This window comes from Astyanax mexicanus, chromosome 3, assembly GCF_023375975.1.
Source record: "Astyanax mexicanus isolate ESR-SI-001 chromosome 3, AstMex3_surface, whole genome shotgun sequence".
NCBI lineage: Eukaryota > Metazoa > Chordata > Actinopteri > Characiformes > Acestrorhamphidae > Astyanax > Astyanax mexicanus.
The window spans coordinates 3,623,558-3,767,736 of record NC_064410.1 but is presented as its reverse complement, the minus strand read 5'-3'; the positions used below and the strand labels follow the sequence as shown (position 1 = coordinate 3,767,736).

The 144,179-nt window shown below is 38.0% G+C and overlaps 5 protein-coding genes and 1 long non-coding RNA gene across 10 annotated transcripts; 4 read left to right on the top strand and 2 right to left on the bottom strand.

The window, feature by feature from the left end:
* The first annotated feature begins 22,835 nt into the window (after nt 1-22,835).
* Nucleotides 22,836-37,989, top strand: icam3 (intercellular adhesion molecule 3). The gene is made up of 8 exons (XM_022668016.2): nt 22,836-23,080; nt 26,007-26,273; nt 27,451-27,780; nt 29,037-29,261; nt 29,385-29,648; nt 32,981-33,319; nt 34,430-34,678; nt 35,650-37,989. Exons 1-8 carry the CDS (start codon nt 23,020-23,022, stop codon nt 35,868-35,870), a joined length of 1,956 nt encoding a protein of 651 aa, XP_022523737.2. The 5' UTR covers nt 22,836-23,019; the 3' UTR covers nt 35,871-37,989.
* An 11,666-nt stretch (nt 37,990-49,655) lies between these two features.
* Nucleotides 49,656-52,621, top strand: oxsm (3-oxoacyl-ACP synthase, mitochondrial). Its single transcript, XM_007242440.4, has 3 exons — nt 49,656-49,762; nt 50,487-51,510; nt 52,092-52,621. Exons 2-3 carry the CDS (start codon nt 50,513-50,515, stop codon nt 52,492-52,494), a joined length of 1,401 nt encoding a protein of 466 aa, XP_007242502.3. The 5' UTR covers nt 49,656-49,762; nt 50,487-50,512; the 3' UTR covers nt 52,495-52,621.
* Nucleotides 52,622-53,325: 704 nt separating this feature from the next.
* cfap20 (cilia and flagella associated protein 20) lies at nt 53,326-56,847 on the top strand. The gene is made up of 7 exons (XM_049476054.1): nt 53,326-53,554; nt 53,729-53,928; nt 54,428-54,507; nt 55,117-55,228; nt 55,330-55,518; nt 56,241-56,351; nt 56,684-56,847. Exons 2-7 carry the CDS (start codon nt 53,845-53,847, stop codon nt 56,687-56,689), a joined length of 582 nt encoding a protein of 193 aa, XP_049332011.1. The 5' UTR covers nt 53,326-53,554; nt 53,729-53,844; the 3' UTR covers nt 56,690-56,847.
* A 529-nt stretch (nt 56,848-57,376) lies between these two features.
* dgat1a (diacylglycerol O-acyltransferase 1a) lies at nt 57,377-77,143 on the bottom strand. Its single transcript, XM_022668015.2, has 17 exons — nt 76,853-77,143; nt 75,100-75,187; nt 68,038-68,078; nt 66,577-66,662; nt 65,506-65,558; nt 65,208-65,313; nt 63,998-64,126; nt 62,244-62,318; nt 61,852-61,955; nt 61,127-61,165; nt 60,996-61,037; nt 60,859-60,903; nt 60,634-60,746; nt 60,088-60,153; nt 59,862-59,949; nt 58,605-58,667; nt 57,377-58,509 (listed from the first exon to the last, which is right to left on the bottom strand). The coding sequence occupies exons 1-17, from the start codon at nt 77,041-77,043 to the stop codon at nt 58,348-58,350; spliced, it is 1,491 nt and encodes a 496-aa protein (XP_022523736.1). The 5' UTR covers nt 77,044-77,143; the 3' UTR covers nt 57,377-58,347.
* LOC125799414 (uncharacterized) lies at nt 68,117-70,738 on the bottom strand. Of its 5 annotated transcripts, none has more exons than XR_007438311.1 (3): nt 70,304-70,738; nt 69,349-69,600; nt 68,117-69,306 (listed from the first exon to the last, which is right to left on the bottom strand). It is a non-coding gene; the product is annotated as an uncharacterized LOC125799414 (long non-coding RNA). The 5 variants fall into 5 exon arrangements; XR_007438312.1 differs by having other exon boundaries at nt 69,391-69,600; XR_007438315.1 differs by lacking the exon at nt 68,117-69,306 and having other exon boundaries at nt 69,321-69,486; nt 69,529-69,600.
* A 1,646-nt stretch (nt 77,144-78,789) lies between the features above and the next one.
* Nucleotides 78,790-112,023, top strand: zgc:63863 (TBC domain-containing protein). The gene is made up of 8 exons (XM_022668028.2): nt 78,790-79,046; nt 80,846-81,031; nt 81,548-81,628; nt 82,803-82,989; nt 83,539-83,640; nt 88,631-88,772; nt 92,543-92,727; nt 107,653-112,023. The coding sequence occupies exons 1-8, from the start codon at nt 78,968-78,970 to the stop codon at nt 107,906-107,908; spliced, it is 1,218 nt and encodes a 405-aa protein (XP_022523749.2). The 5' UTR covers nt 78,790-78,967; the 3' UTR covers nt 107,909-112,023.
* Nucleotides 112,024-144,179: the final 32,156 nt, after the last annotated feature.

Genomic DNA, 144,179 nt, shown 5'->3' with positions numbered 1-144,179 from the left:
CAGGTATACAGTGAATAGTGAATATTTGAGTAATGTTCTAATCCGGATTATGAGAAGCAAGAACTACTTAACAAAGTATAGTAAAGTTGTAATGATGGAACTGGCACTCATCAGGACCGCTTCAGGAAAGGTTAGAGCTAGAGTTTCCTTTGTTGCACAAGATAAGTTCATCAGAGTTACCAGCCTCAGAAACTGCAAGTTAACCCCTTAAAACACCTTGTCTCAAATACAATACAGGTGTACATGATACAAAACCCTTATTTTCTGCAGTAAAATAATATATTTACATTCTGAAAAATTACAGGACACTTAGAGAAGCTGCCTGTTTTCTCTCTACTCCACTTAATACTTCCAGATTTAATAATTCCATAATGAAACTAAAGGTTTGGAGTACATGAACTGTTTGATTTGTATTTAGGAAAATATTGATTTTAAAATGAAGTTCAACAGACAAAGACAATTTTATGAGTTTATTCATTATATTTTGACATTAGCAGATTAAATTAAATAGTTTTTATTTTTTTTTCTATTACAGTTACAATTATGCTTTTCAGTAGTAATGTTCCTTATCAAACATGAAAGCTTTTTATGTAATGCTTGAATAGAAATCCTCAAAATTTTGTGATGTAATGTCAGGCAGACAATTGACAGAGTATATTTTGGTTTGTTTAACACTTTTAAGTTACTACATAATTCCTTATGTGTTCCTTCCTAGTCTGGATCACTTCAGTATTAATGTATAGTGCAGTAAAAAAATATATATATAATATAATAAATAAAATAAAGTAAATAAATAAAAACAATGAATGTTGAAGAAGGTGTGTCTCGACTTTTGACTGGCACTGTATAATCATAATACATTTTTAGAAAAAGCATCAGAAAACAGGAGTCACACACACTAATTTTATATAATATAATAATATTTTTATGCCCTTATACACAAAATGAATGATAAAACACTAAGTAAAAATTCATAGACTGTATAAGTCTAATACACCTAAATGTAGTTCTAGTAGTTAGTAGTAGTTTGTGTAGTGTGTAGCATCTGGGCAAAAAAACTAAATGTATGACCACTTTAAAAATAATTGTAGATGATGTAAATGTGAATGTTTTTTTTTTCTTGTGTCTCCAACTGTGCAATATATGTTTTTATATTTACCAATATATATAGACATATATGGTCCATGGGATGCATATATTGCCCTATATTAAACAATATGTACTTGTTTCCATATATGTATATTTTATATATTGCACTATATTTTTCAATATATTGCCATATATTATTGTTTCGTAAGGGACGCACACACACTCCAGTAGGCAAAGGGGAAAAGTCCCAAAAGTCCCTATTCTGGTAGCAGTGATATGAAGTCACTCTCTGAGCTACAAAATCACAAAAAGAACCAAACAAACCACACCCAGTACTATTCAGCAGCAAATGTGTTACCCCCTACACACACACACACACACACACACACACATATATATATATATATATATATATATTCTGAAACTGCACGTGATAGAAATAATCCCCTTATATTCAGCTAAACCTTTACCCAATTTTTCTTTACTCAGTTTGCCTCTATAGCAATAACCACATGTGAGTGTGAGTGTGAAAATACATAGTGAAACCTCCCAGTGGCTCAGAGCGGCGGTGAAACCCCGGAGGATAATCAGCTCTACGCTTCTCTATTTTTGCATCCTTTCTGCCTTAAATAGGATTATTCTGAAATGTCAGAGGTGTGACATCACATCACGAGATCCAACACAGAAACATCATCAGTACAGAAATCAAACTTTTTTTTAAAAAGTCTATTATTTGCCTTTAAAATGTGCTTGAGTAAAAGTTAAAGAGCTGTAGGGTTGAGTGAGTAGGGGATCTCCCATCATGCCTCACGTGGTCAAGAAGCTACTACAGCAGAGTACAGTAGAGTGGAGCGGAGTTGAGTTAAGTGGTTTTAGGTGATTTTAGCTGCTGTTTAAGGTCAGAGTAGAGTGTGTGGTTGGGTGAATGTGTCTGGTATTTTGGTTAATGTTTATTGAATATGAATGTTAGGTGATTTTGGGTGGTTTTGCTGACCTTGAGGTTGGTTTTGAGGTTGTTGTAGCTCCCGGGACTCCAAGGACTTGACAAGGACTTTAAGAAATGCAGTATTTTTGTATTTATATTGAGTTTATTGATATCTTAAATTTTTTAAAGACAATAATGCTTTTAAAACCTACGGATGGATGGATGGATGTGTGCTATTTCAGTAGGACAATGCTTATCCACATAGTGCTGCTTGATCTCGAAAGCTTGACTTGCCTTTCCAACTGCATCCCCAGACCTATCCCTGATAAAAAAAAATATTTACATATAATTTTTTAGATAATAAAACTACACCATTAAAACCCTATACAACTCCAGAACTATACAACTTCACAAGGACTTTTAAAACCAATGGATGAATGGATGGATGAATGGATGAATGGATGGATGAATGGATAGATAGATAGATAGATAGATAGATAGATAGATAGATAGATAGATAGATAGATAGATAGATAGATAGATAGATAGATAGATAGATAGATAGCACACCTGTGTTTTTATTGCCAAGATAGCAATACACCAGAAATTTAGCTGAACACACCTTATTGAAAATAGACTATTGGAGTGGTGTAGGATAGCAATTGTGCTCTTTCTCAAACATAGACTGTAAACCCATATGTTGTTTGAACTTAAATGATTTAAGATTGTTTTACATAAAATTAGATATTTCTAAACAATACTCAACTATTGTGAGATTTGTGGGCACATATACTGTACTATTCAAACTGAGATCTTTGAGTTGAACCAACTTAGCTTCTTTTCGATTGGCTTCTGTCACAATGTATTTGCATACTGGGCGTGTCCAACAGTTTCTGACTAACACTCACCATCAGTGTGTAGTGATTCACCCTGGGCTACCTTACAAATAAATCAACTTACCCTTCAGTTGTAATATCTTGACATTTTATTTTATGCTAACTCAAGTTTTCATTCCCCATTACTTAATTTTTTTTAACAAACTGGCTGCCTTAAAAAGTTAAGTAAACACAACTTATCCGGTCTTACAGTGAAACAAAAATAAAAAAGTTAAATCAACTTCCCCTCTAGTTGTTATAACTTGATGTTCTAAGTTATGCTAACTTAAGTTTTCATTTTCCATTACTTGACTTTTTTAAGGCAACTGGTTTCCTAAATTTTTTTTTTATAAATTCAACTTATCCGGTCTTACAGTGTAGCGGTGGCACCTTAATCCGCTGGACCACTAACTGTAACGGACTGTATTAATTTATTACGATCTCTGGTCAGTTCTGCTGAAGTTGCGCTTTCCAGATCAGGGATGATTTCCAGGAAGTGTGATCTTCAGAAATCCCCCCACATTTTTCCCTCCGTCAGCTGGTTCCTCTTAACTTACTGTGGAATCCTGACTTAATTTAAAACAAGAGCTGCTTTGAGATGTTGGGCATTTATTTATTTATTATTTATTTTATATTTGTTTTTGTTGTAAGGCTTACATGTTTTATTTATGCTATTATTTATTCTATTATCTTAATTTAACCCTATTGAAAAAAAAGTGGATCAAGCAAAAAAAAAGTATACTAAGCATAATGCTATTATTATAGTGCTATAGTGCACTAAAGTTTTCTTGTAGCCACATTATTATTAATCAGTATATTTAAAGCTAAAACCTAAAATGGAACAACTTTGTTTGTACTTATTATTCTTTTTTAATTGTATAAAAATAGTACAAAAGTCTAACTTAAATTGTCTTGAAGTGTACTTAACTGTACTAAAATGAAACTATTTTAAATATACTTAATTAACATTTAAACATTTAAACTACTATTTTGTAAATATGCTTACAGTAAAATTAGAATACATTTAATAAGTATTAATGTGTATTAATATACACCAGGTATTTTAGGAATGTACTAAGAATTGGTGTTAAATATATGTGATCTATTTACATTAGAGGACAAATATACATGCTTCTTGTCTTTTGTTCCTGTTTTTTGTAAGTAGCACATTCTAGTATACATCGTTGGGTATAAACGTATATTTTAATATACTGTACTACAATTTTTAGCGTGTTACAAATTTACTTTGCATTTTATATATGTAGGAATTTTATTTATTTTCTAAAAATTACATAATACATTGTACTTTAAGTGAACTACTTTACTATTGTTTTTACACACTTTGCTAAAAATGTAAAAAACAATATTTGGAAATAAGTATTTTTTAGAAACATATATTGAATTATATTAAACTAAAAGTGTACTCCATAGTAGTCTATTCATTTAAAATACACTATATTTTACAATCAAAGTTTACTGTTAAACATTAGATTAGTATTCTCCTCATGTTTGAGGTAAATGGCTTTTCAGGTGCAGTTTAACCTGATTTTTAACCCAGATTAGATAGATAGATAGATATTCAAACATAAACATATTCAAACATAAAAAACACAGAAAAATTGAAAAGAAAAAAATATATATATATATATATATAAAGGAATAAATATACAAGGTAAAGGTCTATCTGTAAATGGAGCAGTGCAGTAGATGTTGCTAACGGTAATTAAATAATTAACAGAGCAAAGTGCAAGGTGCAATGACATTATGAAAGTGACTGATGTGCCATTTAATATAAATATAAATATAAACATATATATATAAATATAAATATGCAACAAATATAGTTCTGAAAAGTGAAAATGTGAATACCAATAAATAATGTCCATGTGGTGTGACTGGGGCTAAAACTCAGTTATTTGATGAAATGATAATATTAATGTCATTTTCATATGTTTTAAGTAGGTATATAAATCTGTTAGTATTTAGTTCGTATTAGTATTTAAATTTATATTTACAGCATATTTAGACATTTCTTAATATGTTTTAGGTATAAATAAGCATATTTATTTTTTCACCAGGAAAATCTTCATTTCTCCTGCAGTTCTTTCCAGGAATTCAGGACCTGACATTTGTTCTGCGTGTTAATTATGCCTGTTCTTCATGAGAACGGGGAAAACTCCTTCAAGTGCATTCCTTTCTGCTCTGTACAGGACGTGCTACAGGATATATGCGTGAGCTCTCGGCGAGTGTTGGAGTGTTAAAGACTCTCAGAATGTAGCATGGGCCCCAATTCTTCTGACCCTGTGACCTCCACACACCCTGATCCTGGACCATTATCAGCTTCAGCCAATCTAGAACATTTCCCAGATGTTGCTCACATTCTCGGCCAGTGTCCAGCAGCTGAGACTGATCCTGCCCTGGCTTCCTTAGAGGAGCGTGACCAGGAAACTCCCACTAAAGTGAGAGTAATGCTACTATGTGGTAACAGACATTCTGTACTGACTTCAGCTATTACTATTTTGATTTATTTATTTTATTTTTAAAGAAGGCTAGAGATAGCCCATCAACTAACTTTGAATGTATATGAGTTTCTTTGATTTTACCAAATTAAAAAAGAACATCTCGAATATAATCATGAGGAAGATGGATGATCACAAGCCATCAAACCACCAAGCTGAACTGCTTGAATTTTTGCACCAGGAGTGTAAAGAGCATAAAGTCATCCAAAAGCAGTGTGTAAGACTGGTGGAGGAGAACATGATGCCAAGATGCATGAAAACATGAAAATTGTGATAAAAAAACAGGGTTATTGCACCAAATTTTGATTTCTGAACTCTTAAAACTTGTGTAAATATGAACTTGTTTTCTTTGCATTATTTGAGTTCTGAAAGATCTGCATCTTTTTCATTATTTCAGCCATCTCATTTTCTGTAAATAAATGCTCTAAATGACAATATTTTTATTTGGAAATTGGGAGAAATGTTGTCTGTAGTTTATAGAATAAAACAATATTGTTCATTTTACTCTAAAATCATCTCTTATTTTTTTCCAGAGCTGTATATGAATATTTTAGAGTTATTTAGAGTTAATTTGTTCTGCGTAATTTTGTCATAAAATGTGATCATATGATGTCAAGCGTATTGACAGAAATAATCAATTAACATCTAAAATAATAACACAAAATAATGATGATGCAGGTATTTATTAAACCAACTCATTCTCAACACTCAAGGTTGTAGTAGAAGAAGTAAGAGAACACTGTGACTAACTGAATCAGCAGCTGGTTAATCCCCTTCTGGCAGAAATAAGCTCAACCAGACACATCCTGTAGCTTCCTGTAGAATTTAAGCACATTCTTCCTTTAGCTATGTCATACTTCCTGGAAGCTCCACGTTTACAATTCTCTTTAAGTCAATCTGAGATCAGAGATATTGTCTCTGACTTGGCCACTCCAAAAGGAGGATTTTGTTTTTTTCTGGGTGATGCAACATGACAATGACCCAAAACATAGAAGTAAGTCCACAACAGAAGGACTTACTTTAGTGATTTGGCTCTTTGTCATGTTGCATCACCCATGGAAACCATGAAATGTTTAAGTGAAAGTTTATACACTTTTTCTTGCCACTGTATAAATGGGCCATGCCACAGAACGGGAGCCATTTGCTTGTTGTAACTTTTCCAAATTAAATTTTTTAACTTTGAATCTTTATATTTAAACACATATATTAAACTATTCAAAACATGTACTAGATAGATAGATAGATAGATAGATAGATAGATAGATAGATAGATAGATAGATAGATAGATAGACAAATCATGTGACATTTAAAATTCATGTTTAAAAGCAAGTCCATAAATTCCTTTGATTTTCTCTTTATTTTAAAGAAATGGTTGGCAAAAAAACACTCCTGTTACTGGAACTCACTCCTGTTACTTTTAATGTTTTGAGTAACAGGAATGAAAGTAACAGGAGTGTGCTTTTAGCATAGAATTAGCTAAATGGCTAAATGGTGGCTATGCTAATAGCATGAAGACACTGAGCACATTCTAGTGTTTTTCCCAAAATGTGTATTAAAAAAAATACATAAAAGCAAATAAGATCTAAGAATTAGAATTAGAATTTAGGTAACAGGAATGAGTGTTGAGATTGAGCTCCTCCCCAGTCAACGTTACAATAAGATCAAATATACAGGAAAAAATAATGAGGGAACTTAATGTTGGTCTTCTAATAGTATTCAAAAGAACCAGCTGATGTCACTTCCTGTTGTAGATGTGTGATTTCCTGTTGTAGAATGTTCCAGATGTTTCGGTGTTACGGTAACAGGAGTGAGTGAAACCCAGGGACAACAACTAGAATGTGTATTTTAACTTACAATATTGTACAATATTGTGGATTTATTATGAAAAAAAATATGTTTAAAACATAAATGGGATTTGGAGTCACACAAGAATGCAAAAAAATGACATCTCTGAAGGATTTTAATAATTATAATTCATGGCAAAGTTTAAGTGGTATAGTTAGAGAGTGGGGACAGGTATCAAATGTTACTTTTTATTGTTCTAAGTAGTTTTTATTTTTATTTTTAATTACATATCTTACTTTTGCAATTAAATAAAACAAATATAATTTGTGCACACAAAATAACTTTAAAATACTTTTTAATATTAGACATATATATTATTGTCTTGTACATTGACCTAATTGCAAAAGTAAGATATTTTAGTAAAAAAAATAATAAAAACTATTTAGAATAGTGAAAAAATAGCATTTGTTACTGTCCCCCCACAAAACACACAAGACAGCATCTTAATATATTTTTTGGCACCAGCTACATGAAACGGTTCTCCCCCAAACCCTCTGAGGACGTCTTTCGACACGGCCTAATCAACAGATTACACCATGAAAAAAAACAAGTGTGGGAAGCTTGTGCAAAAAGCTGACAATGGAGAACAAATACAGGCTTCATCGCTTTATCAGGCAGCGCATGAATAATAAAGTGTCCTTCAGTCTTCTACACGCATTATCCTCACTACCCGTCCCTCAGCGAGCTGCTCCTAATCTGCTGCATCATACGGACGCTCCTGCTGCCCCACGCCATTAGCAATGACCCTCGCTTAGCCAGCAATTACAAATCAACTGTTAAACTCCTGTCCTTGATCTGTCCCTCACTCTGTCCCACATCCAGCTGTCTCAACACATTCTATTCACTCCAGCTCATACTCTCCCAGCTGGACGTTTTAGAACATTAAACACAGCAGAACCAGCGCTGTTGTTGTAGCTTTTGACCGTGAGCAGGACTAGACTTTTGGACCACGTGTGGAGGGTTTTTTTGTTGATTTTACAATCAGATTTTTTCTAGAATTTCAGACGGGCCAAGATCTCAAGACAAGCACTTTTTTTTGTACATTTTTCATCATCATATCTTGTTGCACCAAAACTTTATCCATCTTGGGGCGCTGAGTGGTCCAGCGGTGTAATGCTCTGCCACTATGAGGGGGAGGTCGCAGGTTCGAATCCCGTTCATGTAGCTCTGCCATCAGCTGCCGGATCTCAGAGGAAGCTAAACTGACTTTGCTCCCTCCGGGTGGGTAGATGGTGCTCTATTCCCCATCACTGTGAACAGTGGCGCCATGTGGCATGAGGCATCTGTGAGCGGATGTATTTCCACCTGACTTTCTTCTGTCTTCACACATGACTTTTAGCAGAAAGTTTAGTTGAAAGTCCAAAACTGATGGATGACTCGGTAGTTGTATAGCTTTATAGTTTTTTTCACACCTGTAGTTCATTTATTTGGTTTATTAATACATTTTCTCCTTGGTTTGGTTTAGTTTGACACAGCAAAAACTGCAAGTGCAACAAAATGTGCGAAAACAAACCATGTAAGCATGATATCTAATTGGTAAGTAATTGCTCGTAGCTGGTGGTGGTGGGAGCCACAAAATAAATACAGCAAGAAAATCCTGTCTTCCAGACTGGTATTTATCTTGTCTGTCTATCTATCTTGTCTGTCTATCTATCTATCTATATATCTATCTATCTATCTATCTATCTATCTATCTATCTATCTATCTAATCTGGGTTAAAAATCAGGTTAAACTGCACCTGAAAAGCCATTTACCTCAAACATGAGGAGAATACTTTATAGTCGAGTCGGATTGAAGTCAGATGTTTGGCACTATCACTGTGGTGCTAACTCATAAGAGGATTAGGCCAGTATCTCTGTAAAGCTGCATTGTGACAACATTTGTTGTAAAAACAGCGATATATACAAAAACGAATTTAACTGGATAATCCTGGAACATTTTAAGACATAATGGCACTTTCATATGTGCTTATGTCTGAGAGAAAGATCTAGACAGAGCTTGTAGAATTCAGATTTCAGTGTGTAGAGTTTGTGTAGCAGTGAATGTGTGGGTGGTTGCATAATGAATAAATAAACTGTTGTGGGATGTACTAGTAAACAGCAAATTCCTGTGTAAGTGTGTGTGTAAGTGTGTATGTGTGTGTGTGTGGGTGTGTGTGCACCAAATTTCGCTCTCACTTCTCCCTTATCCTCTGTCTAAAAGTGTACATACGATTATCATCTCTGTGGTAGATTGCATTGTTAGTTATGTGGTTTTCTTTTCATTTTCCCACAGATTCTTTACAGCAGACTTTCATTCCTGTGAAAACTTCTCAGCCCACTTTATCAGGCTTGTACCTGATAGTTGTAAGAAAAACAGGATTTTTTTTAAAGAGAATTACATGCATTAAAAAGCATGCATTGGAGATTATAATGGAATAGTTTGCAATATGTAGAGAATGCACACCAAATAACATGGAACAAAATAGAAAACAGCCTGTGAAATATATCAGTGGTGTCAATCTATAAAGAAAATCAGATTAATTACAATAGAATTCTCTGATTAATAACAATTAGTTAAAAAAAACTTTATTATAATGGCTATTGGGTATTTTAATGTAAATAAAATAATTAGTGTTAGATTGGCAAAATACATTATATTAATATTAATTTAATCTCTTAAAAATAAATTGTAAAAATTTAAAAATAATTAACAACATTCATGATTGATATTCATTATTCTGCGATGAATTGCGACGGATTGGTTCGGTACTGGTTTCATTTTCATATTCATACAGTCTTTTCCAAAACCCTCTGAGCACTAAGCAGCCACATTCTTCTCTGAGCAACCTCAGACTTCTCTAAGCAAACACAGACTTCTCTGTGCAACTGTCTAAAGGTCTGAAAATGAAACTCTTAAGTTCCCACATTAAAATATGGCTAAGCATTTTATCTTTTGTTTCTCACACTGTGTAAAGTGTGAGAACTGTGGAGCCAAAACACACCCATGATTCATTAAGAGAATTAGTAAATGCCTTTTGCCTGTTTCAAAAAGCACAAGGATAACTTTTCCTGTTACAATAGAAAAGACATAAGGACAGGCCATAAATCAAGCTGCATGGCTTAGATTAAACTCAGATAACACACAAATAGCACACAGATAACACATAGATAACACACAGATAACTTACAGATAACACAGAGATAACCTACAGATAACCTACAGATAACACATAGATAACACACAGATGACACACATACAATATGAAACACAGATAGCACACAGATAACACATAGATAACCTACAGATAACACAGAGATAACACATAGATAACATACAGATAACCTACAGATAACACAGAGATAACACACAGATAACACACATATAGCACATATAACACATAGATAACCTACAGATAACACACAGATAACACACATACAGTATGACACACAGATAGCACAGAGATAACACAGAGATAACACACAGATAACACACATACAGTATGACACACAGATAGCACACATACAGTATGACTTACAGATAACACACATATTGCACAGAGATAATACACAGATAACACACAAATAGCACACAGATAACACATAGATAACGCACAGATAACCTACAGATAACACAGAGATAACACACAGATAACACACGTACAGTATGACACACAGATAGCACAGAGATAACACACGGATAACACACAAATAGCACACAGATAACACCTAGATAATCTACAGATAACACACAGATAACACACATACAGTATGACACACAGATAGCCCAGAGATAACACAGAGATAACACACAGATAACACACATACAGTATGACACACAGATAACACACATACAGTATGACACAGATAGCACAGAGACAACACAGAGGTAATCTACAGATAACACATAGATAACCTACAGATAACACAGAGATAACACACAGATAACACACATACAGGTATGACACACAGATAACACAGAGATAACAGATATAAAACAAAGAAAACACACAAATAACACACAGATAACATATAAATAACCTACAGATAACACAGAGATAACACACAGATAACACACATACAGTATGAAACACAGATAGCACACAGATAACACATAGATAACCTACAGATAACACAGAGATAACACACAGAAAACACACATACAGTATGACTTACAGATAACACACATATTACACAGAGATAACACGAAGTTAGCACACAGATGACATGCAGATATCACACAGATAACACACATACAGTCTATCACCCAGATAACACAGAGATATCACACAAATAACACAGAGATAACACACATAGAGTATATCACACATATAAAACACAGATAATCCACAGATATTAAACAGCAAAAAGTAGGTATTTTCCCCTTTCCTTCTTTTTCTACATTTCGCTGCAGACCTGTTTTTATTAAAGAAATTCAGGCTCTCTGGGGTTCAGGTTGGGTCATTATCTTTGGCTCTAAAGAGCGTTTCACATTCTGGCCTTGAACTACTTGAAAAACAACAGTGTGTTGTAATGCGGTATTGTCCCCCGCCGCTCGCTCATAGTTTAACATAACAAACATAACAAGCAGAAGTAAAAACTGTTTTGAGAAAAAGTTTTACAATGATTTAAATGAGCTTCAGTTATAAATGTATTGTGTGTATAGTTCAAATTATAGAAAGCATAGAGTAAACAGTCTTTACACACATGCCATTATGTGCAGTAGTACAAAAAACATTAAGCTTTATTTTTTGGGGAAAAGTTCATGCTTGAAATCCCTCCATTTTTCAATCAAACACCCCATAAATGTATATCTACCCTGTTCACTTGACTGGTAATAAAGTTGATTCAGACTCCGTTAGAAGTTTGTGAAGAGTTTACGCTCTCAGAATCAAAAAATTGTGTTGGAAAAATCAAATATGCTTGATTTTCTGCAACTGAATTCAGATACAATTTTAAAGCTGAAAAAAAATGAGTCTCATGCATTTTTTTTAAACAAGATAATGCATAACCACATGCTGCACACATTCTAAAGATATAGGTGAGGAAGCTGAGGAGGTCTGTCTGTGGAGAATGTTTGTAGAAAAACAGAAAATTCAGCAACAAAGACCCTGTGCTGTTTCACAACTTGAGAAACCTAATGTTGTCAGAAATAACTTCATAAACTTGTGACAATAAAGTCATAAATGCTTTAACATCCCAACTTCATTTAGAGGATTTTGCAGGATTAGAACATTAAATATCTTGTCACGGCTGCAGCAGAAAAAAAAGAAACAATCAAACAAAAATCAAAATCAGGAGCACTGGGTACAAATACAATCTTAAATGCAACCTGAATAGACGCTAACAACCTACAAGAACCAACAAACTAACACTGAAGACGCAGGGGCTTGAATAAAACACACAAAAAGTGGGAAAGGAAACAGGGAACACCTGAGGATAGGTAACAAGGGGGCGGAGCTACAAATGAGGTGGAGACAAGGCAGGAACACACTGGACCACGTGAAGAATGACAGTCATGGAGGAGGAAAGGTAAACAAACACAGAGAAATACAAACACTTCGTTTTTTACACACATTTTTCATACTTTTTTTATTTGGGGTTGTAATTACATAAAGTGATTGTGTATCAACATATTTATAATAAATAACTCTTGGCAAGTTTGGCTAAGAGGCCAAAGTCATGCTGTACTTTTACATCAGCAAATTGAAAAGCACATGACCAGGCCAGCATGACTCTTGTGATTCAAAAGCAGTTTCCTATTTTCTAATAATGTGTTTCCCCTGAATGCTCCTGTCTCTAGAGTAAAGGTTAGTGTAGAATTAAACAAACATTCAGCTCAGAGTTCAACAGACAAACCACAAGTACTTGACACTCAAAATATGGTGTAGCTGAAACGTAACTTTTTAAGTTAAAGTAACTATTGTACCACAGATCTATCTTAGTTGTTTAAATGTATTGCAGTAATTACATCAAATAGCATATTGCACCCTCAGGAAATGTCCTCAGAAAATCATATATTATGAATTATATATTATATATTATATTATAGATTATACATGTATAAATGTGCACACAAAATAACTTTAAAACACATTTTATTTTTAAGCATAATCTCTTGTACATTGATCTAAATGCAAAAGTAAGATAAAAAAATATACAAAAAAAAAATATATATATATATACAAACTACCTAGAACACTGAAAAAAATAGCATTTGTTACCTGTTCCTACTCTCTAACTATAAACTTTATCGTTAAAAATATCATTATTAAAACTAGCTATAGAGTGAACAGTATTTAGAGCACAGCCAACACAGAGATACACGGAGATACACAGAGATACACAGAGTTACACAGAGTTACTCTAGCAGTTTAGAAAATGATGCTTGTTCTTACAGCCTACAACACAGAGACCAAGTAGTTAATCATCATAATATAATAAAAAAATTGCGAATTGGGGTCAGCTGGATGTAGTATCATGTTGGTGTTAGAAAGACAAGTCAGGTTGACTCCAGAAGAAACAATTTGAGTAATAAATACAGAAATTATACAAAAAAAATAAATCTGGCAACAAAGACAGAAGACAAATATGTTAAAGAGTAATTTAGAAAATCTGTAGAAACTATATTTGTGTGTTTTTGCCATTGTTAAAACTGCCTATATTATTTTTTTGATTCAATTTGAAGACTGTTATTAAAGTACAAAAATATAGCAGCGGAAGCTTTTATGATCTCCATTGGGGCAGTTTGGGTCGTGTTATTTCGGATGCAAGAGCAGTGTTGAGGGAGGGGGCGGAGCTTTAGCTTCCACAGGTCGTACAGGACAGGATACTTGAGCGTGGTCAGGACTCTCAGACTTCCCGCTCCACTGCTCCAGCACAGATAGTCCTGTTTTTACTGGAAACAGATATTACCTCAATATCCCTCGTGCACTCACTCACTTATTCATTCACTCTTACAGCTCTTAGTGATCAAGAGCAACGGAACAGTTCAGCTCAAGCTTTCCACTAACCTTCAACACCTTTTCCTTCCGTCCATGCTCACAATGCACCATTTATTTTAAGTGTTTAATTTGTTGCATGCAGTTGCTAGACGCCGGCCTGTGTGTGATTGCGCTTTGACTCAGTCTAGCCAAAATTCTGATTATCCTTTGCCAGAGGGCACTGGGAGATTACAGGAAGTACGAAAGTGCTGGAAAAAATATTACTCATATAACGGGACACAAAATTTCCCAGTAAAAATCATCAGTTCTGGCAGGGCCGCTGCTAAGGTTTTGGAGGCCCTAAGCATAACTGGTCAGGGACACACACACACACACACACAAACACAAAAGGTTTACTCAAAATTTTACTATTTATTAAAATTACACATGTAACTGTGAATATTTACAACGTTATAAGTAAGGCCAATAACAGTGAAGAACAGCACAAGAGTACTATTTATAATGTATAAATAATAAATAACTTTCTTAACACCAGCATTAGAAATTACTTAAATAAAAATGCTGTCGATTCCAAACAAAATGAGCTATGAACAAATAATTATGCAAATAAATAAAGACATCATGATATTAATATGATAAAGACTTCATGATAATAAAATAAATACAATGAACAACAAATGCATGTCTATTTTAAGCAGTGGACACGTCATTTACACAAGCCAGCCTTAAAGGTTATGAAATTATCGTTTATATTCGTGGTGTATTTATATCAGCCTGTCAAAATCTATAGAGCTGTCTGATCCTGCTGTCATACAGACCATTTGGATAGTGCACTGACGGCATTAGTCAATAGGTAGGCTACTCTGTTTATTAATCAGTCACTAAAAATCTTCAAACTACACTACTACTATTTGCAAACGTGCCACGTGCCTTGCAATACCAAGATTAGTTTCTAGTTAAGCGTTTAAAGCTACCAAATCAGCAAAGCCAACGTAACTAGCTCAGGCAACACCACTGAACATGAAGTAATCAAAACTATTTAAACCTTTATCATCGAAGTTACTCACCAGAAAGGGATGCATGGGCCTCATCTTTCTGCTTATTTTTCTTCTTCTTCTCAGCTCCAGACTCAAACCGTCGCTTCATAGTTGAATTACCATTTAGTAGCAACTTCGCGCGGTGAACTTGTCTCCTGCCAAACTCAAGTAGCGTTGCTACTTTAGTCAGGACTAAGGTTGCCAGATAAGTTACGATTTTTCATCCTATTTGTTTATTTTATTTTAAGTTTTTAACTTACACAAATATTGCACTGGACAAGTTTTTGTATAGAATGGCCACATACGCTTTAAAAATGGTTAAACATGCGCAAGATTTAGCGCCTCCATGCATTTTTGATTATTTATTTGACTGGACAATGTGACATCTGGCAACAACCAACAGAGCAAACCGAGCCGTGCCATTTCAGGCAATAGGGGTGGGGGCATTATATTATGCACAAAAATAATAACGTGCCGCTTTTAAGTAGTAGAGTAGGTGCCCCATGCAATGTTTAAAGACAAAAAAGATGAGCGTATCATTAATAATTCACATTGGGTTTTAAATTTAATAATGTCATAATTTCAACACATTTCATTCTCAGTCAATTTGGCTCCCTGCAACTGCAAAATGGTTGAGGCCTAACGCTGGCTGCGTTGTCTGCGTATGCAGAGCGGCGGCCCTGAGTTCTGGCATGAATTCTATTGCTCATCCTGCGTCTTTATCTCTCTGTATGAGGATTTATGTGTCGTGTTTATGAATAAAGTGAAAAAGATAAGAGAGAGAGAGATAATAAAAGGATAATAAAACTGTAACAGAATATTAGAAAGAAAATAATTATGAAAGTAAAAGTAAAGAAGGAAAAAGTGAGACGGAATGGGATATAGAAAATGAGATCAACAGGAAGAAAAACAGAGGAAGAGAGAGAAACAAGTAAAAGGAAAAGGGACACATGGAAGAGATAAGGATAGACCGGAAGAGAGAGAAAAAGAGGAGGAAAAAGTGAAAAGAGAAAGAGAGGCAAACAACGAGAGAAAGTGCAGGACAGTGACAGAGACAGATAAAAAGAAAGAAAGAAAGAAAGAAAGAAAACAAAATATTAAAAAGGGATAAACAAAGAAAGGAAGAAAAAAAAAGAAAAAAAAAATACAGTAAGTAGCGAGTGTAAATTGAGAAAAAATGAGAAAAAGAGAGAAAGAGAGGAGTGATAGAGTGGTGGATAAAGTGGATGAATAAATAGGTGGAGAGATTGTAAATGGAGAGAGAGAGAGAGAGAGGAGTGATAGAGTGGTGGATGAATAGGTGTAAATCGATTGAGAGAGAGAGAGAGACAGACAGACAGAGAGAGAAAGGGCTAGAGAAGTGATAAAGCAGTGAATAAATAGAAAAGGATTGTGTAAATCAAGAGAGAGACAGAGATAGATAGATAGATAGATAGATAGATAGATAGATAGATAGATAGATAGATAGATAGATAGATAGATAGAGTGGTGGATGAATAGGTGGAGAGAGTGAAAATGAAGAGAGAGAGAGAGGTGGATGAATAAGTGGAGAGGGAAAGAGAGAGAGAGAGAGAGAGAGAGAGAGAGAGAGAGAGAGAGAGGTGGATAAATACATGGAGGGAGAGAGAGAGAAAGAGGAGTAATAGAGTGGTGGACAGTGATGGTATAGTTACTTTGAAAAAGTAATCCGATTACTGATTACTGATTACTCCTTTAAAAAGTAACTGAGTTACTTTATGGATTACTTGATTTTAAAAGTAACTAAGTTACTTTACAAGTTACTTACTTTCAGCAGCTGCAGACACCACCTCCCGCCGCCTTAACATAAACATTATAACCAGTTTTGCCAATACTCCCTTTATTGGAAAATGCATTTTTAACAGCAACAATTTATCTCTAAGTTGAACGATTTCCTAAAAATATACGTTTTTTTTTTATAAAAATAAAAAAATTAACATAAATATTTTTTTTAAATAAAAAATAAAATATGGTCTTTCTTGATTTTAATAAACATAAATACTTGTTTTTATAACAAATATATAAAATAAAGAAAGTCTTTCTTGACCTGACATATTTAACTCTGTAAAACTGAACATTGAACCTGTTGTTCTCTGCAGGGCAGCAAGGAGTGGTTTTATAAAACAGAACCGTGTATATGGTCTAGACCAGGGATCACATATTTGCAGACTGGGGTCCGGGTCCGGACCCAGACGTTGTCCAATACGGACCCATACCGGACCAAACTACTGAGAAAGATTTAATTCTGACAGTGTTCATTTAAAGCACCGGAACTTTTCTTGTCTTTACGGTATACGCGCAGTGAACTTCCAATCACGTGTGGTGTAAAATCTTTAAATGCTCTCCTCTGCCAATCAAATTTGTGGCAGACCGCTGCCCTGGCTAGTGAATTGGGACTCGGCCGCAAAAAAAACGCTTTAATAAAGAGAACTGGCGAAAAACGAAAACGGGCGGAAACTAAAGACACGCCGAGCGCGAGAGAGAGAGACGCGTGTGATTGGGGAAGAGCGGAGGGGGAATGGGTAAGGGAGCGGTGTGTGTGTGTGTGTGTGTGTGTGTGTGTGTGTGTGTGTGTGTGTGTGTGTGGAGATGAGGTGGAGAGAGAGAGAGTTCCTACACTGCACTAATACACACAAACTGCCCTACATACTGGGAGAGAGCAGAGAGCTGATCACACTCGCTGCCCAATACATTACAGCCTGTCACAACCTGAGAGACAACCAGTGAGACCGTCCACCAATCACTAATATCTGTACTTATATCTGTAATATGTTATATTGATATTAATATATTAATGTTACCTCTTTTACTTCTATTAATCTAACTTTAACATGCTTTATTACTACTTTTACTTATTTTCTTTATTAATAACTCAACCTTTTTAATATTACTGTTTTTTTTTCTTTCTTTCTTTCTCTCTAATCTGTAGATTTATTTATGTATTTTATTTTTGTTATTATTAGTATTTCTTTTTTTTTATTATTTATTTATTTATTTTATTTTTTTATAACGTCTGTTTACTTGTATTATTAATTGCTTTGGCAATAGTGTATGTAATTACATTCATGCTAATAAAGCACCTCTGAACTGAACTGAGAGATAGAGAGAGAGAGAGTAACGCACAGTGACTTAAATAAGTAACTTTAATCTGATTACTGGATTGGAAATAGTAACGCGTTAGTTTACTCGTTACTGAAAAAAAGGGTCAGATTAGAGTAACGCGTTACTGACATCACTGGTGGTGGATGAATAGGTGGAGAGAGTGTAAATGAAGGGAGAGAGAGAGAGAGACAGAGAGATAAAGGAGTGATATAGTGGTAGATGAATAGGTGGACAGAGTGAAAATAAAGAGAGAGAGAGAGAGAGAGACAGACAGACAGAGAGAGTGGTGGATGAATAAGTGGAGAGAGAAAGAGAGGGAGAGAGAGAGAGAGAGAGGAGTAATAGAGTGTGGTGGATAAATAGGTGGAGGGTGTGTAAATGAAGAGAAAGTGAGAGGAGTGAGAGAGAGGTGGATGAATAAGTGGAGAGAGAGAGAGAGAGAGAGGAGTGAGAGAGAGGTGGATAAAAACGTGGAGAGAGAAAGAGAGGGAGAGAGAGATAGAGGAGTAATAGAGAGTGGTGGATAAATAGGTGGAGAGTGTGTAAATGGAGAGAGAGAAAGAGAGAGAGAGAGAGGAGTGAGAGAGTGGTGGATGAATACGTGGAGAGAGAAAGAGAGGGAGGGAGAGATAGAGGAGTAATAGAGAGTGGTGGATAAATAGGTGGAGAGTGTGTAAATGGAGAGAGAGAGGAGTGAGAGAGGAGTGAGAGAGAGGTGGATGAATAAGTGGAGAGAGAGAGTGAAAGAGAGAGAGAGAGAGAGAGAGAGAGGGGAGTAATAGAGTGGTGGATGAATAAGTGGAGGGTGTGTAAATGGAGAGAGTGATAGAGGACTGAGAGAGAGGTGGATGAATAAGTGGAGAGAGAGAGAGAGAGAGAGAGTGAAAGAGAGAGAGAGAGAGAGAGATAGAGGAGTAATAGAGAGTGGTGGATGAATAAGTGGAGGGTGTGTAAATGGAGAGAGATAGAGGAGTGAGAGAGAGGTGGATGAATAAGTGGAGAGAGAGAGAGTGAAAGAGAGAGAGAGAGAGGAGTAATAGAGTGGTGGATGAATAAGTGGAGGGTGTGTAAATGGAGAGAGATAGAGGAGTGAGAGAGAGGTGGATGAATAAGTGGAGAGAGAGAGTAAAGCATGACTGGAATGTAAAAGTCTGTCTCTTTAATCAGAAGACAGAGAGGCGGGAGCTCTGCCCTCCTCCCCCTCAAACCGCCACCGCTCTGCCTCTCCTCTTTCACTGCTGAACAACTGTCTGGGGGAAGTGCTGGTAAATTCCACTAACACACACTAATCTAACAAGTGTGTCTAAATGACTTGATCACATGTGGTAGTTTTTGGAGAAAACCAAGGGTATTGTTTTATAATTCAGGGCACTTTTAGCTTTATAATACAATATTTAAAAATAAAGGGCATTTAAAATAGTTAATTCTGCTTTTGTTGGAAAAGCTTTATAATGTTTTACAGGAGCACTGCTGTGAGGACTTGATTGCATTCAGCAACACCCCACAAATTAAGTATTAAGTTGAAACTACATATCTAAAAGCTGTGTGGCATGGGTGCGTTTATTTGAAGGCGTGACCACAGACAATTGCATATACAGCTCTGATTTTACCAAATTAAAAACCTCTGGAATATAATCAAGAGGAAGATGTATGATCAAAGCCATCAAACCAAGCTGAACTGCTTGCTGAATTTTTGCACCAGGAGTGTAAAGCATAAAGTTATCCAAAAGCAGTGTGTAAGACTGGTGGAGGAGAACATGATGCCAAGATGCATGAAAACTGTTTTTGTATTTACCGACCTTGATTTTTTTGATCGCTCTCTGATATGGCCTTGCACTATGGCATGTTTTTCCTCTCTTACTGTTGTTTGCCAGTTTCAACTTTGCCTTTTTTGACTCTTCTCCTGCCCAATACCTCATTTAATAAAGTACAGTATATTTGTATTTGCATTTGGGTGGCCATGACAGATGTGTACATAGGCAAAATTAGTCAAAGTATGTCACCGTCCAAATATTTATGGTTCTGATTTCTAAAATAAATTAGTGTAGAGTTGAAATAGGCGTAACATATTGGCTTATAATTAACATTATACAGAAGACAATAGAAATAGCACACAAAGACAGCAATACAAGTGTGTGTGTTCACGTGGTGCTGATAAAACCTGGTGATTCACATAAAAAAAAAAAAAAAAAAACAGGGAGTGAGTCGGACTGTTAGTGGAGTGTCTGTAAATAGATGCTGTGTGGAGGAGTTCACACACAGCTCCTCGCTGACCTTCCGGGCGTAGGAGTGGCACTGGCAAAACCCGTACAATAGCTTGGCAGATGAAGAAAGTATTAGGCTTTGAAAAACAGTCCTGATAGGACCATTTAGTGCTCTAAGTAGTTGCTTAGGGAGCCTGCTTACAGTGCTATTAAGCATTGTGGGAAGGAATAGTAAGATTTTGTCAAGGGCTTCACCATCTCAAACATTTTTTTAAAATGTATTGCAGGTAATGAATGAATATAAACACATTAAAAATTAAATAATACAGGACTTTTTGATCTATAACTATTTTTCTATCTACACTTAAATACAGTATTTACACATACTCCTATAGAAAAAGGTGCTACATCCTAAAACTCTAAACAATCTTAATAGTGTGAGTTTGGCAGGTATTAATATTATTATTACATTAATATTAATATACTGTCCCTTTTTGAAGAGCTCTTACTGAAGCACTGGAGTGAGAGCACCATAACAGATGGCTTGTTTGTATTAAAGATGTTAAGATGAAGTCAGCTGACAACATTTAATGGACACTATTATCTGATTACTACAGTTCTACTACTGTTCTTCTGACCTTCTTCTCTTAATCCATCACCCACACAGAAGATCATTTGTGAGGAAGACATGCTGTTGTACAGAGCTTTGTGAGCCACACTACTTTAAGTTAAACATTTCTTCAAATACTGTAATTCTTGTATTTCACATATTTCATACACATTTTAAGTTGCAGATCATATAATCAACATTTGTGGTGTTGTTTTGGTTTTAATTTAATGTAAAAAAAAAACAGACCAGAAAATTGATCTAATCTCATATATAGTTTATTTTTGTTTTAATAAATACAAAAAGTAATGTCCGTTTTATATATTACTAATCAGCTACAATTGTTGACAAGACTAGGAATTTTAGGATTTTTTGGGAATTTGGATTGGGACTTGAGTGTCAAGAATTGGGGCTTGACTTGAGGCTTGTTTATATTGAATTTGGACTTGATTCCAGACTTGAGTGTCAAGAAATGGGACTTGACTTGAGATTTATCCATATTGAATTAGGACTCAAGGCTTTACTTGGGACTTAAGTGTCAAGAATTGGGATTTGACTTGAGATTTACCCATATTAACATGGGACTTGATTCCGGACTTGAATGCCAAGATTTGACCCTTGATTTGCGACTCGAGTGTCAAAACTTGAGACTTGACTCGGAACTTAAGTGTCAGGACTTGAAATTTGGATTGGGAATTGAGTGTCAAGACTTGGGACTTGACTTGAGATTTGTCTATATTGATTTGGGACTTGTCTCAAGACTTTACTTGGGACTTTAGTGTCAAGAATTGGGATTTGATTTGAGATTTACCAGTATTGACTTGGAATCTGAGACAAGAATTGACTTAGGACTTAAGTGTCAAGACTTGGGGCTTGAGTATCAAGCTTAAAGTCACAGGTTAACAATTATTAACTTGGGTCTTGATGTCCTTTATTGACTTTGGACTTGAATCAGGACTTAAATGTCAAGACTTGGGACTTGATTTGAGATTTGTCTATATTGATTTGGGACTTGTATCAAGACTTTACTTGGGACTTAAGTGTCAAGAATTGGGACTTGATTTGAGATTTGCCTGTATTGACTTGGGACTTGAGACAAGAATTGACTCGGGACTTCAGTGAAAAGACTTGAGACTTGAGTATCAAGCCTTAAGTCACAGGTTAACAATTATTAACTTGGGTCTTGATGTCCTATTTTGACTTTGAATTTGAATCAGGACTTGAATGTTAAGACTTGGGACTTGATTTAGGATTTGGGATTTACTTCTCTACTAAAACTTCCATCTTAAGACCAGCTGGTCATCCAGAAAAACACACCCATTCTACGCTGGTAGGCTAGCTTGTTAACTAGCTCTTGACCAACATAAGGTGTGTTTTTTTCTGAATGACCAGCTGGTCTTGAGCTGGATTTGTTTTAGGATTGTTACTTGCAACTTAGTGACTTGTTTCCATCCCACCTATGCTCAAAAAATAGATAAAATAGCTATTATTAGTTATAATTAGTGCACATTTGGGATAGATCCTATACAGCTGTAAGAGGGGAGAGTAGCTTTCTTGCCCCATTTGCCCAGAAATGGCCCCTGTTCCAGTAATCCAACACCACCACAGAAAGCCCCTGCTGTGTAATGGGAGGGAGGAGCATCTGATCCAAACACAACTTCACACTCTCACTTTCTTTAGTCACGCTCTCAGTCTCTCTCTCTCTCATTCTCTCTCTCTCTCTCTTCCTCCTGCTGCTGCCTGGTAGGTAGTTCAGTAGTGAACAGGCAGGACTCAGAGACTCAGCTCCCAGCATTCAGCTCTCATTTATAACTATAGGCTCTGCTCAGCCTCAGCATTTACCCTAAATAATCACCCACAGTTTACTGGATCAAATGTGCCAAAGGACTTTATTTGGGATTAGCCTCGGTTTGCTGTGCTTGTATTTAGTCACAGGTAAGTTTTTTTTTTATCATTATATTCCATTGGGTCTTTATTTCAGTTTGCGTCAGAGAGGCAACAGAAGCTGAGCTCTTCATTTAAGTCATGCTTTAACTTAAAGTATATTTCCATTATTTTCATGTTAATCATTGATGAATCCTTATAGAGTCAGAGTAGCTTGTTGATATAGTTATTAATAATTATTAATTGCGGTGTTGTTGTGGGTGGGTAGGTGGGAAACTACCCAGAATTACCCTTTGCTCTGAGATAGTGCTCTGTGAAACTGGATGAATTGTTGTGTTATCTAGTGGGCTGTATGCTATAGGCTCATTTCACCAGATATTACAGTAAAGCATCTTCTGGATTTTTTTTTTTTTTTTTTTTTTTGATGAACTCTGGGTTTTCATGATCACCCAAATACCAGTAACAAGTGGTGACGAAGCTGAAATTCCTTAGTTTAGACTACCAACAGATGACGCTGTTGCTTTGCTTTTATTGTGTTTAGTGCATCTCTAATGAGTTTTAATGCAGATGAGTGCTTTTTTTCAGTTGTACAGAACTTTATATTATTTCGAATTGTTAATTTTGTTAAAGACTCGGTTTAGAGTAGTTTCTTTAGTATTTTATAATAGTATTTTTAGAGTTACCCCAGCTGGCATTTCAACGTTGAATAAGGTATTTTAGAAATAGAATGAAAGTTGACCCGCTGTTAGGTAGGTTTTTATAATGTGAGATTCAAAGTTTGAACGCTAGGTGTCAGAAACGGGCCAAAGAGTCGGAGAGGGTGCAGAAAAACAGGGCAAAAGAGTCTAAAAGCGGAGAGAGTGCGCATTTCTAGCTCAGAAAAACGGGCCAAAGAGTCTAAAAGTGGAGAGAGTGCGCATTTCTAGCGCAGAAAAACGGGCCAAAGAGTCTAAAAGTGGAGAGAGTGCGCATTTCTAGCGCAGAAAAACGGGCCAAAGAGTCTAAAAGCGGAGAGAGTGCGCATTTCTAGCGCAGAAAAACGGGCCAAAGAGTCTAAAAGCGGAGAGAGTGCGCATTTCTAGCGCAGAAAAACGGGTCAAAGAGTGAAAAAGTTGCTGTAATTAAGGAGTTTTATATTAAGAGACATCATGAAATTAAACATCAATTTGAAAAATCTTAGTTTATACAACACTGTCAAAGCTATAGATAGTAAGTCAAGTAAAATGATGTGTAAATGAAATAATCAGGAAAAAAGTATTATTTAAATTGGTATATTTCATTATTTGTTTTATTACAGAGTCTGTGGCCCGTGACTTCAAATATATTTCTCCTTCTGGCCCCCAACAAAAAACGTTTGGACACCCCTAAATAAATCATAACTCACAAAAACTAGAAAATATTGGTTAACAAAGTGTTAACAATAAACTTCCATCACTGTAGTAAATCTGAGTATAAAGAAAGTTACCCATCACTACCAATCTGATTACTGAACATCTGATCTTAAAAACACTAAAACAGTAAAAATAGTAGAACATGAACCTGGTGTTAAATTAAAAAGCAGTTACTGCAAATAGAAGTAAAACACTGTTCCATTCCTCCATCCAACCGTTTTTTAGAAATGATATGTTGATGAAATGTGTAAAATGCTGATTCAAAAGTCAGAAGGTTGAGGACATTATGTTGATTCAACATTAAAACATACAAAGTTAAAACATACATTACTTTAGTCATATTTCAACCACATTTCAACGTTGAATGTCGTGAAGGTTGTGTGCCAGCTGGGACAGTTGTTAATGATTATTATGCAGCTCCATAAAGTGTAATATTTTAATTAAAGTGTCAAATAATTAATTAAAAATAGGCTAAATGTGATTTAAAGTCTACTTTCTATTAGACTCCCAGTTCAAATTCAGTTTAAGTACATGGGGAGATTCAGTTTTACAAAAGTGAATCTTTTATTCCATGATTCATTGATTCACTGATCTAGAAATCAGTTCTTATCTCCAACACAACGAGATTCGGTTCAGAGAGTGAGTCATTTTGTTGGTGTTGTGTTTAAAATTAGGATTTTAAGAGATTTTCTGATGTGAAAGGTAGGGGTGGGCGATATGGCTCTAAAATAATATCACGATATTTCAGGGTATTTTTGCGATAACGATATACTTGGATATACTATATAGGAAAACAGAAAAATATGTAATTAATTTCAGGAATATAACAGTATAGTATAACAGAATAATCATAATGTGGCAAAATAAATAATATAGCATAAAATAATATAATGCAGCAAATAATATTGCAGAATATTTAGTGCATGCATATAAACTGCAAACTAAAACAATTATATAATAAATACACTTAAAGCTTCACAGTAAATAATAGACTACTTTTAAGACAGAACAGCCCTATTATCACGATATGGATTTTTAATATCACGATATTTCTGTGTCACGATATATTGTATACGATATAAAATTGCCCACCCCTAGTGAATGGTTATTATTCTGTTAAACAATAAAAATTATTGCACGATTCATTGACTGAATTATGGATCAGTTTTTATCTCCCAGACTCAAACACAGTGTGATTCGGTTCAGAGAATAAGTCATTTCTTTAACACTGTGTTTAATATTTTGATTTTAAGAGATTTTCTGATGTAAATGGCTATTATTATGTTTTCTCAAATGATTATTATTCTCCAATTTAGGCGATTTTATTGCATGATTCATTGATTCACTGATTTAAAAGTCAGTTCTTTTCTCCCAAACTTTCTGTAAAGATTTTTTTTAAAACAAGTGGTTATGAAGATGTTGGTAAAAGAGGTCAGTTTTTTATGTATGTTTATGTGTATTTGTAGTTTTTTGCTAATGCTGTGTTTTGTAATATTATATTATTGTAATACTTCAACTGAGGAACACTAAAGAGTGAATGCTGTGGGTTAAGAAACTCATCTCTAGCATATTGTTATTTTCTACAGGTACAAATGCCAGCTCTAATTTGCGGCTTGACCCACCGAGAATTGTGGCAAGCTATGGAAGTTCTATCTCTGCAACATGCAGCACAGATGTTGCAGACTACTTGATTATGGATTGGGAGGCACCAATAGGAACGAGCGAAAAAACAGGACCTAAGATGGTCACCTGGATAGTGGGGAATCTGACAGAATGGAACATGAAACCACTTTGCTACATCAGCGTTAATACAGACGGTCCAGAAAAACTCCTACTCAGCCTGACTGTATACAGTGAGTATTCTGTTTTCACCTGTCACTTTTTAATTATCACAATATCCCAGCTATTATACGAATATTTAGCAAAAAAGTCAACCTATAACATTACAGAAATAACATTTTAGGAACATTCCGATAGTGGCTGATGCAATACTAGTTTGCATCACAACAATGTTTTTTAAATTTCTTACAAAATACTCCCAGTTAGAGAAACACAACAGCTGCTGATACATGATCACAATGATATCACAGTAATGCATAATATTTCAGGAAAAAAAAAAAAGGTTAAATTTAGGGCTGTTAACGTTAAAGAATTAATGCATGTGATTACTTTGGAATCAGTAATGAGTAATTTATTAAGTTAATTACAACACCAAGTTTGACCCCAACTTCCGCCATAATCTGCCCCACCCCATAGCAGTTTGCTTGTGGTAAGAACGTGATCTAGTCTTGATCCAACCCAGTTATCAAATATACTTCTTTTTATTTGAGCTAAACTGCTGATAAGGCACAGTTTAATCTGATTTATATGAGCCAGATTATATACTGCTTTGAACAAACGCTGTCCCTGCTGCTCCTCCATGCTCTATGTTTACACACCCAGTATGTGCAGCGTTCACTGCTCGCAGCCGCGCTGCACGTCCCAATGAAAGCACTGTGTTTGAAATTTCAGCAGAACATTTTCAAATATGGTCATTCCTGCAGAACCACAAGTTTTTAACTTTTTAATTGATTGATAATATGGCAACCAAATCTAAAAAAGCCCATATTCCAGGGGTGTCAAACCTGTCCACTTTGGGCTGGAGTGGCCGCAGGCTTTTATTTTAAACAACTGATTCCACTTGTTAAAGGGGCTGCTTCTGCTCGGCTGAAATGAAAATCTGCAGCCACACTTACAGCCATATTTTGTTGTATTATATTTATTACATGTTAAATTAAATTGTATTAATTATATACATTATAATTTTAAATTAACATTCAAAAACATGTTAGGAACGTCCAGAGTAACGTCCAGAAAACATTGTACAAAGGCATATTCGTTGGATATTGAGATTTTGGGCTCTTGACCTAATTCTCAGTTTAATTTTAGTTTTTCATTTTTAATATTCAGCTACAGTTCTAAAATGCTTGATATTTTCTGTAACTGAGTGTGGGTATAAAATTAACTTAATTCATATTTTTCGTTTGACAGAGATTCCTGACGGCGTGTGGGTCAGCATTGTGGGTCACACTGGACCGATGATTGAGGGCCGACATTATGATCTCCAGTGTGATATTCAGAACGTCGCTCCTGTTGGGAATGTCATTGTGAAGTGGTTTAAAGGAGACACTCTAGTGGGAAATACAACCTTTAGTGAATCCAGCAAAACTCCAGAGAATCTGTTAACTACACTCCAGATCTCCCCCAACAGAAATGATAATGGAGTTCAGTACAGGTGTGAGGCAGAACTGGATCTGGGACCAGATGGACCTCAACCTCCTCCTGCAGTGATGTCAGATCCCCTCACCACTACTGTACACTGTAAGTTACACATGCGTGTAACTTCTACTTCCCCCTCCTTCCTTGAGGAACTACATAATCTTCTTTTATATTCTCAGGAATTAACCATTTATATTTAAAAACTGTTGTGACTGGAAACAACAACAGACCACTGAAGTAGTGCGTCATTCTGAAGTCCTCGAATGGCTTCCTTGTCTAAGCGGAAAATCAATGGGCTGTTCAAAATCTGGCCTTTATCACATTCTGTGGTAAATAAATATGTTCTGAAACCTGTATGTTTTATTCTGTGTACATTTTACTCCTAAATATCACTGGATCCTCTGAATTACGAGATCGTTTAAGAGTCGTAATTAGAAAAATGCTAGCTTTAAGCTAATGCTACAGCGCAGTGACCTGACGTCCCAGCGTAGCCACAGAAATCGTCAGGGGACTCTTTTCGACGTGACACCCGTGAACTCCGGCTGTATGTTTACAGCATATTACACACAGCATGTTAAGATGTTTGGTGTTTCTTGTTCGTTGTTTTAGTACATTAAGCCACATCAAGAAGTGTCCTTATAATATGTTTTTGTGAAAAAAAAACACCAATTAAGTCTTAAGGCTTTTTACATTAAGACTCAGACTTCAGTTAGTTAGCTCTTTGGTTCTGGAGTATGTCTTTCGGCTAGTTTTCCTGCTGTATCACACAAGCTCGTCTCAGTGAAGGCAGATAGTTAGTTAGTTAATTAGTTAGTTGTTAACTGATTATTTGGGTCAGGTTTGTTGTAATTAGTATAAATTAATGACTCTCTAACACAGGCTACACTGCTCAACACGACCAGTTTAAATATTTTAACGATCCTCTGTGAGGAAGAAGAATAATCCAAAACGCGATCTGATGGGAGTTCGCTGGTGTAGCGCAGAATCGAGTCCGTTGCCATTCCCTGCCGCTGTGCTGTGACGTCAGTTAAGCATTAGCTTAAAGTTAGCATTTTTCTAATTACTACCCTTAAACAATCTCGAAGTGATATTTAGGAGGTAAATGTACACAGAATAAAACATACAGAGTTCTGAACACATTTATTTACCACAGAATGTGACAGAAGCCAGTTTTTGAAAAACCCATTCAAATTTCTTATAGGTCTAAACCTATGGCGCTGACTACAAAATGACGACACGACTTCAGTGGTCTATAAATGACGGATGTTTTGACATCTGACATTTGCTCATAACTGTACAAAATACAAATACAAAAAAAACATGTGTACACTTAATGCCCTTTCTGTTTCATGTTGCAGATGGACCAGAAATTTCGTGCTCAGGCAATGTTACAGCAATACATAATGAAGAGTTTACGCCCAACTGCACTGTACAGGGTCATCCAACACCTAAAATTACTTGGTACAAGGAAGGTGTAACAGTGTTGTTTCCTAAAATAATGGACATTAATGATGCTGGACAGTATATTTTAAATGCAAGCAGTTACACCCATGCCATCCACCCAGTGGAAATTCAGGTGTTGTGTAAGTACATATATATATTAACATATTTTCATCAGTGGTTTCCCAATTCATTAACAAAATAGTAATGAATAAGTAGTAATGTAGAAGAGAATGCTAACTGCTATATCACTGCACTTTTCACAGATGCACCGTTTGAAATTAAGGAGTTGGAGAAAACTACTATAAATCAGAATTATGACGGGGTGCTAAAGTGCTCTTCCGTCTCCAAGCCTCGCCCACAATACAATTGGACATACCCGCCAGCAGCCAACGTGAGGGTTGTGAACGTAGATGGAGTATCTCTGCTACACCTAGATTACATCACGAGAAACAACACTGGAAATTACACCTGCACTGCCTACAATTTTCTTGGAGAAACGTCACAATCTGTCCGAGTTGAGATGGGAGGTAAGAAATGTTAATGATAATGTGTGAATTAATTTTTGCTTATACACTATGAACTTGAAACAACGTTGAAACAACATTTAATGTTAAATGGTTGTGCAAAGGTTTAAATTTTAACATTGAATTAACATTATGTCCTCAACCTTCTGCCTTTGAATTAGCATTATACATTTCACTACCATACAATTAAAAAAAAAACGGTTGGATGGAGGGATAAAAGATTTTGTTTTTTTCCATTTGCAGTAAATGCTTTTCAATTTGGCACCAATTCTTCAGCATACCTGGGGGAATGTTCATTTTTCTTTTGGTTTTACTGTTGTGTTTTTGAGATCAGATGCTGAATTAGATTGGTAGTGGTGGGTGGTCAGTGTAAGGTTTATTAATTTATATTTCTGACTGTTTGAGGCTAAATGCAAAATTTTTTTTGTGTAGTGCAGAACACAAAAATAAGTTTTCATTCATTTGTCCAATTTTAGTTTTTTCATCTTTGCACCTGAACTAGATTTTCAGGAACAATTAGAAAATTGATATTTTCTTTATTTCCTGAACTTCTAGAAAACCTACAAGATTTAATGTTCTAAGAACATTGCATTTTGCAAGCATTATACCATTAGGTCAGTGTAGTGTTTAGTAGTTTAAATTCGAAAATAGAAAATTTTCATCCATTTTTTTCATTATATAGTTTTTCATTTCAGCCTTTGGCAAACAGAATTTCAAGAAAAATGAAAAGGTGTATCTTCTCTCGATTTTCAGATTAGTCAATTCTTGTATTTTGCAACACAAATCTGATGGTATAATCCTTGCAAAATGGAAAAATTTTAAAATAAAGAAAAGATTCATATATATATATTTTTTTTCATTTTCCCTGAAAATCTAATTGTGAGGTGCAGAGATGAAAATATTAAAACTGGAAAAATGTATGAAAAAATAAATCAACTGTTGGTATCATTCTTTATACTCTGTAGCTTTACTACAGTGATGTTAGTGAACTTTAGTGTTAACACTCATGTTAACCATAGGGTTTTTATTTTTATTTTAGTGAGCTATGGTTTATTAAAGGTTGAACCAAATCCAACGTTTATTCAAGAATAACATCAATATTGATTCAACGTTGATTCATCATTGAAATGCAGTGAACATGGCTGTAGTGGCAGTGTGGGCTAAACACTGTGGAAGTGGGAGGTTTGAGCAGGGCTTTACTGGGCTGTGCTGGGCTGTGCTGCTGCAGTGGGTGGGGGTGGGCTGAGGTGGGGTTGTTTCCTTCACTCCAGAGCTGAACTGGGGTCTGTGTGAGTCTGAGAACAGGAGGGTTTATTGGCTGGATAAAGCGGAAAGCTCTGGCTGCTGGGCTCGACTGGAAGTGGAGTGTTAGGCGGCCTGTATCCGGTGAACACAACCGCGCGGTATCCAGACCTCGCGAGCTCAAGCACGAGCGAGAAATAAAACCCTTAGGCTAAAATTAGAGGCAGAAACATGGCAGTGAGGAGCTACTGCAGGACTCTTTACACCCTCCTGATAGTGGACCTGCTGACTGTGCGCTGTGTGCTGAACGGTGGGCTGTTTTAATCCTGTCTGTCTTTATTTCTCTTTTCCTCCTTCTTATCCTCCTCTCTCTGAGTCTCTAAAGTCTGTGAAGTATATCTCTCTGCTTGTAGCTCTTTTTTCACTGGATACAAAGTTACAGTTTAACAGTTTTAACTTTTCAAGAACGATTATAACGAATTCCATCCGGTTACAGCAACAGAAGATCTATAAAACACTACTGTTAACAATACAGCATGTTCACACAGCCTGCAATAACAGAATATATGTAGTTTTAAAAGGTTTTTAAGAGCTGCTGGTGTTAAATTCAGAACCATAACACGCCCTGGTCACTCTGCCCACTGTCCGCAGTGCTTAGTTTAAGCTGACATTCCAGTAAAGAATATAAAAGGAAACTCTGGAGCCCATTTCCATCAGGAGGGGGGTTTCCTTTCTCTGCCTGAGTAATTTAATCATTGAACACAGACAGGGGTTTCTCTGCTTACAGAATGGTCCAGGACCTTTGCAACCTGTAAAGATTTTGGAGAGATAATGGATACCAAAGTTTTGACTAAAAGACTTGTTAGAGTCTGTCTGTCTGTTTCCTCTGGCTTGAGCCCACTTCCTATGGACACACCTAGTAATAGGACTGAGCAATATATTGTAATTAGTGGTGTCAATTGATAAATGCCTTGTCTTGTATACAGGCTATTGGTGTAGGTAATACAAAACCCTTATTGTCTGCAGTAAAATAACTTATTTACATTTTGAGGGCTTTGAAATCTCCTACAGGACACTTGGAGAAGCTGCCTGTTTTCTCTCTGCTTCACTTAATAATTCCAGATCAATAACAGGAATCAACCCAAATTCTGCATGTTTGAAAACAGACGTAAAAACGACACAAGCATAACGAAACTAAAGGATTGGAGGACACAAATGGTTTGATTTGTATTCAGGAAAATATTGATTTTAAAATGTGAGTTTAAAAGTTCAGGAAAGAGATAATTAAATTGAACAGATGATTTTATTCACTGTATTTTGTTATTAGCAGATTTACTTATATTTTTAAATCCCAAGATAAATATATAAAAAAGTATATATCACCATGTTGGAATATCACAGCTAATGCACAGTAATTCTTGTGTGATTTATTTCTATAATAATAAATGTGCGTCAGACAGTTGTGTGGAAATTCCATTGTTTATGGTAGGGAAAATTATTTGGCCAAAAAACTTTCCCTCTGAAAAGAACAAATAACGGACCTGCGCAGGAACAGCAATGTTATTTTTATTTGGTATTCTGTTTATTGTTGATGTAAAAGTTGGATTTGTGCACTGCTGTGTGTCCTGGTGTGTGTGTGTGTGTGCGTAACGAGTGGGGGTGTATGCACATTGAGTGTGCACGTGGTGCTACTGCGTTGCCAAGATAGCAATGAGTGTCTGACGGTTGACTGTTGTATAGTTTTATTTTTTTTCAGTCAGTGGCTTATCTTTGTTTTGCGTTGCCAAGATAGCAATACATGAGACATTTACATGAACACACCTTATGTTCAGACCACCATGCCAGTGGGCGTAGATATATTCATAAACTCCGTTGCTATTTAAATGAACACCTTATGGAATTATAATGGGTTTGTTCATCTAATTTATGCTGCTTGTACCTAACATTTGCTCAATATAATAAGTAATTATAAATAAAGAAACATCATGTTGAGACTTTACGACATTACACTGTGCTGTAATAGTGTTGCTAATGTTACTGAACACAGTTTCTTCTGGTAACTGATTTATTTTTTAAAATCTGTTCCATTTCAGCCACTCAGACAAGCAGCGCGTCCATCACTACTGTGAATCACTCTGGACCGATGATTGAGGGAACCCAGTATGAGCTCCAGTGTGATGTTCAGTATGTTGCTCCTGTTCAGCACATTACAGTACACTGGTACAAAGGAACGACTCGGCTGAACTCTCAGAGCTTCAATCTCTCGCAGACTGGGAACAAATATCAGACAAACCTGTTTTCTACACTCCGAGTCTTCAGCAACAGGACTGACAATGGAGCTCAGTACAAGTGCGTGGCAGAACTCACACCAAAGGCAGATGGACGTCACAGGATCAGCGTTACTTCAGAACCTCTCAATATTACTGTACACTGTAAGTTCTGGCTCTCTCTGCTCTTGATGAGTCATGATTGATTATTCATACCAAAGAAGTCCAGACCATTCCAAAGACCATGACGCACTAACCCAAAATTCCCCAGACAACCCAAGCGATTGGTCACTGTTTTCTCCCATTTGAACTATTCTAAATTGTTTTCCTCACTCTCCATCAGTCTTTATTTATCAGTAGTTTATTGACTCTTTCTGTAAGAACATGTTATAACTAGATGGGCTATGTGGCAAAAGGATTATATCACAATACTTAATAACATTTCCATAATACACAACACAACCATGTATCATGAGTTGAGTTACAAGGGGAAGTGGTTGAAATCCTGTTGTGTATCCATTGTATCTTCTCAGAAATGCGTGGGGTATGTGTTATTTTTTTATTGTCAACCTGTAATTTCATTTTCTCCCCAGTTTACAAGGCCAATTACCCAAACCAATCATTAGGACTCCCCCTATCACTAGTAATGCCCCAACACCAGGAGGGGCTCTTTTCAAACTGCTGCTGGTGCAGCATTGCTGAGTAGCATCAGAGTGTGCTTGAAGGAAAGCGCAGCAACTCAGTTCTGATACATTAGCTCACAGATGCAGCCTTGTGCTGATCCACATCACCCTAGGAGTGATGAGGGGAGAGAACACCATCTGCTGTACCCACCCAGGGCTCCAGCAGCTGATGGCAAGCTGCATGACTGGGATTCGAGCCAGTGATCTCCCTATCATACCCCTAATTCCTTGTCAATAGGGAGCTAAAGTTTGAAAGCTATTGCTATGCTTTGGTATTTGTTTCCCAACTTCTCCCTTAAATGCAGCAGCATCAGTAACTGCTGGTGCACTATTTACACAATAAAAAAAAACACAATTTATCATAAAAACAGTATTTAATCTTACCATCTTTTTCACCACCACAACTAACGTTAGTGTGGTGTTTGTTTCCAGGAACCTTGGGTTAGCATCATCTGTGCTGTAGAACGTATGACATTTTTAACAGAGAAGGAAGAATGAAATGATTCATATGCCATTTATTTGTCATCCAGTTTTTGTGTTTCTAATGCTGTCTTTTCACACTTGATTTTTCCATGCTGTTTCCTTTCTATAGACAAGCCTGTTATCAACATAGAGAAATTGCCGTCAGTTGTGCCAGTGTTCCGGGGCTATCAAGAGGTGCTTGTCTGTGAGGCCGAGGGTTATCCAGCACCCACTATCATTTGGACCTTCAAATCCCATATGGTTATGGGAGAAAACTACACTATAGAGGAAGCTACAAACGAGAATGTTGGTCTCTACACCTGCACTGCAAACAATTCTGTTAATACCACCATCATAGTGGTGAAAGTGATCTTAAAAGGTAATGATGCATTTTCAGTACTCTTTCTTAATTTTCCTTCTCAGTTGAAAGTATGGAAACTTCTGGGATCATTTCTCAGACATGGATTGAACCTAATTTTGGAATACACAGCATTTTGAATGGAGATTAGAGGTGGGCGATATGGCCCTAAAATAATATCACAATATTTCATGGTATTTTCTCGATATTGTTACTCTTGGCGATATGACAAAACACTGAACTAAAATAATGGGGACAAAATGTGTCATTAAACAATGTTAAGGATGAAATAAGCAATTTTAAAAAGTGGTGATGATAAAATCAATTCTGTTAAAAAAAATGGTGGGACAAAATAAGGCATTTAAAGCAATTGTATAGTGTGACGCCACAGACAGGAGTGAGACGCTTGCAGTAAAAATTAGGAGTAGCTTTAATAATCAGAGCTAAACCAACAAACTTGATCTGAGTACAAGCAACAGTACAAACCATAAACAAGCCAAATCACAGACCAAATGGTATAAACAACAAACGAGAAATAAGGAACAAAACCAGATTAAAAACATCCAAGAAAACAAGACTACAAAAAAACAGATTGGTATATATACTCAGGGAAACACCAGTAATTAATCAGAACACAGGTGAGGCTGATCTAACAATCAGGTGCTGATTAGCTGGCTGAGACACGTGAGTGAGAGGTGCATTCTGGGAGTTGGAGTTTGTGAAGGTGGACAAGTCTGTAGAGGCATTGGAAAGTGTGACATATAGGAACAAAATCCTTTATATAAAAAGTGTTGGTGACGAAAGCTTTTACATTGAAAAAAAGGGGTTGGAACAAAATCTGCAATATCAAAAATGGTGGGGACAAAAAAAGTATTTATCTAAACCTGTTATGGATTGGAGTGTCTTTTATTTCTCATTTGGGGTGAAATGTTCAGCTGTTTCCTGTTTTACAATTGATTTTTCTTTGGTGTGTTGTGTTTCTTTCGCCACAGAGGACTACCTGCCCCTGATTGCAGGTTTTGTTGCACTTGTGGTGGTGATCACTTCAGTCTTCTTCATCGTCATCTACTCCATCTACTACAAAAACACCAAGATGGGCCGCTACATGGTGGAGGGCGCCAAGCCCAACGCTCAGAACGGAAACGTGGCACAGAACGGCAAAGACAGCGCAATACCCATGAAGAAACTCTCACAGTACAGCATCTCTCTATAGGACGTGCCTGCTGCTTTCTTTCTAGTGTGTTTGGACTCCTGCCACTAAGTGCGACTTATTCTTGACATGTCCTCCTACGGATTAGAAGGACTGGAGTGCCCTGGAACTCTGCAGATCCTCACTGGGAATTTGGCTTTTCCAGCTGAGGTGAAACCGCTGAGTTATTCGCTGAGCCATGCTCTTTTTACAGCTTTTAGCCACCAGCTTGTTCATCTTCATACCAAACCTGCAGTCACATTAACTCGAATGTTCACTCGTGAGCCCACTTTATGTGACTGAAACTACTGATGAACTATAGCAGATTTAAAGGCACTAATGTTAAGATTGTAGAGTTTTCTATGTTTTTATTTTCACCAACATCTTTTATAATGAACCACTAGATCCCAAAACTGCTGAACTGAGTACTGTGAGCTGCCATGTTTTATAGTCCTTTTATACTTTTTTTTACTAATATAATGGGCCACACTGAGTTTCTCAGACAGGGATTAAGCCTAGACTGTAACCAGTTGTATTTTTCTACACTAAAATCATACAGTAAATAGCGATGTTCCATTGTAAAGCTGTTAAAAGGGATGCATCTTGGGATTTCCTTTGAATACAGCTTTCAACTGTATATTTAAGGGAAAAAACGTGAGTTTAATAAAGCATTTTAGGTTATTTACAGTAAGTTCAAGGGTAAGTGCTAGTCATGGTTAGCAGCGCTAGCCAGCCGCAGTTAGGAGTGCTAGCCAGTCGCTGTTAGCAATGCTAGTCAGCCCCGGTTAGCAGTGCTATTCAACCACAATTAGCAGCGCTAGCCTGTTGCAGTTAGCAATGCTAGTCAGCCCCGGTTAGCAGTGCTATTCAACCACAATTAGCAGCGCTAGCCTGTTGCGGTTAGCAGTGCTAGTCAGCCCCGGTTAGCAGTGCTAGTCAGCCGCAATTAGCAGCCCTAGCCAGCCATGGTTAGCAGTGCTAGTCAGCCCCGGTTAGCAGTGCTAGTCAGCCCCGGTTAGCAGTGCTAGTCAGCCCCGGTTAGCAGTGCTATTCAACCACAATAAGCAGCGCTAGCCAGTCACGGTTAGCAATGCCATTTAACCACAATTAGCAGCCCTAACCAGCCGTGGGTAGTAGCGCTAGTCAGCCCCAGTTAGCAGATAGCTAACCGATAACGATAGACAGAGGAACTTTAAGTGTTTCAGTAACCCAGGGTGCTATCAGCTAGCAGTGAACGCTACAAAGACTACATTCCGATATACTCACCTGTGAACGGTGAAAGAGCTAGCGCTGTGGTTCGCAGCTAATGCTAATGCTGCTTCACCCAGCCTTAGTGCTGGAGAAAGAGTACACTGAAAATGTACTCTTATAATGCTGTGGCTTATACATGTGGCTTTATTGCTCTTTAATACCTGACTGATAGAATTAATACATAAAGTGCACAAGATTATAAAGTGCAGTGTCAATTTTTGGGAAAATTAAAGAAATGTATGTGTGCCTTATAGTCTGAAAAATACGGTATGCCAAAACCTACTCTGAAGCTGTAATACTCTGTAATTCAGTGAATGCAATAATGTAATACAGTGAATTACTACATTAATGGTATATTTTTGCCATTTTTGCCACGAAAAAACTCAAAATGCTTTGTAGGCCAAGACTACGCTTAACCCTCTGGGAAAAGTCTGGGAAGCTGCCCCTAAAAGTCCTAGTTAGCACACTGATTATGTATGAAGATGTTTGAAGGAATATTTATTCACACCTTTTGTATAAAATTTTCTTTTCTTTTTCTTAAGTTATGCAGAATTGTTGTACATATGTAAAAAAAGAAACTTTTTGAATTTTCAGTTTAGAATTACCAAAGTAAATGGCGCTTCAGTAAATGCTGTACAGTGTTTCTCATTAGACATCAGTGTGCCACATCCTTAAGAAAATAGCCTAACTCACTTAGTACCCATTTCCTGTTTTTTCCCCCTGTTTTTGTTTTCTCAGCTTTGAATGTAGATTGTTGCAATAAGTGTTAACATGAATTTGTAAATGGAATTTCCTGTGCCACATACGCCTTCCGCCCTTGCACTATATATGAGATATATATTTTGTTATTTGTAAATGCTATGCATATAAAGCTTTTTATATGATGTTTTCAGCAGTGGTAGTTTTCATTTACTGACTTTCACTGTTTTACTTTTTGGAGTCTCTAAATGGATCAAAACTAAATGGATCAAGACTTTTTTTACTTAAGAAATAACTATTTACAAATTTGTTCAGTTATATCCGGGCCAACTATGTTATCTCACAAAATCTTGGGTGGTTCCACATTTACAAGTCTTAAGCCCTATCCGGACAGGATTAGTTTCTCAGACTTCTAATCATGGCTCATATTGTATAGCTTATTTTTTAATAATTACAATAATAAATATGCATAATACTAATGTAATAAAAAAAAACTACATGGGTAAGCTAGCTGGTTAACCAGTTGATAACCAGCATAGTGTACATTCAATTTTGATCATGCTGGGCAAACAACAGCATGGATGGTCTGGCACAGTGGATAACACCACTACCTGCTAGTGAGCTACCACATCATTGTGGGAGACTGCGATTCAGTTCTCAGTCTGGGTGACTGAATGCTGCGCTACACCAATTAGATTCCTTGGGCAAGACTCTTATACTTATGTAATTTTGTATTAAAGTGTCAGCTAAATGGTGTAAATGTAATTCTTGGTCATGCTGGTTATTTAAATTAGTCAGGCTGATCATGCTTGTAGGCCAGCTAAACCATTAAACTCTAAACAAAATCATATACTGGTCCAGTCTAGAGCCTTAAGTCTTAAGCAGCTTGACCAACTTGAGCTGGCCAATGCCGTTTTTTTGCTGTGCAATTATTAGAGTTATAGAATCAAAATATTAAGCCCTATCTGGATTAGTATATTAGTTTCTCAGCGGGTCCTGGGGTAATTTTCTCTGTTATGGGGAACGACCATGTACGTGTCTTTTTCAGACGTCCTCTGAGAAAATTACAGGCTGAATTATCTACTGTTTTTCGCTGAACTCCATGGTCCTCGGGTAATTTTAGTCCCGTCCGGACGCATATCTCTGAGTTTAGTTTCATCTCCTCGTGTTTACTTCGGGCACACATTTCCACGAAAGGCCACATGGAAACACAACAGCAAGTGGAAATGGAGGAGCTACTGAATGCCGTGATGTCACGTGACAGAGAAAGCCAAAAACTCACTGGTCCTCCTGTATTTTTTCAATTGCAGTCTGGATGCAGGAGTTTTATCAGTAAAGAATAGAAGTTTGAAATATTTTTCACAGACGTCCCCCTGAGAAACTAATCCCATCTGGATAGGGACTCAGAAACCTCTCGAATCCTCACAGCAATATTCATTGCTGACATCTAAACTACAAAAAAACAGTTTCTGCAACAAAAAAAAAGAAAGCAGTTGGTACTACATGTCCTCAAATGTTTCATTGCTGAACGTTTGATAAGTTTTTTTTTTTTCTCAAACAACTTCCCAGAACAGTACAGAGATTTTAAACCCTCAAATTCTGAAGAAACATTGGAAAAACAAGCGTCCACAAAATTCTGGATACACTGTGTTACAGATTCAGTCCTACAAGACTGTGTATTGATACTCCCAATGGTGAAAAGCAACTGTGGTGAACAATGGAGACTGTTCCCGTCTGGTACCCTGGGCTGAGTAGCTCTGTGGATCAGTGTGTAAAACCTTGCGCCACCTGTTGGTCAAAAAAGGATTTCATTTCAGGGATTAATTTCAGACAGCTTTTATAGTTTAGTACAAACATATGATACTTTTTTTTTTACTTTAAAGCATTTACAGGTATTTTTTATTATAGAAATGGGATCTAGGTTTTCAGTCTATTATTTAAAAATATATATATTTATATATATATTTTATACAAATTATTTTTTAAAATGATGCCATAGAAAAAGAAGTTTTGGTTTTGGTTTATCACTGAAACATGTTGAACCTGTTTGTAAAGAGAAGTCCAGTGACATTAGTTTAAGCTCTTAATCTCTTTTACCACCATTTTTTACATCCTAATGGAACCAACACTGGTTCCTCTATGGTTCTTTTCAATTAACCCTTTACATCACCCTTTATTTTATTGAATAGTTTATTTGTTTTTAAGAGTGTTGATCCATTTTAAGAGGTTCTTTATGGAACCATGTAAAATACTGTATATACTGTATATTGACACCTATGACTATTCATTTTACTAATCATAAAAGAAAACATAAAAAAATCCCTTTTTTTAGTTTTGTATTATGGATGTTGCATATTTTATCGTCACCAACATTTTTAAATAACGGGATTGATATTATACCCTGAAATATGGTGCCATATCACCCACCCCGAATTATCACATCAGGGTACCACTTTTTTTTTTTTTTTGCTGTTTTTAGCAAAAGAAAAATTCGCACTGTTCTAATTATTTTCCATTATATATCTACTAGGGAATATTATATCACTGATTTAGTCCAGTATCATTTATTTCACTTTATTCCTTCATATATATGGAGATATTTGGAGTGGATTATTAGTATTATTAGTATCATGACATTCTGGATCATTGACTTGTGACACAAATCTGCTAAAATTATTTTTTTTATTTTTTATATATCTCAGTTAAGGGTGCCATAACATTTTGTATTCAATAATAAAATTGAGATCTTTTTTTTTTTTAATTCAGTGTTTTGTCATATTGCCAGGAGTATCGTAATCTCGAAAATACCATTGAATATTTTGATATTTTTTAGGGCCATATCACCAACCTCTATACTGTTTATTTAGAGTGCTAAAGAGTGCATTTATATGTATAAGTACAAGTTAGATGTTTGAGTAAAGTATTTAATATGATCTTTTCAGTCTTATTTTACTTTCATTATGAAATACAGAACTATAATACAGATATTTCTTTCTCTTAACAGAGTTTCCTACCAGCAACGTGTCCATCAGCACCGTGGGTCACACAGGGCCGATGGTGGAGGGCCGAAAGTATCAGCTCCAGTGTGATATTCGTGTTCCTACACTTCGGCTCCTCAGAGTCATCTGGTACAAAGGAGGGACGCAAATCGCAAATAAAAGCTTTACTGACTCCACCAAGGCTGGGGCGGTTCACTTGTCTACGCTCCAGATCTCCCCGAAAACAGATGACAATGGAGCTGAGTACATCTGTGTAGCAGAACTGGAGCTGAACTGGCACGTGGATGAAGCTCGTTCTTCCCTTGAAATGAAATCACAGATTCTTGGCATTACTGTTCGCTGTGAGTCAAGCAGTAATTTCACAAAAAGACAAGTTATGCTTGCTGTCTGAAACTTCTTGCCTTCTTTAGAATTAACACTAAGATCGTTTTCACACCGGATCAGTTGATAAGTTTGTTTATTTGAAGCGTTTCTCCCTCTGTTTGGTTTGTTTTCACACAGGCGTAAAAACCTAAACACACCAAAATACTGCGGTAGAGTAAATACAGTTTCTAAAAACCACTATTTCTAAATCAGTTTCTCTGATTTTGCTATTTATAGGTTTATGTTTGAGTAAAATGAACATTGTTGTTTTATTCTATAAACTACAAAAAACATTTCTCCCAAATTCCAAATAGAAATATTGTCATTTAGAGCATTTATTTGCAAACAAATTACAAATTGAGAAATGGCTGAAATAACAAAAATGAGAAAGGTTAATATTCATATTCAGTTTTAAGAATTCAGAAATCAATATTCGGTGGAATAATCCTGGTTTTTAATCACAGTTTTCTTTTATGCATCTTGGCATCATGTTCTCCTCCACCAGTCTTACACACTGCTTTTGGATAACTTTATGCCTTTACTCCTGGTGAAAAAAATCAAGTAGTTCAGTTTGGTTTGATGGCTTGGTTTGATCATCCATCTTCCTCTTGATTATATTCCAGAGATTTTGAATTTGGTAAAATCAAAGAAACTAATAATTTTTAAGTGCTCTCTTATATATTTTTACCAGAGCTGTATAGTGAGAAGATTCTGAATTCAGTGTGAAGTTGCTTTAATACAAAATGCAGAAAATTTTAAACACAGCTTTTAAATAGGAGTCTCACGGCTGAGTAGAGAATGCTGCACATACCATGCTCTTAGTGTGTAAACAGCATGGAGCAGCAGAGACAGCGTTTGTTAGCGTTTTCTGGCTAATATATCGTATTTAAGTGTGCATTATAAGCAGTTTAGCTCAAATAAAAGTCGTTCTCACTTCAAGTGAACCGCTCTAGAGTTCATTTGGGATCGGACTACAAACACCTCCTCTAGCAGGTCTTAGTCCGGTCGCGACATGCCTTGCATAGGATGTATGATAGGGCCCAAAGTTTTGAGTATTACCTGAAAAACAACATGTTATCACATAGGGGTGGGCGATATGGCTCTAAAATAATATAACGATATTTCAGGGTATTTTTGCGATAACGATATACTTGGCGATATAGGAAAACTAAAATAATTAATTAATTTCAGGAATATAGTATAAGAGAATAACAGAATAACCATAATGTGGCAAAATAAATAATATAGCATTAAATAATACAATGCAGCAAAAAATATTGCAGAATATTAAGTGCACGCATATAAACTGCAAACTAAAGCAATTATACAATAAATACACTTAAAAAGCTTCACAGTAAATAATAGACTACTTTTAAAACAGAACAGCCCTATTATCACGATATGGATTTTTAATATCATGATATTTCTGTGTCACGATATATTGTATACGATATAATATTGCCCACCCCTATTATCACAACATAACTGTGTTGTCTGGGATAGTTTTCTAGCTAGATCCAGACTAATCACATTTTTGTTTTACACCCCATTTTTGTTTCTCTTCTTCTCTCGCAGCTGGAAAGCGCACCACCTTCTGGGCTATTGTTGGACCTTCAGTTGGCCTGGCTGTGGTACTGATTCTTGGCTACGCTCTGAAAATGAAGATTGGCTAGAACTCCCAGCAGACACGTTTTCAAAGGCATTCCGAGTGTTTTTTTCACAAACAGAGGAATCACTCTGGGAGTGTACATACTGGAAGACTGCCTGAGGTCATTTGGATCATTTCTCTTCAGCTCTCCTGGGTTTGGAAGCCTGTTCTGTGAGAATTCCTGACACAGTAACATCTGGGATTAATCAGATCCAGAGACTCATGTTTCTGCTGCAGATGGGCTTCAGCCAAGCAGGTATCAAGCAGCATTTTTACAGTACAAGTTCTGTACTTTACTTTCACTTTTACTGTACTAGTTCTCTAAAAGAAATATGAATATCATTGAAAAGTTACTTTGTTTCTGTAATTTAGTTCAAAATGTGAAATGTATAATATATAGGGGTGGGCAATATTATATCGTATACAATATATCGTGAAACAGAAATATCATGATATTAAAAATCCATATCGTGATAATAGGGCTGTTCTGTCTTAAAAGTGGTCTATTATTTACTGTGAAGCTTTAGGTGTATTTATTGTATAATTGTTTCAGTTTGCAGTTTATATGCATGCACTAAATATTCTGCAATATATTTTGCTGCATTATATTATTTTATGCTATATCTTTTATTTTGCCACATTATGATTATGCTGTTATACTCTTATACTATATTCTTGAAATTAATTAATTGTTTTACTGTTTTCCTATATCGCCAAGTATATCGTTATCGCAAAAATACCCTGAAATATCGTGATATTATTTTAGAGCCATATTGCCCACCCCTAATAATATATACATTATATAGATTTATTACACATAAAGTGATCTATTTTAAGTATTTATTTATTTTATTGTTGATGATTATTGTGGCTTACAGCCAATGAAAACCCAAAAATCACTATCTCAGAAAACTAGAATATTTAATAAGACCAATTGGTACTTTTCGCAGTGTGGGCAGTGTGCCAAGTCCTGCTGGAAAATGAAATCCACATGCAAACCATCATTGACCATCAGTAAATTTTGCATTTCATTTGGAAATCAAGGGAGCAGAGTAGGGGTGGCAATAATATCGCCAACATTTTTGAATACCGTGAACAATATTAGACCCTGAAATATCGTGCCATATCACCCACCCCTAATTATCACATGGTATCACATGATGGTTTTATGGAGAGACATGTCATCTGCTGGTGTTGATCCACTGTGGTCCACTTTTATTATCAAGTGCAGTTTTGTTTTCCTGCTAAATCTTACAGCACTTCATGCTTCCCTCTGCTGCTGACAACTTTTATGGAGATGCGGATTTCATTTTCCAGCAGGACTTGGCACACTGCCCACAGTACTGCCAAAAGTACCGATTGATCTTATCATTCAAATTTTCTGAGACACTGATTTTTGGGTTTTCATTGGGTTTTCAATGAAATAAATACATTCTTATAATAGAATATTGCACTGTTTTTAGGTTATTTTCATGACAGATAAAAATATATAGAAAATATAGACACTATAGACACTAAAGTCAGGTGGTCGTCAGTTCTGGCCCTTGAGTTTTATTCTCCTTAATTTCCCAGCTCAGACACACATGATTCAAGTCATCTGCTAAATAAATACCAGGTTTAATATGTACTGAAAAAGCTAGAAACTGACCCTCTACGGCCAGAATGGAAGGAGACCTTTCCTAATCTTTACACTAGTGAGTTTCTACTTTGGAATTTCTGTCTTTCATTTTGTATTTGTATTCTCAGATACATGATAAACACATTCTTTACTGAAAAAACATCCCGTTCTCTGTAGGCTTACTCTGTTTCTGGGAAGTCTACCAAGTGAAACACTATTTCATATTTGTGCAATCTAACTAAAAAGTCAAATGTGGGGGAAAGCTGACTTTAACATGCATGCATGTCCTTTTACTGCATACTGGGTTCACTGAATTGCACTGAATCATTCATAGCTAGTGAATCATTTTCACTTCAGAAAGTGTAAGCCAATCTTCTGAGCCGTGTGAAAGCCTGTTTAATGGTTTCTGGGGAATTCCACTGAGATTATTATTATTTTTTTTTTTTTTATGATAAAATCTTATAATGTAATCACAGTCATTTAGTGTGGGCTGGTGTAAAACACTCTAATGTTCTGAAGGAAATTTGTTGAGTCACTGTTTTTCACAGTGGTGGTGATAGGAACCACATTTCAAAACCATTTAATTATTGAAAAGTTGCACAACAGATTTTGTAAATTAAATGCTACCAAAAGTAGAAAATATGTGCCTCAGCTACCCCTGAGCTATTTCTAATTCGTTTTTTAAATATATATATTTTTGCCTATAAACCATTTTACACAGATCTTTTTGTAATTTTACACAAATTCTTTGGCCAAAATATTATTTATTAAAATATTTTTAAATGTTTGTATTTGCATTGTAGATAATGTAGATAAGGTAGATAACCTTTAGTTACCTTCACCACCACTATAATGGAATTAGAGTCTCTACAAATACACTGACATGCCAAAAGTCATGGGATAGCAGTCAGTATGCAAATTGATCATGAAGTGGTACCTGAGTGGATGGCTTGCAAACACCCACACCTGTATAAGTTGTAAGGTGTTATCTTGTGAGGGAGTTTGAACACTGGACAGCACATTAATTGAAAGGCAATGCCTGAGAGTAAAAAAAAAACCATTTAACTGAATGTTTATTAAAAGCATTAGAATTCTAAACTGAATAACTCTTTAATTCAATTGTATAATTTATTTTTATTTTTTAGATTTTATTATTTTTTGACTTTTACAAACCAAATGAATAGTTTTCTTTATATAACAATAATGCCATGCAATTATAAGCCAACATCTAAATCAGTTATTATTCTCTTTAGAAGTTCTATATATTGTAAACCTTTAAATACCGACTTTTTATACATTTAATGCACTTAAATTGACATTTTGTCGAATATGTTCATTTAAAAATATACTTTTGCACTGATAAAAAAGTACACACACATATATATATATATGTACAGTATTGTTTGTAGGTTTTTGCAATAAGGGGTTCTTTAGGAGCAGCTCATTGTTATTGTCACGTTTACAAAGTCAATTAAAAGCAACTAATCTAATGATAACTGTGATTAGCTGTTATATTCACTCGCACTGATTTACTGCTCGAGAAAGACGTGATTTATAAAGAGCAGGGAAAAGCTAAACTGTGCCATCCGGGAACTTCTCCATCTCTTATATCAGGAAGTGTTTATGTGCCTTTTAATCTGCGCTTCTCTGTTTAGGGAGATGTTTCTGTGGTGAGGGGTCAATATAACACAAAAAGCTATGTCGAGTAGATCATCTTAATGCAGTAGGTTTCGTTAAAATAAAAATATTCCGTAAAAGAAATGTATCACTTAGAAACTATAGTATAAGATATGATTGTATCCACCTTCCCAGTGTAATTGATGAACCTTGTTGTGTTTAGTGTTTTGGAAGTTTGCTTCTTTTATTTTACATTAGAGTTTTTAAGCTAATATAACTAGAAAGTTACATATTCAGTAGCTGTGTTCCAAAGCCTAGGCTGCAGCTGAGGTGGGCTATATTTCCTAGCTGGAAATTCAGCCAACATTAATTTTGCATTTAAGAGATTTTGCTAATGCTATTGATGTGTCCTCTCAGACCCGTAGTTTTGACCTACAGTTGTGCATGTTAAATGTGAACAAAAACAAAAACACACCCCCACAAAAAAGTCCCCAGAGTTTTTCGGAATATAAAGTGCTTTAAGTGACATTAATAAGGATGTCTACATCGAAGTGAACAAGTGTGTCGCCATGTTTCCCTTCTAATGAGGAAGCTGCTGGATGTTAGTCTACACAGATTTCTCTCCTGAAAACTGTTTGTTTGGGTGAGTAAAGTGCTTCCGTTTATTTAAAGTAAGCTTAGATTTACAATATTTTGTCAAAGGGTGAGTTTTCAGTGAAGTTTCTCCAGCAGCTGGACGTGATATAGCGCTAGAATGAGGAACTTTGAGTGCTCCGGTAACGGTTAGCGGCTAATGCTAATGCTGCTGCACCCATCCTTAGCGCTGGAGAAACTTCACTGAAAATTCACCCTTATAACTCTGTACTTCAGCTGTACAGTGGCCTTGCTGCTCCTTAAAACCTGACGATTTTTTGGGACAAATAGTCTAAATTGTGTTTCAAGGGTGCTTTTACACCTGGCTTATTTGGTTAAAACCAAAAGAGATAATCTCAGTTGTATCAAAAAAAACAAAACATGTTTCGTTCTGTTGTGAAAGCACTTTTGTTATGGTTTAGAATTTTGGATCAATTACTGGAAGTTGAGGCAGATTACTTTTACAATTAAACAATAAAAGTATGAAGAAAAAAAAACACCCAAATTTGATTGCAACAATATGGGCCTGAAAGGTCACACTAATAGTTTCTGTATCTACTTTAACTGTAAAATGAACTCTTATAAACTCTTATAAACAGAAATAAAAGGAATCTGAGGGTGATATACTCATTCTGCTTGGACCTGACAGGAATGAGCAGCTATTTTTCTTGTTATATTTCCTGTTTCTTGTTAATGTGTTCTCAATGTTCTCATTCTTTTAATATGCAACAGATTCAGCTGATTTAATTTAACTGTGGCTAATGTATACGTAGACGTGTAATGCCATCTTGTGGCAGGTTTAAGAAAGTGTCTTTCCTTTTCTATTGAGCCTTTTTTTGGGCCCAATAAACCAAACAGTGTTACTGAGCTTTTACATACTTTTACATACATGTTACATAAGCTTTATTTAATGACTCCTTATGGTATGCACTATTTTATAATCCTTTATATTTGAAACTGTACCTGTTTTACTATTCTTTGTTGTGCTGTTCTGTGAACTTGTCTGTAATAATCTGTATTTATTTGTCTGTAATAAAATAAATCTCCTGAAAACTGTTTATTTGGGTGATTAAAGCGCTTCTGTTTATTTACAGTGATTTCCAATATTCTGTCTAAGGGTGAGTTTTCAGTGTAGTTTCTCCAGCTAGACTAGAGCGGTTTGTCTCACATAGCTAACATGCAGAATACGGTATGATATACTCGCCTCTGAGCGGCGAAAGAGCTAGCTCTGTGATTAGCAGCTATGCTAATGCTGCTGCACCCAGCCTTAGTGCTGGAGACACTTCACTGAAAAAACACCCTTATACCGCTGGACTTCAGTGTTCTTCTGAACTGAGCAAACTGAGGGGAATATATACTAGGGAGGGCAGGTGGAGGCAATTAGTAACTAGGGGAGCAGGAACACCGTAGCGTCATGTGATCAGTGGAGTCCTGAGGGTAAAATTCTTTTAGTTTTTAAAACATTTTACAACCAATGTTCCTTTGCACAGGTTTACCTATTTAACCTATTAATGTGATTAGTGCCACCAAGTAGAGTATTGAAGTAGTAACTCAGATTGGACGTACATATAATGTAATATCAATATATTGTCCCGGCCCTACCCAATAGTTTCTGAATATCCTTTATATATTCTTTGACCTACAACCTATCCCTCCATTGTGAAACAAACACATGTCTCCCTCATGGCCATATTTCAGCAGCCCTTTGGCTTTTCCACTAGTGGCTCTATCCTGTGTCAAACCACAGCGAGGCCTGCAGAGCAGATCCTCAGGAAGTTGAGCTGCAGGGCGCAATCGTGAAGAGTTGATTTATATGTACACTGTCATTGTTTTTTTTTTGTTTTTTTTTTTAATAGTGTGTCTAATATTAGCTGAAGTGTCCTTCTTCTGCCTACACCTCCAGTACACCAATAAACCGGCCTAACCTTGATAAAAAAAATATTTGAACCTTTCCTGCTGAATATTTAAGGATAAGTGTGTGTAGTCATGGAAACTCAGCTCCACTTAGGCCTTTTTTCTTTTTTTGGTTAAATAACATTAAAGGAAATTAGAAATTATACGTTTTAAATTAGAAATGATATGTTTCAGTTCATTTTCTAAAAGTGCATTACCAGAGCAAGATGTATAAAACCATTGTCCAGACATTTTTACATAAGCTCCCTGATTCCCTGATTCCATCCATCCCTCCTTCCCCGCCTCTAAACCCATACATCACCCAGTGCCCCTCCAAACCTACCCCTCCCATTTTTCAGCCCTTTTTAAATTTGAGCTAAGGATGGAGTTACCAAAAATCAAGGGTTTTAGTGCTCCTTTTAAAAGTATAATGATGCACGTGGCTAAAACAGCGAAAAACCTACTTGTATATTTCAATTATTCTACAGCTAACAGGTTTAATGCAGTAAAGATGCTAACCAGCATTACTGCTACTGTGAACTGACTGGGTGGTTAATCTGATGCTGCACATACAGCCAGAGCACGTTTAAAATAATTATAACTGTTTTTACTACTTTTACTGAGTTTAAAAGCTTTAAAAATATGTCTTTTTATGTACATTGCTCAATTGCTCCATATGAACCCATTCATTTTGTACTAACTCGGGTGCGACCTCTGGTGGAACAACCAACCCTCTGCTTAGGCCACCTGAAACCGTACGGCTACCAGTAGAGAGGAGATAATATTTAAAAAAAAAAATATGAAAAAGTGTATTTCACATGTAAAGAAATGTTTTTTTTGTAAAAAAATATTTTAAAATATGTATTTTATTTTTTAAATCAAATATGTTATTTATTTATTTTTTGAATGTCCAGGTTTCTATTGTTTTTTTTATTATTATTATAAGTACGGTGATATAAATTATTTTTCAAAGAGTATGAATATTTGATATGCCAATCATATATCATTGTTTTATTTTATTTTTATTTATCATTAAAACGCTGAGAAATATCTATAAAAAAACTGCTCTCAGAAAAAGAACGAGTTTGGGGACTTTTATTGTGACAGGTGATCTGTGTGTAAACCGACAGTGTTTCCTGTTGCAGAACGGTTGCTGCTGCGTGTGTTTTTATAGGAGGTGTAAAACACAGTTACAGTAAGTAGTTTTACCTCAGTTATATAAACTGTGACAGTGCGTTTTACAGATAATACAGGGTAATATAAGTAGTTGTGTGTGGTGCATGTGGTGCTTATGTTATAGCTATTCTGTAGGTCAACGGGGAGCATGCGCACTGAGTTTTTAGGTGAGAGACTGTCTGTGCTGTAGTTAATCCAGCAGCACCACTATAAAATAGTTTATTCATCCATATTTTGTCAGTACCCGCTTTATTAGTTAGGGCCAGGGTCATTAATTCAAAATTAAATTATATATATTTTATTTTAATTACAATTAATTACAATAATTACAATTGATAAATGTTTGATGTAAAATGTTGTCACATCTCCTACAAAACATATAAACTAAATAATATTACGAAATATATTAATAACGAAATATCTCTTCAAGTACTTTACTTAAAAATAAAGTATCGCCTTCTCTTTAAGTCCATTTATAGTGTTTATGGAACTATTTAAAATATTTAGTTTTAAAAAAAGTAATTGGTGTATCTCTTTTGAAAGGTCTATTATTCATATTCTTTAGCTGTTTTTTTCTTTTAATGAAGTCTGCTGTAAGGAAATTTACTTAATGTGAGTGTGAATGAAATGAGTACCTCTACCTTATTTTTTTATATTTGACTTTATTAATTATGTCCACTAATTGTTGCAGCCCTACTCATGTTTAATACCTCATAATAAACACTTGTACTCTTTTGATTCAGGTTATCCAGGACTGTGTTGGTGAGACATGTCAGTGACATGTTGGCAGAAGCTCTCAGTGAAGCATTTGTCCAGAGCCCTTTGCATAAGGACCTGTACGAGTGTTTTAGAAACATCTCGGAGGAAATACAGCCACCTTAGCCATTCTAGTACTGCACAGTCTCCCAGGAGAGTGGTCATCACTGGAATTGGACTTGTGTCCCCGCTTGGAACAGGAACGGCTCTGCCCTGGCAGCGTCTGGTCGATGGAGAGAGTGGGATTGTTGCACTGGACTCTGAGGAATACAGAACTGTGCCGTGTAAAGTGGCGGCACGAGTCCCTAGAGGAGATGGAGAGGGCGAGTTTAAGGAGGAAAGGTTTGTTGGAAGAGGGGAGATGAGCTGCATGTCATCTGCCACAGTCATGGCTGTCGGGGCAGCTCACCTGGCTCTGGAGGACTGTGGGTGGTATCCCAGAAGCCCAGAGGAGCAGCTAAACACAGGAGTGGCAGTAGGCATGGGCATGGTGTCCCTGGAGGAGATCGCCCGCACCGCTGCAGCCTTTGAGACGCGTGGGTACAGCAAGGTCAGCCCTTTCTTCGTCCCACGTATTTTGGTCAACATGGCGGCTGGACACATCAGCATCAAGCACAAACTCAAGGGTCCCAATCACGCCGTGTCCACGGCCTGCACCACTGGGGCTCACGCTGTTGGTGATGCTGCACGTTTCATCGCACACGGTGATGCTGTGGTGATGGTTGCTGGCGGCACGGAGGCTTGTGTAAGTCCCCTGTCCATAGCGGGCTTCGCACGAGCACGGGCCCTCAGCACCAACTGGAACCAGCAGCCCAAGCTGGCCTCGCGACCCTTCCACCCAGAGAGAGAGGGTTTCGTGATGGGTGAGGGAGCAGCGGTGCTGATTCTGGAGGAGTACAGACATGCTATGGAGAGAGGAGCACGAGTGTACGCTGAGGTGCTGGGTTATGGACTCTCAGGAGATGCCAGCCACATCACTGCGCCCACTGAAGATGGAGATGGAGCTTTCAGGTAACTTTGCACAACCGCCTACTAGATAAGCCTAACATAATTACCATTTTGTGTTGATATGATGATAAAGCTCTGGAAAAAAATAAGAGATCACTTAAAAATGATGAGTTTCTTTGATTTTACCAAATTGAAAACCTCTGGAATATAATCAAGAGGAAGATGGATGATCACAAGCCATCAAACCAAAATGAACTGCTTGAATTGAATTTTTTGCACCAGGAGTAAAGGCATAAAGTTATCCAAAAGCAGTGTGTAAGACTGGTGGAGGAGAACATGCCATGTGTTCAAAAACCAGGGTTATTCCACCAAACCTTGATTTCTGATTTTTTTTTAACTTTATGAATATGAACTTGTTTTCTTTGCATTATTTGTAATATCTGTGTCTTTTTTGTTATTTCAGCTATTTCACAAAATAAATTCTGCAAGTAAATGCTCTAAATGACAATTTTTTGATTTGGAATTTGTGAGAAATGTTGTTCGTAGTTTATAGAATGATTTATAAACAAGCCTAAGCTCCATATTTAAATACAAGGTCAGCACAGCAATAACTTTATTTTTGCTTTATTTGCTTCACTCAACAGGTGCATGTCTGCTGCTCTACGCAACGCTGGCGTATCGCCTTCAGACGTGACTTACGTGAACGCTCACGCCACCTCAACACCACTAGGGGACGCTGCAGAGAATGCTTCTATAAAGAAACTCTTCCAGAAACAATCCCCGTTACTGGCCGTTTCGTCCACTAAAGGGGCCACAGGGCATCTTCTTGGGGCCGCTGGTGCTCTGGAGGCAGCGTTCACAGCACTGGCATGTTACCATGGTATCCTGCCTCCGACTCTCAATCTGGACCGAACAGAACCGGAGTTCGACCTGAACTATGTGCCCTGTGTTTCTCAGCCCTGGAGCACTGACGGCCCGAGAATAGCTCTCACTAACTCCTTCGGGTTTGGAGGCACCAATGCCTCTCTGTGTCTGACCAGTGTGTGAGATGATGTTGATGGTTGTCGTACACTAAAGCAGATCAGAAATAAGGAATTCACTGAACACTGTTAAGTATTTTGTCAGCTTGTTAATTTGTCCGTTGATTAAATAAATCAATGTGATATTTCTCTGACTAATTCTTTAAAGACTGATTTTCCAGACGGGGATAAAATCTACTCTGTTAAACAAATGAACCTAAAAAATAAGCAACGGGTTAGCCAAGTTTGCAGTCAAGCCATCTGCATCTAAATCTCACAGGCTCAAAATTATTACGGTAATGCATTACTTCAATGCATTTTTTTTAATAAATTTAATAAATTAGCAATAAAATATATTTCAGGATGCATTTCACTTACTATAAAATGTGTTACCGTAAGTAGTTGAAGTATTAGTATTATTATTATTATTATTATTATTATTATTATTATTATTATTAGTAGTAGTAGTAGTAGTAGTAGTAGTAGTAGTATTAGCAGTATTATTATTATTATTATTATTATTATTATTATTAGTAGTAGTAGTAGTAGTAGTAGTAGTAGTAGTATTAGCAGTATTATTATTATTAGCAGTATTATTATTATTAGCAGCAGTAGTAGTATAATTAGTATAATTTGTATTAGTAGTAGTAATGTTAGTATTATTATTATTATTATTATTATTAGTAGTAGTAGTAGTATTACTAGCAGTAGTAGTAGTTTTAATATTATTATTAGTAGTAGAAGTAGTATTAGTATTAGTATTATTATTATTAGTAGTAGTATTATTAGAGCCCGCCCCCCGGGCAGTGACGCGGCGCGTGGTGCTACCAGGACAACCGGCGCATCAACACTGAGGGTCCGGAGTGAACCGCGTCCTGTATCACAGCAACGGGCCGAGCGAGAGCCGAGCAGCAGCAGCAGCAGCAGCTGTGGAGATCTGCCGGGTTTACAGCACTGATTATATGACAGAATTAATTTCAGAATTATTAACACACAGAGACACAGAGTTAAACTGCGTCTGACTGAAGATTTTACATTCCGCCTTTTTTAACAGAGCGACCGTTTAATTCACAGCAACCGGAGCGGAGGTAATAACTAACGGGTTTCGAAAACTGAGTTAGCTTAGCTAAGTTATCTGTTTAGTTTGCTAATCAAGAAGTTAGCTAGTTAGCTTAGCTATCTGGGACTGTGAATTTTAAACGCATTATAAAAGAGTTTATAACCCGTACACTATAATAATAATTTTATATATTTATTTACAGTAAGGAACCAGTGCTCGCCTCTGCTGCGGTGAATCTGTTGCTACACGGACCGGTTTTCAGTGGAGCGCAGAGAGTGTTCGTGTGTGGGAGGGAGATTTATATGATTTTATAAAATCATGTTCAAGAACACATTCCAGAGCGGCTTCCTGTCCATCCTCTACAGCATCGGGAGCAAACCGCTTCAGATATGGGATAAAAAGGTAAACCGACATCTAACGATAACTAGCTAGGTTACATAAAATACATCAGTTCACCTGGAACAGCCGGTGTTCTGTCAAATTGTGCTACCCTGGCATAACACACTAGTAGAGGGAATGGCTTCATAAATGAAAATAGAAATTCAGCTATTGAGGAAAGTAGGTTAAACTAATTATTACATTTAGTTAACTATTTATTAAATTGAATATGGATGGATTGTTAAAATAAGGGAGCAGTTATTTTTAATTGGAACAACTGAAAACAGTTAGGAAATGATTTATTAAATTAGAGTAGTCATTAATTCAACCAAAGGAACCATTATTAGACGTGGGAATGTTTAAGCTTCGTCTTTAATTATTAAATATTTCTACCTTTCTACCTGTATGGACTCCATATAGCCTACAGGTATCAGCTAGTCTACAGGTGGGACTAATTTTACAGAAATGGATTTAGTGAAACTGGCTGGGTTCACTGGGTATAACTCATGATTCCTCTTTTCAGGTGAGAAATGGACATATAAAGCGGATTACAGACAATGATATCCAGTCACTGGTGCTGGAGGTGGAGGGGACCAACGTCAGGTAATCATCATTTTACACATTTCTTTTTTTGTGGATAGTTTAATAGGATTAATAGGATCGAGTTTAGTAGGTTTGTATATAATTCTACATCAATTATTAACAGACTGTCAGCTGGGTGGGCAGAATGACAGTATGTTATTGTTAAAAGTGATAAACTATGTTTTTAGGAAGCATTCACTGTCTATATAATGGGTTTTGTCAACTCTTATGTTTGATTGTGAATAGTGTTATTTTATAGTGGCACTTGTAGGGCTTTTTCTCTCTTCTGACTTGTCAAAAATTGTGTCAGAAAAATGCAATATATTGATCTGCATTGTAAAAGTGTCTTGGAATATTTTTGTGGAACCCCCAAAGGACCACCTGATCAACTAAATGTGTACAGTAGAACCTTCAATCCTTATTGTTTATACAGTTTAAAGTTATTAACAGTACACATGGAAATACCAGGTGTAAACTTTTCTCTCTCTTGTCTCACTGTCAAATTGTGATCAGACAACTCACCAGATAAGAATGGATATATATATATAATTGCATCACCTCTCACTATTGTGGTTACAAGTCCTTATCGCTATGGATATCTTCTATTCACACTCTGGTTCATATTCACAGCACAACATACATCACATGCCCGGCAGATCCGAAGAAAACCCTTGGCATCAAATTGCCCTTCCTGGTTATGATCATCAAGAACCTCAAGAAGTACTTCACATTTGAAGTTCAGGTAAGGCTACTGCATATGTGCGGGTGTTTTATGCTTTTATTGAAGAGCTGTGATGTGCCTTAATTAATCACAGATCCTTTTAATATCTCACCGTGTCCCAGGTGCTGGATGATAAGAACGTACGGCGGAGATTCAGGGCGAGTAACTACCAGAGCACCACCCGGGTGAAGCCGTTCATCTGCACCATGCCCATGCGACTGGATGACGGCTGGAACCAGATCCAGTTCAACCTGTCGGACTTCACAAGAAGAGCGTACGGCACCAACTACATTGAGACGCTCCGTGTACAGGTGGGCAGTGGAGGCAAAAAAGACATGCTGTTTTGCCTGTACTAATATAATATAATAAGAGAGACATGTCATCTGCTGGTGTTGATCTACTGTGTTATATACAGTATTTTATGGAGATGTGGATTTCATTTTCCAGCAGGACCTGGCACACTGCCAAAAGTACCAATTGGTCTTATATAATATTTACATTTTCTGAGACACTGATTTTTGGGTTTTAATTGGCTGTAAGCCATAATAATCAACCATAAAAGAATAAACACATAAAGTAGGTCCCTCTAAATATAACTGCACCTCCTTAACATTCTGCTTTTCTAGAGTAAAATAAGTATTAGTTGTGGTGGCCTGGAAATGGGGTATGTTCAGGTACATTTTTAGAGTATTGCTATCTTAGCATTGAAAAACACAGGTGCGCCACTGACTGAAATGAACCCTGACAGCAGTCAACCATCAGACGTTCATTATTATCTTGGCAATGTGCTTACACACCCTCTTGTTATGCTACCATTGCTGTTCTTGTAAATGAGCTGGTGGTGCAGTTTCACAGCGTAAACGAGAAGGTTAGTTGGACACGTCCAGGTAGCTGCGCCGTTAAAATAAATAATAACATATTTATTATGTTTGCTTTTTACTTCTTTTCACTTTTAATGCAATCTCAGAAGTTTCTGAATTAGTATTCTACATATTATTAATTTCAATTAATGAATAGCTTCATTATCTTGCAGATTCATGCCAACTGTCGCATAAGAAGAGTGTACTTTTCTGACAGACTGTACTCGGAAGATGAGCTCCCGGCAGAGTTTAAGCTTTATTTGCCAGTTCAAAACAAAGCAAAGGTAAGTTCACACCAACACCGGTACTTTTATTTGTGTACCAACTGTAGGCCTGTATGTGTGCATATAGGACTGGGTAATATGGCAAAGAATACAATAGTGATCAGTGGTGTGCAGTGAGGCCCTTCTAACCCTTCAGAGAAGGGGTGACAAAAGTGCATGTAAAAAATTACATCATTTTTATTAGGGAATATATAATATAATTATTGTAAGTGTAAGCATTTACATATGTTTGGGAGGGCGGGGGGTGGTTGCAGAAGGGGTACCCACTATATTCACTGCACGCCACTGACTGATTGTGTTTCTTATGTCCTTCTGTTCTTTCCTTTTTACAGCAGTGAAGTGGAATCTGAAGCATTCTCATCCTTTGTTAAACCTGCAGTTTTTCCACAACAGAGAAATTTCTAGTATCCTCTCTTTGCTTTGTATTTGTAATGTTATTTTGGGACTGTGTGAATAGTTTGTTTGTTTGCGGCTCAATAAATATTTTATATGCACAGTGTGATCTCCAAGCTTTTCATTCACCATGATCACAACACTTTTCACCAATATGGAATAGGCTCCATTCTGGATTGCACACCTATTTTTTATTCAGAGCTTTATTTGTAAAAGTCAAACTTCTTTGGTGCGACATCAGAAAGACAGTGTTTGTTTGAAAGATTTTTATTGAAACAGAATATAAGCTGCCACAATGGAGTCTCAGCACACTGGTAGGAATGTAGCACTGCATCTTCAGTTGCAAATTTAATTTCACAGAGGCTTATTTGTGCAAACACTTTCAATTAAACACCTGAACATCATTATTCTCATACTGTGGCCAAAAAAAAGTATATATATACATATATACAAATATATGTGTATATAATACAAATATATGTATGTATATATATATGTATATATATTTATATATATTTTTTTATAATAGTCCTCAGGCGAGAGACCTCTACTCCACTTTGACTGCAGTAAAAACGTCTTATTAAACCAGTTCTGTATCAAATCAAACTGAAACATTCACAATATACACTAAAAAAACTCTCACAGTATCCTGCATTTAATATTAATCACATATAGTACTGAACTGTGGAAATCATTTCTAAAAATGTCTAAATATAACAAGTATGTCAATACTGTGCATGATTTAGTGAACACATATTTGGCAACATATTGCACGGCCTGAGTGAACTTCCAAACTACAGCCTGTGATCCGATTCCTGTTTTTGAGGCACATTTACACAAAAACATAAAACAGTAGACACTGAATGCTAAAACTCAATCACTTGGTGAAATGATATATTCATTGGTTTTCATTTAATATAACAACATAATATATTCTTTCATCGTAATTAATTAATATATATATATATTTTTTATATAATAGTGGATGATATGACAAGTTAAAGCCATTTAAATTATTTAAAATGTACCTGTTTAAAGCCTAGCAATATGCATGTACCCATACAGAAATTTGTACTGTAGTAAATTTAAAAAGTGTTAAAAAACAAACCTAAAAAATACTCAGTGAAGCATTTAGATGCTCTTATCTGGGGAGCTGTTAACTTGCGGTTTCTGAGGCTGGTAACTCTGATGAACTTACCAACAATAGGCAACAGAGGTAACTCTTGCTCTTCCTTTCCTGGGGAGGTCCTGATGAGTGCCATAATAAAATTTAAATTTCATTTTCAATGTGTGAGAAATTCAAGTAGAAAACACGTAAAAAAGCTTTACAATGCTGTGTCGCTTTGGCTGGGCAGTGTTTCAGGACGTTTGCACATTCTCTCTCTCTCTCTCTCTTTCTTTCTCTCTCTCATTCTATCTTTTTCTCTCTCTTTGCGCTTATAAAGTGCATTATAAGAGGGCGTTGTCTCCTGCTGGCGTTGACGCTGTAGTTTTTTCTCTGTTGCTGCTTTTAATTTAGGTAAAAATATCCCTATAAAATCTTCTGTAATTCCCTTTTAAAAATAGGTTGTACTTTTATGTCCATCTCCCGCTTATTGCAAAGTCAGACCGCCCCGCCCTCTGACACGCCTCCATAATGAAGCACGTAGTAGTCGTGGACGTACATCAACACGGCGATCGGCTGACCAATGATCAGGGAGATCCAGACTGCAGCGTTGCCGTAGTTACCCCTTAAGAACCGTCCCACAAATAAGGCAAGAGGAATCTAAAACGAAAACACAGATAAAGCAGATGAACATAACTGCTAGCTTACTCGTGGGTGATAACTGCATTAGTAAAAATCTGGGGGTTCAGTCTGACCTGGGCCATCATTCCCATAAATGCCCAGAGCCGAAACATCTTCAGTGGAATGCTCACGAGGTACTGGATACAAAGAGATTAAAAAATTAATAAAATAACTGTGAAGATCAGAAAACATCTTCTCTGTACAGTCAGAGCTGGTAATAGTGCTGGATCATATGGCTAAAATGTATTAAAAAAAATTAGAATATCATTGACAAGTTACTTTATTTCAGTAATTCAGTTCAAAATGTGAAACTCATTTATATATACGTTACTTTTGGCAGTGTGGGCAGTGTGCCAAGTCCTGCTGGAAAATAAAATCCACATCTCCATAAAAGCTGTCAGCAGAGGGAAGCATGAAGTGCTGTAAGATTGTCTGACCATCTGATCATCAGTAAATGTTACATTTCATTTGTAAATCAAGGGAGCAGAGTCTGGAGGAAGAGTGGAGAAACACACAGTCCAAACTGCTTGAGGTCTAGGGTAAAGTTTCCACCAATCAGTGATGGTTTGGAGAGACATGTCTGTCATCTGCTGCTGTTGATCCACTGTGTTTTATTATCAAGTCTAAAGTCAGTGCAGTTTTGTTTTCCCACAAAATCTTACAGCACTTCATGCTCCCCTCTGCTGCTGACAACTTTTATGTAGATGTGGATTTCATTTTCCAGCAGGACTTGGCACACTGCCCACACTGCCAAAAGTACCAATTGGTCTAATTATATAATATTCAACTGTTTCTGAGACACTGATTTTTGGGGGTTTTCATTGGCTGTGAGCCATATTCATCAACAATAAAAGAAATAAAGGCTAAAAATAAATCATATATTATGTTTTTATTAATATAATCTAGATTGAGGATTCAAGGCTTTTATTATGGAGTAATGGTGGATTAGCCACAACAGGCCTACTGAACTACTGATGCTAACAGTATTCCAAGCTGGATTAATCACTGATATTTGACAATAGATCAGTGAAACTATTCTGGTTAGTTAAACATTTTGCTGTTTGATACGATATGTGGTTAATATGATGATGTCTGTACTTTACTCATATCTTCAGTTATGAAGCTCAGAACACTGATATGTAGTTACCAGATTAATGCGATCCTTGATAAATGCTGGAATTATTTGATATGAATTAACAGAAAAATGTAAAACACACACTGGTGAAACAAACAAATACATGTAAGTGGCTGCTGTTAAATAAGGTAGATGCCACTTAAATTCCTGACAATAACATCTGCACGTTAAGTAGAGCATGAACGTTCTTACTGACCTCGTGAAAAAATGCAGAGACCAGGAACACAGCGATCTGGGCCGCCAGCTTGTTCACACCCTTCCTCAGCATGGGTTTATAAAAGTGTCTAAATAGAATTTAAAAAGCAGAGAAAATAAATCAATGTATTGCAAGGAAAATAAGTAACTGAAGCAAATGAAACTGTTTATTAAATCATAATATGGGTACAAAACAGGCATTAAAAACATACAGATCTCATACTTACCGGAGGCACCATTTGTGAACAGGGATATTCCAGTTGGCCCAAAAATAGGGGACTGTTTCTGAGTTCCTGCAAAGATAGGCATTGAACCCACAAGCATGTGATTAATAGTCTAGTGCTCTAACCCCTGAGCCACAACTCCCTAATGTAGACTATGGATAGGATGGGAAATTATCACCTGCCAAATTTACCCGGGTAAATTTTGGCAACCCACAAGCCACAGCATCGGGTTAGCAATTTGCATTTAATGTAGTACTAATACAACTGACCACCTCTAGCGTAGTATAAACAGGATTTTGAACATTAAAACATATATATTCACTGTTCAGCTACAGCGTAAGTATCAGCATCACTTGCCCCTGTTTGGCAATCTGGCAACCCATATAAGCCTTTTGTCTGGGGCAGAAAACTTTTCACACACTTGCTCACATATTTTACTGATTGCTCCTTTAAGCATACAGCGTGAGCTGTCACCAGTACACACATTTTCCAGAATCGCATAGTGTTTGTCTGGCTTTAGAAGGAAGTTAAATGAATGAATAAACTCACCACCAGTCTCTATAAAACTCCCGATCTCCAAACTGCATCAGCTCAGCCACGAAGTTCATGGATGAGTGGAAAAACCAATAGAAAAAGAGGAGCCATATCATGTGATTGGGGACCTGAAGGAGAAACAGAAAGGTAAGTACTTGCTGGGCTGCTAGGAGATACATGAACATGTCAGACATCAGAGATCATCAGGGATAAGGTAGATGAAGGGACTTATGTACTCACAGCAAGCTTCAGGAGGCGCTCTACCATCCTGGATAAGTCCATGTCCTGTTATAGGAGATATGAACTATTGATATTCATATAAATTTATGACTAAAACAAGCCTAACAGCACAGGAGAGAAGCAAAGTAGGACTTTACCTGAAAAGGCTTCATTGAGTTCTGAACTGTGGGAACCATCCACTAGAAAACAAACATATTAATGAACAATAATGTAATCATTTCAACAAATAAAAAAATAGTGTAATAAATTTTTCCTCATTCATATTCACCTGCTGTATCAGTCCAACTTGTAACTGCATCAAAAATAGCTGGAATGAAAAGAATCAATTTAAACATTACGAAACAATACTAAATATATATTATAAATACACTGCCTGGCCAAAAAAATGTAAATGATGTGTTGGTTGGTTGATGCTGCAGTTGGTCTGCTGGTTTAGGTTCAGCAACAGTATGTGCTTAAAGAATGAGGTCAGCTGACTACCTGAATATATACTGAATATAGACCAGGTTATTCCATCAATAGATTTATTTTTTCGTCCCTGATGAACACGAGCATATTCCAAGATGACAATGTAAAGCAGGATTCATGGAGCTGGAATTGTGAAAGAGTTCAGAGTTCAGGGAGCATGAGATCATCATTTATCATTTTCACACATGGATTGAGAGAGAGTTCACCACAGAGTCCAGATCTTAACCTCATTGAGAATCTTTGGGATGTGCTGGATGGAGAAGCGCTGCTTTGTGCAGTGGTCAGACTCTACCATCATCAATGCTGCTGCAACACTGGATTGAAATAAATCTTGTGACGTTGCAGAAGCTTATTGAAACAATGCCACAGTGAATGTGTAAACTGTAATCAAAGCTAAAGGGGATCCAAACAAATATTAGAGTGGCGACTTTTCTTGTGGCCAGGCAGTGTATTTATACACATAATATATACATACAGACTTTATACTGTATATATACAGACTGTAAATATGACAGAATTTCTCACCATCTCTATTAGTCTCCTGAGCAGAAAGCGTTTCCGTATCCGAGTAGATCGGGGGAAGTTGAGCTCGTAGCACAGTGTAGGGGCAAAGATAAAGTAGTAAATATCTAAATAAAAACAGAGAAATTCAACAGCACATGAAGAACACCTTATTTACACATTTAACACACCTAATGCTAATTTGAACTCAATGTTTAGGCCTGTCTAAACTTTTAAAAACTTACTTTTTGTTTTATTTAGTTAATTATAATAATAATTATATATATATATAAATATATATATATATATATATATATATATATATATATATATATATATATATATATATATATATATATATATATATAATTGGATTGGAATCAGACTCTATTTCTACAGAGATGTAGCAGTACTACCTCTGTGAGTGAGATTTCCTGGGTAGGTCACATTACTGTGTACTGCGCTGCCATTGGCCCGGTGAACAGATGGACCTGTGGAGAAGTAACATACTGTAGATCAGCGAAGCAGAGACAGAAAGAGAGAGGACCAAGATACACGTAGATCATCTTATCAAAACTACTGTACAACTCAATAAAAAAAAAAAAAAATAGAACTGCAGTGGCCTATCCAGCAGATGGCAGCATTATAAAGAAAGGCAGGTCAAGTTAATCTCCAGTCCTACAGCAAACAGTAACAGTGGAATGCATAGAGGAGTGTTTATGTGTGTGTAAGTGTGTGTGTGAGTGTGTGTGTGCCCCCGTGTTTGCTCCGTCAGTTTACCCAGGAACGGGTTTTCAATTATTGGGTCGCACACCCATGCACAAACACACAAACACACACTTACACTTCAGACGTGGTGAATGGAGATTAAAGCCTCATTCATTCACACTCTAGTTTGCCTCATGTTAATACATATATTTAATCAGCTGGATTAAACAAGTCAGCAATGAAAGCACACTGTCACTTCAGCACTAATTTTTTAACTAATTTTTACTAATTTTTAGTTAGTAGAACGTTTTCTGAATGTAACGGTTAACTTTTCTTACAACATTCCATTGTCAGGTGTTCTGGATATTCTTATTCTATTTTAAAACATTTTAAAACATTCTGCTAACATCGCTGCTACGTCACTTCTGTTAGAGTTTTAATTTTTAGGTTTGGGAATGACTTACTTTTAACATTACCATAATGTTAGTATACGTCTAGCTGGAAATGTTTTGTGAGAAAGGTTCTAATGACGCTAAGATGATGATTATCATTATTCTTGTAACTTTATTCCTGTAATATTACATGCTAACCTTCCTGGAGCCTAGGGCTGGGCGATAAGGCTCTAAAATAATATCAAGATATTTCAGGGTATTTTTGCGATAACGATATACTTGTATATACTATATAGGAAAACAGAAAAATAATTCATTAATTTCAGGAATATAGTATAAGAATATAACAGCATAATCAAAAGAAATAATATAGCATAAAATAATATAATGCAGCAAAAAATATTGCAGAATATTTAGTGCATGCAAATAAACTGCAAACTAAAACAGTTATACAATAAATACACTTAAAGCTTCACAGTAAATAATAGACCACTTTTAAGACAGAACATCTCTATTATCACGATATGGATTATTAATATCTCAATATTTCTTTATCACGATATATTGTATACGATATAATATTGCCCACCCCTACTGGAACCTTTTCAACAATGCTGTTAAACATTCTTATAATGTTCTTTTTTAGCTGGGAATATAACTCTACTGCCTCGGTCCACATGATTCTTTCACTTTCAGAGATGGCAGTGTATCTCTTAGCTTGTCCAGAAAAAGGTGTTCTTCAGTCGTGGCTCAATGCGCGAAATACTCCTCCCAGCTGTAGGGGGAGCCAATTGTGTTGCTTTAAATCAGCATCATCTTGTCTTCATTAATGACACTAGTGAAAAAGTCATAGCGCTAACATGCCACACTCCTGAGTCTTTGGTGAGAGTTATTCGAAGGCTCATATCTCTTCAGGGACCCAAATATTAAACGTTAAAAATGCTGTTTATCAATCAGTTCATCTTCATATTGCTTAAATACAGCAAGATACATTTTGAACTTTTATATTAGCAGGGATCTTCTGTCTCATTTGAGATGAAAGTCACGTGTAGGTTCTCACTAGTACTCACAGGAGTTAGAGCGGGACAGCTTGCGGGCCGTGGCCTGCCTGATTTCCCTGCACCACTTGTTGACGTCCTTATAGGAGAAGAGCTTCAGGAAGAGGATGGTGTAGACCCCCAGTGCAAAGACCCCACCCACTACAAACAAACACAAAACAGATTCATTCTAAACATCATCTAAACACAATACAGAACCAAGAGATAATCTTACTGCTTGATCTCCACCCCAGTTTCCAAACTTTTCCACAGAGAACTGGATGGAACAACACCATGTTTGGGGTCACCTATATAAAAATTACTTTAAAGCACAGCCAATCAGCTCTCCCTTCTGCCCCACCCCTAAACCCATACATCACCCAGTGCCCCTCCCAAACTACCCCTCCCATTTTTTATCCTTTTTCAAATTTGAGCTGAGGGTGGAGTCAGCTAAAATCAGGGGGGTTTGGTGCTGTGGAGTCTGGGATGAGGATGCTTTGTCCAATATGTTTAAATTGGGATGCTTTTGTTGTTAAAAATAATCAAATCTTTACAGCAATGCTCCACAATCTAGTAGAAAAAATGTGATGGCCAGTAGACACAGTTTCTCCAACAAAAGCAGAGTTTTAAACATTTTTTTTAAATACTGTACTCTGAGATTTGGTCCAATATGCCCATATTGTGTAGATCTAAAACACTTCATATTTAAAACCATAACAGGGACATACAGCTCTGGAAAAAAATAAGAGGTCACTTCAGTTTCTGAATTAATTTCTCTGATTTTGCTATTTATAGGTTTATGTTTGAGTAAAATTAACATTATTGTTTTATTCTATGAGTTACACACAATATTTCTCCCAAATTCCAAATAAAATATTGTCATTTAGAGCATTTATCCGAAGAAAATGAGAAATGGCTGAAATAACAAGAAATATTCACAAAGTTTTAAGAGTTCAGAAATCAATATTTGGTGGAATAACCCGTGGTTTTTAATCACTGTTTTCATACATGTTGGCATCATGTTCTCCTCCACCAGTCTTACACATTGCTTTTGGATAAATTTATGACTACTCCTGGTGCAAAAATACAAGCAGTTCAGTTTGGTTTGATGGTTTGTGATCATCCATCTTCCTCTTGATTATATTCCAGAGGTTTTCAATTTGGTAAAATCAAAGAAACTCATCATTTTTAAGTAGTCCCTTATTTGTTTTCGTATTTTTTTCTAAATTAAATGATGTCCTACCGGGGGTCATGGAGCTCAATGTAAGGACGGTGGCTGGCGGAAAGCACAAAACGGCACTGAGATTGACAAAATGAAGGAATGTTCCAGCACCCTCTGAGATGGTACCCTGAAAGAAAACGGCACAAAAATAAAAAGATCACGTCAAGCTTTTAGAAGTCATCTCAGGAGGATGTGTCTCACTGTGACTATGACTGATTCTATGATAACAGCTTCAATAAGAACCGCACATCATGACAGATTTCATGCACAGTTTCACAGATGTCTCTATTGGTCTCAGTCATTACAGCGTGACACTCACCACAGCCAGCCTCCGCTCCGTGTACAGAGCTGCCATTATGAACACGTTGGACGCTGCAAAAGCACATAAAGCAAACCCACAAATCAGACACATTTCATAACCTTATGATGGGTTAAGTAGAGGAGGCAAGGGAAATGAATGCTGTAGAGAAATTATGGGTATTCGGCAATTATTATTAATTAAACAGCTGTAGCTCCATATTCAATACACAGTTATGCATTAGAGTGCATTAGAAAACATATATAGCAAAATAACTAACTCATTAATTTAATACATAACAAATCTCAGCAATTTTCAGCATCTCAGTTGGTTTAAAAATGCATTTTATGCATACTCAAAACATACTCATAAAGTATGCACAGTACCAGTCAAATTTGGACACATTTTTTTCATTCAATGTTATTTTTTTGTATATATATATTTTTTTTCCTACATTGTAATTTAATACAGAAGTGATCCAGACTATGAAGGAACTCATAAGGTAACAAGTGTTAAACAAACCAAAATACTCTGTGAAGCATTTAAATTGCACTTATCTGAGGAGGTGTTAACTTGTGGCTTCTGAGGCTGGTAACTCTAATAAACTCTTGCTCTTCCTTTCCTGAAGCAGTCCTGATGAGTGCCAGTTCCATCATTATAGTCTTTTTAATGTGTTCTTTGCGACTGCAAACTTTTTTTGTTCCTTTACTTAGTTGAGTAGTTCTTGCTTCTCATAATCTGGATTAGAACATTACTCTATAAATATTCACTATTCACTGTATACCTGTAACTCTACCTCTTCACTACTTTACTTTACAACTGATGCTCTCAAACACTTTATTAAGAGACAAGAAATTCAAGTTCAACTCTTGATGAGTTCAGCACAGCTGTTACCTGAAAGCCTGTATTCCAGGTGACTCTACTTTAATAAAGCTGACTGAGAAAATCCAGCAGACAAAAAATCGTATAGGAAATAAAAAGTACATTAAAAAAATACATGCTTCTCTTATTTTAAATAATCAATTGTCATACTAAAATAAATCTAATTGTAGAACTTGATAACTGGTGGCCAGTGGTGTCCTGCATCATTACCGATGATGAGGCATGGAGCAGGCCAGCTGTACGGGTCTTTTAAGAAAAGAGAGACCACCTGGATTGGGTCTACAAGTATCCCATATCTGTAGAAATTAAAAGACAAAATTGACACCAATCAAACACCATAATCAAACAGTGTAGCAGTGATTATCAGAGAAAGAAATACAGTTGATGGATATTTAAAATAAAAACATATTCATGCAGAAATACAGCTCTGGAAAAAATAAATAAAAAATGATCAGTTTCTCTGATTTTGCTATTTATAGGTTTATATTTGAGTAAAATGAACATTGTTGTTTTATTCTATAAACTACAGACAACATTTCTGCAAATGCAAAGAAATCCAAATCATATTCATAAAGTTTTAAAAGATCAGAAATCAATATTTGGTTGAATAACCCTGTTTTTCAATCACAGTTTTCGTGCATCTTGGCATCATGTTCTCCTCCACCAGTCTTACACACTGCTTTTGGATAACTTTATGCTGCTTTACTCCTGGTGCAAAAATTTAAAGAGTTCAGTTTGGTGGTTTGAGATCATCCATTTCCTTCTTGATTATATTCCAGAGGTTTTTAAATTGGTAAAATCAAATAAACTCATATTTGTAAGTGGTCTCTTATTTTTTTTCCAGAGCTGTATATATGCCCAAGCTCACATAGTGGCAACATGTTAGGTCACATTTGTAAGGCACGGTCGCTGCCACTTCCTGATGTGCACACTGTGGTGGGAAGTTGATCTGTTTATCTAACTCTGCAGCTTCTTTCGTAATGGCTGTAAACTGAACCAATGAACAGCAGTGGGTGCCCCGGTTATCTAGTGTTTACACTATAATATGTGTGTAGTATATGACACACTCTGAGAAACACGCACGTTAGATTGAACTGGCAAGATAAATTCCTGAATATGCGGCTAATGCTAATGCTAATGCTGCTGCACCCAGCCTTAGTGCTGGAGAAACTTTACTAAAAACTCACCCATATACACCCGTTATTTTGTTTCAGTAGTGTATTCTTCATATTATATATTGTTTCACCTTAATGTTTTGTCATATCAATAAGAATATCACTACTGCAAAAAAAAAAAAAAAAAAACCCTGAAATATCGTGAAATTTTTACTTTGACATGAGGCTCCAGGTGCTGCCACTATCACTGGGAGATTGCTGGTTCGAATCCTGGTCATGCAGCTTGCCATCAATTGTATCAGAACCGGGTCACTGCGCTTTTCTCCGAGCGAACTATGATGCTACTCAGCAGCAGTTTAAAAAAAGGGGCAGTGGCTAGCTTCAAATGTATTGGAGGAGGTGTGTGCTGGTCTTCACCCTACTGGTGTTGGGGTATTACTAGAGATATTGGGGGTTGTACTGATACCCATGTACATTTAAACAATTTTATATATATATATATAAAAAATCAGAAGATGTAACTGATGTATTCTCTGATGGGACTTTGCTCACTTACTTTATAAGATTCTCCAGGAAAAGGCGTGCATTGGACAAAACCTACAAAAAAAGAAAGAAAAATGGGTGTCAATTGGTTAATCACTTGTTTTCTTCCTTTCTTTCTTATGATTATCTCTTTTTTATCACACGTTCTGAAGCTGCTCCGATCATCACTGTCACAGGGTGGATCTAAACTGGGATCAAAGTTCTCAGCTAAACAATACAAAACACTGGGCTGTCTTATCAACTAATCCAACCATGGCCTGATAACAGCAGCCATAAAGGTAAATAGGTGAAAAGGTACCATCAGAGAACACCTTTACATACGTCTACTAAAGAAAACAAAGTGGTGCCTATTGTACTGCTGCCCAGAGAGAAGCATGAAGTGCTGTTAGATTTTCTTTGATGGACTTGATAATAAAACACAGTGGATCAACACCAGCAGATGACATGTCTCTCCAAACCATCACTGATCATCAGTAAATTTTATATTTCATTTGGAAATCAAGGGAGCAGAGTCTGGAGGAAGAGTGGAGAGACACACAGTCCAAACTGCTTGAGGTCTAGTGTGAAGTTTCCACCAATCAGTGATGGTTTGGAGAGCAGCACACACTCAGAGTGTCACGGAGAACGTGATCAGAAGGTTGCCAGAGTGGACAGGCCATATTACTCCCGTGGGTGTGTGCCAACAAGAACCCACGCTGTTTATGGTGTGCCAGAGGTCAGTAGGTGAGAGACTGGGGTAAAGGCTGAGGAGGATATGAGAGGAAAATGCACCAGAGGGTCGGTCGGGAAAACGTTTCATCACTGCCAAAATCAAAAACTATAAAAAATTCTAAATCTTGTTTTACTGTTATGAGTTAAAATGTTTTAATATGTTATATACTAATGATTGCAATTATATGTGGGTAACTGATCATAAACCAGCTCTGAAACTGTATAGACATGCAGTAGCATTCAACTTCCTCTACGACAGTCTGGGTAAAACAAGAAGTACATGTGTTAACTTTCACAGAAAAAAACAAGTGGTCTACAGAGAGCAGATTCTGAGAAAGACAAAAAATATTTCCAGAATACACTACAGCAACAAAATGAAAATTATTATTTTTTGTGCATATGATATGATATGGCACACTCCTAACTGAGATATTAAAAAATACCTTAGTTCTCTCCACAGTAATACTAGCTAGCTCGTTGCCAACCTTAGTTCTTTCCTCAGTAATATTAGCTAGCTCTCTTCGCTAACCTTAGTTCTCTGCTTTGTTATATTAGCTAGCTCCACGCTAACCTTAGTTCTCTCCTCAGTATTATTACCTAGCTCGCCACTTACCTTAGTTCTCTCCTCAGTAATATTAGCTAGCTCGCCGCTAACCTTAGTTCTCTCCTCAGTAATATTAGCTAGCTCGCCGCTAACCTTAGTTCTCTCCTCAGTAATATTAGCTAGCTCGCCGCTAACCTTAGTTCTCTCCTCAGTAATATTAGCTAGCTCGCCACTTACCTTAGTTCTCACCTCAGTAATATTAGCTAGCTCGCCGCTAACCTTAGTTCTCTCCTCAGTAATATTAGCTAGCTCGCCGCTAACCTTAGTTCTCTCCTCAGTAATATTAGCTAGATCAGTGTTTCTCAACCAGGGTGCCGCGGCACCCTGGGGTGCCGTCTGGCTTCATCGGGGGTGCCGTCAAAATATTTCGCATCACGTGCATATTTCCTTTCCAGAGTCAGCGCGTGTCGGTGTGTGTCCCAATTCACAGGCAGCATACTCTGGAGGATGCGACCCACAGAGATAGGCGGTGTATTACTGCGCAGCTGTGACGCAATCTGTCTTCGAATACAGCCTCCGAAGGATGCGGCCCCTAAATTGGGACACACTGTAAAGTTTTTCCCCCACGCGATGCACTGCGAGAGTAGTGTGAAGCGCTCAAGCTCGCATGGAACGTTTTTTTTTTAAAGAAGACTGCAGGTTCAGATAACTCTGAATCGGAGCCATTAACTTCTTCATCCAGTGGTAGTTCAGCAGTGAGTGTAGCAGAGTATTTCACTCGTTTGAAAAGTCTGCAGGTTTCGCGCTAATTGTAAATAACCCCCCCACCCCCCCTTCTCACCTGAAATAAAATATTCCGCCAGCAACTCTCCTCGTCATCCCCCCCCATTTGTAAACTGGGGTGCCTTGAGATTTTGCATACTTTTAAAGGGTGTCGTGATAGAAAAAAGGTTGAGAAACGCTGAGCTAGATCACCGCTAACCTTAGTTCTGTCCTCAGTAATATTAGCTAGCTCGCCACTAACCGTAGTTCTCTCCTCAGTAATATTAGCTAGCTCGCCACTTACCTTAGTTCTCGCCTCAGTAATATTAGCTAGCTCGCCACTTACCTTAGTTCTCTCCTCAGTAATATTAGCTAGCTCGCCACTTACCTTAGTTCTCTCCTCAGTAATATTAGCTAGCTCGCCGCTAACCTTAGTTCTCTCCTCAGTAATATTAGCTAGCTCGCCACTTACCTTAGTTCTCTCCTCAGTAATATTAGCTAGCTCGCCGCTAACCTTAGTTCTCTCCTCAGTAATATTAGCTAGCTCGCCGCTAACCTTAGTTCTCTCCTTAGTAATATTAGCTAGCTCGCCACTAACCTTAGTTTTCTCCTCTGTAATATTAGCTAGCTTGCCCCTAACCTTAGTTCCTTAGAGGGCCACTGTGTTTTCCCACCGGCATAAAAAAAAATACCTAGAGCAAATTTCGTGTAAATTTAAGACAATTTAAGAATTTATTAGGACCCGCGGGAACCCTGTATTACTATTACTGAACAAAAACTGTTAAACAAAGATCATTAAAAATGTTAGGTTTGATGAAACGGGCTCTTATCAGGACCCTGCCAGGAAAGGAAGATCAAGAGTTCCCTCTGTTACACGGGATAAGTTCATCAGAGTTACCAGCCCCAGTAAGACATCACATTTATTTCAATATCGTTTAGCTAGACCTAGATAGACTCCCATCTGTCAGTACTTGAACTTTGCTCTGGGTCTCTGACTCTCCTCATGAGTGTTGAAATGCTGCTCTTCTCAGACAGTAGAAGAGAATGTATGGCTGTAGAGCTGTATTGTGAAAGCTGAAGTGTCTTGGCGTCATTACACTGTCGCACTTGAACTTGAGTCTAGTGTACGAAATTTAGTTAAAAGTGGATGAAAGAGCCAGAAAATACATGGGCAGCAGTACAGTTTGGAGATGCAATTGCTGATGCAGTTTATCAGCCAAGAATGTGTTTGTTTGAAATTTGACGATGCTCGTTATCAATAGTGATGGGACGATATGATTCCGATATAAAACTGATATAAAACTGCTAATACTGATACAAATAAAAGGGCTCTTTTAGTTTATAATTAGTACTATGATTAAAGTTACATAATAAGGCTGAAACAGAACACACAGCTTTTTTAAAAGTATACACAAGTGCATTTAATGTAAATGCATTCTAAAGTCATTTATTTGACACACTTTATATACAAACACACAGTAGTTTTCTTTCAAATTAAATATTAATATAATTTTTTTGACACGTAGTGTAGTGGATTAGGTGCAATCTCTAACGGCTAACCGGCGAAGCTAACTGTATTTCCGAGCTAAATTAATCCCTGTTTTTTAATAACAGATTGATTTATTAGTGCTGGTTACAGTGGGTAGGATCTTTGGTGTGATATTTAATGTGGACTATGGCTGTAGTTCACTTGAGATGGCTATTTCGTTCACAATGCCGGAATGCTGTTGACGACACAATGCTAGCTAGGCTAACAGACTGCAGATGTTAATGAATATGGCTAACGCTAACTAGCGATGCTAACTGTATTTCTGAACTAAATTAATTGCTGTTTTTACCAACAGATGGGTGTGTTTGTGCTGGTTAGTGTTTGTAGATCCTGTGGTTTCAAAGGATATGTGGATTATGACTATATAGTTTACACCAGTCTGTAGTTAAATACCTTTACAACAACAGAATGCAGTTGTGGGTCCAATGCTAGCTAGGCTAACAGATTGCTGTTAAGCCATTTATACGTTTTAATACCTAAAATTATGCAGAGTGTAGGTGACATGCAGACATACACTGATTCCTCCTGAAGCTTTTATAAGTGTAGGATTAACTGTAGGTCATAATCAACATAGTGATCTAGACATTGCACAATGTTACAGATGTTTGTCTTTCTATAATCATGTTCAAATATAAAGCCATATATTGTAATATAAAAGTGCCAGCCTGTACCTGTGGACCAACTGTCTTGCTAAGGTAAATTTCTGGGCCATTCTAACAAGTGGGTGCCATTTCTGTCCCTAGGAAATTACATGTATAAATGTGCACATAAATTAACCTTAAAATACATTTTATTATTAGGCATAGTGTCTTGTACATTGGCCTAATTGTAAAAAAAAAATTAATTGTAAAAAACATGAATAAAAACTACTTAGAATACTAAAAAAAGCGCATATTAAAATCCTTCAAAAACCACCTCTATTTGCAAGCACTCTTCTACACCAGTGTCTCTAAAAGAGAACACCTGTTCACAATACTATAATCTTAGTGCAGAACACTGTCTGTATCTGTGTGTTTGTGTTTGTATGTGTGTGTGTGTGTGTGTGTGTGTATTCCATGCAGCCCATAGTTCTGTTCTGCCAGGTGGAGGGACTCCAGGATTCACCAAGGTGGTAGGAGAATAGGACAGATAAAAATAACCACAGTTAGCTCTGAGTGATGCCTTAAAACAATGTCATGTTCATGCTGAGGGTCAGGTAGCAGGCAATGCTACTGGATTTTAGCGGAAGGTGTCCTTCCGCTAAAATTCACTTTATTTTCTTCTTTGAGTTGAACTCTTCCTCAAAGTCCATTGTCTGCAGTAACTAGTAAAAGAAAATGTTCACAAAAAAACGAGTCGGTCAGGAAAAGCACCCGTGAGAATTAGTATTCATGGCCCCGCCCACCTCTGCTTGCGACTGCCCAGAGACCGAACTGAAGCCGGGCAGCGACGCCGTCTCGTCAGATAGGAGCTAACAGCGCTAGGAACAGCATGGAAGTTTGTTCCTTTGTTATTTGTGCGAATAACACATCAGTGTTATATGCTTTACCCAGTAATTCAGAGCTAAGGAACAAATGGTTAGAATTTGTCTATGGAACACCACCAGATTTTTTATCTCTGGACCTGAACTACCCACCTCTGTGTGTAAGTAACTATAGGTTTACATAGGATCTCTGGTGGATTTGGCGTTTTACAGAGACTCTAAGACTAGGTCAGTGGCTGAACTGTACTTAGCAGAGCATTACATGTTGTAAAGTAACATACAGTATGATGACATTGCAAAGACTGCTATTAAGTGTAAAAAATGTCTTTATTTGTAAACATTTTTCTAACTGTTGTCCGTTTCGCTGCCTTGCAGTGCTGTTAGCCAATTAGAGGCGATATGTTTGCATATATGAATATTCATGAGCAGGAGCCGATATCCTATCGTTTCCCCCCACACACCTCAACTGGACTAAAGCAGTGTTATACCGGATCACCAAAGCACTTTTTTTTTTCACAAAAAACAGCTCACATGACATTCACTCATACTAGAAACCACAGCTAGACATTTTATAGTGAATGAAAAAAAAATATGGAATGAGACCTTTAAGAAATCCAGCAATGTTAAAGCAGGGACACCACATTAGAATTTGCAGAGAAGAGTGAAGAGCAATTTCAGGGTTAGGAAACACTTCCCTGTGCAATAAAAGCCTGACACACAATCAGCATTTGACCTTCAGTAACGCAGTTCATTGTCAGTTTGCCGCTGGCAGGCTTCAGTGCTGAAGAGTGAATTATTGCTCATGCTGAGTTAATGGCCGATAAACTGGGTCAGTGCTATGAGAAGCCCAGTATGCTGGAGAATGTACAACACAATTATGTATTATGTTTGTAAAGCTGATTAATCGGTCAGTCATCAACAAGGCTTCTTACACACACTCTAATGCATTTAATTGTATTGATAATTAAATGCTTATCTGACTGCTTATATTACAGGTTGTTTATGTATATGGAGAGGGTGTGTGACATACAATATGATATTGCTTCTATAAATGACAGTACTATAAGCTTTTTATAGCATGATATGTACTATATGTTAGGACAGGTGGACAATATGGAAAAAAAATCATCATGATACACACTATGCATCATGGTATATATATATTTTTTTGTAAAATATGTCTCTGTCTCAACCTGCAGCTATGGAAAAAATTAAGAGACCACTTCAGTTTCTGAATCAGTTTCTCTGATTTTGCTATTTATAGGTTTATGTTTCAGTAAAATGAACATTGTTGTTTTATTCTATAAACTACAGACAACATTTCTCCCCAATTCATGTAGCTGAATACAAATTTGTATTTGCATTTGTTCTGGTCTAAGATTCTAGAGCTCTAATGCTCTAAAAATCGACTGCCCAAAAATCACACTGTTCCTTTAATACTTAAAATTTAAAAGAATTATTAAATAAATGTATTTACACTGCCTGGACAAAAACAAAAGTTGCCACCTGGATGTAAGTAAGTAAATGATGTGGGGTTGGTTGATGCTGCAGTTGGTCTGCAGGTTTAGGTTCAGCAACAGTATGTGCTGAAAGAATGAGGTCAGCTGACTACCTGAACATAGGCCAGCTTATTCCATCAATGGATCAATTTTTTCTTCCATGATGGCACGGATATATTCCAAGATGACAATGTATAACAGGATTCATGGGGGAGGAATTGTGAAAGAGTTCAGAGTTCAAGGAGCATGAGATCATCATTTATCATTTTCACACATGGATTGAGAGAGAGTTCACCACAGAGTCCAGATCTTAACCTCATTGAGAATCTTTGGGATGTGCTGGATGGAGAAGCACTGCTTTGTGCAGTGGTCAGACTCTACCATCATCAATGCTGCTGCAAGATCTTGGTGAAAAATTAATAAATTAATGCAACACTGGATTGAAATAAATCTTGTAGCATCGCAGAAGCTTATTGAAACAATGCCACAGTGAATGTGTTCTGCAATCAAAGCTAAGGACGGTTCAACCAAACCAAGGCAGTTCTTACCAGCATGACCACACACCAGTTGAGGATGCCTCTGTAGTTGCTGTAGCCACTCTCTGAGCTGAGCAGAGACTCCTGTAGCCGATGGCAGCTGAAAGAACATCAGAGAAAGAGGAATATCATTACCACAGCTTCTCACTTCGCACAAGAACCAGCCATGTCCTTGAGCTAATTCACAATTCATTATAGACGACTTAGAAGGACTGAATGTCTGAACAATCAGCAGAGTGAAGAGCACTTGGTGTAGGGAAGGATTGTGTTGAAACGTTTGTAATGCAGTTCAACATTTTCTGATGAAGAAATTCTGTGTGGTAACAGACAGCTGCGTTTTGAAAACTCGTAAGAGATTTATGATGCTGCTGAAGATGCCAACTAAAGGTCAGTCTTTGGTCAGTGACATTTAACCGCACTGTCTTGGTTTTAGCTAGCTAGAATTTAATGAAATTAATTAAATTAAATTCTAACCATATTTAAACTATATAATTTTATTTGTAAAAAAAATCCGGTATTAATGTATGTTCTAACAGAGAACATTGAGTTAAGGTTCCAGGAAGGTTAGCCTGTTATTTTTTTTTTAGGAATAATGTTCTGAAAATGTGTGACAACATAATGGTTTGTACACAATGCTATTACAATATATCTTACACAGTGTTTTCATTTATATAAACAATAACCTTATGGATTTTTTTAAGTAACAACTGATCCCCAGAAACACTAACCATCTGTTAATACATTGTTTAGACCTGTGTATTTACATCCCAGCTTCATAGCTCAATCCCAGCCAGTCAAATGCTGCCTTATATTACCTCAGATGTCAAAGTTTAGCATTGTTTATTTAGTCTCAGGTTAGCACTGTTAGCTACGTGTATACCAGTTGATAATAATACATTAAACCGCATTGTTCTCATCCATACACCATGGAAACATGTCCACAGATAGTATTACAGTATGACAGTACTGTGTATCTAAATAATGTAATGAAACACTAACAGATGAAAGTGATAATAAAATGTGTACTGTATTTTCTGACTATAACGGGCACTTAAAATCCTTTAATTTTCCCAAAATCAACAGTGCACCTTATGTATGAATTCTAGCAGAATTCTACCAGTCAGGTAGGTGTTAAGGAGCAGTAAAGCCACTCTGCTAAAGTACTGTTTTCTATGGGTGAGTTTTCAATGAAGTTTCTTCAGCACTAAGGCTGGGAGCAACAGCACTAGCATTAGCCGCTAACCGCTAATTGGACCAATTAACTAGACCCATTAGAAGGAAAACATGTCAACACTGTAACACTGTAATTAGGCAAAAAGACTTAATAATTCATACCAAACAATGACATTTCCTTTTTGCTATTAAAGTTATGCAGTGGTAAAACAAAAAATCTGAAAATTTACGAAAAGCACGACATTTCTATTCAGTATCATTCATTTTTCTATAATCTTGCATTCGTAGAGTGCATATACTTCTGGTAAAATGTGGTATATATATATATATATATATATATATATATATATATATATATATATATATATATATATATATATATATGATTTTACTATTTATAACTATATATTTGAGTTAATTGAAATTGTGGTTTTATCCTGTATACTACTGACAACATTTGACATTGACAATAACAGTCGGTCTGTTAGATCGTGGGGGGTTATGGCTGTTCTACCTGTAGCCCCCCGCTCTTCCGTCGTGACAGACCCCCCTTTCATTCTGTACCGGAGAGAATGATGCCCCGCGGTCTTACCTCAGTCTGTCCTTAACATCGTTACTGCCCTTGTGTCTGCGCGCGGACCCCGGCGCGTCCTGCTCCCCCTGCCCGCCGGGGCCGCTCGCTTTGCCCCCGTTCGCCTGTCTCGCGCTCGCCCCCGTCGCCTCTCCGGAGATGGTGGTTCTCCGTCGGCGCGTGGAGGGGCCTCGCTCATTCCGGTCACCCATGATTCCGCTTCACGGTGCCGCGGAGAGACACATGGCAGCACTGCAGCCCGGCCGCGCACCGCCACTCACACTGATCCGCCCAGCATCAGAGAGAGAGAGAGAGATACTGAGAGAGAGAGAGATACTGAGAGAGAGAGAGAGAGATACTGAGAGAGAGAGAGAGAGAGAGAGAGAGAGAGAGAGAGAGAGAGAGAGAGACTAAGAGAAAGAGAGAGATACTGAGAGAGAGACAGATACTGAGAGAGAAAGAGAGAGAGATACTGAGAGAGAGATACTGAGAGAGAGAGATAGAGAGATACTGAGCGAGAGTGAGAGATACTGAGATACTTTGAGAAAAAGAGAGATTTTAGAGAAACTCATTACCTCATTAAATAAATAAAATTGTTTTATGAGAAAAAAAAAATTATTTCTATGTATTTCTTATATTCATACTTAGTTCAATTTGATCAGTACACAGACACATCACAATATGCAGATCAGTCAATCAATAGTGCTATTAGAGGCACACCCTCCTGCCCCACCTCTAAACCCATACATCACCCATTTCTCTTCCCAAACTACCCCTCCCATTTTTTTTTACTCTTTTCAAATCTGAGGGTGTCAGCAAAAATCAGGGTATTTTGTTCCCCACAGTTAACACAGTTAAAAGGATGGCCACTTGCATCAGCTGTGATTGGCTGGGCAGTTTTAGGATGTGCTAAAAGGGAGCGCTGTGATTGGCTCAGTTCATTATTAGTCAACATTTTATTAAAATGGCTCAGGTGTCCAATTTCCCCAATTACTACAGCTCCTTCTCTATATGCCTTCTCCTCCTCCTCCTCTCCTCTAAGAGGAAAGGAGAAAGATGATTAGAGGAGGAGTAGAAAAGTTTTTGGAGGCAGCCTGTGTGTAAATCACTGGTGGTGGGCTTGTAAATAAAGCCACGCGCTTATTTGTTTTCATCAGGTCAACCAGGATGTGTGACAAGAATCGCACCAATCAGATTTAGCCTATCCGACGCGCGTCCACCAATCAGGAGGCAGACAGAGGGCGGGCTCTGCAGTAAAGGTTGGTTTACCCACAGACGAAGGGAAGGCAGTGGGCAGAGTTGCCAGATGCGTGGTTTTCCCTCCAAATTTGGCTTGATTGAAAATCCAGTCGTGGATGAAAAATCAGGGGTGGCGGGGTGCATTTTTTTTCCCGTTTTTTTTACCATTACCCGTATGGTAATAAAAATAAAATGGCAAAAAAACTTATTTTATTTTTTGACACAAATTACCCGTGCTCAGGTAAAACATTAAACATAAATTGCAAATGAAGTAAAAGACTAATATTACAATGTTATTAATGACTATATGATAAATAGCAATACTGATAATAAATCCCTTATAAACAAAATACTAAGTTGTACACTCATTGTTGTTTTGACGTTTGCAATTCCTGACACCAAAAAAAATAAAAAAAATATTTATTAATAAAGCAAACTGTTATCTAATTATTTTGAGAAAGCAAGTATGGTTGCTTTTGAAAAAAAAAAAAGATTTTTCTTTCAAAATAAAATAATGACTTACTATCACAAAATAGAGAAATATGAGATAGTATCTCAAAATAAAATCTTAAAATAGTGGCTTACTATCTCAAACTAATGCGATAGCAGTTTACTTAATAATAAGAAGAAATGTGCGTTTTTTTTATTTATATATTTTAGGTGGCGGGAATGGGCTTCCATAGGTTTTAGTCTGACTTTGGGCTGGATATTTTTGTTTAACCTGGCAACCCTGCCGGTAGGGAGGGCTGTTGCTTCTGAGCGACAGAGGAGCCGCTTAAACTCCTCATTCTAAACATTACTTTCGGTTCTTTCAGCCTCGGTTCAGTTTAATAAAGTGTTTAAATGGGTCTCCGGTAAAACAGCAGATTTGTGGAGAGTTTAGTGCAGCAGGAGGAGATGAAAAGGGTGAAAAAGCGGCAGCAGCTCAGCGGCTCCAGGAGTGTGAACGGCAGCGGCAGCGGTGCGAAACGCGAAGGTACACAGTGCTGGGTTTACCCGTGTATTACAGCAGATATGTAGCTGTAGCGTTACTGAGCTTATTACAGGTTTTTATAGGTGGATTTTAAACTGTTAAGGTTATTATAATTGAGCAGATTATGAATATGTTAGCTATAATGCTTGAGTGTAGGGTATTCTCCGGAACACCCAGTGAACTGTGCTGTTAGCCGCCTGCCTCACTGACGTGTCCTGTTCACTGCCAGCAACGTGGAAAGCTGCTGAAGCTGCACACAATGAAAACTATTAAAATAATAATAATAATAATAATAATAATAATAATACTTTAGCTTAGAACTTCAGAAATCAGCTGTAAAATGTTTAGTAGTCATTATAAACCACTTTGAATGACCGTCACATTACAAGAACTTCATATCCATATTGGAGCTAACTAGAAATTAACTAGCTGTTAGCTTGCTAATTCTGACTGATAATATGATAAAATGGGTTAACATTAAATTTAACTAAGCTACACGACTTTAAAACGACTCTAAAACGACTAGACACAGACTTTTTAGTCTTAGACTAAGATTTAGCAAAGACTGGGGATCTATTTACAAGACTGCAACTAACGTTAGATTATTTCCCATCATGCTTCTGGTGGGGTTTACATACAATATAACATATTAAGTTTCAAATAATGTGTATATCAATACTGTGATTTATCAGAGACTCACAATTTTTGTTCCCATCAATAGTTTATTTTTCTGCCACACTGTAATTAGTTCTTGTGTTCAACTCTGTCTATAAGCTTCTTTTACCGCTTTTTTGCTTCAACCTTGTACAGCAAAGAATCACAGTTTTATTGCTATATATTTGCCTTTGTTTAAGATAGAATTATTGCAATAAAGAACATAATTCTTGCAAAATGTGTATTTATTAAACTTGTTTGCATCAAAACACTGGACAATAAGACAAAGTAGTGCAAAATAAAATAACTTTAAATATATTGATTTTAAAGTGCTACCTGTTTTTAAAATACTTAACATATTAAAATATAAGAACCATATTAGGCATATTAACTGCAAAATGTATTTTTTTTTTTTTTCAAATTGTTTCTAAACAGTCCATTGAAATAATCTTGCTCTTCGGCTTCCCATAGCTCTCCTATTGGTTGTTAAAAATGTTCACGTCACTATTACCTTGAGCCAGATTTTAAGACTTACGATTGGTCTGCAGGTTTAGGTTCAGCAACAGTATGTGCTGAAAGAATGATGTCAGCTGACTACCTGAATATATACTGAATATAGACCAGGTTATTCCATCAATGGATTTTTTCTTTCCTGATGGCATGGCCATATTCCAAGCTAAGAATGCCAGGATTCATGGGGCTGGAATAGTGAAAGAGTTCAGAGTTCAGGGAGCATGAGATCATCATTTATCATTTTCATACATGGATTGAGAGAGAGTTCACCACAGAGTCCAGATCTTAACCTCATTGAAAATCTTTGGGATGTGCTGGATGGAGAAGAGCTGCTTTGTGCAGTGGTCAGACTCTACCATCATCAATGCTGCTGCAAGATCTTGATGAAAAATGAATCCAGCAACACTGGATTGAAATAGTATGGAGATCTCGTCACCGTTGCTCCACCTACTCATATATTAAAGTTATAGGGAGTGTTGTGTTTCAGCCTAGGCCACTCATTAAATAAGGTACGTGTTTTGTAAGGCAAATACAAAAAAAAAGGAAAAGCAAGATCAAATAATCTAAAAAAAAAAAGCTTCCTTTCCCCTCACATCCATTTAACCTAACTTTACTCTTTTTTTTAATCTTGGCAGAACATGTGTCCTGGAAGAAACAGAAGCTCGTGGACATTCACCAGGCCCTGAACAGTGACCCAGTGGATATTGAGACTTTGCGGAGAGCAGCTGTTAGTGAGGGAGGCTTGCTGACGGATGATGTGCGGAGGAAAGTTTGGCCCAAACTGCTCAGTGTTAATGTGTTTGAACTGCCTGCCAAACCTGGTAAGAGTGTGTGCAGCCTGAGTTGTGTACTGTACATGCTGCATTAAATGCAGATACAGTGGTGAACTAAAATAATATTCCAGTAGATGCAGGTACAGTATTTTAGTATTTAAGTAAAATAGTGTAGTAAAATAATACTCCAGTAGATACAGTTACAGTATTTTACTACTTAAGTACAGTAGTGAAGTAAAAATAATACTCCAGTAGATACAGAAACAGTATTTTACTACTTAAGTACAGTATGAAGTAAAAATAATGCTCCAGTAGATACAGATACAGTATTTTAGTACTTAAGTACACAGTAGTAAAGTAAAAATAATACTCCAGTAGAAACAGATATAGCATTATAGTACTTAAGTACAGTAGTGAAGTAGGTCTACTTTTTTACTAAATATCTCTGTTACTGTATATTGAATTAAAAGCATTTTGTTGTTGCTTTTTGCAGATTTTGATTGCAGTTCTCTTTCATGGCTTGACTCTTATATTTCTTTGTTTCTATTTGTGCTGCGTTGGTAGGTAAAAATGTCAGGGAGAACCACAAAGATTACAACCAAGTGCTGCTTGACGTCAGGAGATCCATGCGGCGTTTCCCAAGAGGTAACCTTTATCTCCCATTGATTTTTGAATTCAATGACCTCTGAAATTCCTTTGGGACATTATGCAGCCACAGCATCTGGAAAGTTCTGGGACCCTTGGGAACATTCAGCGTTTTTTTTTTTTAATATATTTTCAGCTTTGATATTCTTTTAAAGAGAAATGCGCTCTGTTCTACGTCACATCATTGGGTCCCAGAGTCAGTCACATGCTCTATTACTTGTATTTACTAAAAGTTAACTTTTGGTTTATGAATACACAAACCGGTATGTATTAAACTTATTTTAACTACATTATAATTTATAATTAGTCGATGTTTGAACTTGTGCTAAGACTGACCTCCCATAGAAACTTAAAGCGTTTTGAGACATTTTTTTGGAAGTAGAGCAGTGAAACTGACGTTTAACTACAATTCCGAGATGTAGGTGCCCCTATTTCCTGATTTCTGCCTTCAAAAGTTTCCAGTTTTTCTTGCCTGGCAGCCTTATATCCATATCCCTGCAAGCTCCATGTAGTCTCCCGTATTTTTTTTTTCACTATAAGGTGCACTTGATTATAAGGCACATCATGCAACATTAGTAAATAACAGGGGTGTCGACATGTTTTACTTCTAATTCAGCAGCAACATTTTCTTTTAAAGTTAAACGAGCACTGGATATTAATCTACACATATTTCTCTTCTGAAAACAGTTAATTTGGGTGAGAAAAGTGCTTCTGTTCATTTACAGTAGGCTTAGATTTCCAGATTTCCACTATGGCTGGGTGCAGCAGCAATAGCAAGAGCTAACTTAGCTTGAATATCAGCTAATGCTAATGGTGGTCCAGCATTGATGGCCAGGGTTAGCAGCAGGCTGCTGCCTGATATACTCACCTCTAAACTGGCAAAAGAGCTAGCAATTAGCACGGTTAGCGACTAATGCTAATAATGCTCCAGCCTCAGTGTTGGAGGAACTTCACTGAAACTTCTGTATAATGCTGTACTTCAGGGGAGTGGTTTAACTGGTAGAATTTATAAAATACAGGACCTTTATCTTTTAATAATGATCTCATTCTATAAAATGCTGCTACATAATCAATGAATGATAAAGCATATAATTATTCTCATTTGGTCACAGGATTCTGTCTCTAATTCTGCACATCTGTCTGTCTGGTCTATCTATCTGTCTGTCTGTCTCAGGAATGCGTGTTGGAGAGAGGGAGGTGCTGCAGGAGCAGCTGATTGACATCATTCTGGATGTTTTGAGGAGAAACCCTCAGCTGCACTACTATCAGGGTTATCATGATATCGTGGTGACCTTCCTATTGGTTGTAGGAGAGCGGATGGCTATAGCAATGGTCGAGACACTATCCAATCATCACCTCAGGTATAGAAGAGACAGATCAGGGTTGTTTTCTTTTTTTTTCGGCAATGTCACAATATTTTTTTTATTTGTATTAAAAAAAAAATAATCATAATATCGTTATATGCAATAAATTGATACGCAATAAAATATTGTAATTCCTAATGAACACGAACCACACTAACACTAACGGCAAAGAGTGTTATTAGTCCTGTTTAATTAAAAGACGTGCAGCAAATAGGGCCCTATGATTTCTGTGATGCAGAAAACACAGACAGAATCATGAAATTGAGGAATAAAAGCAGAATTCAATATTCTGATGATGAATTTGATTAATTTAGGTTAATTTATCATAGAGCATGTAATATTTAGATTTATTTTTCGTGATTAATAAAAAATCATAAACGTGATTTAAAAAAAAATCATAAACCTATAAAAAAAAAACACAATGGAATTTGTCAAAAAATAAATACATTTCAAAAATACATTTCTTAACATAATGTGACTGCCAATTGTTTCACTTCCTATAGTCATTAACTATGTGCTCTTTTTATTTGCTGGATGTTTGTGCAGGGATTTTATGGACCCCACTATGGACAGTACAAAACACATCCTCAACTACCTGATGCCCATTCTGGAGCAGGTTGATCCTGAGCTGCATGGCTTCATGCTCAGGTAAGGCTGTATTGAGCTTGTTTCGATTATGGGTGGGAATCACAGGCATTTTACTATATGATATCACAATACTGTGATTCTGTGAGACTTAATATATCCCAAGACAATTCTCTACAGTACCTTATGCTATCTGTGTTACTGAAGAGGATAAAATACTCCAAAATAAATACGTCAGGAATACCAAAATTAATGAATTTATTAATTTATTTGACGACCAATATTCTTCACTGCAGGTTTACCCTATTAGGTAGATTAGCGCCACCATGTGGAGTGATGAAGAAGTAACTTTCCAAAGTCAAATTGTTTTTTTTTTTTTTTTTATAGTGCCGTGTTTGAAATAGAAAGTTTCTTTATTTCAGTAAATCAGTTCAAAATTACGAACTCATATATTATATAGATGTATTAAACATACAGAGTGATCTATTTTAAGCATTTATTTCTTTATTGTTCATGATTATGGATGAAAACCCAAAAATCAGTGTTTTAGAAAATTTGAATATTGTATAAGACCAATTGGTACTTTTGGCAGTGTCCTGCTGGAAAATGAAATCTGCATCTCCAGAAAAGTTGTCAGGAAAGGAAAGCATGAAGTGCTGTAAGATTTTCCAAGAAAACACTGCACTTATTGATGCCACTTATTGATAATGTATCGTTAGTGAAATATATATTACAGCATGATAACAATATTTTGTTCAATCCATAGTTTACCTACAAGTGTCTTACGAATATTTCAATATCAACATCAGGATATTTTTGTATCAACTTACTTTTATTATTGAAGAGTTTTGCTTGGTGGGTTTTTTTCCTCTAGAGGGCAGCATAATGTTACTAAAGCTTCATCCACGTGCATTAAAGTTCTGCACTCCTGAATCCTCTCCTGTTTCTGTGTCTGGAGGCTCAGTCTGATCAGGTTTGAGCTCAGTGCTCAGAAGGATAAAACAGCTTTTCTGTGTGACTTTAGTTTTATTAATAGACCAATCCATCCATTATTTTAGTGCTGGACCGGCCAGAGTGCTGGACCGTGGTCAAACTGTTCTTGTTTCCCAATAAAGAATATCTACTAGAGACAGATTATATCTGCCCAGTATCATTTATTTTACTTTAATCCTGGATAAACAGAGAGCATTATTAGTATCATGACGTTGTTGGATCGTTCTGTTATAATCTGGTAAAAATCTCAAATAGGGTTGTGCCGTATCATATCATATCTAACAGTGTCGCCAAATAAAATGTAATTTCTACCATACTGTAGTGTATTCTTTATATTGTGTGCATATATATATATATATATATATATAGAGAGAGAGAGAGAGAGAGAGAGAGAGTGTGTTTGTGTGTGTGTTTTTTTTTATTATTAATTAATTAATTAATTAATTAATTTATTTATTTATTTTTTATAAATATTGTGATATAACATTAGGACTACATTGTCCCCCCCCTACTCAGGACCCACAATTCTCTCTGTGAAGGACCTGAAAAATTACATCTCTTTTTTTTTCCTTTCTTTTATAGCAAATAATTGTTTGTTTTTTCATTATAGTTAGATAAGTAACGTGTGATACAGTAGATTTTAGTTCTTCCTGTTTAGTGCCAGTATCCAGATGTACCCAAATTCAGCATTTAATTGTTTTATGTCACTTGCATAGTGCATTTTAGCTGTTACCTGCTTGTTTATGTTAAAATGTATGTGTGTTTTTAAATGTACTGTAGTGTAAAGAGTGCTTGTTTCGTGCAGTTTAGACTTGTTACATCCCAGTGCTTTATATTTTCTGCTGAGGGGATACGCTGGTCTGTTTTACCGCCGGATTCTTGTCCTATACGTGTGATGCAACATTGCTTTTAAACCACTCTGATGTGTACGACCTGCTCAAACGCATTTATACAGTTTGATTTTCCATGCATAATGCAGTGCCTCCACATTGTGTGTGTGTGTGTGTGTGTGTGTGTGTGTGTGTGTGTGTGTGTGTGTGTGTGTGTGTGTGTGTGTTTTGTGTGTGTGTATGTGAGAGAACCTGTAGTCAGAGTCAGCTGGTAAGGACTCTGTTGCGTGCTTATTCCCTCGCCTGGTTTATAAAAGGAAGTTATTTTTAATGGCTTGTCATTTAAAATGTAGCGAATAAGAGACTCTTGATAAATATTGGATACGTGTGTCCTGGGAGCTACATCTAGTGCTCTGCTGGTCTACAGGTTTAATGGTGCGGCTCGTTCAGGTGCTGTTGCTGAGGCACTTTCTGAACTGAACTAGTTATGGCCCAATATAGCCGAGCCTGGAAACTTAAAAACTGCAGAGCACTTTGGGTTGTTCTGCTTGTTTTTTGGGAACTACAGAACTTGTGTGTGTTAAATGACTGTTTGTTTTCTGCACATTATAAGACCAGCCTGTATTAAACTGTTAATACTCTTTTGATTGCTAATATAAATATGTATTTGAGTTCAGGGCTACACAAAACACCATATTTGTCGCCCAATAAGGCGCACTATCAATAAACGGCTATTTTTTTTGGTCTATTTTCATGCATAAAGTGAAAATTTTTAAAAATCTAAAGGATTTTAATTGTGCCTTATTGTGCGAAAAATATGGTAATTTAATTTTTTTAATTTCATTTCATTTCAAATAACTCTACATAAAAAAAAATCTCTCTTGGGAGAAATCAGTTATTTTCCTAAATGTCCCTCATAAATAAAGAAATAACTCATATAACGTATATTTTAGTTTTTAATATAAAAAAAAAAAGTTCAAATAAGGCACCTTGTGCTCCATCGTTCGAAAGTGCTGCCACTTTGATCATGATCAGGAGATCGCTTGTTCGAATCCCGGTCATGCAGTTTGCCATCAGCTGCCGGAGCCCTGAGAGAGCACAATTGGTCTTAATCTCTCTCTGGGTGTGTACAGTAGATGGCACTCTTTCTCCTCATCACTCCTAGGGTGATGTGGATCAGCACAAGGCTGCGTCTGTGAGCTGATATATCGGAACGGAGTCGCTGCGCTTTCCTCTGAGCGTTAGGGCTGTGATGCTACTCTGCAAAAGTTCAAAAAGAGGTGAAGTGTGACTTCACATGTATCGGAGGAGGCATGTGCTGGTCTTTACTCTCCTGGTGTTGTGGTGTTACTAGTGATGGGGGGGGGGGTATATAAGAGGTTAAGAGGTATTTATGAGTAAGTGTTTGTTTATAAATGCTATTTATGAGTAAGAGATACTAAACACCAATCTGACACTAATCTTTACATTTAAACTATTCATATAAAATCATTACTGTGTTTGAAAATTGATGCAGCATTGCAAAACAAAATATTGCAGTACTTTTAAGTATGCCAGTATTATCTAAACCACTAGTTTGCAGTGAAGATCGCTGAGTATTTGGCATCTGAAATACTAAACAGAAAAAAAAAACATTTCCAGAGTGTGGAATATAAATATGTATAAATTAAAGGCTCGGACAGACTAAAGAAATGTCTATCTGAAAATATATGGATTTCAAAGAAGAATCTCAACAGTGTAGTTCAGGTCAGGAACAATTTGGAATCACCAGTAGTTTATCTTGGTTTCCTGGATACACAGTAGGACCCTAGTTTCAGACTAAACCATGATGTCTGTGGGGATTATTTTCCCCATTCCTCCTCATTTAATCCTGTAGAAAGCCTGTTGTTCCTATAGAGCAGAAAATGGTCAGTCTGAAAGGTCATTCTCGCTAACTGTGGAGATGAAGTGGCGTCAGAGCAGCCCGCAGGCCGGAGCGCCGGAGCTCTGGAGCGTGGTTAAGGAGGAGAGCACGTGGGTAACAGACACACTGGACGGCAACATTACATCATCTGTGTGGTCATCCATGTTGAAAGCAATGTGCAGACTGTTTTTCTTACACATTGGCCACGCTGACATGCCTGCTTAGCCGTGGCAGAGCAGCTGAAGCATAGGAGCCCGAACAGTGCGGGCTATTATAAGCTAAGTATGAGATGTACCCGAATGTAACACATGATCTACTATACTGGTTTATTGTCTCTTTCTTACTGGGTTTTAAAATCTGGAATTAGTTACTCTGGTCGATGATACATTTCTATTTTCATGAGAAAGTACATAATGTGATCATGGATCTTTACGTATGTAATGATCATTCATATGCATTTATTGTAGACTAAGGCTGCAGCGATTAATCGATATAATTGACAATTTGTAAGTGGCTCATTCACACAGTTTACACTCAACTTAGTTTTTGTCTCCAAAAGTGCCCAAACACAACAGATTACATATTTACTCACTAAATATCAGTGATTTCCACCTTTAAACATCATCTACCCATTTAAATGGCTTTTAAATTCTCATGTTTAGCTGTTTCTATTGTTTTTAGAGATGGAGAACATGTTAGAAATAATCGTTGACTAATCGAGTAATCGAAAAAATAATAATCAGGTTAGTCGACTACCAAAATAATCATTAGTTGCAGCCCTATTGTAGACTCGATGTAGATATCTGAAGGTGGAAATTTGGTTACACAGCTCAGAGGTGTAAACTTAAGTTGGTTTTGATTGGATGTTGTTTAAACTGTATTGGATCCACTGCAGATTATTTTTTTTTTGGCTTTCCAGCAAATCTAAGAGCAATTGTCTGTTTCAGAAGTTCCAGACCTAATCCTCCACTATTTGTTCAAAGAAACATTAAACCGTAAAACATATTTTTTTCTATCAGTGGCTGAAATGTGTTCCCATGACGTAATAAAGCATACCAGTCCTGCTTAAAATTTTTAGTAACCTTTCCAACCTTTAAAAAACACTTTTAGTGTGGTATTTGTTGCCTCTGCAGCGCCCTCTCAGGTTTAACTGTGCTATACATGTGGATGATATTTCCGTTGAAACCTGTTGACTCTGTATCTCTATAATGGAAGCTGTTTGTTATTTGATTTCTGCGTGTTTTTCCATTCATGTTTTTAAATCTTCTGTAGAAGAGTATAGTAATGTAATGTAATGTTTTTTTCTCGTTGCGTTTGTGTAATACAGGGCTGAGGTTGGCACCATCTTCGCCCTCAGTTGGCTGATCACATGGTACGGCCATGTCCTCTCCGAGTTCCGGCACATTTTGCGGCTCTACGATTTCTTCCTGGCCTCTCACCCACTCATGGCTATTTACTTCGCCGCTGTGGTAAGAACTCAATCACTTGTCACATTAAAAACTCTCCTTCTGTCTTTTTTATTTATTTATTTATTTATTTTTTCTGTTTTCTTCACCCTTTATCCTTTATCCTTTATTCTATTGGCTCTGTATGCTGAACACAGTGCGCGTTGTGACCTTTTCTGCGTTTTTTTTTTTTTTTTTTTTTTTTCTCAGATGGAGAACGTGTGAGAATGTATTAGTGAATCATTGATTGCTTTGGCTGATGAGGTCATTGAAGCGTTTTCTGGACATAATGAACGGAACAATTATAAATGACTTTCGCTCCATTAGGCTGCCCAGAATGATTGACACTAATGATTATTGCGCATCGATTCCAAACTGAATCATATCCATCTCATAGTTAATATATTTCGGGCAGGGTTGTCGGGTTATTGCGAGCACTTGTGTTTTTTTATTTTTATTATTTATTTATTTATTTTTTAATTTGGCTCCAAGTTTGTAAACAGCTTTTTTTTAATTTATTTATTTATTTATTTTTTTTGATCGGTTATCTGGCTCGTCAACACAACAACAAGAAGTTGTTTCAAAGGGAAGCAAAAGATGGCAAGCGTGCACGCCAGTGTAAACTGGTTTCCTTTTCTTGGGAGAATCCAGGGCACTTTGTTGTAGCGAGACCAGTTAATTAAACATCTCTAATGAACTCACCAGAGGCTTGTGTGAAGGGGGCTGGCTGTGTTTGTGCTAGATTGCTTTAACTGGCCCTCTTTCTTGTCTCTCCATAAGCCTCTCCCTTGCCAGAGAGCAACGTGCAAACCAAGAGGGGGCCAGGGCCTTTTGAAGTCCTGATAACAAAGCGGGCAGGAAATGTAGTTCATCCTGCCTTTTAGGTTCCTGAAGCCAAGGGCTTTGACTCCCTGTGTGCCGGCTGCTATAAACCAGCAGGGCTCTTTAACAGGAGCCGCACCGGCTGAGCCGCCGAGACTGACCGCTCGCCGGTGATAATGCTGCAGCTTAGATACAGGCATTGTGCCACTGACCAGCCAATTAGATGAAAATAATGGTATTTTATTTTACGGCTGTGCAGAGAGGGTGGTAATAGACAATAGCAATATGGATATGCAAACTTAGCAAGCTTAGCATTTACTCGCTTAATTGGGCATTTACATAAAGCACGTATAAAAAAGCAGGTAATAAAATGAATAATGTTGCGTAAATAGTACAGATGCAATTGTACACTTCCCGGCCAAAAAAAAAAAAAAAAGGTCACACACTTTAATATTTTGTTGGACCGCCATAGCTTTGTCACAAGATTTATTTGCAACCAGTGTTGCTGGATTAATTTTTCACCAAGATCTATCAGCAGCATTGATGATGGTAGAGTCTGACCACTGCACAAAGCAGCTCTTCTCCATCCAGCACATCCCAAAGATTCTCAATGAGGTTAAGATCTGGACTCTGTGGTGAACTCTCTCTCAATCCATGTGTGAAAATGATAAATGATGATCTCATGCTCCCTGAACCCTGAACTCTTTCACAATTCCAGCCCCATGAATCCTGACATTGTTCAGTACAATAAAGTACTAAAACTCTGCACTACAATGCACAAAGTACTGGTCCCTTCCAAACGGACTTGCACTACACAACACCTGCACTACTGATATACTTTAATTCCACTTAATTAAACTGTGAACTTTAAGGACTTACGCACCCATTCACTTTACCAGCCTTAAGCTATATACCATATACCGTATTTGCACTACTGTTATTTACTATTTTTACTGTCATTCCATCTCGATCACCATCAATATTGCACTATTGTCTTACGTATGTTTATTGTGTCTTGCTGTATTGAACATATAGTGTCTCCCACTCTTTTATATTATAATTATATATCTATTTTTACTTATTTACTTATATTTATATATCTATTCCTCCCCCACACCACTGCACCTTGTTTCTGTCTCATGTATGTCTATTTGTGTCCCTGCTGTATTGTACACATAGTGTCTCCCATTCTCTTTTATTATATCTATTATCTGTACTTGCTGTAAAATTGGGAAGGAGAGTAACGTAATTTCAATTCTCTGTATGTCCTGTACATATGCAGTATTGACAATAAAACTACTTGACTTGACTTGACTTGACTAGAGGGAAGCATGAAGTGCTGTAAGATTTTGTGGGAAAACAAAACTGCACTGACTTTAGACTTGATTATAAAACACAGTGGATCAACAGCAGCAGATGACAGACATGTCTCTCCAAACAAACCATCACTGATCATCAGTAAATAAATTTTACATATCATTTAGAAAATCTAGGGATCAGAGTCTGGAGGAAGAGTGGCGAGACACACAGTCCAAACCTCTCGAGGTCTAGTGTGAAGTTTCCACCAATCAGTGATGGGTTTGAGAGACATGTCATCTGCTGGTGTTGATCCACTGTGTTTTATTATCAAGTCCAAAGTCAGTGCAGTTTAGTTTTCCCGCAAAATCTATTCGTATTTGCATGAAATGATTCCCCTCTGACTGTTTAGTTTGTCTCCATTAAACATCATTGCCAAGGTTTCATTCCCCAGAAAGGAATCATCTATAGCTTCTATCAGCTGGTGCATTAAGGGTGTTTTCACCCCTGTAGTTTTTAGTGCAGTTAAATTGGGCTCTGCTTCGTTTTCACCCTGGTTGCAATTCGTTAGGACAGGTGTGAATACGGTAATCGTACCCTGGAGAGGAAGTGTTCTCTATCCGGTACCAAACTAATTCTGGAGCGGCATGTTTGTGTTAAGAATGTGTTTTGACTTAACTATCAGGTGTGAAATTACCAAGTGTAACCTGGATTAGTGTCCAAATAAAAATATTCCAGTAATAAAAAATGCCAGCTTTGCCATTGCTCCATAATAAACAGCACATATATCTGTACTGTTACAGAACAGAGGATCTTCTTCCTGTATTTACTTTCTAGTTCTTGTACCAGACAACTCTGACCAATCAGTACAGAGAGCATTCCCAAATTTGCTTGTTTTGACACATTTGGGTGCAATTGGATTTTTTTTTCTCCTGTGTGAAAACAAACCAAACAAAACCAAGAGGAAACACTTCACACTTCAAACTTCATAGCTGTGAAAATGCTTTTTTTAAAAGTGTATTTTGATTTCCCTTTAAAATTTAAACTCTAAAATTTGAAAGCGATAGAGAAATCTAGAAAAAGAGGCCTTAGCCGCAGGAAGCAGATATGGAGAATTCTGCATTTACAGCATTAATCGCTGATTAATTGACTAATTAGAAAAAATATATAAATGGCAGATTATTCGACTAGCAAAATAAACATCTGTTGCAGTTCTAGTCAACAGTTTTAATAAATGAATATGTCAACTAATCTTTGCAATCCTTTTTTTGGTGGGATCTTTTAAAGGTTTTTATTCCGTTGTGGTGCATTAAAACAATAGAATCTCAGGCCAGCAGTCTAAAGCAATGCCACTATGATCGGGGGATTGCTTGTTCAAATCCTGGTCATGCAGCTTGCCATCAGCTGCCGGAGCCCTGAGAGAGCACAATTGTCCTTGCTCTCTCTCTGGGTGAGTACAGTAAATGGCACTCTTTCCCCTCATCACTCCTAGGGTGATGTGGATCAGCACAAGGCTGCGTCTGTGAGCTGATGTATTAGAACCGAGTCACTGCGCTTTCGTCTGATCGTTAGCGCTGTGATGCTACCCTGTAATGAATCGGAAGGACAGTTGGCCTAGCTAAATTGGGAGAAAAATGTGATACACTTGTTTAATTTGATTTTGAATTGTTTTTCAGATCGTCCTGCATCGAGAGCGGGAAGTGAAGAGCAGTGACTGCGATATGGCCAGTGTTCATCACCTGCTGTCTCAGATTCCTCAGAACCTGCCGTACGAACAGCTGATCACTCAGGCCCAGAGACTCTTTGTCAGCTACCCACCCACTCTTCTGGCCAGCTGTGCTGCCCTGCAGTCCCGCAAAAGGTAAATACTCTCAAACAGTACTAATATTACACAACAATGGCCAGTGTTTTGTATTTTTTATTTTTTTATTGATGGATATGGTAGACAGCGAGTCACTCTTAAAGCTGATGTCCGTAAGTTTTGGGATTTCGGGGACTTAGAACCCTCTCTGGTGAGAATGGGTAATTGCACCGAGCATACAGAAGAGTCATTTTAAACTGGGCGGGTGTGATGCGGTCTCCTTTCAGAGCAGATGAATCCGATTCCAGGTTATGTTCAGTCAGATAGATAGAGAGATAGATAGATAGAGAGAGAGAGAGAGAGAGAGAGAGAGAGGGAGCGAGCGAGCGCTCAGTCAGAAACTTCATTCCTTCGTTTCTTTGGTTTTACTCTGTATAAGTAAGTTACTGAGCTCTGAGTTTCCTCTTCTGAAGTCTCCGTTGCTCCACCAGCCGCTCGCATTCAGTAAAACTGAGCCGGATCCTCTTTTAGAGGCTGTACGTAAGGCTGTGATGTAAGTACGTAAAGACATGTGACATGGCCAGTAAACCTCTAGCGGAAAGAGACTCGACAGCCCAGTTAAAAATGAATATATTATTAGGCTTAGCAGGGATGGTTGTTTCACCAGCACACTGGTACCATTAAACACTATATTTTATCCATATTCTTCTCCACTCAGAAATGCTTCTGCTTTCAGTTTAGAAATAAATAACACAGACTGCCACTTTTAGAGAGCTTTATAGTCCGAAAAAAACACAATATCCACACATATACATTTCCATTTTCTTGTACTAGGCCAGTGGTCTTCCACTCTGCTCCTGGAAGACCCCCCTCCCCTGCTCATTTAGTGTTTACCCTGCACTCAACACATCTGGTCCGGCATCTCCATTAACTAACAAGCCCTTAATGATATGAAGGTTGTGTGTTGTAGCGGAAAACCACTGCAGGGTAAACAGAGTCCTTGAGGACCAGTGTTGGGAATCACTGTACTTGTTTTACATTGCGAACGATTGAACTAAGATATCACATCACAAGATATCACCTTTTGTGCACAATTTCAGTAACATATACATATTTTAACTAATAATATGAAGGTATGAAGCAGTTGCTGATTTAATCACCATTGCAATGGAAAATGGGAGAAATGTTGCGTAATTATTTTTTTTTGTGATATGTATGTCTGATATGTATATGTATTTATATGTATAAGTTTTTCAGTTTAGTAGTGCATCTTGAAAAATGAGAATATCATTGACGAGTTACTTTATTTCAGTAATTCAGTTTAAAATTTAAAACTATTTAAAAAATATTATATAGATGCATTACATCAATTTTATTGTTGATGATTATGGCTTACAGCCAATGAAAACCCAAACATCAGTGCCTCAGAAATTTAGAATATTATATAATAAGACCAGTTGGTACTTTTGGCATTTGTAGGCAGTGTGCCAAATCCTGCTGGAAAATGAAATCCGAATCTCAAAAAAGTTGTCAGTAGCAGAGGGAAGCATGAAGTGCTGTTAGATTTCCCAGGAAAACGAAACTGCACTGACTTTGAACTTATATATGGATATAACACAGTGGATCAACACCAGCAGATGACAGACATGTCTCTCCAAACCATCACTGATTGGTGGAAACTTCACACTAGACCTCGAGCAGTTTGGACTGTGTTTCTCCACTCTTCCTCCAGACTCTGCTCCCTTGATTTCCTTTAAATGAAATGTAAAATTTACTGATGATCAGTTTGATGGTTTGGAGAGACATGTCTGTGTCACAGATGGCACCAACTTGAATCTTTGACACGTACCTTTCCTTTATTGTGCTACTAAAACATAGCGTCCAGCAGGTGGAGCTATAGTGTGTGAAGTCACATCCTCTAACCCTCATTCAGCTCAATCTGTGGAGCACCTATTGTGATGGGAGAGACAATTAAGCCCTTGCCGGCTGCGGCTCAGCCTTTATTATATCTCAGTGCTCAGTGTGGACCGGTCTGAAGACTGAAGAAGAGTTTGTGGACAGCGTTTCTCTCACAAGCAGACCTGCTCTTATGATATTATCACTCTTGGCGGGGGGTAACTGATACCTTTAGCATTCAGGGGGGGCGTTTTCTCCTCAGCCATCTCTCGCAGAGCTGGAAAAGCCATCAGCAGAGAAATCAACCTGGGTTTATATCCACCAGCGTCTGCTGTGGCAGATTAGAGAGAGCGAGAGAGAAAGAGAAAGAGAGAGAGAGAGAGAGAGAGAGAGAGAGAGAGAGAGAGAGAGAGATTATTCCTTTCCCTTTTCCCTGTTGAAGATGAGAACATGAGGCCTCATAATACAGGGCAGCCCTCCAATAAACAAACCCTAGTCCCTGGGTAATTATGTGCCTGTCTGGTTTTGCATAACCCCACCCCCCCTTTCACCAGCATCTGCGGCCTTTCTTGAAGGAGGAGGAGTGTATGTGCATGTTTATGGGTGCATGTGTGTGTGTGTGTGTGTGTGTGTGTGTGTGTGTGTGAGTGTGCTTGGTATGTTGTTACAAACAAAAAATGTCCTAAAAAAAAATAATATAAATACATTTCCCATATGATTAGTTTAGGGTTATTTCACTCAAGTTTCACAATAACAAGTGTAGCAATTGTGCAATGACAACTCAACCTTTTTATTAGTTAAACTGTTAGGTTCGATTAAGCCTAGTCTTGGACTACAAAGCAGTCTTTGATGAGGCTTAATCCCTGTCCAGAAAACTGCAGCATAGGTTTAGTTTCCCAGACAGGATTAAGCCTAGTTGTGGGCTACATTTTCCTATCTATGGAAAATCTTCATTTAAAATGATATCTAGTCCAAGACTTGGCTTAATCCCTATCTAGTCTATCTGATTTTCTGGACCAGGATTAAGCCTAGTTCCTTTTATTAAAAAAAAAATCTTAATCCCAGTCCAGTTGGAAAATCCTGTGGAAATTTTAATGGAAAATCCTGATTCCAATTACTGTGTAGTACAAAACTAGATTTGATCTCTGTTTGGAAATCTGCCACACAGGGTCATATTCCCAGACTGGGATTAAGTCTAGTGATTAGAACACTGTGTAGTCCAAAAATTGCCTTAATTCAGACTGGAAAGCTGCCTTTTATGGATTAAGCCTATTCATAGACTATATTTTCCTTTCAGTGTCAATCCAAATGATGTCTAGTCCAAGACTAGTCTTAATCCCTCATTGGAAATCTTTCACATAGGGTTTGATTTTCCGGACAGGGATTACGCCTAGTCTCTTGTTTTATAGAAAATCTTTATTCAGATCGCTAACCTTAATCCAGAAATCCCAATCCAGAAATCTGCCACAAAGACTCAACCTTTCAATGTAAAATCCTGAAACGCTGTGTAGTCAAAGACTAGGCAAAATCCTAGACTAGGGCCTAGTCCTGAAATAAGTTAATTCTGCTGTGGAAAATCTCCATTCAGAATGCTGTGTAGACCAGAAATTGCCCTAATCCCAGTCTGGAAAATTGCATTTTATGGATTAAGCCTAGTCATAGGCTATATTTTCCTTTTAATGTAAAAGTGTCATTGCAAATTATCAGTTTCTTGGTAAGGGAATAAGCCTAGTTGTATGAATCAATGTAAAATACTGCTTCAAATTGCTGTCTTAACCTAATCCCTCACTGAAAATCTGTGACAGAGGGTCTGATTTTCCATACAGGGTTTAAGCCTAGTCTCTGCTATATAGAAAAACTCCATTCAGAATGATCTGTAGTCCAGAAAATGCCTTAATCCCACTCTGGAAAACAGCTTTTTATGGATTAAGCCTATATTTTTTACTATATTTTCCTTTCAGTGTAAAAGTGGCATTCCAAATGATGTCTAGTTCAAGACTAGGCTTAATCCCTCACTAAAAATCTGCCAGATAGGGTCTTATTTTTTTGGACAGGGCTTAAGCCTTGTCTCTTCTATAGAAATTCTTTATAGTCATAGTTTTCCAGAAGGTGATTAAATCTAGTCGTAGACTATTTTCATTTAAAATCAAAATAAAGTCCAAAGCAGGTATATTTTAATGTTTTAATTTGCTTTGTTTATAATAGGCTAATTGTAAAGATTATTCTCAGATTTGTTTGTTTGTTTGAATTGAAAACTTAACACATTTTTAACCAGGATAAAAAAATGAGTAAACTGGACTGACCTTCAATATCAAGGACAATAGAATGACCCTGATATTGTGAGGTGTTTTTCCCAAAAAAATATAACACAATATATAGTACCTATGACCTCATATGTGTGTATAAATGTGAGTATGTGCCGCTGCATTGTTCTCTCAGATGTCGCTGAGCCCCGAGCTATGACCTGTAGACTCCTGTAGTATTGTGCAAATTGACCCCGCCATGTGTAGTAATGAGCTAAGGGTTCGGGGCCCCTAATGGCATTGACCTCCCCCAAATGTTCTTCAGTAATCCTTCCTCCTCCTCCTCCTCCTCCTCCTCCTCCTCCTCCTCCTCTCAGACACAAGTGCTGCACACACATGCACACATATACACACACGCACACGTACACATGCGCAAAAAAAAACCCTAAAAGCGCAGGCCTTTGTTCTGCCGTGGTGATTTATATTCGGCTGCTGCGTCTTTCTAAGCTTTGAAACACGATTAGCACCGTGGCCTTATTCTCATTCAGCCTGTTGCATGTCTTATTAGAAGATTAAGATGATCCAGATGAGTTTTTTATGGGTGTTTTAATGGAATCAGGACTGGAATTAGGTGCTGTACCGATCAATGAAGAACCACTTGTGATTTCATGGAGAACTATGCCCGTAATAGAGATGAGCTTTACATTCAAATTCACTGAGAGGCTGATGTTCATGAAATAGTGCATAGTGATGCACTGAAAATATATATTTTTCAGGCTGAAACCGAACAAAATGAAACAATTCGCCAAATAAGGCCAAATACTAAAAACAATGCTCTGGGCGATATGACAAAACATAAAAAAAATGATATTGCACTCCTCTAACTGAGATATAAAAAAAAAAATACAAGAATTTGTAACAGAATTCAATGATCCAGAATGTCATGATACTAATAATGCACTCTAAATATATCTCCATATATCCAGGATTAAAGTCAAATAAATGTGATTTTTTTTTCTTTTGCTAAAAACAGTGAAAAAAAGTAGTACCCTGATGTTATAATTAGGGGTGGGTGATATGCCACAAAATTACAGGGTATAATATTGTTTACGATATTCAAAAATGTTGGCGATATTATTGCATACGATACAGTATGGCACGCCCCTACCTAATACAGAAAATAGTTTTGCAAGTTTTCATAAATTTTTACCACTTTTTTTTTTTAAACATTATTTCCTAGGGTTGGGAATCAGAGATCACGATACATAGCCCACAGTAAGAATTATATCATGATGCTGTCATACTGTGATATTTCATATATGGCAGGACTATTTTCTGTGTTACTGAAGAGGATAAAATACTTTTAAATAAGCAAATATCAGGATTTATGGATTTGTTGTTGGCAATTTCACAGAATTTGACAATCAATATTCTTTACCGCAGGTTTTATTTTATTATTTTTTTTTATTTCTAGATTTTTGTCCCATTTTCTCCCCAATTTACCCCCCCCCCCCATCACTAGTACCGTATTTTTCGGACTATAAGGCGCACTTAAAAACTTTTAATTTTCACAAAAATTGACAGTGCGTCTTATAATACGGTGCGCCTTTTGTATGGATTTTACTCGTCAGGTTGTAAGGAGCAGTAAACACACACTCCGTGCAGCGTTATAGAGAGTTTCAGTGCTATACAGAGTCCAGAGCCGTGCAGCTCCGAGGCTGAGCAGCAATAGCATTAGCTAGATGCTAACCGCTAAGCTAGCTAGCTTATTCACTGAGATCAGTATTATCTAAATTTTACTCGTCAGGTTGTAAGGAGCAGTAAACACACACTCCGTGCAGCGTTATACAGAGTTTCAGTGCTATACAGAGTCCAGAGCCGTGCAGCTCCGAGGCTGGAGCAGCAAATAGCATTAGCTAGCTTATTCACTGTTCAGAGATCAGTATTATCTAAATTTTACCCGTCAGGTGTAAGGAGCAGTAAACACACACTCCATGCTGAGCCGTGCCGCTCCGAGGCTGGAGCAGCAATAGCATTAGCTAGATGCTAACCGCTTAGCTAGCTAGCTTTTTCACTGTTCAGAGATCAGTATTTTCTAAATTTAGCACTTTTAATACTGCTGGAGCAGTATTATTAGAGTTAGATGCTAATCGCTAAGCGTTCACCGTTCAGAGGTGAGTTATCGGCCTGTAAGTCTGTGCTGCTTTGCCTGGCTAGCATTAGCTAGATGCTAAGCGCTAACTCTCTCAGAGGTGAGTTTTATCAGCCTGTAATCTGCTTGTTTACCGTGTTAAAACAAGCTACGGGGGACGAATCGCTAGCTAATATCTCACTGTCTTACCAGAACACGCAGGATTACTCAGTGTAACGCTGTCGTTTAAGTTTGGGTTAACTTTACTAGTTTAGGTGACTAGCTAGCGTGCTAGCGGATAGCTATGCTAACGCTGGTGCAGCAAGCCTTAGTGGACATCTGGAAATCTAAGCTTACTGTAAATAAACTGAAGCACGTTACTCACCCAAATAAACAGTTTTCAGGAGAGGAATCTGTGTAGATTAATATCCAGCACTCGTTTGACTTTGAAATAGCTAGATTATAAACAGTTTTCAGGAGAGGAATCTGTGTAGATTAATATCCAGCACTCGTTTGACTTTGAAATAGCTAGATTTGTATACTGAGACGCTCCACCGGCAAGCGACCACCCCCGGTGGGGGAAGGGAAACATGGCGCCACCCCTGTTCACTTTGATATAGGCACCCTTTCTAGTGTCACTTAACGCGCCTTATAATGCGATGCGCCCTATGTATGGAAAAATAGCAGAAAATAGGCGTTCTTTGATAGTGCGTCTTATAATACGGTGCGCCTTATAGTCCGAAAAATACGGTAATCCCACAACACACCAGGAGGGTGAAGACTAGCACATGCCTCCTCCGATACGTGTAAAGTCAGACACCGCCTCTTTTTGAACTGCTGCTGATGCTTTAGCATTGCTGAGTAGCATCACAGTGCTAACGCTCGGAGGAAAGCGCAGCGACTCGGTTCTGATACATCAGCTCACAGACGCAGCCTTGTGCTGATCCACATCACCCTAGGAGTTGCAGTTATATCTTGACGTTTACCTGACCCATTACCTGTTACATCCAATTACATTAAGAGTTATATCACTTTTTAACAAGAGTAACCTGTTACTTTCAGTTATGTTGGGAGTTACCTGTTACATTGTGCTAAATCGAGAGTTACCTATTACATTATGTTACATCAAAAGTAAACTGTTGCATTGTGCTTAATGGAGAGTTACCCGTCATGTCAAGTTACGTAAGGAGTCACAGGTTACCTGTTACATCCAGTAGCAAAGAGGTACCACTTACATGTTCCGTCCTGCTGTTGTAAAATAAATGGGTGAACTTTTTTTATATGCTGCAGTTGCTGTATCTGGTATTTGTGGTGCCAGATTCTTAGTGAACAAGACGAGTAAACGCAGTGTACTCAGTGTAACCAGTGTAATCAGTTGTCATTATGATTATGGGTGTGAAAGAGGGAGTGCGTGTGTGTGTGTGTGTGTGTGTGTGTGTGTGTGTATATGAAGCAATACTCAGTCAGTGCCAAGACTGTGGATTCTACAGTGGCTGACTATAGTACCACCTCAGGCACATCTTTAATCCGACAGCAGGGGTCCCATGTCACTTTCTTGCTCTCTTTTTCTCTTTGTGTGTGTGTGTGTGTGTGTGTGTGTGTCTCTCTGTGTACTCGAATTTTAAAGCATGGTGGGATCACTGGAGTGTTCACCTTTCAGGCGGCTCAGCAGTGTACTCTACCGCGTCTGATCATGTAAAACCGGGTGTTCTCCACACTAACCGTGACTCTGCTGGTTTTTATGCTGCTTCTGTGATGTTGTTTCTTTAAGTTTCACCCCCAGCAAAAAATGCATAAGTCAAGATTTAAGCATAAATGACCTTTTAGTGATTTATAAGGCAACGGACACACAAACAATTTTTCACTTTAGATCGGACTTTCAATAAACACAATTCAATCACTGAGAATTTGTCTCATGGTTTCATGATTTGCATCTGTAAAAATACATTAGTTGTTTATAAGCTTCAATGAGTGTATCAGTCACTACCTTTGTTAGCTGTTATCAGTGATACAGTGTTACAAATATTTCTCTAATGGAACGTTTGTTGAATATCCCACTTCCAATCGCCCTTAGTTTTCCAAAATATAGTGCTTTTAGCCACTTTTAGCTCCCAACAGGCTTACAATGCTTGTTATAGGGGCATAGAGTTACCCATGCAAAGAAATCACTATTTTCTGCAGTTTTTAAAAACAGTAGGATTTCTAGCTCTTTCTAACCATATACAGCTCTGGAAAAAAATAAGACAGCACTTAAAAATGACAAGTTTCTTTGATTTTACCAAATTGAAAACCTCTGGAATATAATCAAGAGGAAGATGGATGATCACAAACCATCAAACCACCAAACTGAACTGCTTGATTTTTTGCACCAGGAGTGTAAAGCATAAAGTTATCCAAAAGCAGTGTGTAAGACCGGTGGAGGAGAACATGATGCCAAGATGCATGAAAACTGTGATTAAAAACCAGGGTTATTCCACCAAATATTGATTTCTAAACTCTTAAAACTTTATAAATATGAACTTGTTTTCTTTGCATTATTTAAGTTTATTAGTAAGGTTTTTAAAAAACACATACTTAAATTTACTTAAGTTTGTAGAAGTTGAATGAAAAATACACTCACAACCTAATGCTTTTATGTTGTATTTAAATATAGCTCAATTACAACTGAAATATGCTTTTGTCATAAGTTCTTTCAAATAGTACATTTAGTATGTATTAAAGTACATATTAAAATTTTAATAAGTATGTACTTTTTATGTTAAGTATACTGTTAATATATATAGACTTAAATACACATTTCTTTTACAATGTATAAGCTACAGAGTTGGGCTTAGATTGGCATATTTCTTGAAGTGGAAGTTTAGGCCAATCACAGGCTGCTGATTTCTTTACATTACGAAAGGATAAGGTCTGTAGGAATGTGTGGATGCCGGTTGTGTTTTTTTGTTGTTCTTTTGCTGCATCAGGATTTAGAGGAGCTTGTCTTGCAGACACTTCATGCACTTTCTCTCTCTCTCTCTTTCTCTCTCTCTCGCGGTAAAGGAATGCACGCTCTGAGGCTGCTGGCTTATCACACACATAAGCTTTAATCTTGCAAATACAGAGAGATTTATTTAGGCTTTATTTAGGCTGTACGGCGAGGCACCAACAGTGTTATTGTGTTTAGCATGTGTTCTGTGATTGCTTTTGTAGCTTTATTTTTGGGGGGCGTGGAAACGGCGCTGCTTCTATTTTTTTGGTTTTATCAAACGGGAGATATTTTCAGGTACGTATTTGTATTTTTTACATGTTCAGGTTTTAACTTTGTAGATTAGGTCTATTTTCTCTGGTTTTCCTACAAAGCTAGGACTAGCTAAATGCTCCTGATTTTATAAACTTTGTTCTGAGGATTTTTTCTGAGGCTAAGGTTAGAATTAGGTTTAGGGATACACAAGTTTTATTACATACAGTTAAAACATCTTGAAGCTTTAAAAGCTTGTTTGGGCTTATTTGTGGCTTATTCACAATCTGGTTAATCAAGGGGTTGTTTTGGGCATAATGCAAAATAAACCAATGAGCATGTCACTCGTTATTTGCTTTAATAGCTAGGTGTGCTCTGACTTTGGCGGATTGCTATTTAAATGGCATAGTGCTTCTGTGCTTCTTAGCAGAGGGAACTGACCAGCTTGTTGATGCTGAAAAGGCGCACGAGCTGTTTATTGTTTATTGTGACCCATGTATGTTTGTAATGAGTGAATGTGTACCTGATGAGCGAGCATGGAGCATACAAACCTGCATTGTCAAGCGATGAACGTCTGATGGTTGACTGTTGTCAGGGTTTAAATCAGACAGTATCGCACCTGTTTTCAGAGAGACGTAGAGAGAGAGACGTAGACAGAGAGACGTAGAGAGAGAAGTAGAGAAAGCGACAAGAAAGAAAGAAAGAGACAGAGAGAAATAAAGAAAGTGAGAGAGAAAAAAGAAAGAGAAAAAGAGACAGAGAAAAAGAAAGTGAGATAGAGAAAAAAGAAAGAGAAAAAGAGACAGAGACAAAAAAGAGACAGAGAGAAATAAAGAAAGTGAGAGAGAAAAAAGAAAGAATAAGAGAGAGAGAAAGAAAGACAAAAAAGAGACAGAGAAATAAATAAGGTGAGATAGAGAAAAAAGAGAGGAAAAGAGACAGAGAGAAAAAAGAGAGGAAAAGAGACAGAGAGAAAGAAAGAAAGAAAGAAAGAGAAAAAGAGACAGAAAGAAAGAAGGAAAGAAAGAAAGAGACAGAGAGACAAAAAAGAGACAGAGAGAAATAAAGAAAGTGAGATAGAGAAAAAAGAAAGAGAAAAAGAGACAGACAGAGAGAAAGAAAGAAAGAAAGAAAGAGAGAAATAAAGAAAGCGAGACAGAAAGAGAGAGGTACAAAGAGAGAGGCAGAAAGAAAGAAAAACAGTAAGAAAGAGACAGAGAGAGAGGGACGGAAAGAGAAAGAGAGACTGTTGGTGGTGTGAGGGTTCAGTGAACAGGGTGTTGTGATGCGTCACTGTGTCACGTCTCTGGCAGCGGCTCACTCAAGCGCAAAACCAGCCTTATGGGTCACGAGGACAGCAGGACAGCAGAGCTGCTGATTCATACCAGCCTCCAAGCAGCACACACACACACACACACACACACACACTAGGGGAATGCAAACTCATGGTTAATTGGGCATGCCATCTCTTCAGCAAGTGTCTAATAATAGATCTGTCTCGTGCGAGACTGCCGGCGTAAAACGGAAATACGATTAAAAACGTTTTATTTAGAACATTTACAACAATGTGCCCGTCTGCTACCACACTGTATATTAGTCACAGCAGTCATATACTGTTCAAGCAGTCGTTTATTTCAAACGCACACGTCTTTTATCTGCAGCGTCTGCGTCTGCGAGACACGGGCAACAGATTGGACAGCAGGAAGAAAGACCAGAAGAGAGCAGAGAGAGAGAGAGAGGAGAGAGTATACGTGACCCAGGATGCTGCTTTACAGAAGGGAGGTGACAGAAAGAGGAGGAATGAAGCAAAAGAAGGAGAGAGAGAGAGAAGGAGAGAGAGTGAGAGAAGAAGAGAGAGAGAGAGAGCGATGAAAGTGATCAAAGTCAGTATAACATATGGCACCATGATAGGTGGTGAAATAAAGGCTTTCTAAGAGCTGGATTACAAAATATGGCGCTTGTTTTCTTAGCTAAATTCTGTAAGCAAAGTCTTAAAGATATCTCTATATCTGACATCATCTGTCTGTTGACATGACTGAGAAAACAGTCAAGTGTGTGAGAAATCCTACCTGTGAGACCAGGAAAAAAAAAAAAATATATATATATATATATATATATATAAATAAACAAGTTCATATTCATAAAGTTTTAAGAGTTTAGAAATCAATATTTGGTAGAATAACCCTGGTTTTTAATCCCAGTTTTCATGCATCCTGGCATCATGTTCTCCTCCACCAGTCTTACACACTGCTTTTGGATAACTTTATGCTGCTTTACTCCTGGTGCAAAAATCAAAGCAGTTCAGCTTGGTTTGATGGCTTGTGGTCATCCATCTTCTTCCTGATTATATTCCAGAGGTTTTCTGAAATTCACAAACACAGTTAATCATCCATTTTAGGGAAAAAGACTTGGATGATTAACTGTGTTTGTTTAACTTTTAAGACGTTTTGGAAGGCAAGGGTGGAAGTGCTTCCTCTGTGGAATTGAGCTGCCAGCTTCTCATTGGCTGACCATGTGACCTTTAGTATTTGGAATGTTCTTATTGGTTGTTTTGTAATCATGTGTGTTTTAAAAGCTGGAATGCTATTAACTTTTGTCTTTTAACCCTGATGAAGTCCTGAGCGCTGAAACGCGTTGGTTATTCTTGTATTGCTAAAAAATCAGAAATTCTCCAGTCAACAAGTGCTGCTGGTTTTTACCATTCTTTCACATTACAGTCACATGACTAGTAGTGAGACAGTTATATTGATTTGTGATTGTGTGTGTGTGTGTGTGAGAAAATAAGGAATCCTTATTACACTTCTAACAGCGTTTAAAGTGACGGAAACTGCGCAAGCTTGTGTCACAGATTAGGCTGCGGTTTCATCAGCGCTGAGCTGCCTCTCTCTCTCTCTCTCTCTCTCTCGGGTGTTACTCTGTTAAAGTGAGAGTTTAAAAGTTAATTGCTCTGCTGTTACCTGTCAGCTATTTTCAGCTGCGTGGTATTAGCTGCAGATCTTAATGAGAGCTGTAGAAAAAGGGGGAATGAAAAGGAAAGGGAGGGAGGGAGGGAGGGAAAAAAAGGAAAAGGAGTGAAGTCTTAAAGACATTGAGCCCTTCAGCTCACGCCCTCAGTCCTTTCCTCACAACAGCCACTTCATCAAGTGCGCTTGAGTGCAGCGTTTCTTTCTTTTTCTTTTTTTTGAGAGAGAGAGTCTTGAGAGAAGCACATTTGTGTTTGGTGTTTACTGTTCTACCAGAGGGACGATAATGAAATGGAATTGAATATTTTATGATTTTTTTTTTTTTTTTAATGATGTTTTTCTCCAAACTGTTGAAGGGGAGTGTGCGTGCTGTAGCCCTCAGCGCAGACCATTGTAATTGGGGAGCATTCCTCTTGAAAATTAAAAGTTCTGTCCTTTGTAAGCTGGCTAGAAGGCATTCCCCGTCCCCGCAAGGCCCTCCCTCTCCTTCTCTAACTCTCTCCCTCTCTCTTTCTCTCTCTCTTTCTCTTTCTTCCTTTCTTTGTTTTTGTCTTACTTTTCTCTCTCTCTTGCTCTGAGTATATTTATGTAGAATTGAATCCGTCAGTCACTCAGTCCTCCAGTTAATACTGTAATAGCATTAATATTACATTCACTGAGGGTTTTTTCCCCCCTGTAATATATACTTTGCAGCAAAGTGTCAATAAGGTATTGCTAAACAAACCGCTAACTAGGTAGTATCTTGTCTATAATCACACAGTCCCACAGCTAACTAGCAAGATAGGTAGCTATAATTTAGCTAACTAAGTTACTATCTCAGATTCTACAGTAGTAATTATCTTCCACACAGTCTGGCTGTATTTATAAATAATTGATCTAGTGTTCGTGTTTGAAGCTCTTTCTGAAATGAACAGAGGAGCTTTATTTATTTAGTTAGTTAGTTTAACAAGGTATATCTGGATATCTATCTTAATTTAATATGTTTACAAACCACAGAGAAAACCGTGGTTAAAGTGAGGATTTCTACACCGTTTAAGTGATATTACATGGCCACAGTGGTGAGGTAAATGCCCTGTTTTCAGCTGTTTTACACTCACCTTTTCGAGAGGAGCAGAGGAGGGGGCTGTGACTCGCGTTGAGCGGCTCTGAGCCGTGAGGCGCTACCTGTCACGTGATCTTCGGAGCGTGATGTGATTGGCTGGTTGTTGGCTCGATTGAAGACTGAATCGATTGCTCATCCTGTGTGTCCCGGATGTTGACAGCGAATTTTGAGCGTTGTATTTTAGCAGTCGAATTTGACAGGTCGAATTTGAGCAACCTGAATTTATTTTAATTGAATTTTTTAAACTTGAATTTTTACTTTTGATTTTTTTTTACATTAAAATAAAATAAGTGAAAATGATATACTGAAAAATTAAAGTGTTTAATTCAGAGGCAAAAAAAATCACATGCAATAATTCAATGTAAAATAATTCAGTGCTAAAAATTCAAGTGCTTTTAAATTTCAAAGTCTGGTGACACTGTTTTACTTCCATATTTTTTCCCTTTTTTTTGAAGAGTAGGGTGACTGTTCTTATAATACAGTGTCTTGCAAAAGTATTTATACCCCTTGAACTTTTTTGTTTTTCACATTTTGTCACATTTGATTTTTACTGATAGTAAAAATCACAAAGTACACAAAGTAGCTCATAACTGAAGTGGAGTGTAAATAATGCATGCTTTTCAAAATGTTATTTATTTCAGTATTTTAAGCATGTGTTTCTTTTATTGTTGATGATTATGGTTTACAGCCAATGAAAACCCCCAAAAATTGTGTCTCAGAAAGTTAGAATATTAGATTATAGACCCATTGGTACTTTTGGCAGTGTGGGCAGTGTGCCAAGTCCTGCTGGAAAATGAATTCCGCATCTCCATAAAAGTTGTCAGCAGCAGAGGGAAGCATGAAGTGCTGTAAGATTTTGCGGGAAAACAAAACTGCACTGACTTTAGACTTGATAATAAAACACAGTGGATCAACACCAGCAGATGACAGACATGATTCTCCAAACCATCACTGATCATCAGTGAATAAATTTTACATTTCATTTGGAAAAATCAAGGGAGCAGAGTCTGGAGGAAGAGTGGAGAGACACACAGTCCAAACTGCTTGAGGTCTAGTGTAAAGTTTCCACCAATCAGTGATGGTTTGGATAAAGAGACGTGTCATCCCATTTTTTTCCCACAAAATCTTACAGCACTTCATATCTTACAGCTTCCCTCTGCTACTGACAACTTTTATGAAGGTGCAGATTTCCTTTTCCAGCAGGACTTGGCACACTGCCCACAGTACTGCCAAAAGTACCAATTGGTCTTATAATATAATATTCTAAATTTCTGAGACACTGATTTTTGGGTTTCATTGGCTGTAAGCTTCATAATCAACAACAATAAAATAAATAAACGCTTAAAATTAGCCCAATCCTGATCTATTCTTTCATTCATTAATTCATTAATTCATTCTTTCTTTTCATCTCTCTCTCTCTCTTTCTCCAGCATCGCCATCAGCTCTTTTCAGGACTTCCAGATGTCCACTCTGCAGCAGCGGCCGGACTCGGTTCTCCGACAGCAGCTTCACCAGCGCCACAGCACCAACCTCGACCTGCTGCCCGCCAACAACCACAGCAGCAACACGCACCAGCTCATTAAAATGGCCGTGTGGGGGCTCTCGGCCACTTTGGGTGCGGCTGCCCTGGCTGTGGCCCAAACCGCCATGGACTGGGCACCTGACTTTCTGCTCCAGCTCTTCTGACCTGCAGGCTTAGTGTCTTCTTCTCTTTTTTTTTCCAGTGCCAAACTGGGAGCGATGTATCTAAAGGGGTTGGACAATGAAACTGAAACACCTGTCGTCATTTTACTGTGGGAGGTTTCATAGCTAAATTGGAGCAGCCTGGTGGCCAATCTTCATTAATTGCACACTATTGCACCAGTAAGAGCAGTAAGAGTATGAAGGTTCAATTAGCAGGGTCAATTAGCAACGAACTATTAACTGTGCACAGTTTTACTGCTCAAAATATTGCAATGCACACTATAACATTGTGGGTGACATACCAGAGTTCAAAAGGACAAATTGTCAGAGGACAAATTGTTGGTGCACATCTTGCTGGAGCATCTGTGACCAAGACAGCAAGTCTTTGTGATGCATCAAGAGCCACGGTATATTCAGGGTAATGTCAGCCAGCATACCACCAAGAAGGACGAACCACATCCAACAGGATTAACTGTGGACGCTGTAAGAGGAAGCTGTCTGAAAGGGATGTTCGGGTGCTAACCCGGATTGTATCCAAAAAACTAGTCCACCAGAACTGTCCGTCACCACAATAAAGTTTCAGTTTCATTGTCCAAACCCCTGTACATAGCATCTACGTCGTTTGTTAAGTGCCAGAAAAACTCCTTGAGCAGCGAAGATGAGAAGGGAAAAAACATAAACAGGGTTTATTTTCCCATTTTTTTTCTCTTTTTTTTTTTTTTTTCTCTTTTTACCCCCCTCTCGTATTTATAGATTTTACTCAAGCTAATATTGGGGAGCATGAAAGGTGGTAGACGGGTTTTTGTAATGATAAGCATTTCTGAATGCCGTTCCATCAGCAGAACGTCGGGGAAAAAGTGCGCCGGTAGCGTATTCGGAACAGCAGCAGACGCACAAATTATTAAACGCCTCCACCAGCCCTCCCCTGCTGAAGGCCTTCGCCGCAGAGTGAAGGAAACAGCTCATTCAGACGAGAAGAGACGAGAGCGAGCAGGTGGGGTTCTTTGGTCTGCGGAGAATAGAGGACTTTAGAGTCATCCAGTTCACACCCCAGCAAAGATATGCATTAACCGAAGAATAAAAACACAAAAAACTAAAGAAAAAATTTGGTAACACTTTCTATGAATGTCATCTCTATAAGACTCTATAAACATACTCATAGCGCATTATAATGCATTCATAAGGCATTATATACATGGCTTTTTTTACATATTTATAAAAGTGTCTAATTCATCATAGCCATGTTTATAATGCAACATGAACTGTGATTATAATGCATTAATAGCTGTGTTTATAACATGTTATAGGTCAATACCAAGAAACGTAGTCCTTAATCACACCCTAAATTATCCTATAAAAATGACTCTTGTCTTAAATATGTATTATAATGTATTATAACAGCTTTTTGTGCGCTCCAATAAAGTGACAGACTGTTCATTGTGGGACTAGATTATTAACGATAAGTTATAGATATGTACTATTTTAACATACATATTATAAGCACAGCTTATTATGTATTATGATCACAAATCACTAAAAGCCAATCAGAAAGTCTGGATCTGAAAAGTTAGGTGTAAAAAAACATCCAAAAATCAAACCTTAGCAAAATTTCCCATTTTATACCCGCAGCTCTACCTGCTTCCCTCAGCCTCCAGCCTTCAGTTCCTCAACACCACCACCTGGCCCTCCGGTGATTTTAATGAGACGTTTCCGACGCACAGTTTACTGACTGGGGAACATAAATCCGTCCAAAGAGATTAAGCAGCTTGCCTTTTCCTGCCCCCCATCCACGCAGTTTAGCGTCTCTTGTCATAAACAGACAAGGGAGAAGACTGTTGATGAGCCTGAGCCTGAATTACGGCGCGGGAACGAGCGCAGAGCGCTGCCAGAAAGCGCCGGGCGCTCTTGTCTGTTGGTGCCTTGGGTGGGAAAAGCTGCGGATCAGCTGTTTGTCTACCAGACGCCGCCGCTATCAGGAGTCCGTCGCGTAAAACTCCACCACTGCCAAGAAAAAGCACAGCAGTCAGAAAAGTTTTCGGGGCTTGAACACATGCTGGTGTTGGTTCTTCTTTCTTTTTTCTCTTTTTTCTTTTTTGAGTTTTTTTTCAGCGGTTAATTATATGCCCAGTCAGGAATGCCCAGGCCATCTTGATTTAATGTGAATTTAATTCGGCCCCTTTGGCTGTTGGCAAGGCTTTGGGCCAAACGCTAATGCTGGTTTACAAGCACCGATCTGTTTTTGGATTGTTTTGACAAATGGGTGAACGAGAAACGGGTGAAGAAATATGAAGAACAGGATGTGCCTTAAGCTTAGTCTGTTAAATTGCAGCTGTAGAACCACGTAAAACTTGAACTGGATGGAGCGCGAACAGTGCGGTTGGATGTAGATTGCAGATGCTCGAACTACATGACTATTACAAGTGTGAATATAAAAAAAAAATTACTGTTAACTTGTTTGAAAATAATGTTTATATACTGTTTTAAGCTGCGTTCACATTACAAACCTCATCAAAATGTATCAGTTCTGATGTTTTGTGCTCAGATTGGATTGGATGGATTATGTTGACGGTTCCCGTCGCCTCACCAATGCTACTTGGTTTCACTTGGTTCTCTCCTCCATTGTTTTTTTTTTTTTTTTTTTTTTTTTGCCCTCACTGCTTTTGTACATGTTGTGTACAGGCAAAAAGACATGTGAATCCTGAGCTCGCTGTTCACTGTTCACATTCAAGATGCATACTCCTAAAAAGATTAAATTTGAAATGTCCACACAGCACAGCCCCCCAAAAAAGAAAAAATCAGATCAGTGTCATAGTGTAAACGATTTGTTGCCCGTAATTTGGCCCCAATTTGGCCCCAAGTGGCCAACGACACAGCAACAGGATGCCCAGCAACAAATTACGTGGACCGTTTCTTTTCCTGTTTGTTTGCGATGCATTTTTGCACAAAAACACGTCTTAAGAAGAAAAAAAAAAAATTCTTCTAAGAATTTAATTTCATGTTCTAAGAAACATGAAGCCTAGAAGGCAGTAAAGGATGGCTCCTTAGGGAGCTTGCTAGATTAGCCAGTATGCTAACTGGCCATGCTGATACATTACTAGGCCGAGGTGACTCAAATCTGTTTTTTTGTTTGTTTGTTTTTTTTGCTCAATGTGACTCAGATCTGATTTTTTTTTTATGGCTGTGTGAACGTGCCAAATCGGATTTTTTCACAGGCTATGGAAAAAAATAAACTAATCAGATTTAAGTCACTTCTTTCTGATAATGTGAACATAGCCTCTTTTGGCTCTGTCCTGTTTTAATTTGGAAGCTCAAAGTGTTTGGGCTTGATCTGTTCACAATAGCGTGGATTAGGGAGTGAGAACATTCAGATTATGTTATGGAAGATTATCACAATCACTCCATTGAGAACTTTCATTTTGGGCTCATTTTAATAATAAAAGAAAAGGTGTGAAAATCAGGAGCTACATATCACCCACAGACTCTTATTTGTCGGTTTATTTGTGTATAAGTTGTCTTTATGTGCTAAATGTATCTGAGCAGTTCTTTATGACCGCCAGTGTGTGGAATATGTTGAGATAATTCAGGTGTAATGTTGTGCAGAGATCAGCATGTACTGTGGGTATGAAGCAGCAGACTGCTGGCTGTCTTTAGAGGGCTGGCATCTTCTCTGCAGAAGTGTGTGTGTGTGTGTGTGCGAGTGTGTGACAGGCTCTCTGGCCAAGTCTAAGCAGGGTCTTGCTGGCACCTGGACGGCAGTTCTGTCCAGTTGGAGCGTTTAGTGGAGAATTCAGGCCTTTTGATCAGAACTGTCTTCGCTTCTCTGGCTTTGGCTCACATGCTGACCTGATGCTGGGGCTGTGGTGGGGTGGGGGTGGGGGGGTTGGGTTTGGGATTGGGTCTGAAATAGGTTTTTAAAACCTGTGTATTAGTCTTGACTGTATTTTTAAATGTTACAATACTTTTTTTTGGGCTGTTGTTTTCTGAAAATTCAGCTCTTCTTCAGATGTGTTAAATAAAATTATTTAGTGGTCAGATGTATTGCACTGTACAGCCTTAAACTAAGCCTGTACCTGTCTGACGATGTTCATAAATTATTAAAGTATTTTTGGAAGCAAAAATGTGTTGTTTGTGGGGTCTCTTTAAAAAAAAACAGATTTTTTATTAAAGTTTTTCTCTTGCTGAATTAATCAATGATTTTTTAATATTTAGCAGATTCTTTATATTAAGTGTTGTGTTGTTAAGTTAGGGCCAAAAGTGAAGAGACATGTAGACAAAGATTACAAAACTGAATGTCATAGTGACCTCAGTATGATTACCACACAAATGTGTGTAAAATATTGATATTTCTTACATGAAACAGCCTTATTTAAAACAGCATATAAAACAGCCTTAATAATACAAACAATGAAATTGAAACCATTTTAATTGCATTTTATTATCAAACTTTTTGTGCTGTTTATTTTGTCATATGTTGTAACACATTCAGTCTCGACCCATGATGACTATCGCATGACTTTTGCAATGTGAGTGTAAGAAGCAACTGCACCACAAATCCCAAATCAGATGCTGCAGTGATCCTGAAGAATAGGTACTGCTTTGAAATGAAATAATGACTGAATAACAGACAGAATAATTGAGCCAAGATCCAAAATATGGTCCAAATTTTTGTGCAGCCATATTTTTGTGATTCATTAAACGCCTTGGACAGTTGCATTTTTATCACCACCATCAGTGTGAATCAAGCTGAATCAAATTTTGGTAAAATTGCCACCACTCTGAATTGCTTAGATGCTAAATTATGTAAAATGTTCCCATTTAAAGAAACAATATATACTAATAATGTAAGTAACAGCAAGCATGTAGCTCCAACAGTGCAATCCTGTTCAAACACAGAACCACTTGAGTGTTACATTATAAGATGGATAAATTGCCCAGCTATCAAGTTTAACTAAGCTCTAAGTGTGTGCCTATTCAGAAAACAAATAGCCAGCTCGACTTTTGTCTTGTAGTCCTTCTGGGCTCTCAGCTCTCTATCTCAAATGCATTGCCAGTATTTACTTGTGTGCTACTCCATCTTTGATCATTGAGCTATTTAGAAGGATGCTCAGTCTGGATCGGTCTGTGTTATTCGCTTGATTGTGTTCCATACTTGACAACTCAGGGATGGAAATGGGACTAGGGAAGGGAATGGGCAGTAGCTGAAGCTGACAGATCCTGTTTGTTTGTGACTTTAGTGCAGAAAATTCTTCATATTAGGCTAAACTCTAAACTCTTGGTTGGGTTTAAGTGTGTGTGTGTGTGTATTTGTGAGCAGCATTGTACCCTGTGCTCTGTCAGGGCTGATTCCCATTAGTGCTGTCAGGTGAAGGCAAGCAGAGGGAGCTGTAACATCTGCCTGGAGCTCGGCGCTGCAGCCGCACTGTGAAATTAAACAGCAGCTATTGGAGCTCAGAGCAGCACAGCGACAACTGTGGCTCTTGGGTACCGGGATGGAGCTGTGTGTGTGTGTGTGTGTGTGTGTGTGTCAGGTCATGACACTGGTGACAGCAGCTGCATTGCAGGGCCCGTGTCTGTTTTCCCAGAAGCCCTCTTTGCACCCTCGCCACACAGCAAGGTCACGGAAAGCTCGGAAAGTCGGAGGAAGGGAGTGAAGTGGAGAAAGGAAGAGAGAGAGAGGCTTAGCAAAGACAAAGAGAGAAAGAGCGAAAGAGAAAGAGCGAGTCAATGGACCCTTTAAAAAGGGCGAAAGAGCGAGAGAGTAAAAGCGAGAGAGGGCCGAGCGAGTGAAGTGGCGGGAGGACGAACGGATGGAGGGACACAGGGAGCGCAGCATGTCCGCCGCTCACCTCACAGCTCAGGAGATCCACACGGGGCTGCGGGAGAATTGCAAATGCAGCAAAAGCGTCCCCCTCTCGCAATCCCCCCACCGACCCCCCCCCCTCCTCCTCCGACGCCATGTTTTATGCATAGTGTCATCGCCATCGCCGCTGACAGCGAGGCTCCTGTGTTCTATCAGAAACGCCTCTTGATTCTGCCCCTTTGTGCGCGTGACCCCCCGAGTGAGCAGAACGCCATTCCATCATCTAAAGTCTCGGATGACAAACTCTCGGGTCGTTCATTGGCATTCAGAGCTCGCCGACAAACTTTTAAAAAAAGGACAGAACATTCCGGAGAGCTAATGGGGCCGAGAAAAGCTCCCTTTTGTATTCAAAGGCGGTCTGCATCTGGACAGCTGCATCGCTAATGTCCGACGAACTTGACTGGTGTTCATAAAGGATTTGGGGTGAGAGAAGGAGGTGGAGGGGGGTGGAGGGGGGAGGAGGGTGGGGGGGTTGAGAGCATTTCACAAAGCGAAATTTCTCAAATTTCTCAGGAATGTGCGCCAGAGAAAAGTCGGACGCTGTGACATACAGTACGTACTACCTTATTAGGCATTATTTTTAATTATACCACAGTTAGTTCCGACCCTGCAATGTGATTGATTGGCTGAGAGGCGTTCTATGAGTGCCGTTATCAGCCGGTAATGCACTGCTGTAACCTAAGCTGCCCATGTATTACTCTATTTCGCTAAATACAGGTAACCTAGCAACGATGCAGCGCTTACAAACCAAACAGCGCAGCTACAAACAGAGCAGAAATGGAACTACTGTAATTTATCTGGTGGAGTGTTTATAACCAACATATCCTATTTCTTCGTGGTATATGGTATAATTAAGCAATAATACACTCAAGGTTCGTGCTATAATGTGTAATATTGGCACCGATCAGCATAGCAGTACCAATATTACACGTTACAGCACGAACCTAGAGTGTATTATTGCTTAATTATTTATTAGGTGTTATTATTTTGTTATTACTGATAAAAAAGTAACAGAGAAGTGGAAGCAGACATGCTACAAAATGAACAGGGACAGAAAACTAGTGTGAAAACACCATAAATAAAAAAATATGGAGTAGTATTAAGATAAGTCATAAGTAAGTCAAAATCATGAGGTTCCAAATTATACTTACAAGTTTTCAAGTCAAAATTATGAGTTAATACCCCCAGACTTACTACCTCATGATTATGACTTATTACCTTATAATTATTACCTATCATGTCATTATGACTTACCATCTCGTAATTATGACTTAGTATCTCATAATTATGACTTAGTATCTCATGATTATGACTTAGTATCTCATGATTATGGGTTAGTATCTCATGATTATGACTTAGTATCTCATGATTATTGCTTAGGATCTTATGAGTATGGCTTAATATCTCAATTATGACTTACTTTTTTAAAATAATGATTTACAATTTCACAATTATGACTGAGCATCTCATGATTATGACTTAGTGCAGGACCCCTATTTTTTCAGAATTATCACTTACAATTTTATAATTATTATTTAGCATCTCATGATTTTGACTTGGTGGAGGACCCTTATTTTTTTTTTCCACGTGGCGGATGTTCTATGTTGTGAATAAAATATGTGTCTATTTACAAATCACTATATTCTGTTTTTTTTTTTTTTTACATATATTTCCATTTAACACAACATCCCTACTTTTTTTTGGAATTGTTTATTAGTTTATTAAGATGCTTTGCGATAAATTCTAGGTCGGGACTACATGCTTCTATCATACATGCACAGAGATCAGTGCAGCACAGGTGATCATAGACGTCCTCCCAATGGGGCTTCCTGTGGAAGAACTGAAGGTGGAGGTTAGAGGAGATATTTCAGGGGTTAAAGGTCATTTCTGAGGGGAGACCCGGCTGTCCCCCCCTGGAGCTGCGGGCCCTGCTGTCCCGCTCCGCCTGGGGCCGAGCGCGAGTCCCTGAACGGTAAAGGTGAGAGATTAATATTCATGCGTGTGATATGCGGGGCCGTATCAGCGGTTCCTCGCAGGGGCCCCGATGCTGCAGGCTGCCTGTGGCCAGGTTAATTGATGGCCCTGGAAGTCCCTGGGCTTGGCCGGCTTGTCGGTCAGCGGCTGTTAAAGTATTAATAATGAAAAATGACGGGCCGGTGTTTCCTCGCGCAGGTAGGAAATGAGCTGCTGTTAATTAGGCCCCTGAGCTCTGCAGTGTCTGTAATGAGCTTTCGCCTCTCGCTGTCACATGGCCAGCCCTTTCACCGGCCACTCGTGGACCCCGGACTATGCACGTGCACCTTGAAAAAGTTTTAACAATATATTTCTGCTCATATATTGAGAATATCTGACCACTTTTTATAGTCATATTATGTTTGGTTAAAGTTTTTTAATCAGGCAACCTGATGGACTTCACTAAAAATTAAGAGACCACATCATTTTCTGAATCAGTTTCTCTGATTTTGCTATTTATAGGTTTATGTTTGAATAAAATGAACATTATTGTTTTATTCTATAAACTACTGATTCTTGTACTATTGCGACTTTAATCTCGTAATATTATGACTTTTCTTACACTATTATGACTTTAATCTTGAAATATTACGTCTTTAATCTCATAATACAAACACTTTATTCTCATAATATTATGTCTTTAATCTCATAATATTATGACTTTAATGTTGTATATTCTCTTAATATAAACATTTTTAGGACAATTTTTTAAGAGTGCCCCTAAAACTTTTTTTCTTAAAAAAAAAAAAATTCTTCTTTAAACTTCCTCATCTTCTCCTTGATTTATAATACATTTTGTATGAGGACTTGAAGCCATTTTTAGCGGAAAAAGTAGTGGAAATCAGGAGGAGGCAGATACTTTTTCACGGCAGATTTGGTTTGGTGGTTTAATGTTCTTTGGGTTGAGACACGGCGACTGGTCTTGAGTCACGGATCAGTAAAGAGTATTTTGGCACATATAATAGTATCATATACTGCATATAATTCAGCTTAATGTCCTGCACAGAGCGGCACATCCTGACCATATCGTATCCATATCATGATTTCCTCTCCGTGTCGTATGAAGCAGAGACTCACGCAGAAGGACAGGAAGCTCCAGACTTCACACGGCTTGATGATCCAACGCAAGTCGTCCGTGATGAAAGCGGCGACCTCCTCTTAGGCAGCGTCGCAGAACCTGAACGAGAGTCGGAGCAAATGGTTTAAACGTGTCCCATTTTCTTCACCATGCATTTATGTATGAACGAGCCATAAAGCTCTCATAAAGTCCTGAGCGGCTGCACGAGCGTGGCGACGCAGAACGACACGCGCTTTAACCAGAAGAAGTGGAGATGTGGAAGGTGGACGCCATTAAGAGAGTGCAGGGAACAAAACATTAACTATCACACGTAGCTTTTGCACTACGACAGTGTTTTAGGGCCACTCTTAAAAATATGAACAGTTCACTTCGAGAATAAAGACGTAATATTACAAGATTAAAGTCATTAAATATTATGAGAAGTTGAATATGAAGTTGTAATATTACGAGATTAAAGCAGCAGAAGCAGCAGCAGCAGGTTAGAAATGAGGATAACTGATGGTAATCACAGCAGCCCTGTAACAGATCACAAGCGGAAAATGTTCCTTTCCCTCCCTTCCATGCTCTGCTTTTAAACTGCAGTTAGAACTCCCTCAAAATTCTAATAAACTTTATTCTCGTAAAGCATGGCACAAACTGGTTCCTGTCTCATGAATTTTTTAGCAGTTCAGTCTGAAGGCGTATAAGCAATGTGTTCTCAAATCTCAAATTTTAGCTTGTTCCAGAATCTTGTGTGTGGGGAATCTTGCCTCTTTTTCTGGCTGTATATTTTGGGTGGACTTGGCAACCCTGAGGCAGAACTATGTTTGCCTGGTTCTTTTCTATTATTATTATTCCTCTGCCAGTCAGATTGGTCACTTCTCCTCACAATCTAAAATTACAAACGCAGTGCTTTTCTAGCATGGGTACGCTATCGTTATCACAGCATGTTTATAAAATGATAACATACAGCTCTGTAAACTTCATTTTCTGAATCAGTTTCTCTGATTTTGCTATTTATAGGTTTATGTTTGAGTGAAATGAACATTGTTGTTTTATTTTATAAACTACAAACAACATTTCTCCCTAATTCTATAAAATACAAATATTGTCATTTAAAACATTTATTTGCAGAAAATGAGAAATGACTGAAATAACAAAAAAGACCTCAAATAATGCAAAAAAAAAAAAAGTTCATATTCATAAAGTTTTAAGAGTTCAGAAATCAATCCTAGTTTTTAATCAGTTTTTTTCATGCATCTTGGCATCATGTTCTCCTCCACCAGTCTTGCACACTGCTTTTGGATAACTTTATGCTGCTTTACTCCTGATGCAAAAAATCAAAAAGCAGCTCAGTTTGGTTTGATGGCTTGTGATCATCCATCTTCCTCTTGATTATATTCCAGAGGTTTTCAAAAAAATTAATGCAACACTGGACTAAAATAAATCTTGTGTATTGTGTAAAGCTGCAATCAAAGCTAAAAGCAGGCCAACCAAATATTACAGTGTGTGACCTTTATTTTTGGTGGGGGTTGTGAGGTTGTTTGAGGCAGTTAATGGATGTAAAGATAACTGCAGTGAATGCAGTTTTTGCACTGAGACAGTGTTATGTGTCCTAAATCCATAAGTGCGCAGTCATAAATATCAAGCATCCCCAAAAGGCACACAGTGATACAAACCAGTTCAGCAGGGGGGACGAGATGCTTGTCTAAAGACGGTACACAAGCATAATTTAACATATTTTGGACAGACTTTTCCATAAAATCCTCCAGGCCAGTGTGATCGCGCTCTAGGCCAGCGAAACACAAGTGGCTGCATGAATGAAAGCGTGCGAGGCAAGTGCGGTTTGTAACTGGTGCAGGTCACTGTAGAATAGCGTAGAATAAACTAAACTAACAGATAATACAGCTCTGGAAAAAAAAAAAATCACTTTTTAAAATGATGAGTTTCTTTTTTTGATTTTACCAAATTGAAAACCTCTGGAATATAATCAAGAGGAAGATGGATGGTCACAAGCCATCAAACCACCAAACTGAACTGCTTGAATTTTTGCACCAGGAGTAAAGCAGCATAAAGTTATCCAAAAGCAGTGTGTAAGACTGGTGGAGGAGAACCAAGCTGAACTGCTTGTCAGGTGGGATGCAGCGAGGACGTGGAGGCGTATACGCAAATGCAAGCAAATGAGGATATTTATTAACCAAAATAAACACAAAATAAACATGAAAACTATAAAAATAAAACCCAGACGGTAAAAAAAAAGCAGCGAAAATGCAGAACACTCTCAGACTATGGACGTACAAGGACCAACAAAGGAAGTAGGAAACACACGGGCTATAAAGACACACGGGGGAAACAGGAAATGGGAAACACCATGGGAGAAGGTACCAAGAGGGGCGGAGTAACAAATGAGACACAGGTGAAGGCACTAGACTAGGAATTAGTGACACTGCTCAAATTTTTGCACCAGGAGTAAAGCAGCATAAAGTTATCCAAAAGCAGTGTGTAAAACTGGCGGAGGAGCAGCAAGGACGTGGAGGCGTACGCAAATGCAAGCTAATGAGGATATTTACTAACCAAAAATAAACACAAAATAAACATAAAAACTATAAAATGAAACCAGGACGGTAAAAAAAAACAGTTCAAATTCATAACACTGACAGACTACACAGTAAATTCACCAGTGTTAAATCAACACGTTGTGTTAAATTAACACTGTTAGTGTTATAAATCAACACTGATAGTGTTGATTTTAAACTAAAACTGTTGATTTAACACTGGTGAATTTACTGTGTAGGGACAAACAAGGACCGACCAAGGAAGTAGGAAACACGCAAGCTATAAATGCATATGGGGGAAACAGGGAATTGGAAACACCTGGGGAGAAGCTACCGAGAGGGGTGGAGTAACAAATGAGACACAGGTGAAGGCACTAGACTAGGAATTAGTGACACTGCTTGAATTTTTGCACCAGGAGTAAAGCAGCATAAAGTTATCCAAAAGCAGTGCGTAAAACTGGTGGAGGAGCAGCAAGGATGTGGAGGCGTACGCAAATGCAAGCTAATGAGGATATTTACTAACCAAAATAAACACAAAATAAACATGAAAACTATAAAAATTAAACCAGGACAGTTTAACAAAAACAGCGAAAACACAGAACACTGAAAGACTAGGGAAGTACAAGGAAGTAGGAAACACATGGGCTATAAATACACATGGGGGAAACAGGAAATGGGAAACACCTGGGGAGAAGGTACCGAGAGGGGCGGAGTAACAAATGAGACACAGGTGAAGGCACTAGACTAGGAATTAGTGACACTGCTTGAATGTTTGCACCAGGAGTAAAGCAGCATAAAGTTATCCAAAAGCAGTGTGTAAGACTGGTGGAGGAGAACATGATGACAAAGATGCATAAAAAAAATTGTGATTAAAAACATCAGGGTTATTCCACCAAATAATGATTTATAAACTCTTAAAACTTTATGAATATGAATATAACTTGTTTTCTTTGCATTACTTGAGGTCTGAAAGCTCTGTGTCGTTTCTCATTTTTCTGCAAATAAATGCTCTAAATGATATTTTTATTTTTTTAATTTGGGAGAAATGTTTGAAAAGTCTAGTTTATTGAATAAAACTAAAATGTTCCTTTTACTCATACATATTTCTATAAATAGCAAAATCAGAGATGCTGATTCAGAAACTGAAGTGGCGGAGGGGTGTAAGAGTAAGAGAGAGAGAGAGAGAGAGAGAGAGAGAGAGCTCTCGGGAGACACTTATCCCGAGTGACTTAAGGTGACCCGGGCTGCACGTTATAATTTGGTAATTTGCTCCTCGGAGCCAATCCTTGTAATTCACACGAGCCTAAAGTGTCAGCTAAGCAAGAACGTGGTAATAACAATAATAACAATCATGTCAGAAGCATCAGCAGATGGAGAGAGCGAGGGAGGAAGAGCGAGAGAGCGAGAGAGAGCTAGAGAGAGAGAGGAAGACGCTGAGTGTGGCAGAAGACAGCCTGTGTTGAATTTCCAGCGTACGGAAATGATGCCGCTTGTTCGGAGGTGGCGGATCCGAAATGAGTTTTCCTCTCACATATCGCCGAGCCCACAGGTATCATTACCAGTTTTTCCACGAAGATAATAATCCTAACACTCAATACCCGGTGTTTAAAAAAAAAAGAGGCCCCGTAGACAAAATCCATTATCCAGACATCTTAGATAATGGGATTATACCCCCCCCCCCAACCAACCCCCCCCACACCCCCCCCCACACCCCCAACCTCCCCCCATCACACCAGCTCCTGAAGCGCTGCCCTACAGACTGGCCATAATTGACTAATAATCAGGCCTCATCATTATCTCTCCTCCTCGCTAAATCTTTCCTCTCCGCTGCGTTGCGTTCCAGAGCGCTGCCAGCTACTCGATACCTGCTGAAGACGGTTCCCTCATTGACATTCTGGCGGGCTGGGAGCTCCTCGCTGCCAGCCGGGGTCACCCGGGGTCACCAGACGCTCGGCGGGTGGACGGATGTAGGGGCAGAAGGGCCGGGGGGCAAGTGGCATGGCCCGACACGTGTTAGCAGCTGGTGGGGTGACTGGAAGAGGGAGAGCGGCAGAGGTGTTCCAGTGGCTGAATAATAGCAAAGAGAACGAGAGAGAGAGAGAGAGAGAGAGAGAGAGAGCAAGTAAGGTCCGGTGAAGGACAGCCAGGAGCTTGTCACACTTACTTTGTGTCAGAGAGAGAGAGAAAAAGAGAGAGAGAGAGAGAGATAGAGAGAGGAAGAGAGAGATCAGAGATCTGGCTGGTAGCTTGAATGAGTGAGCAGGAGAGAGAAAGAGAGAGGGAGAGAGAAAAAAGAGAGAGAAAGAGAGAGATGTGTGTGTGCAAACAATAGTATACTTTTTTTTTCCTAATTTTTTTCCTATTTTTCTCCCCAACGTACAAGGCCAACTACCCATTTGAAGACACGTGTGAAGTCAGACTCCACCTCTTTTTTTTCAACATTGCCGAGTAGCATCACAGCGCTAACACTCGGAGGAAAGCGCAGCGACTCGGTTCTGATACATCAGCTCACAGACGCAGCCTTGTGCTGATCCACATCACCCTATCCTCATCTACTACTGTACCCACCCAGAGAGAGAGCAAGCACAATCGTGCTCTCTCAGGACTCTAGCATCTGATGGCAAGCTGAATGACCGGGATTCGAACCAGCAATCTCCCGATCATAGTGGCAGCACCCTTATTAGTGCTTATTACTATTATAACCCTTTCAATGCCAGGCTATTAATAGGTGATTGTAGACCCTTGGTTTTAGGGTCTAGGTTAAACAAACAAAAACCGTAAGTATGTAAGTAAATATATACAAAATGATGTTATAAACACTAACGTTTTAGACACCCCAGATTTTTGATGTTTGCTTTTTTTTAAGCTCTTTCGGTCCAGTCAATCACTGGAAATGGTGCAAAATCCAGTGTACAAAATGTGATAATAAACTGCCAGGGCTTTTACGGAAAAAACTGATGAACTGAAAACTGTATATTGTAGAAAAAAATGAAAAAAAAAAAAAAATCATATATTGTTTAAAAAAAGAGGAAGGGGTGATTTTTTTAACGAACAATTCACTGGTTAACAGCTCTCTACTGCAGCATTTAAACACTTACAGCAAATTCACACTTTTATCATCATAATAACGAGACAAAAAAAGACACAGAAACACAAAGAAAACTCTGTAACTATTCAAATTAGAGGTCTTTTTTTTGTTGAGAAAATTTAGAAATTACAGATAAAGCCAGAAAGTGGTGAGTACTGTTTCCTACACATTTTAAAAGACTCTTGCAAAAACTGGAGAAAAACTGCTAAAGGAGGAGTCACGACTGGCTGACCCACCTGGCAACAGTTTTAGCCTTTAGCCTTTAGCTAAGATATCAAGGAATTTCATTTTATTAAGGACTGTTAAATCAAGGAATGTTAAACTTCTGAACAACTCGAGAATCAAAATGTGACCACACTCACAGGAAAATACCTCACAACTCATAGACTTATAGAGGTGTGTGAGGTCCCAAGCCATCCCCTGAGAACGGTAAGAGAAATCCACACAGTCCACAAATTTTAATCACTATTTTAGACCTTTTAATGCCCAGGAGCTGCCGGCCAGTCCCCGATTCCAGGCCTCCGCACCCCTAGTACTTAAGAGTAACTCGATATTACAGAATAAAAGGCCTCAAGATATAATAAACCTTTCAATCTTATCTCTTTCTGCTGTATCTACAGTATCTGCAGTCAGAGGCTCTTTTTTTCTTACACTGCTGGTTTTAACACATCTGTTTCGAGAGTGCGCTCGGCCTCGGTGCGTAGCCGGTTCACAGTGGAACTTCACTTCACTGCATGGTGGAGTTATTAATACAGATAGGAGGTGATAGTTCTAGCATATTGCCATGGTTTGTGTTGATAGAGATCTGCTGATCTGTATGTGTGCGTGGTGTGTGTGAGTGTATTCGGGTCCAGAAGCTCAGTGTTGGTGCCTCTGTGGCGGGGGGAAGAGAGTCGGCTGGCATATGGTGGAGCAGCATCGAGAGATTGCTAATCAGCATGGTTTCATTAGCTCTGACTGTAATAGGCTCTATCTGGTGCATTTACAATGCATTATGCATAGCAGAGCACTGCTACTGGAATTAGCGTGCTGGAATCGCACCTTCAACCCTCTCGCTACGTCTGTCTGTCTCTCTATCCACTTTCATTTCCCTCTGTTCTATGTTTTAATTCACACTGTTCATCTCTCTTTTTACACCCCTGTTAATAAGGTTTAATTGTATGGCCATTACATTGCAGTCAATGGGTTTACATGTACATTTCTATAATCAGATTACAGCAGTTGTCTGATTGTTAAGTAGTCATTTAAACAGCGTACTCTAATGTCTTAGATTTGTGTAATACACTTACAGGCCAAAAAAAGGTCACGCACCAATAGTGTAACTATAGTTGGACCCACCAGAATCCCACACACACTAGATCTTTGTAAGGTCCACCATATCAATCGATTTGGTTGAGAACCTCAGACAGTACACAGCAGGATTAGCCAGCCGACTTCTTCTGAGGGAGGGATCTGTACTTACTGTCCTCGGCAAGTCAGCAGACAAGGGAGATGTAAGCACTTTCAAATAAAAGTTTTGAGCTTCTATCGCAGTTAGTTTAGTGCTAATGCTGCTAGCTGGGGTTAGCAGCAGGCTACAGTTTGATAATACTCACCTTTGAGCAATGAAACATCTAGTGCTTAGTATGGTTAGTGGCTAATGCTAATACTACTCCAGTCTTGAGTTTAAGTGCTGGAGCACTAAACTGAAACTGCTTTACTGGCTTTACTGCTCCTTAATATCTGACTAGTAGAATTTATACATAAGATGCACTGGATTTTAAGGCACACTGACGATTTATGGGAAAATGAAAGGATTTTAAGTGCAACTTATAGTGTGAAAATATGGTTATATAGACACAAAACCTTTTCATCAACACACACATATATATATATACAGGGGTTAAACAATGAAACTGAAACTCCTGGTTTTAGAGCACATTAATTGATTGTGGTGACGGACAGTTCTGGTGGAAACAGGAGAGTTGAGGTGCACATTGAATTCTGTCGTGATTTGATCAGCCGTGGTTTTATGTTTTTTGGATACAATCCGGGTTAGCACCCGAACATCCCTTTCAGACAGCTTCCTCTTACAGCATCCACAGTTAATCCTGTTGGATGTGGCTGGTCCTTCTTGGTGGTATGCTGACATTACCCTGGATACCGTGGCTCTTGATGCATCACAAAGACTTGCTGTCTTGGTCACAGATGCTTCAGCAAGACGTGCACCAACAATTTTTCCTCTTTTGAACTCTGGTATGTCACCCATAATGTTGTGTGCATTGCAATATTTAGAGCAGAACTGTGCTCTTACCCTGCTAATTGAACCTTCACACTCTGCTCTTACTGGTGCAATAATGTGCAATTAATGAAGATTGGCCACCAGGCTGCTCCAATTTAGCCATGAAACCTCTAACCTCCACACTAAAATGACAGGTGTTTCAGTTTCAGTGTCCAGCCCCTGTATATACTGTATATATATTACATCCAACTTTATGTACTGTATGTAACTTTAAAAGTGCAAAGAAAGAATCTCTTTTTTTCATGACGCAGCCGCTTTAACAAAGTATTGTGTCTTGAATCTGCTTGCCTCTGTTCGCCATGGCCCAGCTGCACACTATCCATCAGTGTAGCGCCCGAGCAGCTGCCCACCTGAGAACACTCCTCCAGGCCTGGCAGGTAGAAGGAGGCCTCGGTCGCAGCCAGCAGGGGAGCGTCGGCAGGGTTTCTGGTGGATCCGTGCCTCTGGGTGGACGATCAGACCACTCAACATACTCAGCTTCCTGCTGCGTTCCTTTAATTATTTCATAAGACATATCAGTGACAGATGCAGCCTTTGGCAAGAGAAAGACAGTCCTAGAGACTGAGAGAGAAAGGGAAAAAAGAGAGAGAGGCTGTGTCCCAAATCAAGCACTTTTTAGTGTACTAGATGGACACTTTCAGTGCACTCAAGATGAAGTGTTCCCATTGGCAAATACACCGCACTGTTCTTTACTGTTACATGTGTAATAATAAAATGTTACTAGTAGACAAGGAAAGTTAATATATAGCATATTTTATATACAACAGTCATTTAATGTGCTTTCCAAATTAGAAAAAAATAATACAAAGAGAAGTCAAATAATAAAAAAAAAACATGTAAGAGAATAACAAAATATGGCACCACTTTAAAATAAGACTACCTTTATAAAAGGTTTATAAATGGTTTACAATTAGTTCATTAATGGTTACTAATTAGGTTGGAAATGCCTTAAAAAATAATTAATAATTAATAAAAATCTCAGTCTCTTGAATACTTTTGCACGTCACAGTTTTTAGATTTTTATTTGTTAAAAAATGTTGAAAACCAAGTATCATTTTCGTTCCACTTCACACTTGTGCAATACTTTGTGTTGGTCTATCACTTAAAATAGGGTGACCAAATGTCCGTATTTCCCGGGACATGTCCGGGTATTTCACGTCCTGTCCCGGGACGTCCCGTTTTTTTTTTTTTAAAGTGAGGAAATGTCCTGGTTTTTAAATTACCTTCATTTGACCATTAAATTTACAAGAGCTGCGTGCGACATAATCCCTGAGTCGCGTCAGTGAGAGCAGCCCTGTTCTTAATCAGAATGTAGACACTGTCAGTCAGTGCTGCCAATTTAGCGACTTTTCAGCCCCTTTAGCGACTTTTTTTGTTAAAAAAAAAAAAAAAAAACGACTACCGACAAATCTAGTGAGTTCATTTGTAACATTTGTAACATATTTAGGATGTTTTTACACACTTTTTTTTACTCCCACAACCATAATCCTTTACAGCTTCAAAAACATGTATTATGCAAATTAGGTGTTGACGTCATTTAGCGACCCCCACTCCCAGGTGTCCTGGTTTATCCAAGTGAAAATATGGTCACCTTACTTAAAATCTTAATAAAATACATTTAAGCTGATACGCTCAAGGGGTATGAATACTTTTGCAAGCCACTGTATATATCCTTTTATATATATATATAAGTTTGCTGTGCATTTTTTCATATGGTAAAAAGTCCACTGTAAAACAGTGCTATCAAAAGATGGCTGTGGACAGGCGAGTGAAGGAGAAGGTGCCAAACAGTGGAGTTGTGAGGATGACTCAGATCAGCGTCGGTTGTCTATCACTTCATCAAAAAAACATGCTTTTCCCTCTATCTGTCTGACTCTCCTCCTCTCTCTCTCGTTCTGTCTCTCTCTCTCTTTTTCCCATCTCACTTCATCTAAAAATGGCGCTGGGCTGAAAGTCAGGCCTGTGAAAGCAGCCTGTCAGACAGCGCTATCTAATCTCTCGCGCTTCTTCCAGCAGCTCTTCCCGGTCACTTCCTCACAATCGCGCCACCCAGTTTGATGTGACACTAACGCATTTATGTGAAAGCAATAATCACATTATTTTCCTGCAGTCTGGCCACCTGAAGCATGCGCAGACAGACAGACGTTTCCCATAATGAGTTAACGACAGAGCCTCTGAGAGACGCTACTGTGAGATGTTGCAAGATGTGGGATGCGCTAACCACTGTCGAAAGATGAGTCCACAGATGTATGCATTAGGACAGTGGTTTGGATACAATCCGGGTTAGCACCCGAACATCCCTTTCAGACAGCTTCCTCTTACAGCGTCCACAGTTAATCCTGTTGGATGTGGTTGGTCCTTCTTGGTGGTATGCTGACATTACCCTGGATACCGTGGCTCTTGATGCATCACAAAGACTTGCTGTCTTGGTCACAGATGCTCCAGCGAGACGTGCACCAACAATTTGTCCTCTTTTGAACTCTGGTATTTCCCCCATAATGTTGCAATATTTTGAGCAAAACTGTGCTCTTACCTTGCTGGTTGAACATGGTGTGGAAAGTATCTTCTACATTAGGACAGTGGTTCTCAGAAACGGGTATCTCAGAAATTATTAATTATTAAAATGTTAAACAGCCTTTCCACCTGATGGGTGTCATTTCTGTCCCCAGGAAAGTTAAGTAAAGCTGCTTGAATTTGACCAGAACGTGTTTTGCATAGTTAAATAAATGTGTTATTAGATTCAGAGTTGAAAAAAGCTAAAAAAAAAAAAAAAAAGAGTTACAACAAGCAAATGTCACCCTTTGGTGGAATGACCCAAAAGTTTATAGTTCTTTACAGTTTCATTGGTCCTATAATTGAACCCTGTGGAACTCCACCATTCACAATAGTTTCTATATTAGTAATAATAGCTAAATAATTAGTCTAGGGTTTAAGAGTTTGCCATGTAGACTCTGTAGTCCACTACTCTCTATTCTCCCAGACTCCTCTTATTTCCCTTATTTCTCAGTAGGCAATGGGAGCATAGTGGACACAAGAATCGAACCCACAGCACTGTGATTGATAATCCAGCCCGTAGCTCTAACCACTGAGCCAGAAACGGGGGTGTTTCCTGATTAAGAATCGAACCCACACTGCGGTGGTTAGAATGTGAAATCCTAGCCACCAGACCATCAGGGACCTGGTGTTTAACCTGTCAATAGAAGCGCTCTGATTGGTCCAGTGGAGTAAGACGCTGGTACTGTGATGCAAAGATCACTGGTGTGAATCCTGGATCATCAATCCTGGAGTCTGAGACAGTGCAGTTGGCCTTGGTCTCTTATGGATGGGTAGATGGCACTTTCTTTCTCCACACTTCAATCCTAGTGTGGTGCTTGACGGCACAGGCGTCTGTTAGCTGTTGTATCGGATGTGGGGACAGTTTTTGAGACATTTTGCTCTAAAACAAGCTGACATAAAATAAGTTTATTTCTTTAACAAGGCTCTTTCTAAACTGTAGGGAGAGAAAAGTACAGAAAACTGCATAAGTATAGATATAAAGTATAGATATCCAAAATTTCTACTTAAGTAAGGTAACAAATTATTTGTACTTTGTTACTTGACACCTCTTGACATAAGCAGCTTGGGACAATTCCTTTATTATACTTGGCAACCGGGGTATTGACGCAAAAGGTTTGCGCTGATTGCCATATTATACTCAGCAACTGGAGTGATGGCACAAGCAGCTGTCTCTAAAATTATTTTTGAATTAATTCATTTTTGTAGGTAAACAACCTGTTTATACACCAGAAAGCAGGAAATGGCAACTAATTCATTTGTAATGGGTGTCCACTACATATTTTGAACAGACAAACTTTCCCTTACTCTGTGCCAAAGTTTCTTGATGAATGGACCAATAGAAACTCGTCAAAATGACCTGAACTTTTTAATAATAAACTTTTTTTTTTACATTGAAAGACTTCCATTGAAAGATTACAAGTTTTTTTTCTCTCTCCTGTAAAGTTGCTGTTTTAGAGATAAGTGTTTTTCATTGGACAGTGACGATATGAAACTTTTGCTATCATACAGTGGAGTTATCCACCAGGAAGCCAGAAAAAAAGAAAGATAAATTAGGCTTTGTGTGTCTTTTACAAATGTTATAGTGACATTTTCCTTGGGGTGCCCAAATACCTTCAAAAGAAATGGCTCTTCAAGCAGCTTAGCTACTAAAAATAAATGAAATATTTGGTGCACCACAGAATTTGAAAGTTAGATTTGATAGATAGATAATCAGAAATGGGTTTCCAGTCTTTAAACTTGACTTTATTATTATTTTTACCCCTTGCTGTTTCCTCCCCATGTCTCTGTACTGTGTCTGTACTGTGATGAGTGAATGTAATTGTTGTAGGCTGTGATTCCCACCTCTTCAGCGCTTGTTATTAACCTCATGGTCGGGGGAAAAGACCTCAATTCCAGGCGTGATTGACACGGCCTGCCCCGCTCAACCATCAGACGGACGTGGTCAGTCCTAATGCCTCTGATGTGTTTGTGTACCAGTAAGATTCGATGTTTGCTTGTTTGTATGTGTGTGTGTGTGTGTATGTGTGTGTGTATATATGTATGTATATGTGAGTATATGTGTGTGTGGGTTCACACGAGTGTGTGTTTTCAGAGGGAATTAGCAGGTTGAGCGCTATGCCTCAGAGTGCAATTTATGCCTCGGAGTTTGCAGTTCGGAATATGGAGCAGGCTGGTTGGAAAGCTCACAGAGGTCAGCTTTCCCAGAGGGCAGTCTTATAGTAGTTGTGTGTGAAGTTCAGGCATGTGTGTGTGTATATGTGTATATGTGTATATATATGTGTGTGCGTGTGTGTGTGTGTGTGTCGAATAAACTTAAAGCTGGACTGTACTGACTCTGCTTAAATATTGACAGCACCGTATTTTTCACACTATAAGGCGCATTATGTGATACTAGTAAGGAATCGTGGTCTCACCATGTTTAGAGCTAAGCTAAGTAAGTTAAGTTTATAAAACTATAATTCTTAAAAAATATTTTTTTTTCTTTAAAAGTCAAACAAGTGCTGGATGTTAATCTACACAGATTTCTCTCCTGAAAACGCTCTCTTTATTTGAGTGAGTAAAGCTAAGCTTCTATTTATTTAAAGTAAGCTTACAGTAGATTTATAGATTTACACTAAGGCTGGGTGCAGCAGCATTAGCAGCTAACTGCTAGCGCTAGTGGTTCGTCCCACTTAGCTTGTTTTAATATGATAAACATGCAGGCTACAGGTCGGTAGTACTCACTTTTGAACAGCAAAAGAGCCAGCGCTTAGCGCAGTTAGTAGCTAATGCTAATACTGCTCCAGCAGTGCTAGCCGGAGTTAGCAGCAGGCTACAAGCTGATAATATTCACCTCTGAACAGCAAAAGAGCTAGTGCTTAGCACAGTAAGCGGGTAATGCTTATGCTGCTCCAGCCTCTGTCCTAGAGAACTAAACTGAAACTCCTTACAACCTGACTGGTAAAAGTCATACATAAGGAGCATCAGATTATAAGATTATCAGGTTTTTGGGAAAATTAAAGGATTTTAAGTGAACCTTATAGTGCAAAAATACGGTAGGCTACAGCAAAGATAATTCACTATTATATTAAACAGTAACAATAGCTGCTTGTCTGTTACCATTGACAATTATAGCCAGACACCACCAGTCACAGTCACTATACCACCCACTGCACTGTCCACTGTGAGTGGTAATGCCTTCCATAATGAATTCCCTGTACTCACGTGACACTGTGTAGAGTTTACATTCTCTGCCCAAAACAAAACAAAAAATAGTCTACAACATAGGCGTCTGTTTTTTCATGCTATATTTATTTTATATAAAGCTCTGGCGTGAAAATCACAATATAGCTAAGTAACAAATCAAACTGTGTTTTAAAAAAAGTCGCACAAGTGAGCAGTGCACACTCCACTTGTCTGTATTATGCACTAGACTGGCAGCACTGTGCAGCATAGTGCAGTGCAGTGCTTATTACTGTTTTTTGTGTGTTTTTGCACATAGACTAAAAGCTTAATATAAAAATTTTATTTGTTTAATTATATTCAATTAGAGGAAAGTCATTCAGGAAAGTCAATCATTCTTTACCTGTTCACATTGTTCGTGTTTTAATCTTTCGGAGATCTGTTCCTAATAAACATTTCTTTTTTAAATAATAGGAAGTCTGAGCTTCTTCAGTGTTGCAATGTTAATTAACATCATTCTGAACAGATTTTCCTCATTCAAAGAGCCCGAAATTTTTTTAAAAAGCTCAGTTTTATCTTGACTTGAAAAAAAAAAAATTGGTTGTAAATCGGGCTCGGGCTCAAAATTACGAAGTTTTAATGCAGATGTGGGTGTTTTTTCAAGCCATCCCATGAGGTAACACTTCTTGATCAATTTACACCACTGCTATCCCATGACTTTTTGAGGGAATCACACACACACATACACACAGAACGACACAAATACACAAAGAGGATGTTGAGGGTAATATACCTTATATACCTACAATCTAAAGGGCATGACTTTCAATGGCTGACCTCTACAAACAGACCCCCCCCCCCCTTTCCCTTTTATTTATTTATTTATTTATTTATTTTTTAGTACCCAACAGTTCAACGCAAGAAATAGTGTGTGCTGGAAAAAAAATGATTATCCAGCACAAGCTGAATAATTGCTTCATGAAAGAGAGCCGTAATCCCCTCGCAGTGAAGAGAGAAAGTACGAGAGAGAGAGAGAGAGAGAGAGAGAGAGGGAGAAAAATCAATGAGAGAGAAGGAAGTGAAGACTCTGCCATGTTAATTAGCCCACTCTCCAGCGCACGCATAACCCTGCTGAGGACCTACACGAGCGCTGCTGCTGCAAAACATCTCAACTTCACTTCCCCTCACATCGCGCAGACACTATTCCTGCTCTCGTTAGACCACTCTGCCTTCTGCAGTCCTGTTAAACGCCTAATGTAATACTGGAGGAGAAGTCTCTCCAGTCTCAGAGCTTTCAGCCGAGCCGCAGGGCAAGACGGGGAACGCTGAACGCAGCGTGCAAAGGTGAGGCCCAGAGCTGTAATCCGGCCTTAAATCTGACTGAAACTGAATTAAAATATGGACCCAGAGTAACACGACCAAAATGAAGTTTGGAATCCAAAAAGTTCTGTATAAAACTGATAAATATAACCTAAAAAACTTCTGTCTAAAGCTTCCTGACTGCAGCTTCACCAACTTCTCCAACTGTAGTCCAGTAAAATTCTTAACTCAAATATATATGGCAACAATTTTTGTCCAACTTTCCTAATACTCCAATAAATTCTTTTATGAAGGTAACTACAGAGTATACTCTTGCAATATTTTATCCACTCTAGACTACAGTCCAACAAAAGTTGTACAAGTATGACAATACTCCAACAAAAGTCTGCCTGAGCATGATAATACATACATGACTCCAAAAACAATCTTGATTAAACATGACAGTACTCCAACAAACATCTGTCTGAACATGACTTCACGCCAATAAACATCTGTTTAAACATGACCTTATGCCAACAAAAGTCTTGGTTGAACATAACAATACTCCAACAAGAGTCTTTGTCTGAAAATGACAATCCTCCAACAAAAAAAGTCTTGATTGAACATGACTATATTCCAACAAACGTGTCTGAATATGACTATACTCCAACAAATATCTGTCTGAATATGACTATACTCCAATAAAAGTCACACCGAACTTCACTATACTCTATTAAAATTTGATCTAAACTTGACTTTACTGCAAGAAAAGTCTTTGCAAACTCCAGTGTTCCTACAGAAGATTGTTCAAACTCATGCACATTTCTGTCCAAACTTTACTGTACTCCAACAAAACTTCCCAATACTCCCAACTAATTTCTGTCTAAACATGACTATGTGAAATTCTGTTTAAAGTCAACTATATTCCAATAAAATCTGGTCTGATCTTTTCCACACTCGCCTATACTCCAACAAGTCTGTCCCAACTTGACTAAACTTTAATAAGTTTGTCCAAACGTTGAAAAACACTCTGTTCGACCTTGACTATAGTTATAGATAGTTATAGATATTTCTGTTTGAACTCAAGACCTACTGTGCTCTCTCAGGGTTCCGGCAGCTGATGGCAAACTGCATGACCAGGATTCGAACCAGCAAGCTCTCGATCATAGTGGCGGTGCTATTTTCATATGATATGCTAATGAGTAGTGAACATGAATAAAATAGGGTGAAAAACATATATAAAAAGTATATTTAAATACAGGTCAAGTCTGTGGTATTTGGGAGAGAGTTTGTGGATAATCTAAACTCAGCTCTAGTATAGTGATGTCCATAGAGATCTGTTAAATTAGAACAAAAACTGTGAGAAGAAAAGAAGTTGTATTGGGCCGAGGCATCAGCGCCACACTGATCTAAGATATGAAATAATTTGTCCCTCAGTGCTGGCTGTCACAATCGCCTTTCTGACTCGCTTTAATTTGAAGAAATCGTTTTAAAACTGTTTTATAGCACTTCATTCTTTCAGAACAGTCACTTTACTGTAGACTGCACTGACTTTAAAATGACACGGTGCATTTCATCTACTCCCAGGATGCTGTGAGGGAGAGATGGTCACTGCAGAGGCAGGGAGACGACTGATTGATTCAATTTAAACTGCTGCAGAATCTCACCTATAGTGAAGAAACAGATCAAGGGAAATGATAAAGTGTTTGTGTTGATGTAGATAGACTTATATTATACATATTATTTTTCATATATATATATATATATATATATATATATATATATATATATATATATATATATATATATGTCCAAAAGTTTGGACACACCTTCTCATTCAATGCGTTTTCTTTATTTTCATGACTGATATTTACATTGTAGATTCTTACTGAAGCATCAAAACTATGAATGAACACATGTGGAGTTTTATGTACTTAACAAAAAATGTGCTGAACCTCCACAGTCACCGGACCTGAACCCAATCCAGATGAGCTTTGGGTTTGGGGTGAGCTGGAGCACAGAGTGAAGAAGGCAAAGGAGCAACAAGTGCTAATAAACACCTCTGGGAACTCCTTCCTTCCTTCAAGACTGTTGGAAAACTTTTCATTTCAGGTGCCCACCTCTTAAAGCTCATTGAGAGAATGATGCCAAGAGTGTGCAAATCAGTGATCAGAGCAAAGGGGGGCTATTTTGAAGAAACTAGTAAATTTTTTATAGTTAAGTACATAAAACTCCACATGTGTTCATTCATAGTTTTGATGCCTTCAGTGAGAATCTACAATGTAAATAGTCATGAAAATAAATAAAACGCATTGAAAAAGAGAAGGTGTGTCCAATACAGTACTTTTGGCCTGTACTGTATGTGTTGTTATTGTGTTGTTATATATGTATTAACTGCTTTTTAGTTTTTAGTTTAAGTTTTCTCAACCTAATTAATAGCCATTAATACATTCATTAATAAACCAATTATAAACCCTTTATAAAGGTTATATAAAAGGTCTTATTTTAAAAAGTGGTACCGCTTGGACTACTGTAAACCTCTTTAGTCTTTCTTCAGAATGAAGGAAGGCCACGACCTACCACAGTTTAACCAGATATCTTCTGTTTATTTGGGGGGAAAAGCTTGGCAGATATGCACTGCATGTGAAGCTGTGAAGGTGTAAACAGATTCAATGAGTGAGATAATAATAAATTTATTCTGAGAAATGTTCGTGGAATCGATGGGTAGTGGAAAGGCTAGTGAAAGTTCTTTGGCCTCGCTTTCCCTTCCTCCCGAGCTCTGTAATTACTTATGTAGATGAGATGTTTATCCACCGAACGGCTTCATGTGAAATGATAATGTTGCGCGTGCCGAGACGCGTGATGAAACGTGGCACGCCGGAGTCATTAGTCCAGACAGAGTGCGCGTGTGTGCGAGAGGAGAAATCCACACGGCGCTACCTTTCATGTGCAAATGGCGTCTGCGGAAGGTATAAACGATCTGGGCTTAAGTAAACCGCGTGTAACGCCGAGCTGATACGTGGAGACAGACCGCGGCGGCGGAGGGACGGCGCTGAAGAGAAGACGCAGACGAGACGGGACAGCCGCGTTTAAAACGCTGCCATCCAGAACAGAGAGAGCTCTTCACTTTATCCTGAGAGGAAGAAAGGAAGAGCTGTGATCAGGCCTGACGTCCTCTGGAAACAAAACGAGAGCTCACCTACAGAAAAGAAAGAGAGAGAGAGAGAGAGAGAGAGAAAAAAGAGAAAGAAAATCACGGAAATAGATTAAACGCTCTCTGTCTTGACAACCCTGAACTGGCAGAGGCAGCCAGCAGCTGATTGAAGCGGCACAAGTATTCAAAGCACATTTTTTTTGGAGAGATAGAGAGCAGGAGAAAAAAGAGAGAGAGAGAGAGAGAGAGAGAAAGAGAGAGAGAGAGTCAGAGAAAGAAAACCAGCCTGACTCATTACTGCACTTCAAACCCAACCGCAGACAAGCAGCGCAGCAGAATGGTAATTAAAGCAGCATAAATAGAGCAATGTTGCAGCATGAGATTGATGTGAGAGACAGCGCTGAGAAGAAAGGGCCCGTGACAGCCGGCTGGATCAATGGCTCTTGGACAGAATATTTGGTGGGGGAGGGGGGGTCGGGGGTGAGAGAGTTGGGGGGTGGCGGTGGAAAAAAAGCGCCCGTCTCAGCCGACTAGGCTATTAGAAATGTTTACAGAGCAACAGCCTCGCACGTGAGCGTGCAGTAAAGCAACACACGTCTCCACACACACGTCTCACTAGTCTGGGATTGGGCCGTAATTCAGCTTATAGTCAAGATGGCCAACACTGAGCTCAACCCAGCTCTAAAAAAGATTGCCCATGTCTTGACCCAACCCACCCACCAAGCTGAGCTGACACACACAAAAAAAACTGGTGCCAACTGGCGAAGAAGATGTACTGAAGATTCCCAGGTGAGAAAATTATATATATATACAGTATATACTTCATTTTACTTAAGCAGACACAAGCAGTGGTCATCTCACTCCTCGACTACTGCAATGCCATACTAACGTTCCTCCTGGCCAGAATGCAGCAACACATCTGGTCTTCAACCAGCCAAAACGGGCACATGTTACCCCACTGCTCATTGAGCTCCATTGGCCCTTTCATTCGCCGACAAGGTGATGACAGAACAGCTCCTTCCTACCTGCACTGATCACTGCTGAAGACTTACGCTACGCTACAAAAGCATCTGCCAAATGTAATGTAATTGTACTTAAAACTATTGAGAAATGTTGTATGCTGTAAATATAGTCACAGATTTATGTACTTACTCAAAATTACATTCAAAGTTCATTGATGTTATGCTTTCATCAAATGTTTGAAAGTAAACTTTGATCATACTTTTTAAAAAGTACAATTTAGTGTTTTAAATAAATAGACTACTATGAAGTACTCTTTTTTTGTAATCAAGTTTTTATTGAACGTTTTGTAGATACAGATGTAACTTGCATTACAAAACTGACAATGTTTTCCTATTTTTTTTTTTAATCCCATCTACACCCATCCCACCCCACACATATCCAGCCCACTACTTCCAGTTCACCTTACCTACAACCATCCATACTGTGTTATATCAAGTCCTCTGGGGTCATGAACTCCATGACCATGCTTCCATCAACAAGCTTCTTGCAAAATTCTGATGGGATATTTAACCATTTAACTTAATTCTTGGTAGAATTGTCGTAGAATTGAGTTTGAAGGTCATTGTCTTGTTGGAAAACCCAACTGTGTCCAAGTTTAAACAATCTAGCTGATGGTTTGAGGTTGCAATTTCATTATTTTACTTATCGATGCCAATGGTTCAGGACACAATTAAGAATTTATGGTGCTTGGTTAGACAAAGATGCCTATAGGGACAGCTAATGTCTAATAGACAGTTCATCCCAGCAGTGGTCCTTGATTTGGTCCAGAACAGGAATGCAGACATGCGGAGAAGCTGTCTGGAGACTGGCACGAGGCCTGTAGAAATTATGGACGTCATGGAAGACTTATTTGGTAAGAAGTGCACACACATGCTCTCTTTTCTCAGATAAAGTGAGGCCTTCAATGTCACGTCCTTCAGTTAAAGTGCTGTGAACAAAATATGAGGAGCTGGCAAATGTCAGGCTGTGCGAGCAGCTTAATGTCCGCCGAGATGTATGAGCCAACCCAGCAGCGTTCCCTCGCTGGCCCATCCATCCATTCTGCCTGCACTTTCACTCCACCATCCGTCACGCTTTATTTATTTATTTATTTATTCATTCATTCATTTATTTCCCACCTGTATTCTGACAAAGTCATGCCTCCTGCTCCACGATTGGCTGGTGGTGCCCTGCTAGCTGTTTTAATGGACTGCTGGCACGGGAGGTGGGGTTCTGATGGCCAATCCCAGCAATCTATTGATACCCCTTGAAATTTGGTCACCTTAAAACCACAAGTTTAAATGTATTTTAGTGAGATTTTAAGTATTAAACCAACACAAAGTAGCGCATAATTGTGAAGTGAAAACGAATAACATACATGGGTCCAATCCCATTTCACTCCTTGGCCCTACCACTTACCCCTACCCCTTGTTATTGGATGCAACATCTTTCCCCAAGTTTTCTCCCTAAGCATTGAGACAACTCTTCAAAAACCCTATACATCATCAGAAGCAATACATTTCAGCAACCTAACTGCTGCTAACTAGGTTGCCTAGTTAACTTTAGGGCGTATTTGTCTTCAGAAATGAGGGAGATGTTGCAAAAAAATTTATTAACATTATTATTGTCCATTCCCTAATTCCTCTTTGATAAGCTTTTATTTTATTTTATTTTATTTTGTTTTGTTTTGTTTTATTTTTCAGTTCCGCCTTAAATGCTTCAGCCCCTGTTGTCTGTTGCCCCATTTAAGGTGGAACGGAAAAACAGGCTTGCTAGCTAGCTACTGAGACAAACTACTAGCAATCCTTTTTTATGCTTGTTATAAAGAATGCATCCATAAAACATAAAAAAACTACACATTAAACTATGGTAAAATAGTGCTAATCGCCACTTTTAACAAGAAAAATACTGAAATTTGTGGGTTTCTTTGGTCACTTGTTCTGCCACCTTACCAGAGATTCTAATACCCCTCGGTTCGGAGTGTGAATCTGCAAAATCCGAGTGTATGAAGGGCAAACAAGCTCTATGCCTTCCCCTAATCTACCCCTCCAGCCTAACAAGAATCGGGACAGCCCTACCCTTTGGTGGGCACTCACAAAACAGAGGGATAGGATTAATGGGGGTGAAATGGGATTGGGCCATGGTTTTCAACATTTTAATCAAATAAAAATCTAATACAAAAATGTGATGTGCAAAAGTATTCAACCAGTGCAATCAATCGCAACCAGAAGTCACTAATTAGTGAGAACAGCTGTGTGTAATGTAGTCTCAGTATAAATACAGCTGTTCTGTAGTGAAGGCCTCAGTGGTTTGATAGTGAACATTAGTGAACAAACAAACATCATCATGAAGACCAAGAAGGAGCTCACCAGACAGGTCAGAGATAAAGTTGTGGAGAAGACCATCTCAGGCTACATTCACATTACCAGGCTGAAGTGACTCAAATCCTATTTTTTTTGTGTGAACATGCCAAATATTCGAGTAACTTTCATGTGTGGTCCTAAATCATATGTGGTCCGCAATATGTAACACCTTTTTCCAAATTCCTCTAAATTATATTGGATAATGCACAGAATGACGGACAGGTACTTCACACTGGTCAATTGGCCAATGCAAGAAATGATGATGACAGTTGATCTCTGTTGTATGATTGGTTGATTTAAGAAATGATTGAAGAATGATCCCCAACAATTTACCACAACCATTGGTTCTCCAGCCTGCAGTATATACATATATTACTTTATCTGCCCAATCCTGGCTCAGGAGGAGGGACACCACCAGCCAATCCTAAGCAGTAGAACAGGTCCATTCAGAATACGGGTGGAATAAACACAGCGTGTTGAGTGATGAGCCATTGGGCCGAGCAGTGCGAGCTGCTTACCGCGCTCCTTCCACCGTCACTCTCAGGCAGTTTAAATGGAGGCGCAGCCGGTGACAGGCCAACATGTCATCCTGTCAAAATGGGCCAATATGAGCCTGAACTCGGGGTTATTTTTTAATCTTGTCAGGAAGCAGATTGCTTTAATGCTTTCTCTTTCCTAATCTAATGAAACAGGGCAGAGGAAAAGCTAAGCGCGCTCCTATTTCTGCAGGATTATATACGGAGCTCGGCTGAAGCGAGACACGGTCCAGGAGAGGAACGTGCTTATTCACGCTTAATTATTCAGCATTTCCACTGCCGATGAAGCTGTGCTATGTGAAATTTCCAAGCTCCCACTGCGATCTGTCTCACTCACATGTCGCTGCAAGACGAAGAATCATGAGGCATCGTCCCGCGGCGAGAAGAAGAGGGTAGGAGAAAGAAAAAAAAAAACACACACACAAAAGAGGGCTCTGAATGAGTTATTCCTAATGATGCGGCCGCTAAATATTTCAGGCAGGAAAGCAGCGATATTGACACAGAAGTGGGGCTTCTCTCAGTGCAGGCAGCCAAACGCATAAAAGAGGGAAAAAAAAGGAGAAGATAAAAGTTTAAAGCACGGCCATCAATATCACAGCTAATCTCCATCTCTCTGGAGGAGGCCAGCTTTGAAGCGGGGTGTTTGTCAATAGTCAACAATCCTAATTTATGGATGCTTTTCTGAAAGGAGAGCGGAGAGATAGCGGGGCCTCGAAGCGCTACAGGCCTGTCGTTACTCCTCCAGATCACTGGGGGGCGCCTTTCTAGTAATGAGCTTTTGTAAAGCTTTTTAATGGGGTAGCTTAATTGTCTCCTCACACCTCCGCTGATTGGCCAGGTTTACTGAAGTGAAAGGAATTAATTTTAAATGCTGGAAGTTAGTTTATATGAAATGAGAATGTGTTTGTGTTTAGTATCATTTTATTCATCTTTGAGTAAAAACTATAAAAGCCTAATTGAAGAAATGCTCAAGGTAACCTAAATGTGATATTTCTGATCTGATGGTGTCTCCGTTCTCCAGTATCCAGATGTAAAAAGTGCCAATTCCCAATTTATATGGTAGCCACATCTTTTTCCAGATATACCACTCAATATTTTTGACTGTTATCTTGTTTGATTTGATCATTTGACCATTTGATTACTTTGACAATTTAATCAGGTTCACTGGTTTAAAGCGCTGCCACTATAATTAGGAGATTGTTGGTTCAAATCCCGTTCATGTAGCTTGCCATCAGCTGCTGGAGCCCTGAGAGAGCACAATTGGCCTTGCTCTCTTTGGGTGGGTACAGTAGATGATGTTCTTTCCTCTTATCACTCCTAGAGTGATTTCTAGACTTTTATAGTTATATAGTGAGTTGCACTGGGCACTATACCATGCTCTTAACAGCTGAGGGTTATTTTCTAAAAAGTTCTGGACCACTGAATGTCCTATATGTTATGTAATATTGTTTTATGCCCAATTTTATCTCCAATTATTGAAGTATTGAACCAGATATTATTCTGTTGGACAGAGCTAGTGTTTAACTAATGGTTTACTGTTCATTTTCATCTTGTTGGTATTTAAAAATTGGAGTCAGATCAGGAAGACAAGGCATGGTCCTGTTGTCTCTCTCCCTACAGCCTCGAGTGGACTCTCTGTGTCTTCATGTCCGCCTCAGGCTATAGAAGCTACGGCAGTAAAGATTTTTCAATGCCTTACTGCGTGTGTGTGTGTGTGTGTGTGTGGCCACCACACTGGAGAGTTGCTTTTAAAAGTTGAGAGATCTGTTGCAGCAAAATCATGCAGTCAGAACATGTGTGTATGTTCACGTATAGCCCGGTCTATAGCACCAATCTATACCCACACTACAGCGAGAGAGAAGATGACAGAATAGAGAGAGAGAGAATAAAGACAGAGAGAAACGTTGAGAGAATACAGAGAAGCTAAGAGAAAAGAGAGAGATGTAGAGAGAGGAGAGTAGATAGAAAAGTAAAAGAGAAGCTCTAAAATGTCCCGGTCCCCTACTTTTATATAAAATTAAATAAAAGTTAAAGTAAAAGTAAGTAAAATTGTGCTTTTTGGCATGTTCTACTGTCCCAACTTTTTTTCAGATTGGGAAAGAAATAAGTTAAGAGAGCAGAGAGAGAAAGAGAGAGAGAGAAAGAGAGAGAAAGAAAGAGAGAGAGATGTGAGGAAGTAACGGAAGAGGGGAGGAATATAGATTTTTAAAAAGTATACAGAACAAAAAGAGTCGGAGAGAGAGAGGAAAAGAGAGAACCAGAGAAAGTAAAGAGAGAGAGTAAAAAAGAGGGCTACAGGGAGTAAAGAAAGAGGAAGAGAGAGAGAGAAAGAGAGAAAGTTGAGCAAGTAATGTAAGAGAAAAGGAGAGGAATATAGATTTATTTTAAAGTATAAAGAACAAAAAGATTCTGAGAGAGAAGAGAAGGAGAGAAACAGAGAAAGTAAAGAGAGAGAGAGAGTGAAAAAGAGGGCTGCAGAGAGTAAAGAAAGAGAGAGAGAGAGAGATGAGGAAGTAAGGGAAGAGGAATATAGATTTTTTTTAAAAACGTATACAGAACATAAAGAGTTGAAGAGAGAGAGAGGAGAGAGAGAGAAGCAGAGAAAGAAAAGAGAGAGTAAAAAACAGGGCTACAGAGAGTAAAGAAAGAGAGAGAGAGAGAGAGAGAGAGAGAGAGAAAGAGAGAATGTGGGGAGCTGCTCCCGAAGGCTCTGAGCTCTACAGCAGCTTCTGCTCGACTGTGCAATTAGCCCCTGCACTGCAGCCACAATCCTCACCTGGACTCATCTGTCTCTCTCTCTCTCTCTCTGTCTCCCTCTCTCTCTTTCTCTCTCTTTCTTCACCCCCACCACATTTGCCCATTTGTCGCCAAAATTACAGGTAACTTTCTCTTTCCCTATAGTGTAATAAAAATGGTCGGTGTTAATTTGAGCACTGTTAGTGGTACTGTGCTGTGTTTAGTAGTAAATTAACAGTGTCAAATTTAAACATTCACAGTGTTGGTTTAAATGGGGCATATTATACCTCTCTTTACACAAGTTAGAATATATTTCTGGGTTACACAGAATGTGTTCATAAAGTTCTTTATCCTAAATCACTCCCACAAGAAAAACCACCATCTCACCATCTCTACCATTCTTACCAGTTTCAGTCCCTCTTTCAGAACGAGACGTTTAAGGGCTCTGTCATTTTTATGCAAATAAGCTTTTGCTGGCCATGCCCCATAGAGTATGCTGAGCGTTTAACACATATTAGTGTTAGCTTGTGCTAAATGGCAAGACACGAACAAGCTAGTTCATGCCTTACTATGACAGAAGCACAAAACTCATTTTTTAAAAGTACTTACACAAATAGTAGGTACAGATTCCTCCATCAAACAAAGTCTTTTGACTAATCCTGATGTGTACTGTTCTCAACCAGCACCCTGAAATTGTATCAGTGTAACTGCTTGAGTGGGTGGAGCTCTGGTGGATGTTGACGGGTGAAGGGTGGAAAAGGGAGCCATCCAAACCCTTTAAGCTGCCTCACAGAAAACAGATGGATGGATTTCTTTTAAGGCTGGAGTTTTTATAGATGCAGTCAAGTGAATTTTGCATAATTTATTTTTTTTTTTCATTTGATTTTTAATTTCTTGTAAATAGCTTTAATATTTAATTTAATATTATTTAATATTTTATATTTTATTGTTTTGCTTTGCCAAATATATTTATTTATGTTTTTTAATGCTCAGAGTGATAGGGAGCTGCTTAAAGGAGCTCATTGCTGCTTTTTTTTTTTTATAAATCTTTAATAATGACTTTTGCAGGACTGTGAACAAATTAAGATAGATCTGAGATCTTGGTAAATATATTTTACCATACATTTTTGCATGGTGATCCTTTTTGAACTTTTTGCCTTTTAGAAATCGTTTCATCTTTTACTTACTTAAGTATTCACAGTCCTTTTTTGACATATATTTAAAAACTGTTCTAAAGTACTGTAGTTCAGGCTGCCTCCACCCCCGTCCCTGCATGCCCCGCTCGACTGAGGCCGTCAACAGATGCCTGAGATTCATTTTAATGTCAGCGACAGTCATTTAGTGAGTTGATTGTTAAATTGATTTAATTATCGGATCCTCCTCGCTGACACTGATCAACCCTTGTTAATAAGGAGGCACCTATGCATGTAATTGGCTTTGATGCATATCAAGCCGGAGAGGCGCGCAACTCTTAAAAGAGCAAGGCTCAGCAGACGAATTGAGATGCACAACACGGGCCCAAATCTGGCCTTTGAGCTGATGGATGATGACAGGCCTTGGCATTGTTCTCTTGATCTCCTCGGCTGCTTGAGTTATAGACTGTGTGTGTTTGTATTCCTGCCATTCTGGCATATTAGAGCACAAGGGCTGTGTGATTAGGACCCAGTGTTTATATCAGTATTGACCTTCAACTACTGCCAGTTTTCTGCAGCTGCGACTGGCGCTACATGCTACCTGCTACTACTTTATTCGTAGAAAAGAGAAAGAAACGAAGGATAATCGATCACTGTGAGTAAGATTAAAATTAGAATAAGAAGATTGAACTGCTACTGAACTGAAGGACTAAAGGCCTCATCAAAACAATTCTTATTTTGAGGGTTCAGAGGTGGGTGAAGAGCCCAAAGCTGTCTGGTTGGGAACAGAAGTGCTGGTAATTACTGGTTTTCACCAGTAAAAAGTAAAAAGTAGTCATTTTATGTTCTTATATTTTTCACCAGAATGGGCAATTTACTGTTGACTAAAACAAATTAAAGATTGGAACTTTAAAAGAGAAGGTTACTGGTCTATTCATCAGGTTTTTCTTTGGTTGATTAACAATTGTTAACATTTTAGGGGAGGTGAGTGTAGTGAGATGGGTCTTGGGAGCAGGAGTGGTTGTGGGATGGGCCTTAGGTGGGTGGTAGTTGTTGAATGGGCCTTGGGTTCACTGGTGATGTTTAATGGGCATTTGGTGGAGGAGTGGTCTAGGATGGGCCTTGGTGAGTAGGTGGTGATTGTGGGATGGGCCTTGGGTGCATGAATGTTGTTGGATGGGCCTTGGATTGGTAGTGGTTGTGGGAGGGGCCGGTGTTTTTGGTGGGCAGGTGTTTTTGATGGGCCTATGGTGGGTAGGTGGAATGGGTGTTGGATGGGTAGGTAATGTGCAATGGGCTTTTAATTGGTGGGTGGTTGTTGTGGGATGGGTCTTAGGTGAGAAGTCATTGTGGGATGGGCCTTGGATGGATGCATAGTGAGCAATAGACCCTTTACAGTGGGCCTTGGGTGGATCGGTCAGATAGACCTTGGGTGTGTTTGTGTGTGATGTTCCCTGGAAGGGCCTGGAGTGAGCTTAG

Bases quoted from the DNA above. Each gene is read 5' to 3' on its own strand.
- icam3 (XM_022668016.2), top strand. From the start codon at position 23,020: ATGTGCCAAAGGACTTTATTTGGGATTAGCCTCGGTTTGCTGTGCTTG. The intron at 27,781-29,036 runs GTAAGTTACACA...TTCATGTTGCAG, and splicing joins CCTCACCACTACTGTACACT to ATGGACCAGAAATTTCGTGC. The intron at 29,262-29,384 runs GTAAGTACATAT...CACTTTTCACAG, and splicing joins AGTGGAAATTCAGGTGTTGT to ATGCACCGTTTGAAATTAAG.
- oxsm (XM_007242440.4), top strand. From the start codon at position 50,513: ATGTCAGTGACATGTTGGCAGAAGCTCTCAGTGAAGCATTTGTCCAGA. The intron at 51,511-52,091 runs GTAACTTTGCAC...TTCACTCAACAG, and splicing joins GATGGAGATGGAGCTTTCAG to GTGCATGTCTGCTGCTCTAC.
- cfap20 (XM_049476054.1), top strand. From the start codon at position 53,845: ATGTTCAAGAACACATTCCAGAGCGGCTTCCTGTCCATCCTCTACAGC. The intron at 55,229-55,329 runs GTAAGGCTACTG...ACCGTGTCCCAG, and splicing joins ACTTCACATTTGAAGTTCAG to GTGCTGGATGATAAGAACGT. The intron at 55,519-56,240 runs GTGGGCAGTGGA...ATTATCTTGCAG, and splicing joins TTGAGACGCTCCGTGTACAG to ATTCATGCCAACTGTCGCAT.
- dgat1a (XM_022668015.2), bottom strand. From the start codon at position 77,043: ATGGGTGACCGGAATGAGCGAGGCCCCTCCACGCGCCGACGGAGAACC. The intron at 65,559-66,576 runs GTAATGATGCAG...GTGCTTTTGCAG, and splicing joins TGCTCCATGCCTCATCATCG to CGTCCAACGTGTTCATAATG. The intron at 59,950-60,087 runs GTAAGTATGAGA...AATTCTATTTAG, and splicing joins GTTCACAAATGGTGCCTCCG to ACACTTTTATAAACCCATGC.
- zgc:63863 (XM_022668028.2), top strand. From the start codon at position 78,968: ATGAAAAGGGTGAAAAAGCGGCAGCAGCTCAGCGGCTCCAGGAGTGTG. The intron at 81,629-82,802 runs GTAACCTTTATC...TGTCTGTCTCAG, and splicing joins CATGCGGCGTTTCCCAAGAG to GAATGCGTGTTGGAGAGAGG. The intron at 92,728-107,652 runs GTAAATACTCTC...CTCTTTCTCCAG, and splicing joins GCCCTGCAGTCCCGCAAAAG to CATCGCCATCAGCTCTTTTC.